General features: G+C 50.2%; 1 protein-coding gene across 8 annotated transcripts; it reads left to right on the top strand.

Annotated features, from left to right (window-relative positions):
• Nucleotides 1-48,369: 48,369 nt before the first annotated feature.
• On the top strand, nucleotides 48,370-140,762 carry DLGAP4 (DLG associated protein 4; the record flags this gene model as incomplete). 8 transcript variants are annotated; one of them, XM_081257372.1, is made up of 11 exons in its annotated part: nucleotides 48,370-49,368; nucleotides 52,449-52,690; nucleotides 55,396-55,510; nucleotides 58,167-58,217; nucleotides 61,254-61,494; nucleotides 103,825-104,186; nucleotides 106,666-106,754; nucleotides 107,275-107,687; nucleotides 137,345-137,436; nucleotides 138,384-138,539; nucleotides 139,392-140,762. In XM_081257372.1, 11 exons carry the CDS (start codon nucleotides 48,370-48,372, stop codon nucleotides 139,608-139,610), a joined length of 2,979 nt encoding a protein of 992 aa, XP_081113498.1. In that variant the 3' UTR covers nucleotides 139,611-140,762. The 8 variants fall into 8 exon arrangements, with proteins under 8 accessions (XP_081113498.1, XP_081113500.1, XP_081113499.1 ...); XM_081257374.1 differs by lacking the exon at nucleotides 106,666-106,754 and adding an exon at nucleotides 106,333-106,412; XM_081257373.1 differs by lacking the exon at nucleotides 58,167-58,217.
• Between the last annotated feature and the right edge of the window lie 2,008 nt (nucleotides 140,763-142,770).

Raw genomic sequence — 142,770 nt, 5'->3', positions numbered from 1 at the left:
TGAAAGGGGCCCTAGTAATTAGCTGCCCCCCAGCCCAGCTCCCCCAATCTGGCCTGGGCTGTTGTAGTGGCTACACACAGCTGTTACATTTGGCGGAGCAGCTGTCGCAGGAAAAGACGTGATAAGGCCACCTGGTCTGAGAGCTGTGTCTGTGGGATTTAATCATATGCAGATACTCCTGGTGCTGCCCTAGACCCTGCATGCCCTCCCTAGGGACTAAGTATGTGACAGGAGCAACCTGAATGACAGCGGCCGTTTCGTGAGCAGTTACTATGTGCCTGGCATCGTGCTAATGCTTCATTTTCTTCATCATCTCAGTTAAGCTCCTAGTGACCCTGTGGGAGGTCAATGGGGAGACCGAGGCATGAACCTGGGGGGGAGGGCTCACCCGGCAACACTCTAGTCCTTCCAGAATATTACCGCCACTCTCTGCCCACCTCCCCGCCCCGCCCCTCACCAGCCAGGCCCGGCCGGAGGGGCAGGATCGTGGCCTCCAAGAACACAGCGTAGCTGGCAGCCCCTGGCATGTGTGGCCCAGTGACAGAGAACGGGATTCCTTGGCAAAGCTGGGAGCGCAGCCGTCAGCACTGCGCCGAAAGATGGAAGACCGGGCGGCAGCGAGGGAGGTGTTACTGCTGCTAGTTTGCTAACGAGCTGGTTATTTAAAGAACAGCCAAAGTCGAAGTTGGGAAATTGGATGGGGAGCCTCCGTGCCCAGGGCAGAGGCAGCCAGGGTCCAGGAGCCTGGCTGGGTAGGAACAGAGTAGCCACACATTCTTTCTTTTCATTTGTTTTCTATTATGAATAATGGTAACAGCACCATAAAAGCCTGCAAAAGGATAACCTTTGTGAAGAAAAGAGGATATAAGGATTGAGAGTGGGGCAGGAGGGGTTTCTGAGGGGTAAGCGGTGTTCGATTCATTGACCCAGGTGGTTCTGTGATCATTTATTGCAGTCAACATTTTTGTTTTGTGTACTTTTCTCTATGAATTAGGTTTCACAGTAGAAAGGCTAAAGAGCAGTGATAACAATAATAGTTAATACTTCTTGAGCACTTACTAAATGCCAGGCTCTTTGCAAAACATTTTACCTTATTTCATTGAATTCTCACAGAGTCTATTATTCTACCCATTTTACAGAGGAGGAAAGTGAGGCTTAGAGGGGTAGAGTTATTTATCATGTTGTCGAAGAGCGCTCAGGTGGGAGAGATGGGATGAGAAACAGGACAGACTGACTCAGGCCGGCATCACTGTCCCGTGTTCGAGATTGGGGGCCAGGAAGTTCCCCCCAAAGGGCAGGGGATCCTCCATTTGTCCCTCAGATGTGTGTCGGCGCCATTGCGTTCTTAAGGCTTGGGAGGCCAGGCAGGTGTCTGTGGCCGTAACACATGAGGCATCTGAGAGTGTGACAAGGGGTCAGAGCAGAGCATTTAGTCATCTAATGTGTTGACGGATAGGAATGGGACCTCCCTAGGGACAGGCCAGGGGAAGAGGCCAGGGCTCACCCAGGAATCACTCAAGGTAAAAAGAGATCATCCAGGTGAGACAGGGTCAGACCCAACCTCTGAACTAACTGCACGTGGGGCCGACCTGCCATTTCCTGAGGACCCACTGTGTGCTAAGTATGTCCATTATCTTCCTCAGTCTTTAGAACAACCCTGAGGGTCAGTGGTATTGGCCCCATTTTATAGATGAGGGGACTGAGGCCTCCAGAGAGGAGATGACTGGCCCAAGTCCACACAGCCAGTGAGGGGTGGAGCTGCTCCACCAGCTCTGCTGTCTCCAGGGCCCTGTGTCCTGTGTGTGCAGCAAGCACTGCTTGGGGCTGGGGTCCCGGCCCGGCAGGCATCTGGCACGGAAGCTCCAAGCAGCCATGACTGGAGTCAAGTTCTAAGGCAGACCTGTGGGTCCCCAAACTTGTGCTGGGAACATGGCCTGGAGGGTGGCACGGCAGAGGGTATCTCCAAGCCCCAAAGCAGAGGCGCCTGCTTTGCAGACGGCACCAGCCCCAGAGGCATTCCTGCATTCCCGGGACATTTACTGAGTGCTAGTCCCTGCTAGTCTGTGCCCCTTGCAGAGCACACAGCCTTAGGGAGGGACAGATATTATACAAACACCCCAGCAAATAAACTGAATACGCAGCGACTCCATCGGTGCTTCGAAGGAAATTAATGGTGACGTGATAAAGATGAAGGGGGAAGGGGCCTGAGTGACACAGAACAAGCATCAGAGGGTGGTTGTGGTGCATTACTGAGTTAAAACATGTAGAGGGCTGGAACAGTCCCATTGTTGCATCACTGGTGGGCGGCTGCTTTCACCACTGTGACCTCCAGAGGTGACACCTACCTGCTGCGCGCTTGTCACGTCCTGCCAAGACCCTCAGTGCCAACTGGTCCCCCAGACTCGCCTTTCCCCTCGTTACTGAGAGTCAGACCCAGTTGGGGATGAGGCCCAGGGAGGAGGGCAGCTTAACTGGGTGCACATGGCTGGCTGGACCCCAGGCCAGCACCACCCCCCGCCCCCATCCCCAAGCCCCAGCTACATTCCCACCAACTCACTTGCGTCTTCCAATAAGCACTCTTGCCAGAAACACTGCTATGGAGACACCCTGGATTTGCTTTTTTTTGATAACCGTTTACCCTGCCTGGGAAGACAGATGCTACCTTACAGACACTCAGAGAATCTTAAATATCAGGCAGAGAAACTTATACTGGTGAAGTCAAACTCTTCCAATCACGGAATCTTAGTCATAAATAATCCAGCAAGAGCAAACATACGCGTTTTACAAGTAAGTTCACTGCACCTTTCCTGAAGACAGTGATAAATTAGAAACTATCCAATTATCTATCAGCAAGAGATGGTTAAATAAATTACGGTCCAGCCAGACAATGATGTTCTCAGCGGCAGTGGAGGCAGTGCCATAGATCTATTCTTGTTGACATGGAAACATGTCCGTGGTGCATTGTTGAGAGAAAAATAGGAGGTTATAAAATGGTGTATGTTGTATGATCTCATTTTTGTTAGGAAATGTATATATAAATATATACATGCTCCTGCCCAGAAGGACAACCATTATACTGTTCGTAGCATTTTCCTCTGGATGGTGAGATATGGACAAGCTCTATTTTTATTTTTGCTTGTATCATTCAGGTACTTTTCAGGTACAAGTGACAGAAAACCCAACCTAGACTGGTTTAAACAAAAATGGAATTTATTGGCTCGTAAATGTAAAGTCCAGAGACAAGTCCAGCTTTAGGCTCAGCTGGATCCAGGGGCTCAGACCTTGTCACCAGGACCTGATTTTTTTTTCTACCACTGTTTTTTTTTAAAATTTATTATTATTATTATTATTATTATTATTATTATTTTGGGCACCCCATGCAGCATGCGGGATCTTAGTTCCCCGACCAGGGATCAAACCCATGCCCCCTGCAGTGGAAGCATGGAGTCTTAACCACTGGACTGCCAGGGAAGTTCCTAGGACCTGATTTTTATTATTTTTTTTAACACACTTTATTTTTTTTCTATTTTTATTTATTTATTTATTTTAATTTTTGGCTGCGTCGGGTCTTAGTTGCGGCACGCGAGATCTTCGTTGTGGCATGCGGGATCTTTCATTGCGGTGTGCAGTCTCCAGAGCGCGTGGGCTCTGTAGTTTGCGGCACACGGGCTCTCTACTTGAGGCATGCGGGCTCAGTAGCTGTGGTGCACGGGCTCAGTAGTTGTGGCGTGCGGGCTCAGTAGCTGTGGTGCGCGGGCTTAGTTGCCCCATGCACGGCATGTGGGATCTTAGTTCCTGGACCAGGAATCGAACCTGAGTCCCTCTGCATTGGAAGGAGGATTCTTAACCACCGGACCACCAGGGAAGTCCCCCCAGGACCTGATTTTTTAGTCACCATTTCTCAACTCTGCTTTCTCTGGGTTGTTCCTGTGTTCTCATAGGGCTTTCTCATACAGGTGGTAAGATGCCTGTCCAGAGGAACATGCAAGACTTCTTCCCAGATAGCTCAGACACAAGTCCCAGAACAGAGTCTTGGCACTGATTGGTCAAATTTATGGGCACGCCCATTCTTAATCAAGTGCTCTGATTGACAGCCTGGGCCTATGTACCACCCCACAGCTGGAGGTGGAGTTGACACCCAGAACTTTACCAGTGGAAAGTGGGGAAGAGTAGCTTCCCCAAAGAAAATATAGGGCTGTGGCCTAAAGTAGACCCAACAATAGCCAAACACAGCAAATTCCCCCTCCTGTACTTATCTGAATTTCCCAAGGTGTACAACTTTCATAATCAGAAAAAAACCATACAACTATTGAAAGGAGTCCTGATCCCAGACCTTACAATCAGAAGCTCCCTGAGGCAGCTTTAGACTCTCTTGGAATCAGAATGTCAGAATCTCTGAAGTGCCAGTTCAGCTCAGGAGACATCGGCTCTCTCTGTGTCAGAGTCCACTCTGGGCCCAAGGGGGGGGCGGGGGAGGGGAGCCGTCCTGGCCTCCAAAGGTCTTGTAGTCTTTGGAGGAGTGAGAGGAGCCCACAGATGATTCATCTGGAATGTGGGTGTGCATACCAGGGCTGAGGGAACACAAGGGCTAACATGGGAGCAAAGAAGGCTTCCTGGAGGAGGTGACACCTAAGCTGAGTAGCCAAGAATACAGGAAGAACATTGTAGGTGGAAGAAACAATGAGGCACACAGAGGCACATGTGGTGGGAGAACAACCAGTGGGTGAGCAGCAGCAGGCCCTGATCACAGGGGCTTTGAATGCCAGGATAAGAGCTTGGCCTTGATGCTGAAGGCAGTGGGGAGTGTTTGAAGGATGTTGTGGAAGGAGGAAAGTGTCAGCAAGCTCACTCTGGCTGGTGCTGAGAGTACAACTGTGGAGGAGTCAGGTTGAGGCTCCATGTGGGGAAGGAGAGAAGAGACCCAGTGGCCCCTTAAGAGGGGGCCTTAGATATCTACTGGTCTAAATTCCTCCCCACCCTGGGTCAGAATTCCTGTCCCGATGTCTCCAGCCACTGCTTGCATACCCCCAGAGATGGGGAGCTCACTCTCTGTTCCCTCCACCTCTAGTTAGAAAACCCCTGCACAGGATCAAGTCCACAATCCTGCCATTGCCTGAGGCACACCCAGAACACTGCCCACCCACCTGCCACTGAGGTCTTTCTCCCGAATGACCTGCTGGGAGGGCTGCCAGGGGCCTGCATTTTCAGGCCAGAGGGTTCCAAAGCCATGGAGCCCTGAGTGTCTGCACAGCCTGCTGGGAGCTTGAAGAGGGACAGGCAGAAATTGTCACATCAGCCCGACAGCAGAGCAGTGTTTAGGCCTTTGGACGCACATCTGCCTCAGCAGTTCTCCAAATGCCCTTTGCATTTTACAAACAAGAAACTAGGCTCAGAGAGGCCAAGCCACTTATACAAAAGCACAGAGCAAGTTAGAGGCAGGTCTGGGACATGGACCTAGTCTCTTCCACCCCTGCCCCCTCCAGGGCCCTCCGACCATCCTTTGGGTGAGCCCTGGTTACTTCATCTACTTGGACAGCTTTTTTCTTGGAAGCTCCAGCTACCTCAGATCGTCCCCTGATACCCTTCTAAATTCGGAAGCAGCCAGCAAAATCTTCATTAACCAAAATTTTTGTGTCTGTTTATTTTGACAGCAGCATTTTTTGTTCCTGATACATCAAAGCTGTGATACACATGAGCCATGTTTTATGGGTCGTCTCTAACACTTCATTGCGTCCCAGGGTCCCCATTTAATCATTCTCTCTCACACTCCACAGATATTTATTAGCACCTGCCATGTGCCAGGCACTGTACTAGACACCAGGCTACAAAGATGCATTAGAGCAGCCCCTGCCTGGTGGGGAGTTCACAGTTCAGACGAGGAGAGAGGCACCTCCATCACCGATGGCAGGTGACACATGGCAGATCAGAGGGAGGTGCTGATCACTTGGGGATCTCTGGGGCCAGAGCAATTGATTCCGTCCCTCTGAGCGCAGAGTCTTGAAGGATGAATAGGCGTTCTTCATGAGAAACAACCAGGAAGGTTACACCAGATAGAGGAACTGGGCTACGCAAAGATCTCGCCTGCTTCCTGCTAAGCGTTTAGTCCACCGGGCATGAGGGGTTGGGGGGAGAAAGGGCTGGAGAGGTCAGCCCAGGCCAAAGCTTGGAAGGCCTCAGCTGTTGGGCCAGGGAGTTTGCATTTGATCCTTGGAGTAGAAGGGGGCCAAGGGCAGAGCAGGTTTGGGTGTTAGAAAAACCGGCACATTGGGCTGGTGACAATTGGGGGTGACAAGAGGCTGGGCAGGACCATGGGAATTGCTCAGAAGGGTGCTTAGCAAGGAGGCTTAACAGGACTTGGGGACTTAGTGGGTGCTGCAGAAGGGGAGGGGGAGGGTTGAGTTTGATCCTGGGAGGGGGGTGCTGTGGGCTCAGGGGCCCTGTGGACCAGATTTGAGGGAAATCCTGGCAAAGGCTGGCTCAGTGTCAGTGAGAGGATCCCCAGGCGGGGCCAGCAGGAACCTCTTCCACTTTCATGAGACTTAGAGCAGCAGCCCAGTGAGGCCTCCAGGGTTCCCATGTCCCCGCTGAATGACTGAGATAAGTCCCTTCCCCCCATGGAGCCTCATTTTGCTTCTCTGTAAAATGGGGTGATGATTCTACCTCCCCAGGAATTGTGGGGAGGGTCAGACTTTGCAGAGAACCTGGCACACATTAAGTGCTGGTGACTGGGGGCTGCTCTGGTTATCATGGTCACGGGTGCAGAGGTGGGCAAGGGAACTGGGGTGTGTCACCTGCAGAGGGGAAACCAGAGACCTTGAGGGGGCCTTGCTCCCTGCCTTTCTCTCTCTGTGGCGGAAGGCAAGGGTCTTCCAGACCCTTGGGTCTGGCACTCAGACCCAGGGGAAAAGCTCCAGGGAAGGAAATTCCAGCTAAGGCTAGGAAAACCATTTGGATACAAAGAATTCTCTGCAGATGGGCTAACTTGGTGATAATGAGCTCCCCATCACTGGGAGTATTCAAGCATCAACTGCATCACAACTTGACCAAAATGTCTACAGAGTATTTGTAATTCTGCTGAGAATCTGGAAGGTCCTTTCTAGTCCAGAGAGTCTTTGACTTCATGTTTTTCCTTCTCTGAGCCTCAGTTTTCTCATCTGTAATATAGGGAAAATAGCAGCCCCTGTCTTCAAGTTGATTGTAAAGTTTAAGTGAAATCATCCAACTAAAGTACCTAACCCAGATTTGGCAGAGCAAGTGCTCTGTGAGTGGTTTTCATCACTGTTGATGTTTTACTAAATTCCTGGGTGTGTCACTTCCATCTGAGGACCTCAGCTTGCTGTGTATGTGGGTCAGATGCTCCTGCCCGCCCACCCTTCAGGAACCAGCCTCTGGCCTTCTCCTTGCCACTGTCTCTGTCTCCAGCTCCTCCCCTCCCCCGACCCCCCTGGAGGTGGTAGGAATTCCAGACCCTTCTGGGCCCCTTTTAGTTCCTGCTTGAGCGAGAGTTGGCAGGTTGGGGCGGCGGGCGCCATCCGCCTCCCATATGCTTCCTGCTATTTAGAGGAAAACTCTCCCCACGTTCCTGCAACCACACGGGCTGACATTTCCAGACAGACGCTGGAATCAGCTCTTCGGGGGACTGGCAGATAAATTTGGCTCTGGCTGTTGGGAAAATCTTCAGTCTTACCGGGGAGGTGGAGCCCAGGCTCACTGACTTCCGTCCACCCCACGTCTCCTCAGGCCTGGCCCTTGGCGGGGCTAGAGCACTGTTCTACAGCCTTGCAGATTAGGGTAAGTCTTACCAGCCCAGCTCTCCCCCTGGAGAGCCCCAGGTCAGGAAGGGTGGCTTCCAGCTTTGCATTCAGAGGCAGCAATAGTTTGCAAGTGGAAGCAGTGCGTCCTCCCCTACGCCAAGGCTCCTGGGTGTTGCCAGATCAGCCTCGCAGAGGAGCAGGTTTGGTTTAGAGAGACCCGAACGCAAGACTACTTAGGGGCTTCCCTGGCAGTCCAGTGGTTAAGACTCTGTGCTTCTGCTGCAGGGGGCACGGGTTTGATCCCTGATCGGGGAACTAAGATCTGCATGCCTTGCGGCGTGGCCAAAAAAAAAAAGAAAGAAAAAGAAGACTACTTAAGTGTCTGTGACCTTGGACAGGTGGCTGTACCTCTCTGAACCTCTTTTTCTCCATCTGTAAAATGCGGATAATAACAACATCTGTCTGAGTAAAAGCCCTTAAGATGGTGTCAGACTCGTGCTAAGTGCTCAACAAGTACTAACTGCTGTCATCATCATCATTATCATCATCGTCGTCGTCATCATTATTATTTGGCTTAGAACAACGCCTGGCACATAGTAGAGGCTTAGTAAATATTGCTGTTTTTCTCTTCTTCTTTCTTACAGTGGCAGCTACCTAGGGCATATCGGAGCGTTTCAAAAAGAGCTCCCATAGTGGTGACCAGAGGCAGAAATGCAAGAAAAGGCACATACAGAGGCTGCCATATCCAGGGTAGAGTGTAGGTGGCCAGACACTCCAGCACGTATGCACATACACACACAAACACACACGCACGCACGCACGCACACACGCTCTCTGTCCCAAAGTTTCATTCACCCCCGCTGGAGTCTGGAATGCCCATCTGCTTGAATTCTGTTGGTGCTGAGATATAAGCAACATCCTGAGGACATGAGACACAGAACAGCTTGGTTTTGATGGACGGAAGGGAGAGGAAGGCCTGGCTGGAGGCGGAGTTGGGGGGAAGCTCTGGGCACTGACAGCAATAGGAGGGTTCAGGAAGCCTGAGTAGTGCTGTTCGGCTGGAGTAGAAAGGGGGAGGCGGGAAGGCGTGGGAAGCAAGTCTGAGCTCCATTCAGCACCTCCTGATTGAGCCTGAGTACTGGGCCTTATGCCAGGCATGGGGAAACGGGTGGAAAAGATGGGCCTGCTTCCTGCCCTCAAGAAGCTCTGGTTCTTGTGGGGATGGGGGGAGGTTGTAGATGGCAAACAGCAAACTAACAAGATTGTAGGCTGTGCTCAAATTGACCAAGGGGCTGAGAGAGGAGGTGGCATGGGCTGGTGGTGGTGGGTACCTACTCGAGGCAGGGTAAGCAGAGGGGGCCTCTCTGTGATCTGAAGTTGGAGCTGACCCTGCAAATGCTGGTCAGGGTAAAAGGACAGGGGGCAGAGGGAGTGTAGGGAAGGAGACAGGAGCTAGATCCTGGAGGCCTTGGATACCAGGTCCAGTCAGAACTGGTCTTGCGGACAGTCATTCTGGTGGCGGGGGCAGGAGTCCGGTGGGGAAGAGATGGGAACCAGGACACGCATCTGCAAAGATTGATTGACAGCCCGCTATGCACACTGTTCTGGGCCAGGTAGAGGTGGGTGAGCAGAGAGGAGGGAGAGAGCAGTTCACTGGGGTCAGGAGATGAGCAGAACCCTGGGACTTGAGACAGGAACGTTTGCAAGGGAGGATCTGCACCTGGGTGTACTTGAGAGATGAAGTCAGGTGAGAGAGGAGACATGGGGGAACTTAAAGCCAGATGCCAGCGTGGTCAGGAAGAATCTTATAGGAGAGCCAAGTGCTGGGTGTAGGGTATCAGGCCCGGGACTGACAGCATACAGGTGAGGGAGTGGGCACAGGCTGAGGCACTTACCTGCACTAGACCTAGAGGCCAATTCCAGATCTGCTTACCTGCTGTGTGACTTTAGGAAAATCACTTGACTTCTCTGAGCCTCACTTGTTATAATACTGAATCCATTGGAATTGAATTTGGCTGCATTTAACAGAAGAAAAAAAGAAAAGAACAGTGATACAAACACCCAGGAGATTATTCTCATGTAACAAGGACCCCAGGGGCAGGCCAGGGCCAGTGCAGCACGTCAAGCAAGTGATCAAGGGCCCAAGCCTCTGTCATCCTTAGCGTATGTCTTTTGCTCTCATGGCTGCTCCACCTCCAGATGCATCTAAATTCCAGGTGGAACGAAGGAAGTAAAGACTGCACGCTTTCTGAATCTGCCCTTCTTCAAATCTGGAAAACAATAGATTTCCTAGAAGCCCCACTCAGTGGACTTTTGACTACATCTCATTTATCAGATGTGGTCACATGGCCATCCTTGCTGCAAGGGCAGCTGGTGAGGTGAATATTTCTAACTGGACACTTCTGCTAATTAGGCAAAAAGAAACAACGGCTAGCAAGATAGCCAGCAGGATCCACTTTAAAGTGCCCACCTCACAGAGGCTGTTGGGAAGATGCTGCGAGATTATTAATGTGTATAAAATATTTAGCACCTGGAATAGAGCACCCTCTCAGTATACGGTGGCTTCCTTCATTATACTGCTCTACTGTATTCATTCACTCATTCATTGATTCAGCAAGCATATATTGTATTCTGGGCACCGTATACAGTCCTGGAGACATGACAGGGACAGTGTTTGCCCTTTCCACAAAGAGTAGGGAAAACAGGCAAGGAAACAGGCAGATTCACTGCAGTCCAATCAGTGTCACAGGAGGATTGGAATGTCCATTTACTTATGTCTGTTTTTTCTTACTGCTGTGGTCCCACAACCTAGAACAGTGCCTGATACACATTAAGCACTTAATAAAGAGTTCTGAATGAATGAAATCATTTAAGAGATACTCATTAGGGGCCTACTGTGTGCAAGGCTCTTTGGGCTGGATAGAGAAAGCGGGTGACACATCGCCCCTCCCCATAGGAGAAGTGGGGAAAGACAATTGCTGCAGGCCAGGCCTTGAGGTGGGTGCTGGGGACCTAGCAGTGAACAAGAGTGTTGTGGCTCCTGCCTCCATTGAGCCCACAGTCTAGGGTCAAGAGCGCTGGAGAAGGAGTCTGGAGTCCTGAGATCACATCTGTTCATGTATCCTGGAGTAAGTCCCGTCCCCTCCTTGGGCCTCAGTGTCCTCATCTGTATGACAAGCGTGAGGGGCCCTAGGTGGGATCTCAGTGATGCTGGGTATATAGGCAATACATAGGCAGGTGGGCTAGTGCCAGCTTGCCATGTTAGGAGAGGGTGGGGAGGGGACTGCATCTGAGCCCCTTGAAATCTGCTGGGGGCCTGAGAGGGCAAGGGGTTTGGGTTCTGCTTCCATCCTCACCTGCTCCAGTATCTGGGCCCAGCATCTTGACAACAGCCAAGTAGCTGGGCATGGAGCTTCCAACGTTGTATGTGGGCAGGTAGCAGATGGGCTGCGCTGGGTCCCCCAGGTGAGAAGTAGGATTGTAGTTATCAGAGATCTCCTGGAGGTAGGGGGAAGCAGCCTGGAGTTCGAGGGTGGAGATCTGGTTCTGTCATTTGGTTGGGTATGTGACCTTCGGCAGATTTCTTGACCGCTTTGAGCCTTGGTTTCCTTATCAACAAAATAGATATAATAATCCTTGCCTCTCCTGCCTCTGATGACCTTGACCCAGCACCTGGCATGTAGTAGGCACTCAGTATTGGTAGTGATCATCATTACCATCCTTATATTTTCCTTCTTGGGAAGGGGGAATGGACACTTACTAAGCCCCTATGGTACGCCAGGCTCAGTGTTGGACACACCACCTCATTTTATCACAACTCTGAGAAGGTGGCCTCCTTCCCGTTTATCAGAGGAGGGCACTGGTGTTCTTTTGTGGCCTCATCTTCCCCTTCTGCTGTCTCAGAAGGACTGAGTTTCTGGCTTTTCTTGGGTCCCTGCTGAACTGAAACCCTGCAGATCTTTGAAGAAGGGCCCGAGGCAGCTCATGATGCTTGCTCTGAGACCATGTAGGTGGCCTATGAGGTCAGAGATGGAGGTGGGTAGGGCAGGAATCTAGCCCTCATCAAATGGACAAGGAGCACATAGAAGGTGGCCTCAGAGATGAGTAACGGAGTGGAATCCATTCCACTCAGAAGTGCTTTTCCTCTTTATTCAGTATCTTGAGAGCAGATCAACGAGCCCAGCCCTTGAGATGAGGTGGCAATGGGCCTGGCCCTTGCTACCACCCTTGGCCATGACACTCTGCCTGGTGGCCATCACTACTTGTGTCTGAAATGAGGCCAGGAGTGAAAAAAAGGAAAGGCTTGGGAGGCTCTCCTGGCCTAGGGAGATGGGTTTTCCCAGTCGAATACCCCTAGAAAGCCTTCCTGAGGTACCCCAATCACTGGGTGAGAAACAGGAAAACAGGTCATTGGCATACATGACTACAAATGGAAATAGAAAAAGAAGTAGCCTGTTCTGGGCCTTACAAATTCCGGAGAAGATAACAAGCTGGAAAACAGAGGCTTTCATTGCCACCCCAGCATGGGTGGTGGGGATTTTGTCACTGACCTTGGCACTGGGCTGTTTGGAGTGCATAGGATATGGTTGCCTTGTCCCTGATATGGATGGCAGGAGTGTTGTCCGTGGTGCTGAAGAGAGGGGTTGGCCCTGTCCCAGCGTTTGGGGATGCTGTCCATGGTCCTGTCTTCAGAGAGTTCTCATGAATCATTTCCAGGACTGGTTTTCTGGGACATCAGAGGCTTTGGCCTTGGCATTGATAAAATCCAAGCAATATCTGAGGTAGGATTCGGGACCGTGTTATTGTCTACCAAGCACTCTTTTAAGAACTGAACTGTATTATGCTGTTTTATTTCTAAACATCAAACTGCAGGAAAGGTACTAATATGTATCCCCATTTTAGATGTGAGCTAACTGAATCCTAGAGAATTTAAGTGAGCTGAGGACTCTGTCTCCCTCTAGCCTCTGTTTCCTCAGTCACAATAGGAAGGTTGTTGGTAGCACTACACAAGCTAATGGGTGGGGCTGGGCTTTGTAAACTGATGAGTGGATGGGGTGACCTTAGTCATACACACAGAGGAAGGCAAGAAGGGATTGTTAAGTATATGCTTTTAGAATCTTATGGGGTTTCCTTAAAGGTGTGAGATTTGAGCCAGATCTGAAAGAGGGTGTGAGGGGCTCAGGGATTGTATGGAAAAGAAGGGGATGCCCATTAACTGACTGAGCACCTACTACGTGCCAGGCCCTGTGCTGGGCACTTGACAAACCCCCACAAGCACACCAGGGAGAAGTGACTGGTTCTATTTTACAACTATAAAAGCAGAGAGGAGAGACTTCCCAAGGTTACTTAGCTAGAAAGTGATACAGCTGCAAAAAGCCTTGAAGACCAGAAACCACACACTTGAACATCAAGGCTGGAAAGGATTCTGGGTGTCATCTGGTCCAGCCCAGAGAAGGGACGTGGCCTGCTGGGGGCATAAGGTCGGCAGCAGGACTCAGATGATATTTGGCATCCTTTAGTGTCTTTCCTTTCCCAGGACTATGGCACCACCACCCTCCCCTCACCACTGGCCTAGGCTCCAGGGAGGGCACTGTGTCACAAACAGGGACTAGATGTCAAAGAGGCCCAGAACTCAAGTCCTGGATCTGCCATCTGTGAGCTGTGTGGCTTCAGATAAATCATTTACCCTCTCTGGGCCTGTTTCTCCATTTTTAGCAGAGCAAAATAGTGCTGTAATCACTGCCCTACAGGGTGGTTTTGAGAATCAGAAGAGACAGTGGGTAGGAAAGGGCTGACAGGTTAGTTGTTAATAGAAATTAGACCCAGAGAAGGGAGAGAAGCTCCCCCCGCCTCCAGGCAGCACAGCAAGTATCAGAAGATACTCACAGAGAAGGGCCTAGAACTGCCACCCTGAACCACCAGTGCTACTACTACCCAGCGGGACTGGCAGCCAGGCTGGGGCAGCACCTGGCAGCCCCAGCTGATGGACATTCCTTCAGGCAAGCAGACTCGAGCCCCAGAGCCAAGTATCCCTGGGGGGTTCTGTGGCTGGGCCAGCTCTGGCTGTTCCTCCACCAGCCACCCTAACAGCTCCAAGCTTAATACACCCACAGGGCTGCCGTCATGCCCAATTAGTCCATCCTCCACCACCCTCTCTCCAGGGCCCTATTGTGGCCATCTGAGGCCCTGGATGTGACCATGGCTGCTGTCCTTGGCACCTGTTTGGCTTTTGGGAAGAGGTGGCCACCTGCTCTTATGGCCACCTATGGCCTTAGGGATCTAATTCCCCAGCCCAGACAAAGAGGCATTTAGCTCCTGGGCCCAGAGATTTGGCTGCACCCTCCACCTACACCCTCCCCTGGCTCCAAGGCATTAAAGCAAATGAAGAAGGAAAGAAGGGAAAGATGCAGGGATAACAGAGGAGGACGAGGTGGTGGAGGAAGGGAGGCAAGAAACTTAGCACCGGGCTTCCCTGGTGGCGCAGTGGTTGAGAGTCTGCCTGCCGATGCAGGGGACACGGGTTTGTGCCCCGGTCCGGGAAGATCCCACATGCCGCGGAGCGGCTGGGCCCGTGAGCCATGGCCGCTGGACCTGCGCATCCAGAGCCTGTGCTCCGCAGCGGGAGAGGCCACAACAGTGAGAGGCCCACATACCACAAAAAATAAATAAATAAAATAATTAACTAATTAATTAAAAAAAAAAAAAAGAAACTTAGCACCACCAGCCGCTCTCCTCGGTGACTCTGGTGTCAGCTGGTGCACTTTATGAGACACAAGCCTGCCTCATCCACGCGCTCCTGTGAAGCTCTCAACAGCCTGGGAAACCAGCAGGGCGCAGGATCATGTCCATGTTACAGCCCCCGAGAGATGATGTGACATGGGGTCTGAGGTGAGCGTTTAGTCTGGGGCCAGGTTCAGGGGTCATGGTGGGATGCTTTTCATGGCAAGGGTACAACCTGGGGCCTTGGCCTCATCTCCAGCACCTGTCAGCACAGGGCAAGCATGTCAAGGGAAGGGAGGGAGGGAGGGATAAAAGAAGGAAAGAAGGAGGGAAGGAAGGAAGGAAGGGAAGAAGGGAAGGAGGGAGGGAGGGAGGGAGAAATGCTGAAAGTCTTCCCAGGTACTAGAGGGAGCTTTCACGGACCCAAACTCATGGGTGTTATTTGAATGATTTTCTTACATAAATTATGTCATAATAAGTGAATTATCTTTGCATTTTGCTTTTTTCATTGTCCATGTTTTTGACATCTATCCAAGTTCAAGTGTATCTGTAGTTCATTCATTCTTCTGCTGCGCAGGGTTCCATTATATGTTGTTTCCACATTTTGTCCATCCTCCTTCTGGTGGACATTTCAATGTTTCCAGCCCTTCACCTTAAGCAGTGTTGCCATGAACCTCCTTGTAGATGTGTGTTAATGTTTCTCTGGAAGCAGGATTTTCTGTTTTAACAAACACTGCAAATTGCCCTCCGAGGTGGTTATGCCACTTTGCACTCCTGCTAGTGATGTATCTGAGTTCCCATTTCCTCAGCATCCATTGATTTTTCACTCTTCAATTTTGCCAATCTGCTGGAAGAAAACATCTCATCTTCATTAGCATCACCCGACTATCAGAGAGGCTGAGCTTCATTATATGTTTAACAGTCATCTGAATTTCCTCTTCTGCAAAATGCCTGTTCATATACTTTGCCCAGTTTTTTACGGGTCACTTATCTTTTTCTCATTAATTTGTTAAAGAGGTTTATGTATGTGAATCTCAGTCCTTGTTATGTTTGTTGCAAATATTTTCTCCCAGTGTGTTGCTTTTCTTTTAATTTTGTGTCTCTTTCATTCAGAAGTTTAAAATTTTGATGTAGCAAAGCATCATTTCCCCCTTTATTTGCTTTTGTTTACAACTCCCCCACCGAAGGTCAGAAAGATATGCTATATTTCCTTCTAATAATTTTAAAGTTGGTTTTTTTCGTGTTTCACATTGAGGTCTTTCATCTATATCTGGAATTTTATCTTTGCATGTGGTAGGAGGTAGAGAATCTAATTTCATGTTTATATGGATACCTTGTCCCAGCAGCCTTAGTGAAATACTCCATCCTTTTCTTGCTAACTTGAAATACCATCTCTGTTTAATGTTTAAGTGCCCATGTATTTATGGATCTATTTCTGGGAGCTCTGCTGTGTCTCATTGATCTCCTTGTCTACTCCTTTGTCTATTTTAATTCTACACTAGTTACTGTATCCATTGTTTTTTTAACAGGGACTTGTTGGTATTTGGGGGTAGAACGATTCTCTTTGGGGGCTGGACTATCCTGCTCATTGTAGGTTCTTTAGGACCCCTGATCCAGTCCTCGGTATTCAACGCCAGTAGAACCTTCCCCTCGTCCCCCTCAGTCATTGTTACAACTGAAAATTCCCCGATCGTTTCCAAATATGCCCTGAGAGGGCAGTTCCACCCACTGTTGAGAACCACCGCAAATAGCTGTCTAATGTGGTTTGATATCTGATCGGACAAGCCCCTGCCCCACTTCTTGATTCTTCTTCTTTTTTTTTTTTTTTGCGGTATGTGGGCCTCTCACTGTTGTGGCCTCTCCCGTTGCGGAGCACAGGCTCCGGACACGCAGGCTCAGTGGCCATGGCTCACGGGCCCAGCCGCTCCGTGGCATATGGGATCTTCCCGGACCGGGGCACGAACCCGTGTCCCCTGCATCAGCAGGCGGACTCTCAACCACTGCGCCACCAGGGAAGCCCTGATTCTTCTTTTTCATGATCTCTTTCCACTCTGCTTTGCTGTCAAGGATGGAATCCATAACATGACATTCTGTCAGGCACCTCTGGATTTTTGTTGGACACACTGGGTTAGAATTCCTGCCCTCCTACCTATTAGCTGTGTGACCCTGGGAAAGTCAGTTAACCTCTCTGTGCCCCATTTGTTAAATGGTGATAATAGGTCCTCCATTTCACAGGGTCACGAGAGATATAAATGATTAGAAGCATGACAAGTCCTGGGCCTGGTGGGACTGCTGAAGAAGTGATAACTGTTAACATCGTTCCTGTGATTATTCCTTCTCTGTGACTCTCATGATAGTCACTGTCCCATGCCCATCCATCAGGAGAGGTGCCCAGAGCTGAAAGGAGTACCTAGTTAGGCTCTGGCCAGGGCAAAGAGCACCATTGCTTCCTCTGTCTGGGAAACGAGATGGCAGGATTTGCTGCTGGGCTCGTTGTGTGGATAACAAAGCGGAGTCAAGGCTGAATCCAAGGTTTGGGTCTGATCAATTAGGAGGGTAGAGCTACCAGCAACTGGGGTAGGGAGACTGTGGGGAGAGCAGGTTTGCGGGGTCAGCAGTGCAGGTTTGGACACGTCAAGTTAAAGATGCCAGTTAGACATCCAAATGGAGATGCTGAGTGGACAATTGGATACATGAGTCCAGAGTTCAGGGGAGGGATCCAAGCTAGGGATGTAAAAAGACCTTCCTAGGTCTTTTTCACTGCAATTGCATAGATGTTTTATTTTGTGTGCTTTTCTCGTAAATGGAACCATGCTTTAATTGACCTACAGCCAGCTTTTTTCAGGTATCCTATGGTTTGGAGATTTCTTCTCAGGTCAGTACATAGAAATGGACCTTATTCTTTTTCATGGCTGCATAATATTCCACAGTATGGCTCAATGGAAATTATGTTCCCAGTCTCCTACTGTTGGACACTGGGTGTCTCTGCCATCTTTTCTCACTCACAGTGCTGTAAGCAACCTCACAGAGGTCTCTTTGTGCAGGAAGGGTGGAATTGCTCTGGCTGGCCTCAGGGCTGTGGAGCTGCTGATGGCAGCTCCAGGCTTACCCATTTTTAATATTTGGCCACTACCCAATGGTTTATTTTTAAAGTTTCTTTGGAAAGTTTGAAAGAAAATATTTATTGAGTCAGGCCTTGAACTGGGCCTGAATTCACAGCTGTGGACACACCTGAGGACCCCTCCAACCTAGAGATCCCAGTGTTCTGTGGCTGGGGAGATAAGAAAACACAGTGGTTAAGCAGGCTGGTTTTACCTCTTCCTTATGGGAGTGGTGGGGATTGCAGGAGATAATGAATGCCAGGTCATGGGCTTCACTAAGGCCTGTCACGGGCAAAGCACTCTTACTGTATGAACTCAGTATTTATCATTTACAGCTATGAGTCTAAGCCGTGATCTCCCCGATTCATTCCTTTGTTCCTTTTCTTCCTCTCTTCTTTATTTTTTAAATTCCCTTGTATAAGTAAGAAAAAGAAATAAATAAGAGATCAGATGAAGAGTAAATAGAGACAGAAATGAGATAATTCCAGGTTATACTTTGGAAATATCCAAAGTATAATTTTGGATAATTTTTACAGCAAAACTATAAATTTGCCTCTGAGCTTCTTAATAGACAAAAAAGAGAAATACAAGAAGTATCATGACTCACAGTGCCCTTGAAAGGGAAAGAAGGCAATTAATTGCTCAGGTGTGTGCAGAAGGACCAAGTCTGCAGTGCCATTCATACAGTAAGTACAGTAACAGTGGGAGCTGCTACAGCTCTAGTTTCCGAAGGAAACATGGGTATCCATGGGCAGGCCTCAAACCCGAGCACCCTGCCTCCCTGCCCAGGGCTAGTTCTCCCCCTCCCCACACCCTTACCCACCACGGCGCCTTCTCTGGATTCTGGCTTGCCTCCTACAGGGTCTTTAACCACCTACTGCCTGTCACGTGGTGTCCCCTTATATTTAACTCCCACGCTGTGACTTACAGAGGCCTGGAATAGCAGCCCCAAAAGAGGGGGGCTACCTCCGCTGCCCTCCCCTCTAGTCTAACTGAACTTCTCACAGTCACAGCTCCTTCCCTAAGACAGAGCAGAGTCTTGGCTCCTGGACCTCTGTGTCATTGCAAGAGAACTGACTTGTCCCTAAGTAAGATTCAGGTATCAGAGGTGAAGTACCCACCTGGGGAGTCCTGGATACACACTGAGGCCCAACTTTGATCCCAGTCTATATCCTGACCCTAGCCCCACACTGGGCCCTGACCTCACTCCAAGACTGAATCCTGATCCCTTCTCCAGGCTGAGCCCATCAATAGCTGGGGTTGGCCCTTCCCCCCAGAACTGCCAGAAACTCAGCTGAGGATACCCCCCCAATGAAGGCTAGTGGTTTCTGACTCAGACTGTGTCCTAAGGGTTCTGTCTCAAAGACCTGGCCCCCACTCCCTGGCCTTGGCCTCAGTGGCGTGGGCACCAGTATCCATGGGTAGTGGACAAGCCATGCAGTCCCGCCTGCTCTGTGAACTCTGCACCCCCAAATGGACTGCCAGCACAGCTGAAACCCTCCCTCCCCCTCATCCCAATTTGCCTCCAAGCTAATTCCCCATGCCATGTGATCCATGGTGAGGGCTGAGATATTTATAAAATCTGTGTCCTTCATGACAAAGCCAGCCCCGGGGACCAAGGCCAGAGCCACTCTATTCATCCTCTAAAGCCCCCAAAACTTCAAACCACATCCACCGCAAGGGCCCTCATCACAGTCCACCTGAAGCCACAGCTCCTGCATTTCGGAGCTGCCCCCTCTCTTGGGCCCTACCAGGCTTAGAACACTGTTCCCAGCAGCAACCAACCTTGGCAGAGCAGAAGGGGCCGGGCGTGGGGGGCGGGCAGCAACTCTCCTTCAGCCTGGGTGCACCTGCCAGTGAGTCACTACCCATCTCTAAGCGCAGGTCTCTTTGTCTTGCAACTAGAACAATGGCCCTTGTGTCTGTGGGCTGGGAGTGCGATTCAGTGAGGGGCAAAGTGCTCAGCACAGGCCTGACAGAGGGGGTCTTCTCGGTGTTAGAACTGTTTCCACCTTAACCAGTGCCACATGAGCAAGTGGGCAGGCCCTACTATCCCTTTCCCACAGCCTGTCACAGGGCCTGAAGGTGCACCATTTGGGTTGTCTAGAAATCTCAGTTAAAATACAGATCACCCCGGGAAGGAGGCAGCTTAAGGCTGTCCTTCCGATGAGTTGCAAAGGCTCCATGGTGGGCTTTAGGGCCTGGGTGATAGGCAGGGAGTGACTTGGGGTCATACCCCTGAACGGTCCCCTGTACTAACACCACCTTCACCAGTAGGTCAGAGACCTCAGAGGTCTTCCAGGCCACCTCTTCCTGGGGCAGAACGCCCTCCTCAGATTCTTCCAGCATTCCTCTGGCCTCTGCTTGCATTCAAGTTCACCATCTCTTGGGCAGCTCCTTGCACTGTTGGAATTTTTCTTAGATTGTGCCAAAATCTTTCTCCTTGTAATTTCTGCCCTCTTATCCCAATGCTTCTGCTTGGAACATTGATTGTTGAGCCCAGTCCTGTGTGCTGGGCTCTAAAGACCCAGAGGAAAAAAAGCCTAACGTGATCCCTGCTGTCTTCACATCCACATCCACATCCAGGCCCTCTGAGAACAGGGCCTGACGTGTGTTTGGAAAATGATGAATGGTTGGGTTGGAGGAAGCAGGCTGAGGGCAGCATGGCCCAGGGAAGGGAGAATCAGCCCACGCTTGCTCAGGAGAACTGCTCTGAGAAGCTGGGGCAAGCCAGGATGTGATCAGCCAGGCAGACAGAGGGGAAGGCTCTCCTGGCAGTGGGCACTGCTGAGTAGAGGTCTGGAGGCTTGACGCCCACAGGCTGTCATGGTGTCTGAAGCCTGGGTGTGTAGTGGCAGTTGATGCTGGAGAAACTGCCTGAGTCACGTCACATGTAACACATGTCACGTGTTGTTATTGGGCCACAGAGTTTGGGCTGCACCCTGTGGCCACCATGGAGGCTATGGGGTGGTTGGGAGGCCTGACCAGGGGGGCATGGATTGAAGGGGCCGGGCTGCTGTGACCCTCCTGACAGGTGATGGTGGCCAGGTCCAGGGCTGAAGCAGCAGGGGTGGAAAGAAACAGGCAGAGTTGATAGTTGGCTCAGAGGTGGAACCACCAGACCTGGCCAGTGGGCTACAGGGAAGGGGGGCTATTGGAGTAAGAGAGGGGGAGCAGGGACACCGCAGCATCCAGCCCAGGTGCTGGAGGCTGGCCCTAGGATGGGGACACGGAAGGAACAGGTTTGCCAGAGGAGATCCGGATTCAGTTCAAATGTGTTGAGTCTCAGATGCCTGCCCACCCGCCCCTTCTCCCGAGCTCTGGTCACCGCCGTCACTTTCATCCATCTGTGTAGTTATGTTTATGACCTCTCTTCCCCGAGAGACTGGCTGTCCCTAAGGGTAGGGGCCACGTTTCTCCTGCTTTCTATGGAGCCTAATGCAGAATAGGGCCACCGGAGCTCTGACGGGGGAGTTGCCCAGCACCTCTGCCCTGTGCGGGTGTGGGGCTGCAGGGAAACAGAGGAGCCCTGGCCCTGCTGGTCCCCCTGGGCACCCGTCCCCCATCCTCCTCCTAAGACAGACTCCAGGCCCCCATCTCCTCCGGGGCGTGACGTCAATCATTAATTGCTTCTGAGATGTGCTGGGATTGCGTGGGTTCCGGGGTACGCGTGTGTGCACGTGGCCCTGGGTGCACATACGTGTGCACATGGGCCTCCGTGAGTAATTCCAGTGGTGCTTCCAAGTGCTGTCTCCATGGAGAGGCCTCTGCCGCCGCCCCAGCCCAGGTGGGTTGCCTCTCCACCTGCGCCGGCTCCGCTCCTGGCTTCTCCATGACCCATATTCGACCCTCCCACATCCGCAGGGCTCTGGCTTCTGAAAGCTTGGGGTTCAGGGACCTTTCCCCAGACACGCCTCTCATTCAGGACCAGCCGCGCTCCTGGAGGCCACGTGGAGAGTGGGCGCTGGCCTGTGACTGCCTGGGCCGCAACCCGCTTCCTCCACCCTGGTGTGCGGCTGGAAGATAGTGGTGGCTCATCCTGGGGACCCAGTCACGGGACCCTGCAGGCTCTGGCGTCCTCGGCACACTCCGCCTCACTCCTGCGCCAGCCACGCTGGCTGCCTCACCGTAAGCCCCTCAGCCAGTACACACTCACGCGCTCTGACACCCACTCTCTTACACACTCATGTCCTGACACGCTCCCAAGTACTCATGGTCTCGCACACGCTCACCCGCTCTCTCACACTCACAGCACCAGCTGCACACCCGCTTAGGCACCTGCCATTCCTCTACCTGGAATATTCTTTCCCCAAGTATCCACAGGGCTCACCCCTCACTGCTGCCCAAACATTGCTTTTCCAGAAAGCCTGTCCTGACCACCCATCACACCTGTTCTTCTTCACCTGCTCTAATCTGCTTCCAAGTAGGTATCGTTACCTGACGTTACATTATGTACATTTCTCTGTTGTCTGCTCCCTATCCCCCGCCCAGAATGTGAGCTCTGTGAGGACAGGAGCTTGGTCTGTGCTTCTGTACCCCACAGCCTTGATTGCCTGGCACATAGAAGGTGCTCAGTCAATATCTGTTAAAGGAACGAATGAGTGAACCTACAGCCCATAGGCCAGAGCCCGGCCCCTGGTGGTGGGAACTGTAGTTCTCACGATTGCTGCCATTCTTCACCTGAGCGAATGGTAGTCAGCTCCGTGCTGGGCACGTCCACACACCTTATTGTCTGTGAGCCTCCCAGTCAGTCCCGGGAGGAAGGCACAGATATGATTATCCCCACTTTCTAGAGGAGGCTTCGTGAGTTGCCAGGGGTCCCTGAGGCTGGCCAGGCTGATGGAGTTTGGAGCCCAGGCCTGCCTAGTCTCAGCTCCAAGCTAGTGCTTCCTGCCAGCTTCAAGATCACCACCTGCAAATGCAGGAATCTTGGGAGCCCCACTGATATAGTATCCTGGCAGCGGGCACGCCAGCCCACTGAGGAAGGAGGTGGCTCCGTGTCGGGGAAGAAAGGTGGGCCCCAGAAATGGGAACCCTGAGTTCCCATCCCAGGTTGACTTCCTCGTGGCAGCTCGAGACCTCTTTCAAGTCTAAGAGAATGAACAGAAAGCCTGGGGCCAGGGGCCTCCCAGCCCTAATCCCCTCCTCCAGCACACACACATGCGCGCACACACACACACACTCACACTCACCCCAGGACCCCACGAGCAATAGGGACGGTGAAGTTTGACCTCTTTTGGGGGTAATTCCAGGGACCCATTGAAGACCATGCACCTCAAAGCCAGCCTTAATCAGCCTCAGTTTCTTCATCTGTAAAATAGGGACCCTAATAAGCACTGCCTACCCTCCCCAGGCTGTTGTATTCAAATGATTCAGAGGAATGACGACGGCCTTTGTGAGCCCTTTTTTAAAAAAATTTATTTATTTATTTATTTATTTATTTTTATTAGTTTCTGCTTTATAACAAAGTGAATCAGTCATACATATACATCTGTTCCCACATCCCTTCCCTCGTGCGTCTCCCTCCCTCCCACCCTCCCCATCCCACCCCTCCAGGCGGTCACAGCATGACAACTTAACAGCAGTAACCACGCCCTTCCCCACCCCACCCCCATCCCTACCCCACTGCCCCGTATTAGGAAGTTGACCTGTGCCCCAGGGAAGATTTGCTAGGAAGAAAAATCCTGAGGCTCTGGAAGTGTAGGGAAGTAACCATCTTTATTCCCTTATTATAGCCAAGTAAACTAAGGCTCGGATTTGGGGCATGATTTCTCTAAAGTGGTATAGAGCAGGTTATGAAAACATCACTGGGTGGAGGGTCCTTAAGGGAAGAGCAGGTCCCCTTGACAGACACACCTGACCTCACATTTTTTCCTGAGGCTGCCCTGCTCTTCCTCACCTTGGGGGTCAAGGTCGATACACATGGGATTGCCCAAAAGCTTGTTAGGAAATGCAGGTTCTAGGGTCTCTGCTCATTTAGACTTGGGTGGGCCCAGGTGATCTGATGCATTTTTCACGTTGGGAACCCAATCTGAAAACTACTGACACAGAAAATGGAATAGTGAGAAACTAAAACTATTGTACCCACAGCATGCATTCAGCTGACACTTAATACAATCCTTCAACACTGAGCCCTGGGCCAGCCTGTGCTGGGGACCCAGAGATGCCCCCCGCTGTGATCAGGGGCACAGATGTGGACAGTAGCAAGCATTCCCTCCCTTCCACCTTCTTTGGATTCATTCTGGTGTTCTTTCTCAACTTCTCGAGTTGGATGTTCATCATACTATTTTTCAGTCTTTTTTTCCTTTTCTTATATAAGCGCTTAAGCCTATACATGTCTCTCTATGTACTGCTTTAGCTTTCTCCCACAAATTTGGTGTATTGTATTTTCATTATCATTCGGTTCTAAATATTTTCTCATTTCCCTTTTGGTTTCTTCCTCAACCCATGAGTTATTTAGAAGTATGTATTTAAAATTTTTCAAACATACGGGTGATTTTAAGTTATCTTTTGTTATTGCTTTATGGTTTTTAAAAAATGTATGTATGATGCTGTTTCTTTGGTACTTGTTGAGACTTGCTTTATGGCCTAAAACGTGGCCAGTTTTTGTAAATGTTGCATACATGTTTGAAAAGAACATGTATTCTCTAATTATTCAGGTCAGAGTTTTCCACGTGTTTTAAAGGTTCAGTAGTAGTTCTGGTGCATTCGAGAGAAGAACTGGGGGTTGTGGGAGCCAAGAGGAAACTCCCGACGCAGCCTGTGTGTCTCAGTGAAAGCCTCCTGGAGGAGATGCTACGTAAAGATGTGTTAGCCTGGTAAGCAAGACAGGAAAAGCATTCCACCTAGAGGGAACAGCGCGGGCAAAGGAACGGAGGTAGGAAGTAACTTGCAGAAAAACATGGAGACCCTGATAGAACTTGCTAGGAATCCAGGGGAGATAAGATGAATCTGGTTGCGGTGGCAGGGTCAGGGAGTGATGTTTCTTGGAGGACATATTTATCCTAGGATGGTGGGATGAGTCCAGTTTTAACTAACATAGACATGCAGAAGGGCATGTCTGGTGGCAGGAACTGTGAGAGTAATAATACTAATTGCGGTTGACATCTGTTGAGCTCTTACTACTTGCCCAGCACCATGCTAAAAGTTCTATATAAATTCACTCATTTAATCCTCTCAATAGCTCTGTGAAATACACACCATTATCATCTCCATTTTACAGATAAGAAAACAGAGGCCAGAGAGGTTAAGTAACTTGCCCCAGGTCACTCAGCTCCAAGTGGTAGAGCCAGGATTTGAAGCCAGCCAGATAGTCTGACTCTAGCTCCCATGCTCTTAGCCACTACACTGATGTTTCCCAGGTATGATGGGGCTGTGGGGAAATGACCTGCAGCCCCCTGTCACTGGGCTTGGATTACCTGAGACAGGATGGAGAGAAAAGCACAGGCTGGACAAGGTGAGGGTTTTACACTCATGAGAATGGGGTTCCATTACTGACTACTTCCCGGCTCTGTGACCTTGGGCAAGTCACTTCCACTCAAAGAGCCTTGGTTTCCTTATCTATAAAATGGGCCTGCCCTCCTGCCCTGCCTGCCTCACAGTGATGTGTAAGGACCAAATAAGATCCTGTGTGCTTTGTAATCTCTAAAGTCCTCTGCACATGGATGTCATTGTTGAACCAACTCAGGGAGAACTTGAAATGTCAGGCCAAGGGAGCAGGGCTGTCTTCTGCCAGTGGTGGGAAGCCTTGGGTGGGCTTGGAGCTGGGGATGGGCAGGGAATGCTGAGCCTGAAGCTGAAAAGAACCTCTCAGATCCTCTATCCGGCTCTGTCAATTCAGTAAATATTTGTAAGAGCTGAAGGTATTTTTCTACGCTGAGCCAAGTTTCAGCTCATGAGCAAGTTCCAGTGGGTTGCACAGAGTGCCAATTTGAGGTTTCGGGGAGGAAGTGAGCTTTTGATTAGCCATGTCTGCCATGAGTGCAAGAAACAGCAGTGGCGGCAAAGCTTTATATCTGCCATTCAGGCTGTAGTCCAGAGGTTCTCAACGGGATGGCACTGCCCTTCAGGGACCATTTTTTTGTTACCACAGTAATTGGGCAGACACTACTAAGCACGTAGACGGCAAAGACCTGGAATGCTCTGGCGAGCCCCTCACAATGAAGAATTGTCCCACGTGCATCCCACATGACTTTCAAATGTCCTACCAGTCATTCCAGCAGACAAAAAATCTGTTTCTAATTCCCCGAGCCTGTCCCCTCAGTATACTTCATATACATGCATGAAGTATTTTCTGCACAGTTTTAACATACCCTGAATTGTCCAGGAGCGTAGCTATCACATATACAAAGGAAATGATATGTTTTGCTTGTTCGTTCAGAACTTTACCAAGTGTTGGTTGCCGTTTTGGAAAAATCGCACCCTCTTCTAACTTTTGGTTCTTGTGGTATTTGAGTAACTGATTCAACAGCACATCTCTGTCTGCATTCATAGCTGTCACTGACTATGTGTGGGTAGGGGCCAGCATCCGATTCCTTCATTATGCTTTCTAGTGGAGTTGTGGCCCAGCATTTATGCTTTATAATATACTCTATTATAAATTACTTGCCTTTCACTTCTCCATTATATTTCAGTTAGGGCATTGTATTTTTTTAAAATTATGTGTAGGTAGGTAATATTATCTATGAATTTCATTTTGGGATAGTAAAGGGGGACATTACCAAATATTTGCTATAAAAATGGGAATTGGAAGGAATTCCCTGGCAGTCCAGTGGCTGGGACTCGGCGGCGCATTCACTGCTGAGGGCGCGGGTTCAATCCCTGGTCAGGGAACTAAGATCCCACAAGCCGCGTGGTGTGGCCAAAAAAATAGGAATTGGGGTCTGATGGGTTTGGACGGGGTTGAGAACTACTGCTGGAGCTCATCCCCTTCCTTTCATGGGGAAACTGAGGTCCAAGGAGGGAAGAGCCTCGCCTTTGTTCATATGGCAAGTGGGAGGCAGAACTTGAAGCTTATGTTTTAGGAAGATTTGTCTCATCTTACAATGGGGGCAGCATGGAGGCAGGAGATCAATGAAGTGCCTGAGACAGAAGAATGGGGGTGAGAGGAGGGGTTGGCTGGGGCAGTGGGGATGAAAAGACGGTGCAGAGTTGGGAGATGAGTTGGAGACCAGGCAGGCATGTGTCATAGGCCCTATGACATAGGGCACTGGGCGGGGGCGGGGGTGGGGAGTGGAGGGGGCATGTGCCTTTAGTTCTTTCTTGAGGAATTTCTCCCTTTGCTGGAAAAGCTGGCCATCTCTGGCTGGAAACATCAGAGGAAATCAGACCACCCCACAGAGAGGCAAGACAGATCTCCTGCCATCCACGCCCAGAACAATCTGAGACTCAAACTGGGTCCAGCCAATCAGGCAGCCTGAGGCCAAACCAGCTCCCACCCAATCCTGGGTGGCAGAGGCTTCCGTTCCCTGGGAAAATTATGTGTCTGTTCCAAGAAATAAAATATCCTACAATGAGTTCAATTAGATTTCACAGGCACATGAAAACGCAATCCATCTCAAATAGCCTCTGCAAACCTCCAGCCACAGATAAATATTTTATTCCATTCCAAGCGGTCCCAGGCAGAATATCAAGCAGCATCTAGCCACCTCCCTGGTGGATCCAGACAGTCCTGGCCAAGGAGGTGGTTCTGAGCAGAGAAACGGAGCCCTCAGTCTGTGCCGTGTGCTGCTGCTTTAGCCCTCAAGTGACCTTGAGCAGGTTGCTTTTCCTTCCTGGGAATTGCACAGCCTCACTTGCAAAATGGGTTTGCAAAAACTCCTGTCCTGCTTCTCTCCTCCCCACACAGTGCTGACCAAGGTGCTAGGCACACTGGAAGCTCATGTTCATCATCAAATAGTCACTAAGTAGCTGCTGTGGCCAGCATCGTGGTTGGTGTAGGGACACTCAAGACAGGCCAGTCCTCACCCTTGCAGAGCTCATGATCAGGGAGGAAATCAACACGTAAACAAAGACGGCTTTTGAAGGAGATGAGTTTTGCAAAGAGCATAGGCTGCTATGTTGGAGAAAAACAGGGAGCACATACTGTAGACTGAAGGGTCAGGGCAGGTCTCCTAGAGGCCCAGATCTGAATTGGGAAGAGTATTCCCAACAGAGGGCTCAGCAAGTGCAAAGGCCCTGAGGTGGGAAACTTTCCTTGGTGAGTTTGAGGATCAGGAAAACCAGTGTGGCTGGAGCCAAGTGAGCGATGGGGAGAGAGGTATCAGGGTCATGCTACATCTCTGTTCAACAGATGAACTGTGAAACCGTTCACAACTGTGAATGAGCAGGGCCAGGAAGACACGCATCACCCCAGTGGGAAGAGCTCTGAGTCAGTGCGGTTCGGGTCCAGGTTCCCTGCTGCAGCTCTGCTGATGAGAACAGGCTGGCAGAGTGGAACTGGCCCTTACCCAGGATATCTCTCGACCTGGGCAGTTGTTTGGGGTTCAAGTCTCAGCTCCACCACTTACCAGCTGGGCAAGTTACTTCACTTCTCTGGGCTTAGTTTCCTCTGAAAAAGGAGGCATGATCTCACCTCCCCTGCAGGACTGTTAAATGGGCTAATATGTGTCAAGGGTCTGGTGGATCACATGTGCCCAGTGAATGAAATAGTTGGTGTTATTATGCTGTCATCATCATTACATTACTCACATACTCCTCCTACTGACCCATGGTTACCCCAGAGTCCCCAAGGGGCACCAAGGTAGGCTGCAAGATGTTCCCCCAGAAGGCGTCACCCCTGAGCATCAGGCCACATCTTATGAGGCACAGCCAGAGTCCTAGGGGCACGTAGGCTGCAATTGGCGCATCCCTCTGCTCCCCCCAAATCCCTCATAGATCAGATCCTATATCATCTGTCTCCTCTTCCAGTGCTCTTTTTCTGAAAGCTTCTCCAGAGAGATGGCATATGAGGGGGTGGAGCGGAGTGAGGGTTGCAGAGGGGATGGACATACGCAGATGGACATACGCAGATGGGGCTCTGTGACGTTGGCCTCCCCACGAGGCAGCTCTGCTGGTAAGCACTGGCCTAGCTCACAGGAGGTGTTTACAAATGTTTGTTGAATGAATGAATGAGCTACAAAAATGAGTACGCTGCCACCCCAACCTGTGGGGAGCCCCTGGTCCAGTGAGGACCCTGACAGCTCATTCCAGCACATGCAAGATGCCCCAGCAGCCTGGAGCAGGAGGTCCTGGAGGGAGAGACAGCTGACTGGCTGCAGACGAGAGGAGTGGTGGGTGAGCAGATCAGGGAGTGCCTCTGGAGGGAGGTGATGTGTGAGCCAGGCCTTGCTCCAGGTCCAGGGGAAGGGAAGGGCATTCAAGGCTGAGGGAACAGCACACACAACAGCCTGGAAGGAGTGTGTCTTGGGAAGTGTGGATGGCGTGGGATGGAGATACTGCCGCAAAAGTGGGCAAGGACAGGTTTGCAGAGGGCCTTGAATGCCAGGGGAGCAGGCAGGGAAGGGTCTTTCTTTGGTAAAGGAGGATGTGATTGGAGTCAGGAAGACATGTAGAGTCATTAAGAGCAAGGATTCTGGACTTAGATGGCCTAGGTTCAAATCCCAGCCCTACCACAGACAGGCTCTGTGACCTTGGGCAACTTCTCATCTGTAAAATAGAGATGCTGATAGTACTTAAGTGCCACGTGGGGCTGTCAGAGGTTAAAATGAGTTAGTATATGTGCTTAAAGTGCTTGAAACAGAGTCTTAACACATGATGAGGCTGTTTAAGGGTTCGTTACTATAAGTATTATATACACATGTGAGAGAGACGTAGGCCATTTCTGAAAGACCGCATGAGAAATTCCTTGGGGAGGTCAGGTGGGAAGGAGACTTCCTAACTTTTGAACACGTCCTGGGCGTGTGCTATTTTAATAATGATGGTGGTGGGGGCTTTCCTGGTGGCGCAGTGGTTGAGAGTCCGCCTGCCGATGCAGGGGACACGGGTTCGTGCCCCGGTCCGGGAAGATCCCACATGCAGTGGAGTGGCTGGGCCCGCGAGCCATGGCCGCTGAGCCTGCGCAACCGGAGCCTGTGCTCCGCAACGGGAGACGCCACAGCAGTGAGAGGCCCACGTACCGCAAAAAAAAAAAAAAAAAAAAAAAAATTGATGGTGCATGGGCCAGGGAGGCTGGAGGGGCCTGGGGATTGTTGGACCAGAGCTGATGCGTGTTTAGTCCTGCAGAGGATGTGGGGAGGGATGCAAGGGCTAGACTCGGGTGTTGGGTGCTGCCACCCTAGAACGGCCTGATGACCTGTTAAATGTGGCAGACAGGGAGAGGGTAGAGTGAGGGCACCCCAAGTTGGCACAGCCACGTTGGAACATCCAGACCCAAATGGACACCAGACCAGGGGCCTCCATGGAGGGGAGACCAAGAAGCCATGCCAGGCTGGTCCCTGAGAGAAGGGCCCAAGGCAAGAACAGTCCATGGGGCCCAGGGATGCTTCCTCGAAGGTGCTGAGAAAACGACCAAAGCAAATTATTGGTGTCCATGGGGAGGCTGGGGCCGCTGGCCCAGGTCACGGAGGTCGCTGTTGGGATCTGGAACCACAGTGGGGAGCTCACCCCTTGTCCTACCTGTTCAGCCCCTCACCTTGGCGAGGGACTGGGTGGGGCTGAAAGGTTCACCACTGAAGTCATGTTGGATGAGTCACCTCTGCTCTGCAGGGTGCATATGCCCCGTTTCTCTTGGTCTCAGAGCTGGAAGGGGTGACGGGGCACCTATGCGGGGAGTATGGCTCATTGCAGGATGTTCGGATACCACAGATGGATGGTTCTTGACCCTGGAACACAGCTTTGTAATTACCAAGTCCTGTACCTGACCCTCTCTTCCCATCCCTCCAAGAGGAGGGAACAGGGCTGAGTCCCCTTCACCCAGGGCAGCCAGCTGGCAGACACTAGAATCTCAGACTGTGAGCTGTAGAGACCTTGAAGAGTCCCTATTCCAGCCAACCCCCGTGTTGCGCAGATGGAAAAACTGAGACCCAGAGGCCAGCAGGGGGCCAGCCTGAGCTCACATCGTGGGTTAAGAGCCCAGCCAGGACCAGGTGGCAGGCTCCATGCTCCAGCTTGCTGGAGTTGAGGGGGGGCAGTGGAAAGCCTTCAGGAGTCAAGTAGACCCCAGTTTGAATCCTAACTCTGCTACATACCAGACAAGCCCCTCTCCTCTGAGCCCCAGTGTCCTCCTCTTTCAATCAGAATTAATGATGCCTCAGCCTTAGAGTGGTGGGAGACCCAAGGATACCATGTCTTAAAGAGGCTGGTGATAACAACAGGTCCGACAGTATAGCACATGGAACTATATTCAATATCTTATGATAAACTATAGTGGAAAAGAATATGAAAAAGAATACACACACACACACACACACACACACACATAACTGAATCAGTCTGCTGTACACCAGAAACTAACACAACATTGTAAATCAACTATACTTCAATAAAAAATATATATATTAAAAAAAATTTTTTTAAGAGACTGGTGCACAGCAGGCCCTCAGTGAGTGCTGTTCCCCCTTAACATGTGGTCCTAAGTGGTTGTGCACTTCTTCCTGAATTGATCATTTATTACGCACCTGCTGTATACCAGGCTCTGGGAGGTAGGTCAGACTCAGGAGTGTCTTTGCCCTCAAGGAGCTCACAGTGTGTAGGAGAGAGGAGTCCAGATTTGCTGGAGGGGTGACTAAAGCATCATGTGCCCCCTGAGGATCAGAGAAATACTCCCAGAGGAGATGGCATTCGGACTGGGCCATTGGCATGAGCAGGAGTTTCCTGGGCAATTAGGGGCAGTGGGGGGACACTCCAGGCAGAGGAAACAGCAGGTGCAAAGTCGTGGACATCTGAACCTCTCGTGTTCGGGGAGCCCCAAAGGACCCTTTATGTGTGGCTTCCGGGCGGGAGGTACGGACTGGGGCACGGGCAGCCTAGGAATCAGGCCGAGGGGCTTGGGTTTTATCTCAGTTGGTGTTTTCCTGGAGATCTAGAGACAGGGATTGCAGGGAGATCTTTTGGGGGGTGATCCCAGGAAAGCCTCACTGGGGAGTGGAGAAGGGAAGAAAGGGGAGTCGGTAAAGGATTGCTATCTAGGCAGGTACTGCTGTGGACAACGGGGGAGCCTGGGAGACGGAGTAGAACACAGAACTCACAGTTACCAGCACCCAACGGCTAAGGAGGCTGGGGGGGTTATCCACTAGCTCCCCGTCCATCATGGGTTGAGGGCTACTTCTGGGGGCATCAGCTCCCGGATATTTCCTGCTTGCCTTGTGCCCGGGCTGAACTTGCTCCTATAGACAGAGTCACAGTCTTTGCAGGAGGCAGCCTTTGGTGGGTGGAGGTGAGTGTCCAGGGGATATGGGCAGGGCTCTGCCAGCATCTGCTACCGGTTTCATCCTTCCGTTGTCTTTTGGGGAAAAGGAACCAGCAGATCCCTGTGCCGGGAAACCCAGCCCCTGTGTGCTGCTTGTAGAGCCCCAGCTCACCTTCCCGCAGGCATCCAGTGCTGAGGCTCTGTCTGCTTACCCCCGGTCAGGTCATGCCAGCTCAGAAGCTTTCAAATGACTCCTAGGAGCTGCAGTTTATTACTGTTTTATAAACTTTTGGAATAGATAATATACTCGCCTGGATCAAAATTCTAAAGACTAAATGCAATATGATATCCTGGATTGGATCCTGAAACAGAGGAAGGACACTAATGGAATTGGTGAACTACAAATAAGGAAGTCTGGAGTTTCATGACTAGTAATGTACCTACGCTGATTTCTTAGTTTTGACAAATGTACTATTGTTATGTAAAATGCTAACATTAGGGAAAACTGGGTGAAGATTATACAGGAACTCTCTGTACTCTCTTTGCAACCTGGAATAATCTAAAATTATTCCAAAATAACAGGCTTATTTTTTCTTAATTCTAAAAAAACATAGTAGAAAGGTCCCCCTCCTACCCCGTCTTACATCCACCTCATTCCTAGAGTTTTGGTTACCCTTCCACAGATAAGCGAAGATGAATAATATTCTTTTGCCCCTTTTTCAGATGATTGGTACCCCTCTGTGGCAGATGCCATAGGGGCCCTTCCCTCACCTCACTGTCTTGTTCACATCAACTGCTTCCTCCTGGAAACACCTGCACCTCTCCAGCTGAGGGATTTCTTTCAGCTTGCACAGGGAGGGCGGAAGTGCTGAGAGTTCATGCCCCCAGGCAGCCCTCAGCCTGTGCAGGAGGAGGTGGAAAGTAAACACCCCTGCTCCCTTGGCCCTTGGAGGGAAGACCCTGACGTGTGAGTTTTCCTTACCGCGCAGAGCTCCCCCGTGGGCCTGAGCTCAGTTGCCCACAGCTCAGGAACGCATCCTTTATCGCCTTTCCTTGCTTCCCACTCCTTCACTGTGCTTCCTAGAAATCACCTCCCAAATAGACCCAAATCACTGGCTAGGGGTCTTCTTCGGAGAGAACTCAAACTAAGACAGGCCCTTGCTGTTTCCACTTACTGGTGCATTTCAGAGCGGTTTTCATGTCAGTACTTAGAGCTGCCTCATTCTGCATGGGATTACATAGTGTGCCAGATCATAATTTGCTTATCCAGTCTCCTAATGGACATTTGAGTTGTCTTCAGGCTTTTGCCAGTACAAACAACGTTTCAAGAAGAACCCTGTGGGGAATTCCCTGTTGGTCCAGTGGTTAGGGCTCCGCTTTTTCACTGCCGAGGACCTGGGTTTGATCCCGGGTGAGGGAACTAAGATCCTGCAAGCCACATGGTGCGGCCAAAAAAAAACCAAAGAAGGAGAAGAACCCTGTGTACCACCCTCATTTCCTGTGCCTAAAGCTAGGCTGCTGGATAATTCCTGGAAGTGGAATTGCTGGTGGCAGTGGCCTTTGGGGCCCTGCTCTGTTTTTTGTTTTTTAATTTTAATTTAATTTTATTATTATTTTTTAACATCTCTATTGGAGTATAATTGCTTTACAATGGTGTATTAGTTTCTGCTTTATAACAAAGTGAATCAGCTATGCATATACATGTATCCCCATATCTCCTCACCCTTGCGTCTTCCTCCCACCCTCCCAGTGTCCCACCCCTCTAGGTGGTCACAAAGCACCGAGCTGATCTCCCTGCGCTATGTGGCTGCTTCCCACTAGCCATCTATTTTACATTTGGTAGTGTATATATGTCCATGCCACTCTCTCACTTTGTCCCAGCTTACCCTTCCCCCTCCCCGTATCCTCAAGTCCATTCTCTAGTAGGTCTGCATCTTTATTCCTGTCTTGTCCCTAGGTTCTTCAGAACCATTTTTTTTTTAGATTCCACATATATGTGTTAATATACGATATTTGTTTTTCTCTTTCTGACCTACTTCACTCTGTATGACAGTCTCTAGGTCCATCCACCTCACTACAGATAACTCAGTTTCATTCCTTTTTATGGCTGAGTAATATTCCATTGTATATATGTGCCACACCTGCTCTGTTTTGGTGGCAGATGGTCTACAGTCTAAATCTAGAGTCCCTGGGGTTCACCAAGGCCCCCCATGATCTGGCCCCAGGCATCTGCCTCACCACCATACGGACAGCTTGCTGTTTCCAAGATTTGCCTACGCTTTTCCCTTCTATGAAATGCTCTTTCCTAGTTTCATCTGTTGAAATCTTTCTGGTTGTCAGAGATCTGGCTGAAATGCCACCTCTTCCAGGGAGCCTTCTGGTGCCCCAGTGAGTATGAATCCCTCCTTTCACTGGGCTGTACACTCTGGCTGTGATGCTTCTTGGAATCTATTTTTGTGTTGTCTGATTGCTGTGTGTTTATGCCTCCTTGGCCACATGCTCTGTAGGGCTGGAACCGTCTGAGTCACAGAGCAGGCTCCATAAATGTTGAAGGAAGATCCCTCAGCAGGGCCCAAAATGAAACAGGCTGAGGCAGGTGATCTCTGGGGCCCACCTGCCCACAGTCAGACCTCTGAGGCTGGAGAACAGGGCAGTGTGTCCCTTGGATGACCTTCCCCTAATAGACCTCTCCCAGGAGGGCCATGGTGAGCAGGCAATTAGAGGTTGTGTCCCCTGATCCAAGCTTGGGGTTCCATGAGCTGGTGGCAGACAGAACGTTGTTACCTGAAAGCTGAGAGGTAGCCCAGGGAGGTGACTGGAGGCACAGGCTCTGGAGCTAAACTGCCTGGGTTCAGATCCCAGCTCCATCACATCCTACCTATGTGACCTTGGACAAGTCACTTCTTTCCGTGCCCTCTGTAAAGTGGGACTAACAATGGGATGCCCTTCCTAGGGCTTACTTGAGGATCCAATGAGACAATTCATATAAAGTGCTTATGCATATGTAGGAAGCACTTGATAAATAAGCTTCAGAAAGGTTTTGAAAGGCTTTGGTGGGGGTGGGGGGGTCCCTGTAACAAGCACCTACCAAAAACTTTCCTGGGTGCTCTGTGGCATGCTATTGCTGAAGCTCACACGTACCCTACAAGTGAAGTATCTTAATGTTTTGAATTGTGGTAGGATATACATAAAATTCACCATTTTAACCATTTAAGAGCGTGCAATTCAGTGACATTAAGTCCATCCACCATGTTGTACAGCCATCACCACTATCTATTTCTAAAACTCTTTCATCACCTCTAAGGAACATCTTGCACCCATTTAACAGTCACTCCTCACTTCCCCCTCCTCCTAGCCACTGGCACCCACTAATCTACTTTCAGAGTGGTAATTTTTTTTTTTAGGAGTTTATTAATTTATTTTTGCTGTGTTGGGTCTTCATTTCTGTGAGAGGGCTTTCTCTAGTTGTGGCAAGCGGGGGCCACTCTTCATCGCGGTGCACGGGCCTCTCACTATCGCGGCCTCTCTTGTTGCGGAGCACAGGCTCCAGATGCGCAGGCTCAGTAGTTGTGGCTCACGGGCCTAGTTGCTCCGCGGCATGTGGGATCCTCCCAGGCCAGGGCTTGAACCCGTGTCCCCTGCATTAGCAGGCAGATTCTCAACCACTGTGCCACCAGGGAAGCCCCACTAATCTACTTTCCGTCTCTATTAATTTACCTATTCTGGATATTTCATATAAATGGATTCATACAGTATGTGGGCTTTTGTGTCTTGCTCCTTTCATTTGGTGTAATGTTTTCAAGGTTCATCCATGCTGGAACGTGTATCAGTACTTTGTTCTTTTTATGGCTGAATAATATCCCATTGGATAGCAAGTGAAGTATCTTATCCATGCTTCCCAGGTGAAGAAACTGAAGCTTGGAGAGGCCAGCTGACCTGCATAAGGTCACACTGCTGGGAAGAGGTGGAGCCACATTCAAACTCAAGTCAGATGGGCTCCGACACCTGCTTTCTTCCTCTCTTAGCACCTCCTGGTGGACAAACGCTCTCCTATCCAACTAGTCCCATTTGGCCCTTCACAAGGGCCCCACACAGTTGGGATAATCCTCTCCATTTTCCAAATGAGAAAACCAAGGCGGGGAAGGAAGGTGACTTGCCTGAGGTCACACAGTGAGTCAGCGAGGACTGAGGGTCCCGGCCCCCACGAGCACAAGTAATGCTTTGACATGACAGCCAAGGGGGTTATTGAGGTCCCTCCAGACTCTGATGGAATGGGAAGGGGAGAAGTCCTGCCTTTGCCCCCTTCTTAGCCCTATAGTCATCCCAGTGTGACCTTGGGGGCTGTCCGTGGTGCTGATGGGCAACCTCTCTGCAGCTGTGGCCAGCTGTCCCCCGCCATCCATCCCTGAGTGGTTTTTCGGCTTTTGTTCATCAGCAAAAAACCCATTTCTGTTGACCAGCACCTCAGTCAGACTGCTGACTGTCCCGCCTGAGCAACAGGATGCTGGGGCACAGCAAGTACAGAGTCAGGAGACCTGAGCCCCTGGAAGCTTCCACCTGCTGTGTGACCTTAGGTGAGTCCCAGCCCCTGCCTGAACCCAGTCAGCAAAGTGTATCATGATGAGGTTGGACCAGATATGACAGATTCAGTGCTGAACATCCCACGATTAGTAGGCTTTAGAGAGGCTTCCATGGGCACTGCAGAGGGCGAGACCCCATCCCTATCCCCCTCCAGTCCCATGTAAGCATCATGGGCAACAACCACATGCAGTGATCCAGTTCCAGGCAGTGCCGTCCCAGCTCTCTGCGCTGGTGGAAATGGTCTCTATCTGCACTGTGCATATGGTAGCCACCAGCGAAATGTGGCCATTGAGCAGTGGAAATGTAACTAGTGAGACTGAGAAGCTGAGCTTTCGTTTTGATTTAATTCTATTTAAGTTTAATTAAACGACTAGAGCTGGTCTAGACACTTGGGCTCTGGGGACACGAGGAAGGGAGAGGGCCACTCAGAAAGTGCCCACAGCACAGAACACACCCAGCCCTTGTTGGTTCTCGACCTCCAGAGTGCACTGGCCTAGGAGTCCAGAGGCCTGGGTTCAAATCACAGCTGCCACCAACATGCTGTGTGATCCAGGCCAAATCTCATTCCCTCTCTGAGCTTCTAAGTAGCTAAACATGGATGGTGTCCAGCCCCGTCTGCCTGTGGGTATGTCCTGTTGATAAGGATAGCAATAGTGAATGCATATAGGACACTCACCGTGCCAGGTGTAGTGCCAGGCCATCTGGCTATATTAACTCAATTATCTCTCCCAACAACGCTTTTAGGATGCTGGACTCAGGGAGGTTCAGGAACCAGCTCAAGGTCACACAGCACCAAGATTCAAACTTAAGGAGCTTGCCTCCGGAGCCCACATTCTCAGCCTCCTTATTGCACTGCATGCAGGGGGAGGGCTGTATTCAGTCCTCCCTAGGGCCCCTGCAGGGAGTGGCTGGAGCAAGGCAGCGAGGCTTGGAGTGCCAAGTGGTAGCCCCCGGTGAGGCCTGGAGGTGGAGGGGAGGGGATAGTCATGACCATCACCCTCTCCTCTCCCCAGCTCAGGATTTTCCTAGGTGAGGGTGGGCTGACCTATTAATTCCCCTAGGATTGAGGGGGTCCTGGCTTGGAAATTTGGGGCAGAAGCTCAGATCAGACCTCATTTACTCCATCTCAGCCGCAGACACCTCTTCCTTTGCCTGTGTCCCCATGTTCCCTCTTGCATGGGGTGAGCATATGATTCATCCTTTAAACCGTGACACTTACGAGAATGAAACAAGGACTGACCATCAGAGATTTAGGATAACGGCTAGAATCCGAGTAAACCACGATGTATGTCATCCTCTTCATGCGTGAACATTTATGAGTGCCAGCTCTGTGCGGGGTCCTGCTTCTGGTAAAGAGGAACACTCAGGACGGCCTGTGACTACTTAGGGTGGTGGCTCCCATCTTACCCCCCCCCACCTGCAAGGTCAGGGAGGACTTCCTGGAGGAAGAGGTGTCTCTTCTGAGCTTTGAGGATATCAACTAGGGAAGGAGGCTAGGGACAGAGCATTTTTCAGGAAGGTTCTAGGGAATAGAAATGAACCAGCCCATCTGGGACCCAGACATGGAGAAGAAGCAAGAAAGGGGAATGGGTTAGCCCAATAGTCGACTCCCTTCTCTCCCATTGGGCAGCTCCAGCTCTCTCCAGCTGCTCTCCCTCTGAGGCTCTGTCTGTCCGACTACCTCATTCGTTTAGCAACTGCTTATTGTGCACCTGCTATGTGAGGACTCTGCCCTTGGTACTGGGGATACAGTTGAAAATGAAACAGACGTGGTCGTCCACCCACGTCTCAGAGCCCAGAGAGAATGGAGAGACAGATGTTAATCAAGTACACAAGGCATCAAGCAGGATAACTGGAAGCCCTGTGAGTGCTTTGAAGGAAATCAAGAGGAGGGTCAAGAGAGAGGAGGGTGGGACACAGGAACCGTCTTGGACACAGGGGTCAGGGAAGGCCTCTGAGGAGGTGATGTTTGAGCAGAGATTCGAATCAACAGAAGTAGCCGGATATGTGAAGAATTGAAAGGAAAAATGTTCAGTCAGAGGGAACAGCATGTGTAAGGCCCTGTGCCAGGAAAGGGCTGGGGGTGCCGGAGAAATGATGAATGAGGGGGCCAGTGTGGCTGAGTCAGGGTGTGGAGGATGGGGTTTTGCCTGAGGGCGAGGGGAGACCTTGAAGGGGTTTAAGGGAACTGGGTGAAGCGATTCTATTCTATTCGGGTTTCTGAAAGGATGACTCTGTGGTTCTGCCCCTGTAGTCCCTTTGCTCTGAGGGTCTGGGTCTGTTTCCTTCTACCATTTCTGTGTCTGAGTGCTGAGTGGAGGGTGTGCCTGTGACCTCCAAAGCCCCTGCTGAGGACAGGCAGTTTAAATGGGGTGTGGTCTCAGAGAGGCCCGGGAAGCAGCCCTGTCCGCACAGAGCCCCACAGAGCCCCTCAGGCCGAAATCTGTGCCCCTTACCTCAGAGGAGCTGCAGCAACCGCATCCTGGGCCCCGTGTCCAGAGTTCACCAACAGGATGGGCAGCCCAGGAATTCAGCTTTGAGCAGAGAAGGGGGCCCAAGGTAGGGATAGTGTCAGCCACATGTCCTGAGCAGCCTGATCCAGGGGTGTCTGCTGGAGCCCTTGCCTGCTCTCTTGTTGACCAAACAACCCGTTGACTGAATGTCATGCTTTTCAGACAGTTGCTATGGACACAGACTTAGGCTGGAGACAATTCAGACCTTGAATCCATCAGGATAATGGAGGTGTCATAGATGGGAAAGATCCTGGAACCTCAGCCTGGAATGTGGGCTCAGGAGTCAGATTGATTTGCACCAGGCTCTGACCCCTACCAGCTGTGAGGCCTAGAGCATGTGACTTTAGCTATTTGAGCTTCTCTCTAACATGGATGTATCCGTTACCGATTTCTGCATTAAAAAAATTATACCGAAACTTAGCAGTGGCTTAAAACAACAGACATGTATTCTCTCAGACAGTTTCTGAGAGGCAGGAACCCAGGAACAGCCGCAGTGTGTGGTTCTGGCCCAGGGGCTCTCATGAGGTTACAGTCAAGTTGTCAGCTGGGGTTGAAGCCATCTGAAGTCCTAACTGGGGCTGGAGGATCCACTTCCACGTGGCTCACTCATGCAGCTGGTAAATGAATGCTGGCTGTCAGCAGACTGCCTCAGTTCCTCCCCACATGGACCTCTCCTTAGGGCTGCTTGAGTGTCCTCACAACATGGCGGCTGACTGCCCCCAGGGCCGATGATCCAAGAGAGCAAGAAAGAAGCTGCAGCGTCTGTTCTGACCTACCTCAAGTTATACTCGGTCATTTCCACAACATCCTGTTGGTTATACAGTCAACGCTGTTCATGACATGAATATCAGGAGGTGGTTATCACTGGGCTGTATGTTGGAGGCTGGCTACCACAGTGGGCTCATCATCTCCACCAGGAAGAGCTGCAGTGAGGATTAAATGAGCTCACAAATGGGAAGTGCCTGGTATCCAGTAAGCACTCAAGAAAGGGTCACTTTGATTAGCGTGAGCTGAAAACGAACCACCCCGTGGCTGCCTCACTTTCTTCACTGTTTCTGGGCATCCCCAAGACCTTCTGCCACTCTTTCATTTAGCAAAAGCTTGATGAGTCTCTACTGAGTCCAGGCCCTCTGCTGGGTGCTAGTGACACAGCAGTGACAAAGACAGATCCTGTCCCTGCTATCCCAGGTTCCACTGGCATAAATCTGGGTGATACAGAAGAAAGGGCTGGCAGGTAAGGGGCTGCTTTGGACGGTGGTCAGGGCCGGCTTCTCTGCGGAGGCAACCTGTGTTGCTGAGATCTGGATGAAGCGAAGGAGGAGACACGTGGTCAGAGGCGGGCAGAACATTTCAGGCAGATGCACCCGTAAGGGCAAAAGCCCCAAGATGGGAGTTAATGATCCGTGTTCAAGGAACAGAAGGGAGGCCCAAGGGAGTAGGGGCAGGAAATGAGGTCGGAAAAGCAAGAAGAAGTAAGAAGAGTAAAAAGATTGGCTTTGAGTCTAAGGGCCATGGGAGTTTAGATCGTCTTGGTGAGATCCAGTGGGGGCCTGGCCCCGGGCAGGGCAGTGGAGGTGGGGAGAAGTGGTGGGATTGCGGGATATCTTGAAGGTGGAGTTGTTTTTGAAGGATTTGCTGTTGAATGGGATGAGGGGATGGGGTGAGAGAAAGAGGAGTCAAGTATGATTCCAAGGTTTCTCTCTTTTTTTTTTTTTTTTCGGCCGCACCACACAGCATGTGGGATCCTAGTTCCCCGACCTGGGGTCGAACCTGTACCCCCTGCAGTGGAAGCGCGGGGTCTCAACCACTGGACCACCAGGGAAGTCCCGATTCCAAGGTTTCTGACCTCAGCAAGCAGGAGGATGGAGTTGTCACAAGCTGAATTGGGCCAGACTGTCAGAGGAACAGATCAGGGTGGGTGGGAGATCAGACATTCGATTTTGGACCCATCAGACCTCCAGCGCGAGATGTCAAGGAGGCGGTTAGAGATATGAGTCTGGTGTTTGAGACAGAGATAGGGCAGAAGCTGTAAATTTTGGAGTTGTCAGATATAGGTGGTGTTTAAAGCCACGAGTCTGGATGCAATCAGCAGGAGAGGGTGTGTAGAAAGAAGCAAGGAGCACCCAGCTCCTCTAGCACTTAGAGGTCAGAGGAAGGGAAGCCAGCAAGAGATAGAGCACGTGTGGCAAGAGAGGTGGGAGGAGAATGGGAGGGTTACCCAGAGGTGAAGTCACAGTGTAACACAGCCTAACTCTCTCTACCTCCACCCCTACCCCAGGTAGCGTCAAGGTCCTGGAGGCCCCACAGAGCCCGTCCTTCCCTTCCACACATCATCCCTTCAGAGGCCTAAGGCAGTACCTCTACCCTCCACAGACTTCTGTTTGGCCAGAATGTTCGGCCATACCACCCACATCACTGCCAGCCTTTCATCACTCCACTCACTGTCCCATGTCCCACTCTAGCTGTCTCTCTCTCTCTCTTAACAGCAGGGCTCAGCATTGAACAGGACTATCCCCTCCTTTCATTTAGACTCTTTCTCTGTTAATGTGACCTTAGACAAAACCAGCCTTTTGGGTAGCACCAAATTCAGATATAGGTAAGAAATAGTAAGAGATCTGGGCTGGTTAAAGGGAGGGGCTGCGAAGAAGGGAAATGGGATTGGTAATGTCTGAAAAGGGGTTTCAGCTTAGATCAGCAAAGGGTCTTGAATTAATCGCCACACCAAGGAGTGTGGACTGAGGAGGGAAGAGGATCCAGAGAAAGTTCTAGATTAGGGAAATGGCTCAGTCAAGTGAGTTTTGCTTCAGGAGGGGCCACGCTGGGTTGTGTTCTTGACCTTGACCCTGATTAGTTCTCCCATGCTCACTGGCCAACTCTGGCTCCAGGATGAGCTGGCGTAGGGCAGGGAGGCCCCGCTCTGTGCAGATGGGGGTCGCGGCTGCAGACACAGAGGCTCCGTGGAGCTGGGAGGGCTCTTGGGGAGGCAGCTGCTGGGCTGGTTCCTCCACGTTTCCATGAGGGCAATGAGGCCTATATTAATGAGAGGTAATTATGGGCACCCGGCTGGGCCTAAGTATAGCTCAGAGACAAAGACAGTGCAAGGCAGCCAGCTGCTTCCCCTGCAAGGCTGAGGCCTGCCTATTTTAAGATTTCCCCAAGGTGAGGCTCCTGCCACCGCTGGGTGTTGGGTGACTTAGGGGTTGTCACCCAGAGTTCTAGGAATCCTGACCGAGAGAGCTCAGAGGGCATCTGTGTAGCCAGATGCCCAGACCACCCTCATGCAGACCCTCTACCGCCTAGAGGTGGAAACTGAGAGGGACCAGAGAGAGGGACCAGTCCAAGGTCACAGCAAGTACAGAGCAGAGCCAGAGTTTGAATCCAGGTGCAGTTGCATGCACTTTCCACTAAGCTGTGCAGCATCCTACACTGGACACCTTGGTCTGCCCCCAAGAAGCACAGTGAGGTGAGGACTGGAGCATGACTGATATTTATCTAAAGGCTTTCTGTATGACGTCACAATTCATCCTCATCATAATCTTGAAAAGTAAAGATCCTCATACCCATGTTATAGAAGAAGAAACTGAGGCTTAGGAGGAGTAGGAGTAATTAAATCACCGAATGTCCCACAGTAAGGAGAGAGAGAAGTAGAACCCAGTTACACCCTGTCTTAGGGTCAGATTCCCCAGGAAACAGACTCTGAGGTTTGCGTGGGAAGTCTCTTGGGGACACCTGTGACAGGTGAGGAGTGCAGGATCGGGCAGGGGGAGGAGATGAACGGAGATGCAGTTACAACAAAGGCCTCAGTAAATCCCAGGGGAAGCTCTGGAGCTGGGACAGCCCTTTTTTTTTTTTTTTTGCGGTACGCGAGCCTCTCACTGCCGTGGCCTCTCCCGTTGCGGAGCACAGGCTCCGGACGCACAGGCCCAGCGGCCATGGCTCACGGGCCCAGCTGCTCCGCGGCATGTGGGATCCTCCCGGACCGGGGCACCAACCCGTGTCCCCTGCATCGGCAGGCGGACTCCCAACCACTGCGCCACCAGGGAAGCCCGGGATGGCCCATTTGTTCTGAATTGGACAAGGAGGCCAGACCTTAGGGCTGCACATCCATCAATTACTAGACACAGGCTGCCCCTGGGAAGAAGCGTCACCTTGGGTGAGGCATCTCCCTTTGGCTGAGAGCAAGTCTTAACAGGTACCCGGCTGTGAACTGTCAGCAGCCAGTGCCCTTGGCAGCTGGAGACGTGAGTGCCTCAGTCCTGAAGCGAGGCTGAGGCTGGAGAAGCTGGCAGAAACCAGAGCACGCTGGGTATTTTGGACCTCCACTCTTCCCTGAGGCACCTCTTCATGCTGCCCCACCCTCCTCACCCTCTACTCAGCTGGCAACGCAGCCCCAGCATGGTCCCCTTCCTTCGCACACCCTCTAGTTCAGGAGGGCCAGCGGGGTTAAGAGCCCTGGGTTCCAGGCTGGAGCGACCTTGCTGTGAGGCCTCATGCTGTCCCTTCCCCAGGATGACACTCTTTGTCTCGCAGTTCCTTTAGCTCCAGTAGGCCATGTGGCTGGAGCTGAAGTTTAGAGGTCTGCAGAGACCAGCTCCCCAATGGCCTTGAATGCCAGGCTCAGAGTCGAGCGTTCGTCCCAAAAGCCACGGAAAGCCACGGAAGGAAAGAACACTATTGCTTTGGCATTTTAGAAATATCACTGCAGCTGCAATTTGCAAGCCGGATTGTAAGGGTCTTAGAGTGGATGCAGAGAGACCAGGCTGAAGGCTGGTGTGATTTTCCAGGTGAGCGGTGGGAGTGACATAGGCAGAGGGTACAGAGAGGGCATGGCATCAGAAAATATAACTGAGGCAGAATCGCTGTGGCTGTCATAGTTGGGGTTCCTCAGAAGCATGACCAAGATAAAGATTCAAGTGCAAGTACTTTATTTGGGAACAGGCAGTACGGTGTGGGAGGGGGGAGACAAGGCAGGGAAGGGAGGCGGCCAATGGAGGGAACATTATCAGGCGAGTGATCTCTGCATAACTGGGGCTCCATCCCACTGAGGACTGTAGAGCCCACTCCTCAGTTGTCCCACCCAAGGGGGGAAGACCTGGGGTATTTATACACAAACTCCCCAACAGTCAGTGGCTGAGAGCTGCAGCCTCATGGCATGGGGCAGGTGGGTAGGGTGGGTAATTCTCTGGCAGTTCCTGCCAGCCACGTGTGAGCAGAGCACACTCCAGCTGCTACAGAAAGCACCCCCTCCCTCCGGCAGGGATGCAGGTGGTGACAGTTGGAAGTCAGCCTGTTGGGCCCTGCAGTGATGAGGCCACAGGAGATATGGGTGGGGTACCCACAGCCACTGCTGTAGTGACCAATTGGACATGAGGTCTGTATCAGGCTCTTGTTGAAAGACACAGAAGCCAAACTCAGACTTAAGCAAAAAGTCTCTTAACTCTCATATCGGAGGCGTCAGGCAAGATCTTGACAGAGGACTCAAGGCTGACACTCAGACAAAGATAGCAGCCCTAACAGGAAGGAGGGCACTTCTTTCCCAAGAGTTCAGCCATAATCCCAGGGCCGACTCTCACTGGCTAACAAGGATCCTGTTCCCATCTCTGAGCCAGTCAGTACTCAGGGATGCAGGGCTCTGATTGGCCAGGCCTGGGTCATATGTCTACCCCTGGGCTCTGGCATAGGACTGGCTCCACCTGGACCACAGGAACTGAGCCTGAATCATTTTCCAGGCACAGTGGGAGCTGTTACGAGGGGAAAGACAAGGAAGGTCAGGAGAGGGAAGAATTCATGGAGGTGCCAAGGTGTCTGGCTTGAGCCCCTACTGGGCGACATTGAAGCATTTTACTGATAGGGGGATACTATGGGCCTTCTCAGAGCCCTGGGACGCACGGCATTCAAGGTGGAGTAGAAGGATAGACACGCAGGGCCCCAGAAGTCAGAGACTATTTTAACAATGAGGATCCAGTCCCAGGAAGAAAAGCGGGGTCGTGTGAGGTCATTAAAGTTTCTAGCTGGTATCTAGAGGTCTCCCTGAGGCTGGCAGCCCCCACTCGCCCTCCTTTAATCCCAGAGGCACCTCCAAGGCAGGGGCCTAACTCTTCCCCCCACACGCCAGGCAAGGGACCTCATCATCAAGACCACCAGGGCTGAGGGCAGGGTTTGTGCCCCAGGGAATGAGGATGTATCAGCACTTCACAGTTCACCGAGCACTTTCCTACCCGCTTCCTCACTGCCTCCTTTGGCCCCAGTTGGCAGATGCATAGTCTGAGGCTCAGGGCCCAGGTTCCCATGGTCCTCCTGGGTCAGCTCTGGATTCCTGGGGTCGGGAGTGCCTGGCATATGAAATTGAAGCCAGCTTCTCCCTGGGAGGGCTGGAGAAGGTGCCCCGGTCTGGGAGGAGAAGTGTTGTGTGCACTTCTGGGGCAGGGCTGTGCAGCTATCTTCTGCTCCTGGGGACCAGCCCTCTCCACCTCTGGTATTTCTAGGGAGTCAGGCCCCTGCCAAGCCAGCGAGCCAGAGGGCTGTGTTTGCAAACTCTTCTGAGTTTTCAGTATCATTGGCCTTACTTGAGTGGGCATCAAGGACATATTGCTGCACACACAGTTCTCCAGCTGGAGAGCCAAGGAGGCTGGCCTCTGAGTCCCAGGACACAGCAGCCCCGAGGGGATGCAAGGAGGCCAAGAAAAGGCCAGGAGCAGGAGGGATATGAGGGTGGTTTTGCATTTGCCTGAAATTGTCCTCAAGAAGAGGTTTGCCCAGAGGGTGCTGCTGCGGGTGGAGTGGAGGAGGATACTTGACAGTCTGGGACACTGACAGGGTGGCTGAAGTCTGAGTTACCTATTTCACCTTGGCTAGAACTGCTTCTCTCAGGCTCAGTTTCCCCATCTGTAAAATGGAGATAATGGTCCCCCACCACGTGTGGCTGTTGTAATGAAGGTAAAAATGTGAGTCGGCAGACTCCCTCTCCGGGCTGGGGATAAATGCTCTGACAAGTCACCTGGTGGAAGCAGAGATGCTTCCCATGTGGCTGTTCAGCTACAAGGACCATTGCTAAAATGCTGTGGACTTCAGGAGTGGGGTCCATCAGGCTCCCAGGGACAGGGAGAGGCTCTGGCAGAGAAGGGGGAGAATTCCAGCCAGTGGACTCTGCAGAAGTCTCAGGGTTTAGGAAGCCTTGGGGCACATTTGGTCATGAAAATGTCTAGGTCCAAGGAAGTAATTCTCAGATCCCTGAGGGTCTTAGGGCCAGCAAGCTCCAGGTGACAGTTGCAAGGCAGCTGTGCAGAGGGGTAGGGAGAGCTGTGGGTCTCAGCCCCGCCTCAGCTACTGAACCCACTATGTGATCTTGGGTAAGTTCGTCCCCTCAGAGGGCCTCAGTTTCCCCATCTATAACATGGGGGTTTCACCTAGGCCAGTCTTTTTTATGCAGTGTTTGGTGGGGTCTGGGCTTTGCCTTAAGAGCTGCCCTGTGGGGTGGGAGGGTGTCTCAGACACCTAAACTTATGCTTGGTGTATGAGTTTCCTATTGCTGCTGTAACAACTTACCACAAACTTAGTGGCTTAAAACACACAGGTTTATTATCTTACAGTTCTAGAGATCAGAAGTCTAAAATGGGTCGCAGGGCTGCATTCCTTCTGGAGGCTCTAGGGGAGAATCTGACTCCTTGCCTCTTCCAGCTTCTAAAGGCTGCCCGCATTCCTCGGCTCATGACCCCACATCACTCTGACCTCTGCTTCCGTCATCACATCTCCCTCTTTGACTCTGACCCTCATGCCTCCCTCTGACGAGGACCCATGTGATTAGGTTGTGCCCCTCCAGATAATCTAGGAAATCTCCCCATCTCAAGGTCCTTAACCATATCTGCAGTGTCCTGTTTAACATGTAAAGTATCATAATCACAGGTTCTGAGGATTAGGACTGGCCATCTTGGGAGCCATCATTCTGCCTCCCATACCTGGCTTCAGCCAGAGCCCGTCCACTCTGGCCCAGCCCCTCTGAGATATCCTCTGTCCCCAGTGCCCTTGGCCTCACTTGCTCTGTTCCAGCTGTACCACCAACTCCTTGCAGATCCTCAGCACACCAGGCACACAGGCCAGACCAATCCTTGGGACTCCTCCAAGCATGAGTAGTGGGGTCCAGGGCTAAGAAAGCTTGCTGACCTCCCCCTCTGCCCCATGGTACAGATGGGAAGACTGAGGCCCAGAAAGGAAAGGGACTTGCCTAAGTTTGAGACTGGCATTTCCAGGATGGTTCTGGCTGGAAGGCCCATTTTACAGTAGAGAAACTGAGGCACAATGGCTCCACCTACACGCCATCCTAAGGATATGCTTCTGCTATTGACTTGCTGGGAACTCTGTCCCAGGCCAGGTGTCATTGATTCATCCCAGTAGGAAAGGATGGGCTGATGGGCTTGTTGGCCTGTCTGATGGCTGCAACCCCCAGCCTCTAGCCCAGGGGTCACACTCAGTAGACTTTTGTTGAGGACAGAGTGGGTTTTTACAGAGGGTTTACATCTGACGTAAGGATTCTTCTGCTAAAATAGAGTTGGACAGTACTGCCCTTAGACCTGGGGAAGAGGGGCCCTGGCCCCAGGCCCCACTCTTTAGAAGGCCTCTCTGGCCCTCTCTCAACCTTGTTGTTCCCCACGAGGCAAGGAATGTTCAGAGGCCAAGGGAATATGCCCACCCAGAGCCTACATCCCCCTTTCGGCCACACTGTGCACCCCGAGCAGACCCCAGCCTGGAATTCCCTGCCCCAAAGACCCCAGGCCTGCTTCCAGGGCCAGCACAGATCCTCCCATGGTGGCCTACACTGCCAGTGGGACCAGCCCTAGGGCTGAGGGGTGGCTGTTTGGGGGGCATGTGGAGTGAGCTGGGGGTGCACGCATAGGTGGGGCTTCTCGTGGTGAGGAACAGAGACAGGAGGAAAATGGAGGGCAGGCAGCTTCCCCCTGACCACGTGCTGCCATGGAATTCGGAGGAGACCAAGAAGTCTGAGTTCGAACCTGGCTTTCCAGGCTATTGTGAAAATATGTTCGTCAAGGTAGGAGAGTAGAACATACTTTGTTTAAAGTCTCGCTAGCCTGAAATGTCGCTTTTATTTATCCGTATGGTATGTGGGTCTCCATTTGTACTCGTGATTCCCGACCCACAGTGTTAAGGGCAGGCCAGGAGTCTTCAGAAATCCTTCCAACCTTGAGATCTGCAGGGGTCTGGCTGACCTTCCCAGCATCCTATCCCTTCCAAATCCAGCTGATGCCTGTCTGTCTTCTCTCCCCAGATTAGCTGCTGCCCGGGAGAGGAGACCCGGGCAACGCGCTAGGGCGACGGCCCCTGCCCCGAGGGCCGGGATCATGAAAGGCCTCGGTGACAGCCGCCCCCGCCACCTGTCCGACAGCCTGGACCCACCACACGAGCCCCTGTTCGCAGGGCCTGATCGCAACCCCTACCTGCTATCGCCCACGGAGGCCTTTGCCCGCGAGGCTCGCTTCCCCGGGCAGAATGCTCTGCCAGGGGACGGGCTTTTCCCGCTCAACAACCAGCTGCCACCACCGAGCAGCACCTTCCCCCGCATCCACTACAACTCCCACTTCGAGGTGCCAGAGGAGAGCCCCTTCCCCAGCCACGCCCAGGCCACCAAGATCAACCGGCTGCCCGCCAACCTCCTGGACCAGTTTGAGAAGCAGCTGCCTATCCACCGCGATGGCTTCAGCACTCTCCAGTTCCCCCGCGGGGAGGCCAAGGCCCGGGGCGAGAGTCCTGGCCGCATCCGCCACCTGGTCCACTCAGTCCAGCGGCTCTTCTTCACCAAGGCGCCCTCCCTGGAGGGCACGGCAGGCAAGGTCGGCGGCAATGGCGGCAAGAAAGGTGGCCTGGAGGACGGCAAGGGCCGGAGGGCCAAGAGCAAGGAGCGGGCCAAGGCTGGGGAGCCCAAGCGGCGCAGCCGTTCCAACATCTCGGGCTGGTGGAGCTCCGACGACAACTTGGATGGTGAGGGTGGCACCTTCCGAAGCAGTGGCCCAGCCTCTGGACTGATGACACTAGGCCGCCAGACAGAACGCAGCCAGCCACGCTACTTCACGCACGCCTACAACACCATCAGTGGGCACATGCTCAGAGCCACCAAGAACAACACCGCCGAGCTGACCGCCCCACCACCTCCGCCGGCACCCCCGGCCACCTGCCCTAGCCTTGGGGTGGGCGCTGACACCAACTATGTCAAGCGGGGCTCCTGGTCCACTCTGACCCTCAGCCACGCCCATGAGGTCTGCCAGAAGACCTCAGCCACCTTGGATAAGAGCCTGCTAAAGTCCAAATCCTGCCACCAGGGTCTTGCCTACCATTACCTGCAGGTGGGTCCCTGCCAGGGTCAGGGTAGGGTGAGGGATGGTGGGGAAGGCACCAGTTTGAGGCCCAGCTCTGTCACAGATTGACCTGGAAAGTTGTTTCACTCAGGCCTCTGTTGACTTGCCTAGGAAATGGGTGGCTGATGGTATCTTGCTAGTAAGAGGATTCCTTCCACTGGTCATGCTCTCAGCAGACATTGGTTAGGACCCTTTTGAGACCGGCCCTGAGTAGGGACCAAAACACGTCCCTTCCCTTTAGAAGAAAAATATGGAAGCTGTGCCTTCTATCCCCTCCGAGGACCAATTGCATGGCATTCTGCTTGCCAGCCCCCAGACTGGGGGCTCCTTGAGGATAGGGACCATATCTGGTGCAGCTCTGTGTCCCCAGGGCCCAAGACAGGGTCTGTCATACAGGAAGTGCTCAAGAAACATGAGAGGAGAGAGGGGTAGATGAACAGATGGACCCTTGAATGAATAGAGTGAGAAATAAATAAGACATAGTCCCGATTATCAGGACGCTGGGAGAGAAAGACACATGAGCAGACATTCCTGTCAGCATGAGCGGAATGTGATGGAGATGAGCAGGGGGACTGCAGGAGCCCCGAGGCCCTAAATCAGTTTGGGGGACTAGCTTTTTTCTTTCAAACACTAATGTTTATTGAGGCACTTATTATGCACCAAGGCTGCACTCCTGGAAAGTGGCAGAAGGCTCAGAGACATCTCTGCTGCTACACTTGTGCTGGGTCTCAAGGGCAGGGTGAGTGGCTGAGAACTGGATGGCTCCCGGGACCAGAGCCCAAGCTGTGGGTGAAAGTTACAGGAAGTAGATTTCGGTTCACCTGCAGATGGAAGGAGCTGCTTCAGTAGGTAGTGAGTACCTCATCCCGGAGGGCATGTCAGCATAGGCCTGGCCAGCCTTTGGGAACACATTAGATGCATTTTTTTTTTTTTTTTTTTGTGGTACGTGGGCCTCTCACTGTTGTGGCCTCTCCCGTTGCGGACCACAGGCTCAGTGGCCATGGCTCACGGGCCCAGCCGCTCCGTGGCATGTGGGATCTTCCCGGACCGGGGCACGAACCCGCGTCCCCTGCATTGGCAGGCGGACTCTCAACCACTGCGCCACCAGGGGAGCCCCATTAGATGCATTTTGAACTGGATGAACATCAAAGTCTGACCTGAGTTCTTGTCATTCCATATAAAATTCCAAAGACAGTGAGACTATGGGGGGAGAAGGCTGTTTTTTTCAATAGGAGGGAAATGAAATCTAGGCAGTGTTTTATATATTTAAGGCTTTTGTGGCTCTCAATCTACTTCCTTAGCTTAGAAACATCAGAGGGGGTGGGGTGTGACCTAGCTCCCTCTCAAATGATATGGTTTGGTCTGATCACGTGAAAATGCTTCAGAAACACCGTGAAATGGTGGCCCTGCAGTCCCTGGAGTGGTGCTGCCTGCTTGCTCAACAGGAAGTAGGTGGGTAAGGGCTGGGGAAGCAACAGGTGTTGAGCAGGGATATACAAAGCCACCTTCCCAAGGGACAGGTGGAGGTAGGAAGGATGGACTAGCAAATGGTTTGGGGTGGAATGTGCAGGTCCTGGTGACTGGCTGGGCAGTCAGTTGGGGAGGAGGGTGTTAATGGGAAAGCTGCGGGGCGGGGGGGGGGGACCTGGGATGGGAATCCCAGGCAGGGACCCTCCCTCAGCCAAGAATCAGCCACTGGCAATGTGGGAACTGAGAAGAACATGGTCTCTGTGCAGGCTTGGTGATTTGGGGAGTGTGGTGTGTACTTGTGGGCATGGAGAAGAATGGGTGTGCTGTGTACACTGAGAAACGTGTGCCTGGGTGTCCGCGGTGACATATAGACCCAGTGAAGGTGTGTGCTCTGTATGTGTTGAGGCGGGGACACGGTGAGGAGGGGCAAGTTGAGATGTGTCCACGGTGCAGTGGTGGCTGGTGTGCACGTGAGGAGGTGTGTACGCTCTGTGTTCACATCGTGCACTCAGTGAGGGGCGGGCACATGATAAAGTGGCTGGGGTGCATCCCTGGGGAGAGGGGTGTGTCCTTGGGGAGAGGGGTGTGCTGGGAAAGGGTATGCTTGCTCTCTGAGGTGCATGTACATGGCACGGCGTGTTCACCCTGTGCTCGGGCTGAGGTACGTGTGAGTGCTGAGATGAGCATACTCCATAAGGAGGTGAATATCCACCGTGTGGACACATCGGTGGGTATCAAGTGAACAAGAGTGTAGACAGTGTGTGCTGCCCTGGAGCAGCTGGCAGAGCCTGGCCTCAGAAGGGCAGGGGAGGTCCCCTCAGTTGGTTTCTGCCACTGTAACCACTGAGGACCAGGGCTGCCCTCACAGCTGTGACCTTACTTACCCTTATCACAGCCCCCTTCCACAGATGGGGTCCCTGGAGTTCAGATGGGAACACTGAGCCCTTTTTCCAGCTCACCACTTGGCTGCCAGACCCCACAAAGCCCTTGTGCTCTCTGTACCTCAGTTTACCCACCTGTAGGATGAGGAACGTTGTTTGGCCCCAAAGACCTCACCTCCGTACTGATGTGCTAGGGTCCCCTGACTCATCCTCCCCTGCCATCCTAGGGTCCAGGGACCTCTCTCAAGCCTGCTGTTCTTATCTGGGCAGTGGGATCATAAGCCATCCACTGAGATAGCAGGGGAAGTAATGGGAACACAGGGGTTGCTCAGAAGTGTAGCTGCAGTGGAAGCCATTGTGATCCTTCTGTCTGGGCGGTTTTGCTGGGGCACACTCAGCCTGGCATCCACGGAGATCTGAGGCTGGAGAAGGCCACATAGTGAAGCTGCGGCAGAACTGGCTCCGGAACCCAGGTATCCTTCTCAGCCCCGGCTCTGCTGATGGGTCCTGATGGGTGCCTTTAGTGGCAGTACCCAGCACCAAAGGCCGAATTCCCCGAAGTGGGCAGCGAGGGAGCTTCAGGGTCCTGGAGATGGGGGTTCTAGCGTGCAGCTCACGCCCCAGGTGATGAGCCCGAGGCTGGATGGCCGGCGGCGCGCTGGGGGTGTGCGCTGCCCCCCGAGCCACCCTTGCCGATAGCTGTCCGCCCATCCCCAGGTGCCCGGAGGCGGCGGCGAATGGACCACCTCGCTGCTGTCCCCGCGCGAGGCGGACTCCACGGGCGAGGGCCCCATCCCGTGCCGGCGAATGCGCAGCGGCAGCTACATCAAGGCCATGGGCGACGAGGACAGTGACGAGTCCGCCGGCAGCCCCAAGCCCTCCCCCAAGACGGCGGCGCGGCGCCAGAGCTACCTGAGGGCCACGCAGCAGTCGCTGGGAGAGCAGAGCAACCCCCGCAGGTGAGCGCACAGTCCCGCCCCCTAGAGTCGCGCCCGCAGGCCAGCCCTGCCCCCAGAAGCCCCACCGTGGGAGAGCCTCTCCGAAGTCCAAGTCCCGCCCCAGGAAGCCTCTGCTCACCAGTGAGTCCTTCCCTCTGGGAACCCCGCACCAGAAGCCCTGGTCACCTGTGAGTTCTGCTCCCTAAGGGGACCACTCCCTTAAAATGAGCCACGCCCGCAGGCTTACCCAGCTCCACTGGGGCCCCGCCCACTTGCGAGCGCTCCTCTGGGAAAGCCTCTTTACACTCGTACCGCCCTGGCTCACAGGCAAGCTTTGCCCTCTAGGTGAGCCCCTCACAGGTATGTCCCACCCCTGGGAACCTGGCCTTCCTCCTCTTCAGCCGCCCGCCCGGAGATCCCAGCCCCACAGATGAATCCTGCCCTCCAGCCTCAGACCCAGATGAAGCCCCGCCCCCAATGATCCAGGCCCCCTAGGTGAACCCTCCTTCCGGTTAGCCCCCTTCCTGAGATCTTCGTCCTTAGGTTGGCCCCTGCACTTTGATGAGTTGACTCCGGAGAGCCCCGCCATTTGGTGAACCCACCCCATAAGCCCCCCACAGCTAAGTCCTGACCACAGGTGAGCCTTATCCTTTGGTAAATCATAAGGGGAGTCTCTCCGGAGTGATTGGCCCAGGTAAACCCCGCCCACGGGAGCTACATCCCCAGATGATTTCCACTCGTACAGGGGAACTGCCCCAGGAGACCCTTTTCTTCAGGTTAGAGAACCCTGCCCTTAGTGAGCCCACCCCTTGTGCCAGCACTGCCCAGGGAAGGCCAGAGCCCCCTCTGCCAGTGCCCCTGTAATTGACCCCTGAGTTGAGCTCCGAGACTGGGGATGAGGGAGGATCCAGAAGTCAAAGGGAGATAGACATCCTTCACCTGTCCCATCACCCGGCCCGGCATTCCACCAATGGAGCCCCATCCTGTTGCTTTAATACTGGGAAGAGTTAGTGAAAGTGTGAAAAATGAAACACGTGCACACAGGAAGCAACAATTAACATGTTAGAGAGAGAAGTGAGCCTTTCACATGCAGAAGTCACCGTGGGGATTAGAACAGAAAAGAATGAGTGCAAAACAGGTGAAAGTTGGTATAGGTGATGCAGAACCCACTGAGGAAGAGAAACAAAAGCAAGTCAGAAACAGACAAAGGACTTGGAAGAGTTAAAGGAAACCAGCTTAGTCCTAGTTCTTCTACTCCTGGGGGCAAGAGCCAAAGCTTCACTGGAGGAGGTAGCCTGGGAGGACTGCAGCAGAGGGAATAGAGCGGGCAGGTGACAGTAGACTGAGGCAGGGAGTCTCACTGGCTGGGACAGAGGCAGGGAATGGCCTCCAGGTGGGAATTCAGGACACCACCAGCCATTCCTAGGTCTCACCCTCTCTGAGCCTCAGTTTCCCTAGCTTTAAGTGAAGGGGGCTGAGCTAGATGATCTCTAAGACCCCTTCTCCTCCTGAGATCCTGCAATTCCTTGAATGACCTGTGGGCATGGAGGTGGGAGAGGTGGGCAGGACCAGGGCCCAGGCCTTGAATGAGAGGGAATTGATAATAGTAGTACAGGCATACCTCAGACCACCGCAATAAAGTGGATATGGCAATAAAGTGAGTCACACGAAATGTTTTTGTTTTCCAGTGCATGTAAAAGTTATGTTTACACTATAGTCTAAGTGTGCAATAACGTTATGTCTTTTAAAAAGTACATACCTTAATTTTAAAATGCTTTATTGCTGAAAAATGCTAACCATCACCTGACAACTCCGGGTTGCCACAAACCTTCAATTTGTTAAAAAGAATAGAAAAGAAAAACCAAAAAAAGAATATCTGCAGAACGCAGCAAAGTGAAGTGCAATAAAAGGAGTATTCCTGTAGTAACAGTAATGGGGGCCATCTGTTAGCCGTTGCTGCGCTCTGGGCTCTCTGCCTGCCCCAGTGCCCTTGAATCTGCATCACTGAAACCTCCTTACAGCCCCAGCAGGCAGGCACAGTGACATCTCCCACTTTATAGGTGAGGAAACTGAGACTTAAGGGGTGACAACTTGCCCAGGGTCACCCAGTGAGGAAGCTGGATTCCAATCCAAGTTTGTCTATGTCAAGACCCTGAGCTATTGGAGGCTTGGACCTTATTTCCAGAGCGGGGGAGTTGGGGAGGGGGAGGCCCAGGGTCAGGTAGATGTGAGAAAGATTGAAGAGCCAGGGCTATGAGGAGAAGTGGTGAGTCTTCAGGGACCTGGTGGAGGCTACCCGGACATTGTGTCAAAACTGATGACCTTTGGGCAGCCCTGGCCGGAGGTCAAGGCTGTGGGCCTTGACCCATCTCCTCTGTCCAGCCCCTGGAATTGCCCCAGGCCTGCAGAGGAGGGGGCTGTAGAATTGAGCTGGTGTGGCCCACCCCTGGTTTGAAACAGTCAAGAGCAAGCTTGTGCCGCCACCTCACGGTTGCAGTGGATATAACAGGTGAGGGCCACCGGCACCCTCCAGACTCACAAGGCCTCCAAAAGCTGGGAGCAGCTCTCCCCTTGCTCATCACCCCCTCTACTACCCGGGATGGCAGTGACTTCCATTTTACCCTCTGCCGCTGGATAACCTTGGCCCATTTTTCCCCCTCTGGGCCTCAGTTTCCCATGCTGAACAAAGGGTGGGCTGAGCCCCATCTGCTCCCCATCCCCACCAGGAGTCTGGACCGCCTGGATTCAGTGGATATGCTGCTGCCCTCCAAGTGTCCGAGCTGGGAGGAGGACTACAACCCCGTCAGCGACAGCCTCAACGACTCCAGTTGCATCAGCCAGGTAAGGGTGGCAGGCAGCCAGAAGGTCAGTGGGCTTGGGAGAGCCGCAACTCCCACCCAGGAAAAGGACAGACGTCCAGGTCCAGCCTCTGTTGAGTGGTCCCTGAATATCTGCCCTGTGCTTCTGTTCGGTCTTTGGTCCTGAAGCTGCCTGTGTGTGTCTCTTCCCCACTGACTGTCCTGTGGCTGGAGAACAGTCACAGGGCCTCACGTTGATGGCCTAAGCTGTGGGCCCAGAGGAAGGGGCCATACCACTGCCTTAGACCCAGGAGCCCTGAGGATAGGGTACTGCGGACCTGGGTTTGAGTCCCAGTCTTGTCACTGACAGTATGAACCCAGGACAAAACACCCCCCCACCGAGCCTCAGTTTCCTGATTTACCACCGGAGGGTGATAATTCCTGTTTCAGAGGGTTGTGAGGAATCAGTGAGATAACAAACATAATGTGCTCAGCAAAGGGTGGCTCCCTTGATGGTTAGCATTGTCATCTTGCTGTGTGACTTCGGGCAAGTTGCTTCTCCACTCTGGATCTCCATGTCCCACCTGATCAGTGGATAGTTGGACCTCCAGTGCCCAGCCAGCTCTGCCACTAACAGCGGTAAACATGCTGTGCTATACTATTAATTCTCTCAACCATCAGCTAGCTCCTTGATCCCTCACAGCCACCCCCAGAGGGGGCCTTATCATCCATATCCCCATTTCATAGATGAGGAAACTGAGGCCCAGATAGGTGGGGTCACAACAGCTAGGAAGAGGCAACAGCTAGGAAGAGGCAAAGCTGGGCAGAGATCTAGGGCTGTCAGACCCAGACCTGGACCTCAGCCCCTACCGTCTTGTGCGCAGTACTTTACAGTTTGCAAAGGGACGACCAGTCAAGGCTTGAGGGCTCCCCCCATGGTGTGGATGGGGAGACGAGGCCCAGAGAGGGCAGACATCTGCCAGTAGTAGCACAGTGAGGCAGTAGAGGCAGCCAGGTGCAGACCCAGCCACCTCTCTGGGCAGGAACAGACCCCAGGTCCCACCGTCTGCAGCCCCACGGCCTGGGCTAACGGACTGCTTAAAACTTTCGGATCCCAGCTCCTCACCACCCCATATTCCTGGCCCGGCCAAGCCCCCACACCCCAGCCCCCATCCTCAGCACTGTCGTTCCCACGCTCCAAGGAGATTGACCTCAGATGTGGGAAGAGGGAGAGCCCCCCACCCCCGGCCAGGGGACCCTCCGCCCCACCATCCTCATCCAGGCCCCACCAAGTCTCACCTGTACCGTTGTCCTGGCCTCCGTGCCTGCCACCCTCCAATCTCTTCTCAGCGGCCAGAGGGAGCTTGTAAAAGACAGAAGTCAAATCACGTCACCTGCTCCGAAGCCTCCCATGGCTCCCGCCTCACCCTAGTGGAAGCCAGACCTGTGAAGCCCGGCCTCCCTCTCAGATGTGCTCCCCGACTTGCTCTGTCACTCACTCTGCTCCAGCCACTCTGGCCCCCTTTTGCCCCTCACACACCTCATTCCTGCCCCAGGCCCCCTGCATTTGCTCCTGCCTCTCCCAGGAGCATCTTCTCTCAGATCTTTGCACAGCTGGTTCTTCTCCGTGTCCCAGGTCTTGGCTCAAATGTCACCTCAGAGGGACCTGCCCTATCACTTGCCTCAGGGGGTCCCCGGGGCCCTGTTTCCTTACTCTGCTTAATTTTCTTGACAGCACTTCTCACTATCTGGAATTATACTTGTTAGTTGATGTCTGTCTCACTCTTAAGACTGGGAGTTCCCTACAGACGGGGACCTTGCTGTCTTGTCCCCACAGAGTCCCCAGCACATGGCACAGGTTTGCTGAATGGACGGCGTCCCTCCCTGTCTCTCCCATCCTGCCTGTTCTCTCATCCCTCAGTCTCCCTGTCGGTCTGTGTCTGTCTCCCTCTGTTTTGCTCTCCCCTCATTCACATTTTTCTCTGATTCTCTCCAGTGTGTCTCATTTCCATGTTTCTCTCTGGGTCTGTCTGTCTCTCTCACACCCACTGTCTCTATCCCCTGCCTGGCCCTGGCACCTGGAACAATTTTGTCCTTTGGCTACACGAAAAGGTACACGGAATCAGCCAGGCTGGGGACCCCAGCAGGTCTCTCCCACTACCCCCTGCCCAGCCCCAGCTGTCCCCTAGCCCAGGGTCCTCTGAACCCCCAAACCCTCATCCCATGAAGCTTGAGTGACCTGAGCCACATATGTCGCCCCAAAGTCAGAGATGTCCAGCTCTGTCTGTGTCTCTGAGGCCTCAACTCCTGCCAGAAGAAACCCCGCTCCCACCAGGCACTGGACTGTGTAAGCCCTGACCAGGGAAGAGAAGTCTCTGGGCTCTGTCCCTAATCTGTACATCCTGGGAGCTGCCTGCCCAGGTGAGAGGCAGCAGACAGGACATCCATGGTCCCAGAAGCCAACCCAGGAGAAAGACTTATAAACGGCAGATTACAAGTCTGCAAGAACACCCGGGCCCAGAAGGAGTGAGCCTCCCACCCCTGGAGGAAGCCAAGACCTCCCAGCAACTGGGCCTCAGCCAGTCTGGGGAGGAGGTTAGACCAGCCAGCCACAAGTTCTCTTGCAGCCGGGCCTGAATACCCAACCCTAGCCCCCAGCCTCGGTCTCCCCATAACCCTCCCCCATCTCTTTCCTGCAGATTTTTGGACAGGCCTCCCTGATCCCCCAGTTGTTTGGCCACGAGCAGCAGGTCAGTATGTTTGCCATTCTCTTGTCCCCCAATCCCAGAGGCCAGGGCTGTGTCTCAGGCACCCCAGTGGTGCTGGCCCCTGAGCTGGGCAGGTGCAAGCAGAGCCAGCACCAGGAAAGCCCCCTGCAGTGAAGATGGTGTCAGGGATCACGTTGGTGCCTGGACCTTCCACTCTTTGGCCCTATTGCTTCACTTCTCTGTGCCTCAGTTTCCTCTTCTCAAAAATGGAAAAGAATGGGCTAGGATCTAGGGATGGGGCAAGAATAACCCCAGGATATTGGCATAACATTGTAAATCAACTATACTTGAATTAAAAAAATGGTTTTTTAAAGAATAACCCCAAGATAAAGGAAGGTGTACCCTGAGAGCTTCTAGCTCCCTCCTTCCTCTCATCCCCCAAAGCCTGGGAAAGGCCTGGGGAGACTGTTCCATTTGGACAGATCAGGGGCTGGGGGCATTGGCCTTCACATCCCAGCCCCCAGATCCCCTGACTTATCTCCTTTCTTGGGTTCCAATAAGACCTTTAAGGATGTTAGGGTTCTGGAATGAATGCAGAGACTTTTCAAGCTTACCAAAGGTGGTGAAGATGACGCCAGTCCTGGCACTGCCTGCCTGTCCTAAGGGTGCCCCATCCCACGCACACCCATCCTGCCCCTGGAGGTGGTCCTCTCCTCCCCCCCAGGCCCCAGCCCTGAGGCCAGATAGAGAGGCACGGAAGGTGCTCTGGGCCCAGGTCCTCACTGTGGCCAGGAGTGGCAAGGGACTGATCCAAGGCCACACGGCCTACAGGGCAGAACTGTGACTGGCTCCACATCTCCTGATTCCAGCCACGGATGCCTCATGTGCCTCCCACCTTCATATCATAATTTTTCTTGAGCACATTGTTGCAGAGGGTCTTTGGGGAGCCCACAGTGGGCCAGGTGACCTCTTCCTTCCTTCAGCAGCCTCGTGATAAGGGTGTGATATGTTCACATGTAAAACCCCCAGGGCAGTTCCCTGCGCATAGTACATCCTCAATGATATACATACCAACAGCACTAACCAGCTGGCCTCTCCCTGGGAGCTTGGGAGCATATTAACTGACACTGACAAATCTTTGCACTTGCCCCATAAAGTTGCCTGTAATAACAGGTACAGGTTATCAGGTGCTTAGTGATTAAGCATGTGATTATGAATGATCTCATTTCATCTTGATCACAGTCCTGTGAAATCTGGTCTCTAATTAGCCCCCATTTTACAGATGGGGAAACTGAGGCACAGAGCAGTTAAGTGACTTGCCCATATTCCTCTTGTGAGAAAATGATGGAGCCGGGAATGAAACTCTGGCAGTCTAGCTCCAGAGGTGGGCCATTACCGTGCAGTCCCTAATCAAGGCCTCATCGCCCTTGGCAATCACAGGGGCCTCTCTCAATATACCTCAGGTTGCAGCTTTGGAGGATAAACACCTATCTCTTTGATACCCTCTCCAAGTGAATTTTGGGTATGTCACATGGCCTACGTTTTAATTTATCAGTGCTGTCTGATAGAATTTTCTGTGATGATTGGAGGTGTTCTATAATCCATGCTGTCCAATAAGGTAACATGAGCAAGTGAAATGTGGCTAGTGTGACTAAGGAACTGAATTTTGTTTAATTAATTTAAACCTAAATAGCCAGGCATGGTTAGTTGCTACCATATTGAACAGAGCAAATTTAGACCTTTCCAAACATATACTCCAAATTGGGTGATGATCAGGGATTCCCTGGCAGTCCAGTGTTCAGGACTCCGCGCTCTCACTGCCGAGGGCCCGGGTTCAATCCCTGGTCGGGGAACTAAGATACCCCAAGCTGTGCGGTGCAGCCAGAAAAAAAATTGGGTGATGATCCATTCAGTCATTTTACCTGATGCAGTGCCAGACGAGTCCACAGGCATTCTATTCCATTTAGATAGGGAAACACTGATCCAGGGGATAGTGCTGGCCTGCCTGAGGTCACACAGCCAGGTCCAGGGCACAGTGGCCCCATATCCAGCTTCATCTTTTCCTCCACATGGTGCTCAGTCAACTTTTGCCCCATCCCGTGTAGCCCAGGTGTCTTCCCGGACCCCCACCCAGTGTCCATCTTTAGCCAGCTGACTCCTCAGCTTATACTCTGTGATCCCCAGGTACCAAGATGGCCTGAGACATGGGTCAGACAGACCCTTCCAGAACCATTGGAGAGTGTATGTATGGTGAGCCCCCTCTACACTCACACCCCCAGCTGCAGATTTGTAGGATCTTGTTTCTAGAGGGACACTTAGAAACCATCCAGATGAGGTTGAACTAGACGTGAGATGGCAAATAGCATATATACCTCCATTCTCCATACTGTCCATGGCAGATGTGACTAATCAGTCCTCACTGCCACTACCCTCATTCCAGTATTATTTTCTCTCACCAGACTATTGCATCAGCTTCATCTCTGGCCTCTGCCTCCATTCCAGACCCTATATCCCACATCCATTCTGTATACCAGGGCTAGATTAACCTTCCTTAAATATACATTTGGAGTATTGATTCTGCTACTTCTTCACTGGGTACAACTGGCAAGTATCTTCCCCTCAGTAGCCCTCAGTTTCTTTGCTTGTAAAAATGAAGGAATTGGACCATAAGATGGTAAATATGTAACACACCTACTGCCACCTCCCCATTCCAACCTTCAGGGCAGACGTTACTGATTATAGCCTTCTTTCTGGCTGAATTCACATATGACCTCAAAATCTATTAGTTAATCCTTCTGGACACACAAGATATAACCTAGCTAACATCCTAGAAAGTATGTTTACTAGTTTCTCCTCCATTGTAGAGATGGGAAAATTGAGGCCCAAAGAGGTGAGAGAGTCTGTATATTTCTTAAGGGCTCCATCTGCCCGTCCCGTGTCCTGAGTGAGACGGGAGCAGGAGGGTGGGCCGAGGTGAGGCCCCACAGACTCCAGCTCTGCAGCTGAGCTGACCACCAAGCACCCCATCCCTCCCCAGTGGGCACAGCCGGCCCCTGATGCCTGCTTTTGCCCTGACAGGTACGGGAGGCAGATCTGAGCGACCAGTACGAGGCAGCCTGCGAGTCGGCCTGCAGTGAAGCAGAGTCGACCGCGGCGGAGGCTCTAGACTTGCCGCTGCCCAGCTACTTCCGCTCCCGCAGCCACAGCTACCTGCGCGCCATCCAGGCGGGCTGCTCGCAGGAGGAGGACAGTGTTTCCCTGCAGTCCCTTTCCCCCCCTCCCAGCACCGGCAGCCTCAGCAATAGTCGCACGCTTCCGAGTGAGTACCGAGATGGGGGACCCCTGGGACCGTTCCTGGTGGACCGGAGGTGGGGAGGAATCCATGGTTGGTGAGCCAGGATTGGAGGGGTGGCTAGCAAAAGTAGGAGGCCTTGGGGCTGGACTTCCCACCAACTGGTGAACTGGAGCTCAAATGGCAGCAGTGGGGTGGGGGTGGGGCTGTCACAGAGGCAGAAGTCAACACTCGGGGTGGGGTGAGGGGGTCGTGAGGGCCGGAGCTTGTGAGATACTTGGTTGCCCCTGACTCTCTAGACCCTGGCTCTTACTGAAGCCCTACTTACCTGTTAGGATTAGTTCAGGTAGGCAAACCTGTGGGGAGGGTGGGCCCCTGCAGGGAAGAGGATGGGATCTGCATTGAGCCTTCTCAAAGGGGTGGGTTTGCAGGTTTCTCTCATATTCACAGTCAGGGACAACCTATCCTTTCTGATACTTGGTCTAAGTTCTCTGACAATAACCCAGGCATGATGAGAGAAAAAGGGGACCCTGTGTCCCAGAGCAAGCCATGACCATCAAGACCCAGGAAGATCATAGCACAATTTCTGGCTTAGTAGAGAGAACCTTCATCTCACTCTGACTAAAGAGTTTTCCTCCCTGAGCCTCAGTTTCCCCATGTGTAAATTGAGGCATAAGCCAGACCCCAGAGAGCTCTTGGGGGAGATGAAATAAGGCTGTGCCTGGAGAGGTTTAGGCGGGCCCTTGCACATGGTAGGAGCTGACAAGTGTAGCTGTTATTACTGGTTCTCAGACTTGACTCTGAGCCTCCTGACAATCAAAGGCATTGAGGTTGGATTCTTGTAGGAAAACCACGTGTTTCAAGCGCTCAGTTGGTGTTTGATATAAGTAACTGAGCCTGAATCTTATGGATATTCTATACACAAGAAACCAGCTTGTTGACTGAATGAACTGCAAAGGCAGGGGGCAGAGCAAGAAGCCACTTTGTGTCACTATTGCCTTTCAAATTGTGGCTGGTATCTGGGCAGATCCCCGAGCTTTTCCAGTCATTTTGAGACCTTAAGGAACAGTCTCATTTTCAGGTCTTGAGAGTCTGGTCTCGTTTCAAAACATCAGTCTCATCTACTTCAGACCTCACGCACCTGCAGCTAGGGCCTGACTGGGCTCAGAAGCCCACAGTGGGGAGCTGGGCGTGGTGGTCAGTGTCTTCTCTGTCCCTTGTTCATCAGTGGCCATTTCTGGTTCCTCCCGTGGGAGGGGAAGGTCGCTATGTTGTCTGGCATCAGGAGTATCTGTGTGACACATGCCACTTGCTAGCTCTTTCTCTTAGGTGGTGCTTTCAGAGTTTCTCCTATCTTGCAGGGGCCTTGTGGTGTCTTCTTTCCTAGCATGGGCAATCCCCCTCTAGGCCACTGCTGCTTATTCTGCCTCAGCTTCTCCAACCAGTGGTCCCCCTCCTCCGCACTCAGCCTCTGTTTGCCAGGGGACCTGGCCCTGCCAGGCAGGCATCTCGGGCAGACTCCTCTGATGACGACTCCAGCCGTACTGTCTCCCTCAGCTCCCGCTTCACCCACGTGAAAACGAGGCCTGTGCCTTGCAGAACTCTGAAAGTATAGGCTGGTCTGCTACAGCCTTCCTTCTAGACCTGCTGTCACAGCTAAGCCTGCCAGCCTCTCCACATTAGAAGTCTCCAAAGCAGGTGTCGGGGGCCAGTTTCTTTGGCCTCCAAATCCAGGGTATCCCTGCCAGGCTCTCCCAGGCACTCTGTTACAGTCTTATAAGAGTCTCAGGTAAAGGATCAGATTCCCCACGTCATCAGGCCCAAGGAAAGTTCTCTAAGCAGGAGGTGGGCCTGGAGAATCAGATAGCACGTCAACAATTTTCTTCAAATAAACCTTCACTCACCAATCTCCCCCGACCCCAGTCACTCATGAATGGACTGAAGATGGGTGGTAGGCTACACGTCCCAGAACCGTCTGGGTCCCTGTATTGGTCAGCTATTGCTACAAGAGTGCTGCAAAGCAAACAACTACAAAATCAATGTAACAACAAGTAACGTTTATTTCTTGCTCCCAAGTTTGTGGATCAGCTAGAATGGCTCTGTTCCACGTGTTTCTCACCCTCCTCCTGGGACCAAAGTGTCCTCCTGGGAGCAGTGGCTTTAGCAGGGCATGTTCTTCTCATGTTGATGGCAGAAGCACAGAGAGCAAGCCTAAGTACACAGGTACATTTCAAGGTCCCTGCTTGCATAATATCTGCTAAAATCCTATTAGTTAGAGGAAGTCATAGCTCAGAAACAAGGGACGGGGAACTCTCCTCCCACCGTGTGGACAGAGGAAGGGGTGAAGAATCAGGGTCAGTAATTCAGTTTACTGTGGTCCACGTTCTTGGCCACATTGATTTGTGTCCCTCTCACAGAAAATACCCTTATCCCAAAGATCCTGAAAAGACTCATCAATCATAACATCAGGATCTCATGGTACACCTGAAACGAATATAATATTGTAAATCAACTCTCCTTGAGTAATAAATAAATACATAAATACATGCATACATACATACATACATACATTTTTTAAAAAGGAAAAAAATATCTCATGATCTGTGTCAGATAGGGATGTGCCTCCTCTTGATCAAGCAACCTAAAATCTAAAATTAAAAAAAAAAAGATATCTACCTCCCACCTCCCAACCCCCCCCACACACACACCCAGCATACATTGGTAAAATAGGACTGCAGTCCACACTCCAGTTCAGAAAGAGGGAGAAGGGGTTCAGAGACTTACTGATCCATGGCCATTCTGAAGTCCTTCTGGGCAGATGTTGGGCAAATACTCTGGGAAAGGGAATGTCTCTTGACTAGGCCCAAGCTCTACGCTCTGGGGTCGATTCCCTAAGCCATGGTTTTCCGTAGCTCTTGGCTCTGCTCTCTGAAAGCCCTTCCTTTTCCATTAGCCTTGTTGGCCACGTCTAAAGAAAGCACTGGAGAATAGGCCTTTGGGCAGCCAAAGAGCCTTCTTTGTCTGCTTCCTGCCTGAAGAAAGTTAGGGACCCAGTGGTCTTTTTACATCTTGAGTGGTCTCAGTCCCTTGAGCCTAAGCTGATCATAGTTTTGGCCACATACCTCCCTCAAACACTTTATGGGTTTTCTGTGTATTTGATTCCACTTAACCCCATGTACCAAAAAGCACACCCACAATTATTTTTGAGTCACGTCAGTCTCTCTCAACTCAATTATGATGACTTTGGGTGCATCAGGCTTCTGTGGGGCCATGCTCTTAAGCTTTCTAGAAGCTCTTTTGAGCAGCTGAGAGCATCTACTGAATGGTACCTTATTATTTTAGAGTATTAATAAAAGATGCTGTAACCACATCCTCGAGTGGATCTGACCCGCACGCTGTATCTTAAGGCCATGACCTTGGTCTGATCTTTGTCCCCAGGCTGTATATTAATTTGAAACTGATTTACTGGCTGGAGAAGCTGGAGTTGACTGATCTCTTGTCCAACTCAGCGACTTCTGGGCTCTCTGTATTCCCTCTAAACACTCCCTGTGACACTCCCTGTTTCTTTTATGAATTCCTCTTTCTTCTAAGTCCTTATCAAATTCAGCCCAAAGGAGCCAGCTCTTGCTTTCAACATTTTACCTGGAAACTCTCTTGCCCAAATCCATTGGTTCTCTTCAAGTTACTGTAGATTGACAGTTTTACCAAGCATTTTGTCTCTGCAGAGTATGGGTTGGGTAACCTTTTTTCAAGCCTCCTCTAACAGTTTGCTCACTGCTCAGCACTTGGTCCCAGAGCCAATGCTACATATTTTTGTTTTTGTTGCTTATACACGCCACTCTTGGTACCAATTTCTGTATCTATCAACTATTATCACAATAATGCCGTGTAACAAACAAGCACATCTAATTTCAGAGGCACACAATAATGCGCATTTGTTCTCATTCATGAGTTTTTTGGTTGTCTGGTTCTGCTCTGCATGTCCTATATTCTCCTCCTGGAACCAAAGCACACTCCTGGAATCAGTGCCCTAGCCAAGGCATGTACTTCTCATGGTGGTGGCAGAAGTATAAGAGGGCAAATCCCATGGTACAAGCTCATTTCAAGTCTCTGTGTCACACCTGTGAACATCTGGTTGGTCAAAGCAAGTCACATGAGCCCAAAGCCAAGGTCCAGGGAAATACACTCAACCTTTTGTGGGAGAAACTGCAGTTACATTGCAAAGGGCATGAACACGGGGAAGGGTTGAGAATCGAGGCCAAATATTCAATAATGAATAATCCAGCATTTCTGGCTTTAAATGTAGGGATGTGGGGCTCCAATTATTCTCAGTTTGGGGGCTTAAGCCCAAACCAGGATACTCAAGAAAGTACTGGTAGCAACATCTGACACCTACCCAGACATGTGTGCACATATATACCTACTTATGGACATATATTCTGTACCCTTAGACCTCTCTCTCTGAAAACATATAAAAACACATGCACACTGATATTCTCACATGCACAAACATACACCTAATCTCTACATACAGTTGCACATGCTCTCATATATGTGTGTGTCTCCTTCAAGGCTCATGCCACCTCCACACCTGTGAGGAAATCATGCCCCTAACAGACTGGAGCCACCAAAACAATTCCCCCTACCCCATGTTTCCCCACTCAGCCCTCCTTCCAGGTCTCCATAGTGACCACTACATACGTGCTCCTCTCTCCTCCAACCCCTGATCCCCTCATGCTCAGCAGGTAAACTCACCTGCCTTGCAGGGAAAACCAAAGCCACCAGATTTTTCAGACCTGTGCCCAGAGCTGCAGTTGGTCCCTACAGTACCTTAGTGCTGGGTTAGGAAAGACACTTAACTGTCATCTATTGGAAAATTATTATGATGCACAATTTTTATTCGAATAATGTCCTTTACTGCCATCTGCTGCAGATGTGTCATAATAAATATACAATTCGATTATGTCTGTGTTGTGAACAGCACCCCCCTTATACGTGGCACCCTTCATCAGTGTAAAGCTTGCACCACCATCTATGGCATTCTGGCCCGTAACCACCTCCCTCCTCACAGACACACCCCACCACCCACAGGTACACCCTCCCTCAGACACTGTCTCCCTGCAGGGGTCGCCCCTGCTCAGAAGGCTGCCCCCTGTCCTCAGCATATGTCTCCAAGAAGTGAGCAGTCTGGGGCCTGTCCCCCACCTAGGGCTGTTCTGAGCCCCCAGTCGCTGAGGGGCATGAAAGCTCTTTGTCACCCTCACACGGGCACATATGCTCTCAGGCCATATGCCAGCAGGTGGGTGGATGTGGAGGCCACTTACTGAGATGGTGAGAGCCTGGGAGGGGCGGGCCCCTCCGGAGTGGCCCTGGGCAGGGCATGGAGCTTGCCCACCCCCCCACCCGCTTGCTGGGGGCTGGCCAGCTTCCCAGCTGTCAGCACCCCCTCTGTCCCTCCCCTTCTCTGATCCAGATTCCACATTCCAGAAATAGCTCTGGCAGGTGACTGGCAGGCAGGGTCGGCCCCAGCCGGGATGGCGGGGGGGGGGGGGGGGGGGGGAAACAGAAGCTTCGCTACATACACATGCCCCTCCCCAGCCAAAGGACCTACCTGGGAGGGCCCACGGGGGTGCCATTACCCCCTCAGTCTGCCCCATCCTGCCCCCTCTCTCTCCACTTCTGAGAAAGAAAAGAAAGAACAGAGAACGCGCTCGTCCCACTCCTCCCTTCTCCGACGCTGCCCATCCCCCATTAGCGCTCATTCTCCTCTTCTCCCTCCCTTTCTTCCAGCTTCCCCTCCCCTCCATCATCTTAGCCTTCTGTCTGCCTGTCACCCTCAGCCCCGTTTCTCACCCCGCCCCCAGCCTCTCTCCCTTTCTTTCTTCTCAATTTCTGGCCCTTCTCCCTCCCCAGCCTCCCTTTCTGTGTCTCTCCCACTCACTCTGACTCACAAGGGAGGCTGTGACAACACCTAGGAGCGGTGGCTGCTGGGTGGTACCTGCCACCTACCCCTGCCCCGCACCAACTGCATTCCCCGCAGCTGCACATGGGTACACATGTGTACACGCGCACATGTGCACACGCGCACATGTGCACACACCTGGAGTCACTCTCTGGCAGTGCTTGGGATAGGTTTCTGGACTGGGAAACACCCTTGCTCCTTGCTCAGGGGCCCTGAGTTCTAGATTCAGCTGTGCTGTGTCACTCTGGGTGGGTCCTGACCCCTCCCTGCGCCTCAAATTCTCCATCTATGTTGTGAGGCTTGGGTTTGGGGACCCCCAAACACCTCCTATCTGAGTCACAATGCTCTGTCCTCCCTTCTTTGTCCCCTCTCCCCTCCCCCAGAACTCTCCCAGTTTCTTCTCTGATTTACTCTCTCCTCCATAGACACAGGAAGGGAGGCTGACAAAATTCCAGTAAGCAGCCAACCTTCCAGGCAGCCTTGTCCCCCAAGCCCTTTCCCAGGCCTAACCCTCCACAATCTCCGGTTATTACACTACAGGTTCCTTTCAGGTTGGACAGTCCAATCCCCAGAATATCAGGGCTGAGAGGAACCTGAAAGACCATCATGTCCAGAGATGCAAATAGACTTCAACTCACATGTCATCTCTGATCCCTGGAGCTCAGGACTGAGATTGGGTTAAGCAGAGAAATGTGCCACCATCGATTAGTGATGGCTGCTTTGTCCAGGAATGTTGCACTTATCTGACGTTCCTTATTTAGCCCAGTTAAACACACACACACACATATACACGTTTACAGATATTTTACAAAGAAACTGTAGCCTAGAGGAGGTGAGTGTCAAGTCAGGGTCACCCGGTTAGAAGGTCAAGGAGCTGTTTCCCACCTCGGTCTGCCTGGCTTGAGTTCCCCATTATCCTGTGTTGGGGGGGCCATCCAAGGTCCTGGTAAAGAGATGCAGTGTGGTCACAGGAGTTTCAGGGAGAATTATCTGGCCACATGGGCAGGATGGATTGGAAGCTGTGCAGTGGTCCAGGCAAGGCACAGTGAGGCCTGGGCAGGGGCCATAGAGTCAGAGAGTAATGGGAGGGTCCAGGAGGCCTTCCTAGAGTGAGTGATGAGGAGCCAGAATTCCCACCTCCTGAAATAGGCACCTCTCCACAGAGGGCACTGGGCAGAAGGTGGGCTTCCTCCCACAGCCCCACCCAGCCGTGGACCAGGAAGTTCCTGGTTAACTGAGTTACTCTCCTAAGTCCCATTTTTAGGCAGACCCACTGAGCCTTCTGGGGGAAATAGTGATTGGGCTTAAGAACTGGTGGGCAGGCTGGGAACCCCAGCTTTGAGATTCTTGAACAAGAATAATTCCTTACTCAGGGGTAGAGAGGTCAGGCCAAAGGAGGAGAGACTAAGGTGCTTAAGTTGAATCTCGGAGGCCCTGAGGCCATGGTTAAGGCCAAGAGCCTTGCAGTGAGGCAGCCCTTTCATTGAATAGATGCTTACTGATCACCTCAGTGGGCCAGGCTCTGCTCTAGGCACCAGGGACACATCAGTGAACAAAAGGGAAACCTCTGCCTTCATAGAGACTACATACTTTTGGGGGGGGGCATATGGGGGGAGGCAGACAAAACAATAAGCATAAATAACTCAAATAAGTATATGGTTTATTGGCAAGTAGTGTAGGGCAAGGAGTACTGGGAGTGCCAGCAGCAGGAGAAGGGTGCTGCAGCATAAACAGGGTACCACGATAGAACTCATTGAGACAGATGTTTGAGCAAGCACTTGAAGGAAGTGAGGGAAGGAGTAGTGCTGGGGAGGTACTCCAGGCAGGGAGAAGAGTGGTACAAAGGCCCTGAGGCAGGAGGGTGCCTAGTGCATTGGAGGAGGAGCAGGGCTGGTGTGGTTGGGATGGAGCAAGACAGAGTCAGGCATGTGCTTTGGGGCTTCCTGAATTTTCCTAAGTAATCAATCTAAAGATAAAGACTAAGTGAATGGTATAGGTGTAGCATAGTGACTGTGAGAAGGGCAAAGTAAGCTAATATTTTCAAAGTGCTTAGTACAGTGCCTGGCATCAAAAAAAGGCTCAATAGCCCTCAGTTGCTTTTGTTACTGTTATACCTTTATGCAAGACAGTGGTATTGGAAAGACTGTATCATCTTCTTGAGTAAGATGCTTTTTTAAAAAAATTAATTTTGTAATTTATATTTTTGGTTGCGTTGGGTCTTCGTTGCTGCGCGTGGGCTAGAGAAACTAGTTGTGGCGAGCGGGGGCTACTCTTCGTTGCGGTGTGCGGGCTTCTCACTGTGGCGGCTTCTCTTGTGGAGCACGGGCTCTAGAAGCATGGGCTTCAGTAGATGGGGCACGCGGGCTCAGTAGTTGTTGCACATGGGCTTAGTTGCTCCGCAGCATGTGGGATCTTCCCCAACCAGGGATTGAACCTGTGTTCCCTGCACTGGCAGGCAGATCGTTAACCACTGCGCCACCAGGGAAGTCCCTTGAGTAAGATTCTTTTCTCCACTTTACATTTGGAAAAGAGCTGGAGAAGGGAAGGGACTTGCCTAGGTCACCCAGCAAGGCAGGTGGGGGAGCAGAAGCTGGATCTGCAGGTAGGCGCAGATGAGGGATGAGACCCCAAGGACCAGGACTGTGAGTAAGGGGACTCGCAGGGGAGAAGTGGGGAACTGGGAAGGCCATGAGCCGTGAAGGGAGTGACTTATTAATTTAGGCAGCTCCTACTGCACTTGGCTCTCCAAGGCATCCTGGATGTGATGGTTTTTACTACGGAGGAAACGAAGGCTTAGGAGGTTGAATGAGTATCTTGTCCAAGGTCACACAGCCCTCCGGAGGCTGAGCAGGGATTCTAACCCAACCCGGAGGACCTCAGGTGAGCAGAGCAAAGCGAGGATGGAGTAGAGAGGACAACCAGAAACACTTAGGACGTACAGTCGATAGTACCTGGGGGGCTAATTTGACCACACAGAGATGAGAAGACCACCTCGGACTGCTTGTTCTGAGCCTCAGTTTCTCCCGGGAACAACGAGGTGACGCCACGGTAAACTGGTGCAGACTCTCCTAGTCCCTCTCTCGTCAGGGAGCATGCGTCTGGTTCCAGCTGGAACCGGTTTGGTGGGGGCGGCTAGAGGGGCGGAGTCCCCCGTGCCTAGGCATGCGCGTGCTGACGTGGGCGCGCGCTCCCTCTCGGGGTCGGGCGGCCTGGGCGTAGGCTGGACTGAGCGCCCCGCGCGCTTGCGCACCCGCCCCTCCGCGCGCGCTACGGCCACGTGCCGAGAGGGCTGCGCGCGCCCCCGCTCGTCCCGGGAGTCCCGAGCGACGAGCGCGCGCGTGACGTGAGGGGCGGGGCGGGGCGGGGCCGGCGTGGGGCTTTAACCCAGAGGCCCCGCCCCTCGGGCTTACAAAACCGGAGCCTCGGGCCGGGCCGCGTGAGGGAGGAGGGTGAGTGCCCGCCGCTGGCCGCAGCTGCCGCCAGCCCGTCCGTCACTTCGTCGGTCTGTCCGGTCCACGTCGTCGCCGCCGCCTCCTCAGCCCGGACGCCTGGGGCCCGCCCAGCGCCGCCCGGAGCAGCCGCGGCCCCGCGAGGAGACGGGCGCCGCCCCCGCCCGGCCCTGCCCTGCCCCCGCCCTCCTCCCCTTCTGTCCGTCCGTCCGTCCGTTCCCCCGCCCGCTCGCGCTTCCGTCCTTCTGTCCGGCCACCAGCCCTCGGGCCCGTAGCCCCGCTCCGCCCGCTTTGTCTCTCCCTGGCTCGCTGTCTCTTTGTCTCTGCCCTCGCGCTGCCTCCCAGCCCCTCCCTCGCTCCCCGATCTCGGGTCCCCCTCAAGGCGCTCGTCTCATCCCTCAGAGCCTCCCCCCCCTCTGAGCGCCCCTCATCTTTGGGGACTTTTTTTCAGAACACCTTCCACATTCCCCCAAGGCTCTCCTTTGAGCTTCCCGCACATCCCTTGAGGGTCCTCCCTTCCATCTGTCCCCCCAAATCCCGGGGGTCTTGCCTCCTCTTAGCCCTCATTTCTTCAGGGTTTTCCCTCTTTTGGTGTCCCCCGTATACGCTGATACCTCCTGATCCCTTGGGGTCTCTCCTTGGGACCCCCAAAGCTCCCCAGCTCCCAGACTTCAGCGCCCCTCCCTGCCTTCCCTTGGTTTGTCCCCTGTCGCTGTCTCTCCTTGTTCTCTCTCGGGCCTCCGCGCTCCTCATTCCTCTGGGTCGGGGGCCCCTGCTTTGCTCTCCCTGCCTCACTCTGCCCCCGCATCTGTCTTGCTGGTGTCACCACTCGATGTCTCTTGCGCTGCAGACCCCCTTTTAAGGCGACTCCTTTGCCAGGGCTCTTGCCGCTCCCCCTTGCTTTCTCTACCCCGGTCCCCTGTCTCCCCTTCTCTCTGCTCCTGTGTCTCTCCCTCTCCCCTTTTCTGTCTTTGCCGGTCTCTGGGTCTCTGACCCCCATCCGGCCCTCATGGCTTTGTGTCTGGAGCTCTTGAAGCAATGTGAGTGGTGGGGTGTCCGGGTCTGGCTGGAGTCCGCCCGCAGGCTGGCCGCGGCCGAGGCTCCATGGGGTTGGCGCTGGGGCGAGGGCTGGCGCTGGGGCAGGAGGCTCTGGGGCCTCCCCACAAAGGGGGCAAGGAGGGAGGGGCCAGGCTGTCTGGCAGAGGTGGGAGTGGGGAGCCTTCCTGCTCTGAGGCTTCTGCTTTAGTTGCTTGTGTGTGTGGACGGTGCCACGGGCTGGGCATCCCTGCCCGCTTGGCCCTGCATGGCCTGGCATTTTGTGATTGCTTGTGGGCAGGCCTGGGCTATTTTGGAGCCAGCAGGATGTGATATCACTTGGGCGTTTATTTAGACCCGATTGGGGGTGGGGACTGCGTTCTTGCCAACTTGAGTAATCAAATTTTGCAGGGGGGTGGTGCGGCCTCCTAGGCAACTGGGCTGTAAGGTTTGTGGCCAGAACTTTGCCAGCCACCAGACTGGGCAGGTGAACCAGGGTCTGTGCTGCCTTGGTCTTGCTGAGACTGTCAATCAGGGTGAGGGGAGAGAGGGGTTGTTTTTAACCTGACCACCCTTGAGGATTGGGTTTGGTGGTCTAAGACCTCTGCGGCCAGCCTCAAGCTGTGTGACCTTGAATGAGACCTTCAACCTTTCCAAGTCTCAGTTTCTCCATCTGTAAAAAGGGAATAATTATGGCAGCCTCACAAGGTTGTCGTGACAATCAAATGAAATATCTGTAAAGACACTTCGGGAACTGTCAGCCTGTCCTTAAACTGAGCCTCACAGAGGGAAAGCAGCTTGCCCGGGGCACACAGGCTAGTTCATGGCAGAGTTGGGACAGGGATCCAGGCCTGGGACTCCCCAGCCCAGAGTTCTTTACCCTCCCCCCCACTCCATTGCCACCTGGTTGTTCAGAAATGCACCTGCCCTTCCAATAGGGCAGGGGGCAGGCTGCCCCTTTTTATGCCCCCATTCCTGGTTGCTCTTTGCCAGTTTGTAAAGATAGGTGGGTGTGCCCAGCTGGATGTCTGTGCGGGAGACAGTTGGATTTTCCATGTTCCATCCCATTGTTGTTTAAGGGTGGGCCCTGCTTGGCCAGTGGCACTTGGGAATAAAGTCTGTCAGTTTGTAGTTGTGAGCCCCACCTGCTTTTCCAGCTTCCTGTAGAGTGGGGGAACAAAGGCTCCAGCTGAGAGATGCTCCACAGACAGCTAGGGTCTGCTGTCAAGGAGCCTCAGATGTCCCAGAACTTTGGAGCAGGAGATAAGATCAGCTATTGTAGCCCCCTCGTCTTACAGACAGGGTCCAGAGAGACCAGGGACCCACAGAGGATTTCAGCCAGGACTCCTGTGTCCTCTGCCGTAGCACTGCCTCTGAGGAGGTTGCTCTCTGGCTGGTGTCACCTGCCCACTGGTGTATAATGACAATTTCCAACATCCGTTGACCTTTTACTGTGGGCCCTGAGCTTGACACGCTACACAGACTACTTGCAGCAGGGAGGAGAAAGGGCTTGGTCTCTGGCCTGAAAGTGGAGGGAATCAGGGTTGTGGTCACCACATCTTACCTCTCAGGGAGGCTACTTTCGCCTGGGCTTCAGCTTCCTTATCTGTAAAGTGGGAATGATAATCCTTGTCCTAAGGCTGATTCTGAAATCATGGAATCCCTAAAGAAATTCTGTGAGGCAGAATGCCAAGGTTCTATTCTCGGCTCTGATGCTAAGATGCTGTGTGACTTCAGACAAGTGTCTTCCTCTGTCTGTATTTTTCCTTCGAAAAAATGAGGAAGCTGGTTGTTGTGCTCTCTTAGGTGCTTCCGGCCCTGACATTTGAGGATTTTAAGGTAACTGAAATGCCACCTATTTGCACCTACATCTCATTTCACCTGTTAAAAAAGTGTGCTTGATCACAAAATAAGAGGCAGAATGTGTTGAGTGCTGCCAGATGTGCGCTGATAATGTGCTGTGGGGTTTCATCGGAGACATATCTTGTCCGGGCAAAGGGATCAAAAAGGCTTCCAGAAGGAGGCAGTGCTTGAGCTGGGCCCCTATACCAGACATGTTCTGCCTCTTATACAAACTGTTCCAGAGAAAGAGTTCGGGTTTTCGGGCCGTAGACACCTGGTCTTAGTTGGTCTGCATCACTCGCTGCCTGTGTAATCTTGGGCTAGTTACTTTCTTTGAGCTTCAGTTTCCTCGTCTGGACGCAAGATAATCATAATTACACTGCAGGGTTGTGAGGATTAAGTGAGATTCTACATTAAAACATAACTGGTACACAGTAGGCGTTTAGTAAATGTGAACTTTCACCTCCAGATAATATCTGGATCCCTTTTTGCTGTGTGGGAACAAGGCAGAGGCCCAGCCTCTCCCTCTACACGCTGTGGCTGGGGTTCAGGTAGCAAGAAAAGCACCTCCTGGCTGTTCTAATATGTAACAGCAGTGATCCTCTAACCTCTCGCTTGCTGTGTGGGACATTGTGTAATCTGCCAGGCTCTTTCCTTTCCATTGTTCCTCACAACAGCCCTGGGAGGAAGTCAGAAGCCTGTGGAGTTCTCCCTGTTTCACGGGTGAATGAAGAATAGGGGCCCAGGGAGGGCTTGCACCCAGGCCTCTTGACTTGGCTCCCCCTGCAACCCACAGCGTTGCTCCACATTTATTGCTGCTGCCCGGTAGTCTACCGCTCGGGCTGCCTTCTCTGGATCCGGCGTCTGTTCTGCAAGGAGGGTTTGTTTGGCATTTCCCCAGCCTCTGAGCTCATCTCAAATTTAAATGGGACTAGCTTGAGGTTGGGTGGGGACTGAGTCACCACCTTCCCTGGCTTTCTCATCCTGAGCAGCAGCCAGACACACCCAGAGGGCCACTGCCTTAGACCTGCTGGTTGTAGACCCTGCACACAACAGGCTTTCCTCCCAGAAGCTCGGATGGCTCAGGAATGTCTCCCTCTGGGCTCTCAGGGGAAGGCGGCAGTGGTGGCTCCATATGTATTTCTTCACCTCAGGGATCTGGAAGCACAAGCCACACTGAGCTGTTGTTGCCTGGCCTCTCCTGCTCCAAGCCTTTATTTGTCTGTACTCTCCCCCATGGTGCCGTCTCTTCCCTTTGAGGCCCACATTGTCAAATGCCACCTCTTCCAGGAAGTCTCTGATTGCTGCCCCTGGAGTCAGACTGTGAATTCGGTCCCAGGTCCATACTTGCTGAAAGTGTGACCTTGGAGATCACTTTACCTCTCTGTGCCTCAGTTTCCTCATATATAAAAATTAGGCTCCTCATCTTTACAAAGTTCAGGTTCCTGAGCTCTATCCCCAAAGATTCTCATTTGGCAGGTCTGGGGGCAGGAATCAGCTTTTTAAACCAGCCCTCTGGAGGAGTCTGATGCTGAAAGCCTGTGGGCCGCACTCTGGGTAAAGCTGAACTGAGAGTTTCTTGGGTTGGTGTCACAGTTTGGCTTGTCCCTGCTGTGTGACCTTGGATTGATCGACTTTCTGCACCTCAGTTTTCTTCCCTGTCAGACTGGGATGGAAATGCCTTCCTCACAGATTGCTCTGAGGATGCAGACTCGTGTCGTAAAGGCCCCTCAAGAAATGGGAACCTGTCTGCTACACTGCCGTTCACTGGGTGTCGGGGACTGTGCTAAGCACTTTCTGGCATTATCCCACTGCACTATTGCAACAATCCTATGATACAGGTCCCAATATTATCCCCATTTTACAGGTGAGGAGACTGGCCCCTCAATCATGGTCTTTGTTTCAGGCAGGATTGGTTGTTTCCAGAAGCAGATTACCCTTCCCCTGCGCAGTCCCAGCAGCAGACCCTGTCAGACCTGGCCAGGGTGAGGGCTGTGGAATTGAACATCTGGGCAGGAATGCAATCCAGTCGTCAACAGGAATTTAATGAGGCTATCGAGGTGTGCGGTGTGAGTGCCTCTCAGGTTCCCAGGTTTCCCCGTCCTGGCTGTGGCTGCCTCGCCTCCCTCAGCCTGTGTTGGAATCAGCTGATTCCTCACCCACCCACTCCTGGGAACCAGGGCTACCTTAAAGACAAATAAAATCCATATTCTAGAGCTAAAAGGTTATTGTTTCTTGTCTCACTATAAGAAGCGTGCTAAGGGAGGAAAAGGGACAGGGATGTGCCTCAGATCCCAGAAGAAGACCATGTCAGGGCCAGGTGAGAGCCATAGCGCTGTCTCCCCACCCAGGTCTCCCTCATTTCTCTGTCCCTGGCCTGGGTCACCCTGGGGAGAGCTGGTGCATGGAGGTCTGGTTTGGCCAGTGAATAGGACAAAAGCAAGAAAAGTGGTCCCAAGTGGTTGGAGCTGGACTTGGCTCAGCTTGGAGCTGAACTGGGCTTGGAAAACACTTCCTGTCCAGGGGCCTGCCCTCCCAGCCCTGGGCCAGGCTCCGAGAGGATGGGAGAGATCAGACAGACAGGGCCTCTGCCCCTGGGAACTTAGGATCTGACAAGGGAGACAAGGCCTACAATTATGAGAGACTGTGTGACAGTCTGTAATTAAGCATCTGCTGAAGGAAAGCATCGTCTGAGAAGGAAGAAGTGAGCATGAGCCAGAGGAAACAAGAGCCCTTTTGAGGGGGGCTGGATTCACAGAGGCCGACATTGGGGCTGATGTTCCTGGGAATGGTTTCTGCAGAGGCACAGGTGTGGGGGCTAGACAGGGTAAGTGCATATTATGGAAACAGTGAGTAGACTAGTTTTGCTGATGCATCAGGGCTCGGGGAGGAGCCAGGAGATTGTAGGCAGCATAGAACGTGAGCTGAAGAGCAGAGGCTTTGGAGAGCCATGGAAGGTTTTAGAGCCGGGATGGCACAGCTGGAGGATTTTTTCAAGATGAGTCAGGCTGGGTGAATTGGAATGAATGAAAGTGACAACAGGGAGGAGCTTTGTAGGCAACTCGGAGAAGGGAGAGGGCAGGGTTCGGGTGGGGCCCGTGCGAGTGGGAAGGGCCAGTTGGGGTAGCAGAGGATGTTGTGTTCCCTGAGGAGAGCCTGACTGGGGGGCCTGATGGGCCAGCGGGAAAGATGTTGGGTGTTGCTACTTGGAGCAGGAAGTAACAGTCTGAGCACACTGCTCGCACACCTGCTCTATGCCAGGCTCTGTGCCAGGGCCTCCATGGATGCTCTCATGAAATCCTTACAGCAAGCCCGAGGCAGGTGGACTTAACCGTCCCCATTTTACAGATAAGGAACATGTGGCTCAGACCCAAAGCTGACTGTCTACAAATGCTGGCTCTTCCCACAGTTCAGCTCTGCTGCTTGGAAAGGGACCTCCTACTGTTAGGATCCCAGGAATCTGAGCCTTCTTGCCCCTTGGATTGGGGGCACCTAATACATCCCCTAAAGGCCAGAACCCCCTACTTTCTAAAGACCTGGAAGATTGGGGCTGGGTACCAGCTCAGAATTTCTTCAAGGTGGGAGAGTCAGGGAATTGAGGGGCCTTCACATCAGCAGTTTTACTCGCCAGGCTGTGAGCAGCCTCCAGAGCTGGGCCTCGTGTGTGTCTAGTGCAACAGTGGGCATGTCCGTGACTGGGCCCACTGGGATTCTCAGCCAGCCCCCACCGGAGAGGGTGGGCCCTGGCCCAGCCACAGAGGCAGGGAGGGACTTGTCTGAGGTGCTCTCAGCACAGGAGAGCCAGGTGATGAAGCCTATTTCCCAGGCTGCAGCCAGGGATAGCCACTGGGCAGAGGGAAGGGGAAGGGGACTGGTGCTTAAGAGCGGCTAGCGGGGGAGGCAGCAATGGTTGGCGGCAGTGTGCAGCTAGGAAACTGGTGGCCAGTCATTCTCGGTGTGCCGCCCTGAGCAGGGCCTTGTCCTGGGGTCGTGAGGCCACATGACAGGCACAGCCTCTGTGTTCCGCTCACCCCACTCCTCCCTTGTCTCCAATAAACACCCCCAGGATCCTTCTGCCAGTCTGCTTTGGCAAATTCATACCAAAATCAGGACAAAGGTTTTGATGAGGAATTTTTGTGCTCCTTTGGAACAGACACAGCCTGAGAAATGTTCGGCTATCGGAACAGTGAACTAGACTGACCTGTGCTGTCCCTTTCAATTGTAGCTATTCACTTGATTAATGCTTTACCGTTTGCCAGGTGCTTTCTTGTAAATGTGATCATTCTCATACGTATTCATTCTTTTCATTTCGTTTTTAGCACATTGTTTCTGGATCCTTAATATTTGTGTAGCCTGTTTTTTAATTTCAAAGCACTTACATCTACTTTATCTCAGTAGGTTCTTATACAACCCTAAGAGGATTGCTATTCTTGTCATCATCATTTTCCAGAAAGTGACTCGCCCAGGGTCACTCTGGGATTCACTGGCTGAGCTGTTGTTCACTTATTCAACAAATATTTGTTAAGTGCCTGCTGTGTGCCAGGCGATGAGCTGGCCCTGGGGATACAGTGGCAAGCAGAGCCATCTTAGAGACTTAGCTTCTGACCTCCCAGAGTCCACAGAATCATCAAGGTCTAGCCAGGATCCACCCTAGCGCTCCTGACCCCCATCTTGGGCTCTTTCCACTGCAGACCCCTGGAGTTTGGGCCTGAGGCTTAGATCTAGACTGTTGTAGCCTGTGAGCCTTCAGCCTGGAGCATCACGGTAAAGCAAGCCAAGGCAGCAAGTGTCTGCAAACTGAACTTCAAAAGTGACAGAAGAGGTCTTCGGTAATGACTTAATTATTAACGAGAAGGTGAGGAAGGGCATCTCTACAGAAGGCCATCTGCTCCTCCCCAGGGGGGAGGAAGTCGCGCAAGGGCTGCTGTACCTAAGATCCGGGCCTGAATTTTCTGCAGGCTCCAAATATTTGATTACAGTCTGCACAGGTGTGGAGCCCTGTGGCCATGTGCTAAGCTGGGGACCCTCCTTGCTTCCTTTAATATTAAATGAGATGAAATAAAGGCATATCTTAGGATATCAGTCTGGAAAGGACTCTCCCAGCCCCCTCACTTCCCATGAGTGGGAACCAAGTATTGGAGGGGACGGGATCCCATATTGAGAGAGACATTGTTCTTTCCCTTCCCCTGTCTTACCAGCCTGACTTAATTTCCCCAGTCCTTCCTGTAGGAACCCTCCCCGCTCAGCTGTACCTACTGAGCATTCAAAGCCCTCTTGAAATCCTTCTTATGCCGTAAGGCCAAGTTTTTCTGAGTCTTCCCTGCTACTTTCTGCCCTGCCCAGAGGCCTGTGCTGTCCAGGCTGCCTCCATCTACTGTCAGAGGCTGACCACCTGTTCTGCAAGACTAGACCAGCAGCCCTTGAGGAGACTTCAAAATCCAGGTGTCTGGGCCTTGCCTCCAGGGAGTCTGATGCCTGAGACCTAGAGGGAAGCTTCTTTGGGTACATTTTGCTGGAGTTATTTTTTTATGTGCAGAAATTATGCTTTTATTGAGAAAGCAATACATGTATGTGGTTAAACATTTCAAACTTTGTAGGAGAAAAAAGGGGTCCAGTGAAAAATTAGTCTCTCTCCCACCTAGGCTCCTAGATAATGACTGTGAACAGTCTTGATGTTTCCTTCCAGAGATACTCTGCATACACGGGCAGCTGTGTCAGTACATCCCTTTTTATTACCCACTGCCTGTTGTTCTGTACCTTGTCTTCTTCATACAAGGATGTCTCTGTTGTCGGTATTCCCTGTGGGCACACACATGGCTGTGTGGCAGTCCACTGACAGATAGACCACCCGTTGTTTGTCCAGTCCTCTGCTCAGGGACATTTAGGTGGTTCCCAGCCTTGCTGCTACGAGCAGCGCTGTAGCCAGCACCCTTCCCACCTGGCTGTATACATGTGGGCAAGCATCACTGTAGGAGCCATTCCTTCCTGCAAGTGAAATTGCTCTTTTGAAGAATCTGTGCACCTAAAAGTTTGTTACCTTCTTTTGCATTCTGAAAATCTGTATGTATATATTTTAACATCTTTATTGGAGTATAATTGCTTTACAATGGTGTGTTAGTTTCTGCTTTATAACAAAGTGAATCAGCTATGCATATACATATATCCCCATATCTCTTCCTTCTCGCATCTCCCTCCCTCCCACCCTCCCTCTCTACCCCACCCCTCTAGGTGGTCACAAAGCACGGAGCTGATCTCCCTGTGCTATGCAGCTGCTTCCCACTAGCCATCCATTTTACATTTGGTAATGTATACGTATCCACGCCACTCTCTCACTTCGTCCCAGCTTACCCTTCCCCCTCCCCATGTCCTCAAGTCCATTCTCTACATCTGCGTCTTTATTCCTGTCCTGCCCCTAGGTTCTGAAGAACCTTTTTTTTTTTTCAGATTCCATATATATGTGTTAGCGTACGGTATTTGTTTTTCTCTTTCTGACTTCACTCTGTATTGACAGACTCTAGATCCATCCACCTCACTACAAATAACTCAATTTCGTTTCTTTTTATGGCTGAGTAATATTCCACTGTATATATGTGCCACATCTTCTTTATCCATTCATCTGTCGATGGACACTTAGGTTGCTTCCATGTCCTGGCTATTGTAAATAGAGCTGCAATGAACATTGTGGTACATGACTCTTTTTGAATTATGGTTTTCTCAGGGTATATGCCCAGTAGTGGGATTGCTGGGTCGTAGTGGCTGTATCAATTTACATTCCCACCAACAGTGCAAGAGGGTTCCCTTTTCTCCACACCCTCTCCAGCATTTATTGTTTGTAGATTTTTTGATGATGGCCATTCTGACTGGTGTGAGGTGATACCTCATTGTAGTTTTGATTTGCATTTCTCTAATGATTAGCGATGTTGAGCATCCTTTCATGTGTTTGTTGGCAATCTGTATATCTTCTTTGGAGAAATGTCTGTTTAGGTCTTTTGCCCATTTTTGGATTGGGTTGTTTGTTTTTTTGATATTGAGCTGCATGAGCTGCTTGTAAATTTTGGAGATTAATCCTTTGTCAGTTGCTTCACTTGCAAATATTTTCTCCCATTCTGAAGGTTGTCTTTTTGTCTTGTTTGTGGTTTCCTTTGCTGTGCAAAAGCTTTGAAGTTTCATTAGGTCCCATTTGTTTATTTTTGTTTTTATTTCCATTTCTCTAGGAGGTGGGTCCAAAAGGATCTTGCTGTGATTTATGTCATAGAGTGTTCTGCCTATGTTTTCCTCTAAGAGTTTGATAGTGTCTGGCCTTACATTTAGGTCTTTAATCCATTTTGAGTTTATTTTTGTGTATGGTGTTACAGACTGTTCTAATTTCATTCTTTTACATGTAGCTGTCCAGTTTTCCCAGCACCACTTACTGAAGAGGCTGTGTTTTCTCCATTGTATATTCTTGCCTCCTTTATCAAAAATAAGGTGTAGGGCTTCCCTGGTGGCACAGTGGTTGAGAGTCTGCCTGCTGATGCAGGGGACACGGGTTCGTGCCCCGGTCCGGGAAGATCCCACAGGCTGCGGAGCGGCTGGGCCCGTGAGCCATGGCCGCTGAGCTTGCGCGTCCGGAGCCTGTGCTCTGCAACGGGAGAGGCCACAACGGTGAGAGGCCCGCGTACCACAAAAAAAAAAAAAAAAAAAAAAAAAAAGGTGTATATTTTTTTTTCAGGGCTACTGATTTTTTTTTTAATTTTTTAAAAATTTTATTTATTCATTTTTGGCTGCGTTGGGTCTTCATTGCTGCACAAGGGCTTTTCTCTAGTTGCGACGAGCGGGGACTACTCTTCGTTGCAGTGCGTGGGCTTCTCACCGCGGTGGCTCCTCTTGTTGCAGAGCACAGGCTCTAGGCACACGGGCTTCAGTAGTTGTGGCACACGGGCTCAGTAGTTGTGGCTCACGGGCTTAGTTGCTCCGTGGCATGTGGGATCTTCCCCGACCAGGGCTGGAACCCATGTCCCCTGCATTGGCAGGTGGATTCTTAACCACTGTTCCACCAGGGAAGCCCAAGGTGTATATATTTTTAAAAGCACCTTGCCCCCACCCCTGGATTCAAATTCCTTTCCTTGGTTAAGTACTGACAGTACTAATACAGCCCAGCTGGGAGAGGGGAAGGAGGCTTGCCAGTCTTTGCTCAGAAGCCCTCAGCCAATGAGATCTCTCCAGAGTAAGGTGCAGATGGGAGGAAGTGAGGGATGAAGGGAAGAAATGGGCTGGAGGGACATCAGGAGTGGAGCCAGGACTGGGGGGAGGGGATTCTGTTACAGGTACCTGGGGACCTGTTTGTGACTTGGTCTCCAGGGAGGGATGCCCCCCCACACACACACACACATACACTGTGTCCTCCTTCCTGTGCTTCTCAGGTGTGTGCCGCACCTGCTTGGCAACGGCTGGGCCATTGAGCTCATTCATCCAGCAAATATTTACTGAGCTCCTGAACCCAGTGCTGGCTTGGCCACAATGTCCCTGTGCCTTTCCTAGCCTCAGTTTTCCTCATCTGAGAGGTGGGTAGGCTCATCCCTGCCTCTCTCATGTCACCAGCCTAGAGGAGAGATTTGGTAAACCAGCCAGTGGGTAAACACCATAAAACAGATTACAGTGGTCTTAGCTAGACTGTGCCAGGCACCCTGGGGTCAGCAGAGAGTGAAGTTTGGACCAGTCCCGGGTGGGATGCTGTCTTAGTCCTGGGTCTTAGCAGATGGCCTGGTCGGCCCTCAGGCGGGGAGTTTTCAGGCAGCTGTTGGTGGCTCCTCTTGCTGTGCTAAGACCAGGTCAAGCTCATCCCTGGGGTCTTCCTGAATTTTCTCTGCCCCAGGGGCTGCTCAGGATATAGGAGTTGAGTTGACAGGCTGGGGAGAGGTAGTCAGAGAGACCAGGAAGGTCTCCACACAGCGGCCAGAGTTTGCCTCGTCCTCCAAGCCAACAGGAAGGCCCTTTTGGGTCCCCCTCTGGTCATTTCTGCAGCTCCTTTTTAGTCCTCAGTGGTGGCAGGGATGAGGAAGGGGACGTTCCATCATTTTTCTAATTTAAAATGACACTTTAAAGCACTAGCCGAATTCCTCCCTCCTATTTTATCAATGGAGAGACCGAGGCAGGGGGTTGAGGGCCTCCTCCCACGTTTCCCAGCGAATCAGCAGCCTCACTGGGATGAGAAGCCAGGTGTTCAGGCCTTAACTCTCACCATCTTTCCCACATCGTCCCAGTCTTTAGTTTCACTTTGGGGTTAAAAACCAAAGTGAAAGAAAAAGGTAAAGCAGGAAGCAGCCGCTTCAGACCCAGCCCAGGCTGGGGTGGGCCCTAGGGACCTCACTAGGCCTCACTAGGAGAGGAGCAGGCCTCTTCCCCACCGGCTCCCACCCTTGTTCTGGAGGCCTGGCTGGGGTCGGGGCCGGGTGGGACCCCGCAGGGAGAGGCGCCAGGCTGCAGACCGGCGGTGGCCTTCTGGCTCGGCCTGCCCCTGTGTGGGAGACAGCCAGTTCCACGGGTTCCCCGGTAAAGTCAGCCTCACCTGGGTGTGGCCCCAGGTGGGGAGCTACTGCCTTTGAAATTCCTGTCCTTCTGGGGCAGGGCTGGGCTGGAGGTGGACCTGTGTTGGCCTGGGACATCAACCCTGGCTTCCCGAATCCAGCTTTCACAGAACAGTTCCACTCTCCCTGAAGGTAAGAGCTAACGTCCTGTCTCCACTGAGAAAACTTTTAAACTTTCTGTCACTGTAGGCACTTACCTCACCCCCTGGCGGTTTCTTCTTAAGGACGCAGATGGCCTGAAAGCCTTCTGTCCTGGTTGCAGTCCCAGGGACTTGGAGAGCACAGGGCGTAAGGGAACCGGAGCCGTGCTTCTCCAGTTGATAGGTGGCCTCCGACAAGCTCCTTCCCGGCTCTGAACCTCAATCCCCATTTGTTTCTTGGCAGGAGCTCTAGCTCCTTCTAGCTCTGCTGTTCAGCCGAATAGACTTTGGTCCCCCAGTGAGACCAAAATCTTAACACACGTTTGGTTCGCCTGTGTACTTCAAAGACTAGCCGTTGCCTAACTAGCTGGAGTCTCAAGTTCCCGTTTCTCTGTGCTTTTTCTAAGGAAATTCTCAGCCTTGCCAAAGCAGATAATGGTAGCAATTTTGTTGCTTCAATGAATAGGATTTTCGTCTATCTCTCCTCTGCTCTACATAATCCCAAGGTCCCCAGGCGCAGAGCTGTGTTCGTTCAAGTCCACTCGCTGACGGCACATGCTGAACACACAGTAGGTGATCTGGAAGTTGTGGCTGAGTGACTGCACTGATGATCCACACCTAGCCACGCTGCTCCCCTGGGGGGCAGAAGCTGGCACTTACAAAGCCCGACTGTGTCCGAAAGCCCACACACCAATGGTCAGGCAGCCCCGTAGTTAAGAGCATAGCCCTGGAGTCATGCTGCCGGGGTTCAGATCCTGAGCTGCCACCTGGAGCTGTGAGGCTTTAGCAAGTTGCCTAACCTCTCTGGGCCTCCGTTTCTTCACCTGCAAAATAGAGGTGATGGTATTACCTGAGTCACTGCGCGAGGACGAGAGAGAGAATGTGTGTGTGTAAAGCACTCAGGACAGTGCCAGGCACAGAGGAAGCACTTAAGAAATGTTTGCCCCTGCTCTTCTTGATATCCAAGGGGAGACAGAAGACTTGAAATATTTAAAGACTGTGCATGTCCCATGTCTGGCAAGATGCAGGTGCACTTGGTATTTGGAGAGGAGTTAATCATTCGCTGGCTCTTTGTTGAGTGTGGGGCTCTGATGGGGAAGATGCAGCGAATCAAGGCAGGCTTTAGAGAGGAGGTGACCTTCAGGACCTCAAAAGCTGGGTAGGCTCCAAGTGGATGGAGATTTTTAGGGGAGGCTTCCCTGGAGACGGGAGGGGAGGCAGGGGCTGGTTGTCCAGGGGCCTGGGGAGCTGAGATCAGGCTAGAGAAGCCTGCCCAGGGCCGTCAGAGTCCACCAGGCACTCAGAGTCAGGGTTTATCTCGGCAGGGTCATCACTACCTTGGGCAGTATCCTGCTGGGGACTGCAGTGAAGAGTCCGCTCTTGAGTGTGTTGTGAATACAGAAATAGTTCAAGGCTCTCCTGGAACTTTCTTGCCTTCCCAAGCTTCCCACGCTTCATGATGTGCCTGTTGGCCCTGCACAGAGCATGGTAGCAGTGAGGAGGTGTTTGCCTGTGGGGTAGGGGGAGCGGGGCTTGTCTGACAGCACCTGTAAAGGCAGGGCTGCCACTGCTACTGCTGCCCCAGCAGTCTTCTCAAAGGGGGTGCACGCAGCAGTGCGTGGGAACAGCCCAGGGGAAGAGGACTTGGGTTCATCCGCCAGCTCATCCCCACCCCGCCTCCACTTTCTTCCCAAACAATCAGCCATTCATCCCCGGTGCTGAGCCAGGGGAAGGAGAGGGAACAAGACAAACCTGGTCTCTTTCCTCATGGAGCTTGGAGATCTCATCCAGCTTGGAGACCCCATTCAAGCAGGTACAGACACACAGCATACCGTCTAATTGGGATGAGTCCTGGAGGAAACGTAGTTGCCGAGAGGGACTTTATTCGGAGAAGATGGGGAAGGCATCTCAGGGAAGGTGGGGTGGGGGATGGGAAGGAGGCAGTTAAGGCAGACTGGGAACAGCAGGGGGCAAGACCCTGAGGTATAAAGTGTTTGGTGTGTTTAGGGAACTGGGAGAGGTTCGGGTTATGTCTGGAAGGGTCTGCAAGGTCAGGCAGGGCCTGGCTGGGCTTGGCGAGCCTGGGTAGGTCTGAGGCCAACAGCTTTGCTCACCCAGAGGTGTGATAACGAAAGTATTACAAGTGATTTTTGTTTTAAAATTAACATCAGAGGGCTTCCCTGGTGGCGCAGTGGTTGAGAGTCCGCCTGCTGATGCAGGGGACACGGGTTCGTTCTCCGGTCTGGGAAGATCCCACATGCCGCGGAGCGGCTGGGCCCGTGAGCCATGGCCGCTGAGCCTGCGCGTCCGGAGCCTGTGCTCCACAACGGGAGAGGCCACAACAGTGAGAGGCCCGCGTACCGCAAAAAAAAAAAAAATTAACATCAGAGCTTCTGAATACTTACGTCGTCATCATTATTATTATTATCATCATCAGGTTTTCATACTGATCACTAGTCATCAAGAAAAGGCTTATTCAGCACTCCCTACTTATTGCTAATGCCCTTTCACATACTACTTCACAATTCACAAAGCCCTGTTGCTTCTGTTGCTGAGGGAGGCGGGTTGCAGTTATTACTGCTGTTTTTAGAAATGATGGAACAGAGAGGTAAAGTGACTTGTCCAGGGTCACACAGCTTAATCAAGATTTGAAGTCCTGATTCACTGCTCTTTCTGTTCTACCAACTGCTTTTGTTTAAGAACGCCAATGCAGAAGTTGCTATTTCTTTTTAGCCAGATTGCCATTCCAAAATGATCACAGTTTAAAAGTTTGGGTATAGAATGATGTAACAGTAATTGTGTTAGGGCAGTGGGATTAAAATCACTTTTTAACTGTTTTCTATAATGTTATACAATATATTTATAGTTCTTTTTTAAGTTTTAATTTTTTTAACCTCCACACAATCTCCCATCCAACTCCTTTCCAAGGTTCTAACACATCCATTTCTACCCTTGTAGACCTCCAGTCTTTTTGATTTTCTATTTGAATTCTTTCTTTTTCTTTTATTTCTATTCCCTGAATCTCAGGAAAGAGATTGTAGCAGATTATAAATCAGCCCCTGCTCACAAATACATTTAAGTCAAACCAGAAATCAAAAAATTCATGCTTAAAGTAGCTTTCAAATTTTATTTTGTGACTTCTGGATTTGGGGTGAAAAATCAGTTTAATAGCTGGGGCTCGTTTGTAGAGAGTTCCTCAGTAGACTCCGCACTAGCCCATTTTTTTAAACACCGTGTTAAAGTGCACATAAAAATTTACCACATGGACTTCCCTGATTGTCCAGTAGTAAAGGATCCGCTTTCCACTGCAGGGTTCAATCCCTGGTTGGGGAAGTAAGATCCCGCATGTTGCATGGCATGGCCCCCAAAAAAATTACCACTTATACTATTTTTAAGTGTGCAGTTCAGTGGTATTAAGTACACTCACATTGTTTTACAACTATCACCACCCTCCATCTCCAGAACTCTTTTCATCTTGCAAAACTGAAACTCTGTATCTATTAAACAACTTCCCATTCCCTCCTCCCCCACCCCCTGGAAACCACCCTTCTACTTTCTGTCTGTATGAATGTCACTACTCCAGGTAACTCATTCATTAGTCCATTTTAAGGAGGTATATTTGAAAGGGAGAGTAGGTTTCATCTGTAAATAATGAACTCTTGGTTAACTCTCCAAGTTAATGCACACTGCAACTCTCAGCTTTATGTGGCTGTGTTCCAGCAGAGTTTTTAAAAGGCTGCTCATCTCCCAGGAGGGCTTTTCCCACAGAGGCAGTGTTGGTTCCAGCACCCGTGGTGGCTGCGTGGAGCCTGGACACAGCTTCAGGATCCTTCTTAACACAGGCAGGTACTACCAATTAACCAGAAGTAGCACACCTGTTGGAACCTGTGCCGTCCACAACCTAGTGCAGTGCCCAACTTTTACAGATGGGTGTCAGTCCTAGGAGGGGAAGGGACCATTTGAGGGGCAAGTGATGTCACAGGTCTCTTTGTGAGAGAGGAAAAGGGCCTGGTAGGACAGCCCGAAGCCTGGGGAGGTGATCAGTATGCTTATAAAAACATCAGGGGCTTCCCTGGTGGCGCAGTGGTTGGGAGTCCGCCTGCCGATGCAGGGGACGCGGGTTCGTGCCCCGGTCCGGGAGGATCCCACATGCCGCGGAGCGACTGGGCCCGTGAGCCATGGCCGCTGAGCCTGCGCGTCCGGAGCCTGTGCTCTGCAACGGGAGAGGCCACAGCAGTGAGAGACCCGCGTACCGCAAAAAAAATAAATAAATAAAAATAAAGTGTAGCACAAATTGTAAGCGATCCTAAATAAACTGGGGGAATGGAATGTTTTAAAAAATAATAATAATAAAATAAAATAAAAACATCAGGGCAGAGCAGCTCCCAGAGGGGTAGAAGTTGTCAAGGTAAAGTCCGCTTTCTTCAGATGCTCTTTGGGATGCTGGCTTGGGCTTGAGGTCTTTTCTAGGGCTTCCCTGGTGGCGCAGTGGTTGAGAGTCCGCCTGCCGATGCAGGGGACACGGGTTCGTGCCCCAGTCCGGGAAGATCCCACATGCCGCGGAGCGGCTGGCCCCGTGAGCCATGGCCGCTGAGCCTGCGCGTCCGGGGCCTGTGCTCCGCAACGGGAGAGGCCACAACAGTGAGAGGCCCGCGTACCGCAAAAAAAAAAAAAAAAAGTGTATTCTAGTCAGAGTCTGCCAGCAGAAGGGAGAGACCAAATTTGTCTTTCTATGGTGATTTCTAAGCGTTGTAGGAATGTGTGTGTCAGCCTCCTTGTCAGCCAACTTGTATTTTTGTTGTGAGACTGGATGCTGTGAAGGTTGGGTTCTGGAGACTGAAACCTGGAAGGTTTGCACTCACTTAGCAGATAGAACACTTGCTGTGTGACGCTGAACAAATCCCTCAAACTCTCTGAGCCTCCATTTCCTCAGCAGCACAAGGGGCGATGGTGAAAACATCTCCTTGTGGGGATCAAATATAAGGACCTCGGACAGTGACTGGGCCAGGTCAGTAGCCAGCGATGCCTGAGCAGGCAATAAACACCGGTAACTATGACGATTAGTCGCTAATATTCAGCGAGTCCTTACGGTTGCGGGGTGCTGGTGACTTTCCCTTGGGGAGGTCTTCTTTTAAAAAGATCTTCCCAAATGTCACCATGTTGTGCTTTTAGAGGTAGTTGGGAGAAAACTCGAGTATGGAGGGTATGGAGGCGTGAGGGGTAGGCCTATAGTCCCTGCTTGTCCCTGCACCTCTGTCTTTTGCTTGCCAGGTCGCCCCTCACAGACTTCCCTACTGCTGCATTCTCAAGTCTTCCAGGGGAAGGCCCTGCAGACCTGTCTCACTTTTGGGGTGAAGTCAGGGACAGGGTCCCACGTCATAAGTGGCAGGAGGCATTTGCCTGGGCACCCCTTCTGGGTGCCACAGGCATGGGAACCTTGCAGTCACTGCCTTCAGGGGACTCAGGGTCTAAACGGAGAAGGAGAAGAGTAAACAGACCTGTAAAACAGTGTGACGACAGGGGCCTGTGGTACCTCTAAACCTGGGGCGTGACCCAGTGAGGGGTGCCTGGCAGGCGCGGAAGGACAGTCAGGGAAGGCTTGGAGGGAGTAATGCTGGAACGGAGACCCGGGAGAGGCGGTGGGATTAGGGAGGAGGAGGGGCAATGCAGGCCTTGCAAAGACCCGGGTGCTGGAAACATGGGGCGTTGCCATGAAGAGGGTGGCACAGAGAAGTTAGAGGGGTGCTTGGCAAGGCAGGGACACCAGAGGTCACTACCCTAAAATATTAGAATAGTGATACAGATGCGGCATGGGGTGGGGGTTGGCTGCGGTCCTCAGGGCACTGAACTTTCCTCACCTGCCCCAGGCCAGAAACCCCCAGCTTCTGGCGCGTGGAGTCCTTGGAAGGCCTAGAATTAGGCAGCTGCTCTGTGCGCCCCTTGCTCAGATATTTGGGCCCCTCAAGTGATTGTAATGATAGTTCCTCACCTGCCAAGCCCTTTCCCGCCTGTCTTCCCAAGAGAGTCTCACAGCAGCCCTAGGGCAGTGAACAAGGTGAGTCAGTATTGTTCCCATCTTACAGATGGGGGAGAGTGAGGCCCAGGGAGCCTTAGTCATACAGTGAGTGAGTGCAGGAACAGTGCTCACTCTCAGGGCCTCCTGACCTACAGGCCACTTCTGTAACTCAGCAGCAGGTACGGCGGGGGGCGGGGCGGAAGGGAAGCCAGTGTCGGCTGGTCTCTTGTTCTGAGGATGGGTTTATCATCTCAGGTGGGAGCTCTGTGCTGCCTGACTGTCCAGAGGAAGGTGTGTCAAGCCCTGACCGTGCTGCCTTCGACCTTAGAGTTAGTCCTCCCGTCATTTCCCCGGTAGCTAGGCCGTTTGAACCTCCTCCTCCCTCTCCTCTGCTAGTTGGTAACGATTCTCTGGAGGCAAAAAAAAAAAAAAAGAAAGAAAGAAATTGAACTGTGAATGTCACACACACAAAAATGATGTCTGATGTCACCTCCATTACTGAGTGTGAAGTAGGAAGGCAGAGAAAGAGCAAACATCTCAGGCCTGGAAGGAATCTTAAAGGTCACCCGCGGGGGCTTGAGTCCCTCCCTGCATCCGTCGTGCCTGTGTCTAGCCTAGCTGATCGCCTCCTAGGCAGCTCTGCCCCTTAGAAACTGCCTCCTTATAATGAGGCAAAACCTGCTCCCCCTTAACCCCCACTTTCCTGTCCCCCCTCTGGTTGTGCTGTAATGACCTGGACCACATGGACAATGTATGTGACAGTCTCCTAGGTATTTGAAGACAGTAGCCATGCCCTTCTGAATCCCCTCTTTTCCAGGCTACTACTCCAGTCTCTCTAAGCACCTCCTCCCTTGTGTTAGACTAGGCACGGCTCATGGCGCACGCGTGTCACACCCCATCTGTGGCAAATCTGTGACAGACGTCACCAATCAGTCGCAGCACTCTTGTTCAGTCAGTCCCAGGCTTTCTCCTGCAGTAGTCTATGCGGCTATGCCCAGTCGGTGGAGTTTTACTTTATTGTGAGTTTCTTGAGGTCTGAGGACTACGAACACTGGGTGGGTCCCTAGTGCCCACCCAGAGCCCAGTGCGTGGCCTACTTGTCGTAGTGGGAGGATGGATTAGAGACTTCTCCCTGTGCGACTGCCCCTTGTCATCGGGCTCCAGTTTGGCAGTGTCCCTTGTCCAGAATCGCCAACAGTACCCACATCATTGTCCAGAGTTCAGCGGGGCTGCCCCGTCCCTGGTCCTGCACCTTCTCTGTCAGTGTAGCCTCAGACCGTGTCTGTGATCAACTAGAGTCGCTAAGACATTTTCCCACGTGTCTGTTTTCTGTGTAGTTGTCCAAGTTGGGATCCTGAACTCAAAATCTTAATATAAGCTCTGAGGACGGGGCCCTTGTCCCTGTCCCCAGGCCTGGCACCAGGGAAGGCGGCCTGTCCTGGGCTGACCTGAGCTGAACTCAACGGCTTTCCCCATTCACTTCTGCTCTGTTCATTTCAAACCATCTCTTGGCCGCGCAGGGTTCTTGGCTCCGGGTTCTGACACCTGATATGCCACCTGTCACTGCAGGCACAGTGAATGAGCCTGTTAACACCGTCTTTCTATTCTGGGATCCGCTTGGTCATTCACAACAATGAAAGAGGCCAGCAATCGAGGTGCACAGGGCCTGGCAGTGTCTGGATGTGGGCCCCTGTGACAGCTTGTAAAAAGCCAGGCTTTTGTGACCCATTACTAGGGTTTGACATCAGCCCTCCAGAAGTGAGGGTGGTTTATTTTTTTTTATTTTTTTTTATTTTTTGCGTTATAACAAATTAAATCAGTTATACATATACATATGTTCCCATATCCCCTCCCTTTTGCGTCTCCCTCCCACCCTCCCTATCCCACCCCTCCAGGCGGTCACAAAGCACCGAGCTGATCTCCCTGTGCTATGCGGCTGCTTCCCACTAGCTATCTACCTTACGTTTGGTAGTGTATATATGTCCATGCCGCTCTTTCACTTTGTCACAGCTTACCCTTCCCCCTCCCCATATGTGAGGGTGGTTTTTGAGGCTCTTTCTTCGAAGTAGTGCTTCCCAGGCTGGGCTCCTGGCACCTTAGGGCTTTGGAAAGACCACAACAAGGTCCACATGCTAGAGCCAGTATTTAAAAAGCCAAATCTTGGATTCTCCACCCTCGCCCCCCACTCCTCCACCAGGCCAGACAGGGGCTGTACACGTCAAGTTTTTGTGCTGGACTGGAACCACCGTAACAACCCTGTAACTCTGGCCATCTTCTCCTCATCAGCTCTCCTTAGTAGTGTTTATAGCTTTAATGTACGAGAAAATCATGATTCAGGAACTGCTGCTTGGAAGCTGGCGTCTCTTTCAAGCTTGGACTCCCAGGGGTGGTGGTACTAAAGTATCCTGAGGGGTAGGGTAGGGGCCTCAGCAGAGCTGCTGGCAGAGTTGGCTCTGCCGGCAGGTCTCTGGGGATAAGTAAAAGGACATTTGCAGCAGATTCCAGCACAGGACGGGCGGCGAGGGGTGAATGTTGCCTGACAGGTTGCTTACTGGATATGGTTGCAGTATTCGTGGAAATGTTTTTTGAGAAACAGCATGCCGTCTGGGGTCCCCTGGTCAGGGGCTGGAGGAGGTGGGGCTCAGCCACAGGTGGGTGCCTCCCTGAACGCCTGGAGCTGGTGGTCTCCAGGCTGGGAGTCCGGGGGGCAGAGGGAACACACCCACACTCAGAGCCCCAGGCAAGGTCCCTGCTTGCCACCTGATCCTCGGGGAGTACATTTGCCTTTCTGATCCTCAGTTTCCTCATTTGTACTATGGGGAGGTTGAATTAGTCTGGTGGATCCCAAAATACCGTATGGAGGGAAAAAAAGAAAATGGAGGTGCTCTGAGGGCCCTGGCGGGGAGTAGGAGTCAAAAAGCCTCCCCAGGCCCTCTTGAGGGCCCCCTGAACCTGGTTTGAAAGTCACTGGAATTACTATCTCCTCGGACCCTAGAATTCGGAGGTTTTCACATCCTCGTTCCAGTCCCAGTATGCCATCAGCCAGCTGTGTGACCTGGGACAAGTGGCCTCACCTCTTTGGGCTCTGCCTTGAGGCTGCAGTGAGATTTAGCCAAACTGGGGAAGTCCTGAGTTACTGGGAAACCACGTCAGGGGTTCTGGTGTTTCTGGTGGAGGGTCAGAGTGTCCAGGACTGCACATCCAGAAGAGAAGGGCCTGAGGAAGGGCGGTGGGTGGCAGTGATCACAGGCAGGGCGGGCCGCCTTTTTCTTCCACGTGCTGGGGTTCTGGTCCAGGGGCACCAGGCCTCTGACCCCATGGCCAGCAGAGCCAGAGGCAGCCACCATCTAACCCACTCAGAGGATATCGCCAAACCCTGCGTGAGGACCCAAGATTAGGGTCCTGACTGGGGAACTGGCCTGGCCAGAATCTCAGCCAGGCCCTGCTAAGTGCACCTAACTCCAGCCCTGGTCAGTGTGGTGAAGCAGCAGCTACAAGTGCTGGCTCTGGAATCAGAAAGCCTGAGCTCAAATCCTGGCTGTGTGACCTGGGGCTGTTCACTTCTCTCTGGGCCTCACTTTTTTCCTCTTTGAAGTGGGAGTGATGGGCCTGGTGAAGAGTTGATGAGCCAATACAGTTCAAGCTTTTCATGCTAGGCCATTTCACGGCCAGCCCTCAGTCAGGGGAGATGCCCGGGAGCTTGTGAAGTCTCCTGACCGGCAGCTTCCTGTCCTCAGAGAATCAGCTGACCTGAACTGTGGGTCTGGAGGGCATTGCTTAACCCCGTCCTCCGTGGGAGCACCTCTGGCCTGAACGTGTCAGGACAGAGCCACCTCATACCTTTGACCCCAACTGGTGTGTGAACAGGGCTTCTAAGGAGCAGCTGTCTCTGGAGGGGGTGAAGGGTGTTGTCCCAGCAGCCAAGCTGGTCCCTCTCAGGCAGCTGCTCCAGGCCCATGAAGGGGGGCGGCCATCTGTGCTCTGGATGGGGCTCTCCCACCACCTGCGCCCTGGTGCCAAGAGCCTGCAAGCAGAACTGGCCTGCCGACCAGAAGGGGCTTCCCTGCTTTTGCCCAACAGACCTGAGACACCACCAGAAGGGCCTCCTGCTGCCTCGATTTCAAGGTTCCCAAGGGTCTCCTGCCTTTCCAAGGGGGAGGTTCTTGTGGACTGGCTTCCTGGGGAGCAGGGGGAGAGGGTCTGGAGCTTCAGAAGGAGCAAGGAGGTCTGAGGACAGCTGTTCCAGCAGTCACAAACCTGTGTGCCATGGGCCACGTTAGCAGGCAGGCACGTACCTGCCCAGTGTTTTTTAAAACTTAGAATTAACTAACTCCACTTTTAAATTTAGAGGTTTTATTTATTTATTTTTAAGGCCAGATTTCTGGCTTCTCTCACCCAGGTCTCCACATGACAGCTGTGGGCCAGAGGGGTTAGATGCATGGTCTCCTGTAGACACTTAAACTCGTGACACCCATTCAAGGCCAACCCACTTAGCTGGGGAAACTAAGACCCAGAAAGGATTAGACCCTGTGCAAGGTACACAGTCGACCACAGCCTCACAGAGCACGGCCACTGTTAAAAGCTAAAAGCCTGTTCTCTCATCTATAAAACATCAGTGATGATTATCTCCCCTCCCAGGCCTGTGTCTGGAATAAAGTAGTACCTGGCCCAGGACTCACTCAGTCATGATTCCTTTAAATCTGTACATATGATATGCCTTGCCTGGAAGATGTTGCCGGAAGCACTGCTTACTTTCTTTCTCTGCCACCTTTCAGAAATGGTTATTTTTCAAATTGTTTCTGATGCCCAGTGCTTAGGGTTTATTGAGCTCTCGTTCCCACAGCTTCATTGCTGAACTTCAAGCAGAGCTGCTCCAAGCTCTACCTCCTACCATATTATGCTCCTATAGAGAGAGAGAGAGAGAGAGAGAGAGAGTGAGAGAGAGAGAGAGAGAGAGAGAGAGAGAGAGAGTGTGTGTGTGTGTGTGTGTGTGTGTGTGCGTGCGTGTGTGTGTGTGTGTAGGCTGACCTGAGGGAGCTTTTCAAAGCGCCATTAGATTCCGACTCAGAGTCAGGAGTAAATCATTCTTCCCTGAGCTTCAGTCGACCCAACTGTCAAATAGGGGGTTGTTCATTAATTCAATAAATACTTACTGAGCCCAGCCATGTATCGGGCCTGGTGCTGGGAAAGCATCTTAATTCTATAAGGTATTCAGGATCCCCACCCTCAGGAATCTATATTAGATACTCAGGATCTCTGTCTGGTAGGGGAGAGAGACAAAAGACAAGTGAACCAGTAAGTTGATCAGTGCTCGATGAAATAAACAGGATCCTCAAAGAACAGCAACTTTAGACAGGGTGGTCTGGGAGGCCCTCATTGAGGACATGACCCCTGAGCCGAGACCTGAGTGGGAAGCAGAGATGAGAGCAGGATGGGAAGGAGTAGGTGTCAGAGGTGGGGGTGGGGATCATCTCAGACAGGGAAACAGCAGGTTCAAAGGCCCTGAGGTCTGCGCATGCTTGGAGTGTTTGAGGAATAGCAGTGTGACTGGAATGGAATCAACAAGGGGAAAGTGCAGGAACTGAGGCTGGAGAAGGGGGCAGTGCCTGTAGTAGGCCAAGGTGGGCAACTTCATGGAGTGGGGAGCCTTTGAAAAGCTTTAGAAAAGGGAAGCATTAATCCAATTTGTACTTTAAAAAAACTCCTCCGGCTGCTTTCTGGAGAGTGATTGTGGGTGAGTTGGGTCACCGACAAAGCAGGGAGGCCAGAGGGTAGAGAGTGGAAACCTAGACCAGGGTGGTGGGGTAGAGAGAAGCCCGGCTCTGTGACATGCGCTTTTGTTGGGGAGGGGCAAAGCCTTACAGATGGGGGAGGCCTGGGAAGCAGGGGGCAGGACTCCCCAGGCTTCTGGAGTGTGTAATGGAGTGCATGGGGATCCCCTCTCTAGGAGAGCAAGGCCGACGGCGGGGAGGAGAGGCTCAGATTCATTCTGGACACACTGAGCTTGAGATGGCCTTGGCACTTCACGCAGAGCTGCCTGGTGTGCTGGGCTATTGAGAAAGGAGGCGATATGCCCTTCCAGCTGCAGTCAGGTCTGCGCGCTGTAAATCCTCTGACTGCAGGCCAGTTTGGAGGGACTTTGTGAGGGATGCTGTGGGCAGGAAGAAGATACCACCGTTCCTGGTGTCCAAGCGGCCCCAGGAAGCCACGGACCCTGTCCGAGAGGAGGCAGCCCTCTCTCAGGCCTCCCTGGCTTCCCTTCACGAGCTAAATTACCTAAATGGCCACTTTGCTGAGCCATGCCCTGCTCAAATCTGTCCTCCCGTGCCTTGGGCTGTGCTGCCTTGCTCCTTTGCTCGGAGCGTCCCTCCACTTGAAAGCCCTGCATTTCCTTGCCCCTCAGTGACTCTGGTCCATCCTGCTGGACCCAGTCAACCTTCATGTCTTCCAGAAAGGTCCCTAGCTGTCCCCCAAAAGGTGATCACTCTCTCCTTCATCGAGAAACCGTGGTAAATGGAATCATAGGGGCCACCCCAGGATTACAAACATCTTCATGTCTGCCATCTCTTTGAATTCTACCCAGAGCACATTGGGAGTCACACCCCATTTTCTGGGTGAAACAGTTGACATGTTCAAGGCTGTTGCCTCTACATGACCCTTATGGAGTTGGCACAGTGGGTGGGGCATAGGGTAGGGGTCAGGCTTCAGGCAGCCTGGGTTCAAGCCCTGGCCCCAACACTGCCTGGCTAGAAGGTGAGCTTGGGCGAGTCTCCCCACCTCTCTGAGCCTCATCTGGAAAACAGGGCAATGAGAAACCTACCTCACACATCTGTTCTGAGGGTTCATTTGGCCAAAGTACAATCCATTCTCGTTATTCACGGTGCTTACATCCATAATGTCTCACAGACACTGAATTAGCTAATACTGAACCATTGCTCCTATGGGAAATGCAGAGTCCCTGCGTTTCCACCCGCTACCAGCACAAACCACCAAGGTTTCTGTTAAAGATACCTTATTTAATATATTGTTGATTTATTAACACTGATCTAGGCACTGTAACTCAAGCCCGAGCAAAGCTTATCTGACACACGTGTTTTCTCCATAAGGCACATCACAACCTTCTTGCACTTAGGAACACTGGACAACACTTCAGCACTATACTTGGGGGCCATTTCAAGCAGAGAAGTCACCACCAACAAAAAAACACACAAAAATGTGAAAGCACAGCACTAAATAGACCAGGAAAAGGGTGCTTGTTTACAGTATGAGCTGAAACAAGAAGGCAGTGTTGCCTTGTTCAGCCTCAGCTGGGAACCTGTGTGTTGGGAAACTCAGATTTTCAGGTTCTGCTCATGTCTGCAAGTGGCTGCAAAAAAAGCCCCACGAGTATGAGTCTTAGTAAGTAGGCAAATTCGCAGATACAGAATCATGAAGAATGAGGGCTGAGTGTAGCTGGAGTGCTTGCTCAGTAGCACTGTTAACTTTGGCACTGATACCAACAGGAGGGCATCCCGAGGGCACCCCTTCTGGGCAGGGCTCCAAGGGTGTGGCCGGACTCCCTGAGCTTTGTGGCTCTGTCTTTCCCAGACACCTTTGTAACCTCTTGGCTCCTATGGACTTCGGGGTCTGAGGCAGGTGCAAATTCTGGAAGCCCTGAGTGCCCCCACTGAAGGGCTTGTTCCACTTCCACTGGGTGGGTGGTGGCACCATTGGAAGGTTTCAGTGCAGTGGCGTGATTGGATTCCTCAAGTGGCCCACGGGCCAGGGTGGAAGAGGGACAGGAAAGGTAAGATAGGAGGGTGAGGGGCCAGGGAGCAGCGGTGTGGGGCGTCTAGGGGAGGCTGGCTCTAGAGGAGGGGAGAAGGGAAGGATGGGGAGGCAGGTAGGGAGCCCCTGGTTGTGGGCAGTGGGGAGGAGCCCCAGGAGGATGCTGGGGTAAGAGGTGCTGCCAGTCTCTCTTGCTGGCGTTTGAAATTGAAGTTTGATGTTGTTACTCTTTTTTTCCATAATTTTATTTTTATTTATTTATTTGTTTGTTTGTTTTTATTTATGGCTGCGTTGGGTCTTGGTTTCTGTGTGAGGGCTTTCTCTAGCTGTGGCAAGCGGGGGCCACTCTTCATCGCGGTGCGCGGGCCTCTCACTATCGCGACCTCTCTTGTTGCGTAGCACAGGCTCCAGACGCGCAGGCTCAGTAATTGTGGCTCACGGGCCCAGTTGCTCTGCAGCATGTGGGATCTTCCCAGACCAGGGCTCAAACCCGTGTCCCCTGCATTGGCAGGCAGATTCTCAACCACTGCGCCACCAGGGAAGCCCCCTGATGTTGTTACTCTTAAGGTACAGTGAGGGGGGTGGGTTCCAGGCTGGCAGAGGGGGAAAGTAGAGGGCACATGGGCCGTCAGCAGGAAAGTGGCTCTGAGAGGTCAGTCTGTCCCCGATCCTGACTTAGCTGCTTGGAATTCTCTCCCAGCTTTCCCTGCTTTGGGGGAAGAAACAGGGAAGGAGGGAGGAATTTGAGGCTAGGTGGGCGGGAGCCGTGAGTTCTGCTTTAACCGTAGCACACAAGTGAGCTCCCCGATTTAGCTGCGTGGTTTGACAGGTTACTTGTCGGGTGAGAGAAGGAGGGCTCTTATAGGCTCTCAGCCCTTCCTCCGACAAGCCGGGCAGAGCCAGCAAAGGAGTTTAGCGGGTTCTGGCTCTGAGGCCAGCTCCATTCACGTGGGGTCTTGCATGGGTCCGCTGCCTCTTTTGTAAAGCCTGCAGCCATGGCTCATACACTGTTTAGGCCGCTTCTCCTTCAGCACCCCTGCCAAGCTCGGGCCCTTGGGAGCCAGCAGACGTGAGGACTGGGCTGGGCCTCCAAGGCACTTGCAGGAGGCTAGCATGCTGGGGCTGCTGGGGAAATGGAGCCACAGCCAGTACTCTGAGCACCTGAAGCTCTGATTGGCCGTCTTATACACCTTGACATTAAAAAAACAAGATGTGGAAACCAATGCATTCTGACCTGAAAAATAGAGTTTGCAGGATAAAATCTAGGGCAGAAGGCGGAAATGAGACAAAGGGAGCTTCTACTTAGAAGAAGCAAGGACTTGTGCACAGTGGGGCAGGGAGGCTGGGCTGGATGTCTGGGGCCGGGGGCAGGTGGCATCACACAACCAGCTTCTGTCTGAGCCTTGGCGTGAGGGACCGGCATGGCCAAGGTGAGGGCAGGGAAGCACGCGGCCCCCGGGCACAGCTGTGCAGTATGCAGACAATGCTTTGTCTCAGCGATGTTTCACTCAGGATCTTTAAAAATATGCACAAGGACCAGCTGGAGGAGGCAGTCACCCTGGAGTGACTGTCACCCCCAAGCTTCCTGGGCAAATCCGAAAGTTTTCCAAGAGTGAATGGACAAAGAGTTGGACCCATATGCCATTTTGGTGTAAATTGTGGCACATAGAATGTCTCCCCAGGGCAGGGAGGACCGCAGTTACATCCTGGCTGGGCCAAAATCTTGGGTCTTGGGGGCACTTGCTTCCCTCTAAGGTTTAATTGGCAAATGATGGTTGTGCACCCTCCAGACTGGGGACCGGCTGCTGACCTGCATGGGACACACGTTCGGTCGGAGACCTGGCCACAGCCCTGAGTGCTCCAGAGGAGAGGGTCAGACTCTGCCTGGGCCAGAAAGGGCTGAGAGTGGAGGGACTGGCCGGAGGACGGGAAGCATGAAGGATGCGCAGAGGGGTTCTGGCAGGAACGGTGCATGTGCAAAGGCTTTGGCGCCTGAAGAGTGTGGTGTGTTTGCACAGGGTGTGTGGGTTCTGTGAAGCTGGAAGGGGCATGCTGAGCGGGTGGGAGGGCAGGAGGTGAGGCTATAGGGATGGGTGGGTGGGACCAAGCAGAAAGGGCTCCACATTTGAGATGGGACTAGAACCTTGGGTTCTAAAGTGCTGGGAGCCTTCACTATGGCTAAATCTTGATTTTTGGCAACCGAGGGGTTTTTGTAACAATGATGAGGTTCTTCTTCTTATTCAACAGATATTTATTGAGAGCTTTCTATGCTTGAGATATTACCCTGGGCCCGGGACACGACCTGCTGTGCCAAGACAGACAGAGCCCCCAGCCGCCTCAGGCCTGTAACCATCAGCAAGTAAACGCCTTGCTGAGCTGATGACAAATGTGATGGGCACTCTGATGGAGATCCTGGGTGATGGGAGAGTAGGGAGCAGTCAGGGGAGGCCTCCTAGAGGAAGTGACACTTGAAACATGTGAGGTGCTGAGAGAAGCCTTCCAGGCAGAAAGAACAGCTTGGGTAAAGGCCCCGAGGTGGGAGGAAGTGTGGTGGGCGTGAGGAACACAGACTGCCTGGATTGCCACGTTGGAAGGGGCTGGGGGAGGTGTTGGCCTATATTTCTTGGCATTTCATGCCTGTGAAATGAGAGCTGTCCTGTAGATTTGGGCCCCATCCCCCTGCCCTGGGGGGGACAGTGCTTACAGCTGAGAGATGCCCCGAAATCCTCTCCATTAGTCACACCACTTGTCTGGCTGTCACCTGTGCCCCAGGAGACATAGAGAATCCAAGATGAGTTCACTTTTTCTTCTTTCACATCTGGCCATCTGGCCAGGCCTCCCTCTAGTTCACTTTCTCTCTAATGAGTGGCTGCGTTAGCAGGACTCTGGCCTACACAACCCTGAGAGAGAGGCTGGAGGGTCAGTCCTCTGTCCAGGCCGTTGGACAGTCCCATTATCTCCTGGGTGGGGCAGGTCCCTGCACAGACTGACTCCTCCAGGCCAGTGTTAGCCCCACCACAGGTGGGGACAAGGACCCTGACTGGGGTCACACGGCCTCTGCCAGGCTTAGAGCCCAATTCTGGGTCCTCATGCTCACTGCCACCCCCTTTAGGGGCATGTTCCCCCACTTAAACATCTTGAGCAGATTAGGACTTCGCTTTCCTAATCTGGAGCAGAAGACTGCACTGAAGCTTTCTTGGGATATTTAGGCCAAACAAACAAACAAATCCTGAAATCCCCAATGAGTCGTGTCTCTGCTGGGCTCTGGTGGTCATGGGCTTCAATGGGCTGCTCTACATGTCCAGCTCTTGGGGGAGACTGCCCCTGGCTGGTCAGAGAACCAGTCCAGCCTCCCCACCAGTGGCTGGGGAGTGTTAAAATTTTGGCTCACCCCCTGTTCTCCAGGCCTGTCTCCCTCTGTACCAGAAACTATTCAGAGCCATGCCAGCACTGGGCTGTCTGAGCCTTGACCTCTGTGATGTAGCCTATGTAATCACTCCCTGTGGCCACACAACTGGTATATGACAGAGCTGGGGTCTAAACTCAGGCTTGTCTGGTTCTCTGCTGCCTTCTGGCTTTTGGATCCTCACTACCAAAGGAATGACTCAAATGGTAGAATTTCAGGCAATGGGGAGGAGGGATTCCTAGCAGGAGTCTCCCTTTCAGTCACAGTGAGGGGAGCCTCCATACTTACCCTTAAATGAGAGCATAAATGGGAAAATGCTTTGAGTTAGTCAAGAGCTATGTGAATACGGTGTGCTGTTAGAACTCCTCCACCCCCACTGAACAGATAAAGGTACTAAAAAGTTCACTGGGGGACAGGGACTTCGGTGAGGCATTGTCGGGGCCTGGAAGCCAGGCCTCTGCCTTTAGTCTAGGCCCCTCCTCCTCCAGCAGTCAGGCCTCAGCTTGGATGTGCCCCTGCACCCTGGCACCAGAGTCCAGCAGGATGCTGAGGGGCACAGTGGTCAGTGAAAGCCTCAGACACCTGCAGCCCCAGCCCAGCAGAGGGGCGGGCCTGAGGCCTGGGGAGTGGAGTGTGGTGGGCTGTGCAGCCGAACAGATGTGGTTGTCACTTGCTGTTAGCAACTCTGGGCAAGTTATCTAACTTTCTGAGCCTCGCGTGCCACATCTTTAAAATGGGCACAATCATATCCCCACCTCACAGAGTCACCGTGGGGTATAAATTACAAAGCCATAAAGCTGCTGAGCACAGCTCAGTAAGCCGCCCAGCTTTCGGCTGTCAGCCTGTGCCTTACAACCAGCTGAACACAGGAGCTCATCTTCCAGAGCAGGCCTGTCCCTTTCCACGGGGCAGGGCCCTGGAGGGTCCTCCCACAGACCGAAGCCCCGCCTCCTGCCCCTGCACCACCCTTCTTGGGTTGGGGAGTCAGAGACTGTGGGTGTGTCTGTTTGGGGGGATCCCTGAGCAGAACTGGGAAATTTTGAACAGAGGAAGAACAGTGCTCTGAGCTCCCAGAGCAGTTAGTCACCTAGACTAGGTCAAGCACAAGACACGGCTCCCAGCTCCTGGGCTTTTTCTACTGTGGCCTCTATTGCTGTTGAAGTAGTTGTGTCATGGCTGTTCCTCTGCTGATGGGGGCTCCTAGCTTTCCTGGACCCCAGTACAGGGCCTGGCTTAATACATGTCTATCAGGTGAACAGACAGATGGATGGGCTTTTTATATTACATTTTTTATTGTTAGGTAATTGTATATAATTTACATACAGTTGTAGGAAGTAATACAGAGGGATCCTGTGTACCGTTTACCCAGTTTCCCTCAATGGTAAAATCTTGCAAAACTGTAGTATAATTATCATAACCCGAATATTGACATAGGTACAACCCACCAATCTTACTCAGATTTCACCATTTTCACTTGTATCACCTTGTGGTTTTTTAGTTTGATGCAGTTTCACTGCATGTGTAGGTTCATGAATCTACCACCACAGTCAAGATATAGAACTCCCATCACTTTGTACACACTGGGGTCCTCCCTGTCGCCCCTGTATAACCAAATCCCTCCAGCCTCCCCATCACTCTCTCCCCCTAGTCTCCCCACCAACCACTAATGTGTTTCCATCTCTATAATTAGGTCATTTCAAGAATGCTTTATAAATAGAATCATGTGGTTTGTAACTTTTTGAGATTGCTTTTTCCCTCCTCGTAATTCACTTGAGATTCATCCAAGTAGTTGCTTGTATCAGTGGTTCATTTCTTTTTGTTTCTGAGTGGTGTTCCGTGGTCTGGGCGCACCACAGCCATTCACCCATTGAGTGGTAGGTCTCTCGGTGAGCTTGTTTCCACTTTTGGCTTATATCAAATAAAGCTGCCATGAACATTCCTGTATAAGTTTTTTGTGAATGTGTTATCATTTCTATGGGATAAATGCCCAAGGTGCACTTGTTGGGTTGTATGGTAATTGCACGTTTAGTTTTCCATGGTTGTATCATTGTATATTCCCACCAGCCATGAATGAGTGATTCCATTTTTCCACATCCTCGCCAACATTTGGTGTTGTCACCGGTTTTTATTTTGGTCATTCTGATGTTTGTGTAGTGATATCTCACAGGAGCAGATGAATGGATTCTGCTGTGCCTTGTCACTGCCCCTGTGGCACTGGGCCTCATTTTGAGGGTCTCCACTGAGCCATCACCGTCACCGTGATTGGCAGTCCCTTGAAGGCAAGGCTTAAAGCCACTCCTCTGGCTCCTCTTCAGGCCCGGGCCTCAGCCGGGGAGAGGCTCGTTTCAGTCCTCACTGGGGAAAGGGCAGTTGGAGTTAAGATGCTGAGAAAAGCCGCTGGATGTGACCCAGCCCCTCACAGCAAGTAGCTACTGCTGTTTGAAAAGCACCTCCTGTTTCAGCACAAAAAGTTCAGCGTTTACGAAGCCAGCTTTGAGCCAGCCCTGGGCCAGATTCAGAATGGGACTCTGAGACACCAACTCCCACCTGTGGCGGGTCCTGGTTCCCTGAATCGTGGTGGAGAACAGAGAGTCTGACTGGGCGTGATGGAGTCTTGGGGGAGGTAGACTGGTGTGTGGGGTTTTCACATAACAAGGTGAGGGGTGGGGTGGGAATGGCAAGATGTGGGAAAGGACAGCTGAGCCCTGAAGGATGTGTTGGTCTCTGACCAGACAGGGAGAGGGCATCCAGGCAGAGGAAGCAAGGGTGGCGGGAAGGTAGGGAAGGAGGAAAAGACCTGGGCAGGGGAGTGGCAGGTCTCTCGGTGAGCTTGAGGACAAGTGAGGTTAACCGTTCCTTAGCTGTCCTGACCGTCACCCTGCTGTCACCGTCCAGCCCACGCCCCGGATGGATACGACCTTTGTGTGGGACTCAGGTGGAGGGTGGTGGGCATCCCCCACTAGACTTGGCCTTGGCTCAGCATGAAGGTGGGCAGGGCCTGTGTCTCTCTGTCTTGGTCATTGCTGTGTCTGACCCCCATTCTCCTGCTCCAGAAATCCTCACCGACACCTAGGCCAGAGCTAGGGTCGGGTCAGGTAGGGCCTCAGCCCTGAAAGGGGCTCGAGAGGGCTGGGGCCTCACCTTCTCCCCTGCCCTCCTCTCACCCATCTGCAGGTTCATCATGCCTAGTGGCATATAAGAAGACCCCGCCACCGGTCCCTCCACGCACCACATCGAAGCCGTTCATCTCCGTCACGGTCCAGAGCAGCACCGAGTCTGCCCAGGACACCTACCTGGACAGCCAGGACCACAAGAGCGAAGTGACGAGCCAGTCCGGCCTGAGCAACTCGTCAGACAGCCTGGACAGCAGTACCCGACCGCCCAGTGTGACACGGGGCGGAGTCACCCCAGCCCCCGAGGCCCCTGAGCCACCCCCAAAACATGCAGCTTTGAAGAGCGAACAAGGGACGCTGACCAGCTCCGAATCCCACCCTGAGGCCATTCCCAAAAGGAAACTGTCATCTATAGGAATACAAGTAGGGGCCCCTTTCGCACTCTGTCCTCGGCCCACGCCGTGCACCTGCCTGCGTGTAATTACATCTGGTGGAGGCCCACTAGGTCTCTTGGGCAAAGGTGGTTTGTCTGTTTTGGGGGGTCGGCCCCAAGTGGCCAGACCAAATTCCACCCGTAGTCACGTCTTCCTCACGTTTGCCCAAATATGCTGTGGGCTCTGCAGCTGCGGGCAGGTGTCCCTGCTCCAACGATGGGTTGTCCCAGTGAATGTAGTTACACTCAGCCAGCCATCTCCTGTCCACTGTTTGCCTGTCCACTGTCTGTCTGTTCACTCCACCCTTTGCCCTGGCAGCCGACGCGTGGGAGGCGGGACTGGCCTAACAGTTCTCTGATCCAAGGTCAGCTCCGGTGCGGAGGCCACAGCCCCGCCTGGCGGTGGGAGCAGCATGGAGCGTAGACGCCGAGGGCCAGGGGCCCAGGACTCAGGGCCCTGGAGCCTTGGGGGTTGCTCAAGGGGAACTTTGCCCAGAGCCCTCTCGGGCCTTGGGGACAGGTAGGTTGCTTGAGGTACCAGGCCCATGTCAAATTGAGAAGTGGGATGTCGGTCCCAATGCATCCCTCTGTGAGAAAGGATCCAGGCAGATAATTCCCTGGGACCAAGTGGCCAAAGCCAGCAGACCCTTCAGGAAGCCAGGCTCACTGTGTGCCCATGGCTGGGGCACACAGCAGGGCAGGGTGCGCCAGCTTCCCCTCCACTGCTTCACTGCACCTCCTGCATGCACTTAACCTCAGTAATCTGTCTGCTGTTAGCTGAGCGGGGAGAACTTGGGCCCTGCCTTGCAGCTTTCAAGAGTTGCTCTAGATCCAGACTAAAGTGGAGCATACTCAGGGCAGGGAGGGAGGGCAGCTACAGTGAGCTAAGAGCCTGGGGGAGGCAGAGCCCCTCCAAACCCAGAGGGCGATCAAGGAGGTCCGGGTGGTGTGCATTGTGGCTTAGATCGGACAGGATCTCCGTTTCCCCAGCCACCCCTGCGCAGTTGGGCATGGCTGAGTACATGACGAAGCACCAAAATTACAGAAGGAACATGGGACTCAAAGCGGGGCAGAATGGACCAGAGATGGCTCACTGGCCGATTTCTTGCACTTGCCTCTTGGAGAGGAAAAATTTTGGCACATATACAAGAAGAAAGTCGGCCAGGAGACTATTCTGTTTTCTGGGGTCCTTCATAAGGGGTCCAGCCCCTGTCCTGTACAGCTCTCAGGAGAGATTCTAAGGAATACAGAAAATAGTCTGGTCGCAAGGTCTTTGTTTGGGCAGCCCCACCCTGTCCTTGGGCAAACCGGATGTTCTTATCTTTCCAGAAGACCTGAGAGAGAGTTAGACTCACCCTGATCCTTTCACTCAGAAGTTCACACGGGGCTGAGTACTCTGGCTCTTGGGCCCATCCAGGCTTCTCCCCCGGGTTCACCCCACCCCGACTCCATGCTCTCCAGGCAGCTTCTTGAGATCCGGTGATGCTATAGCCTCTGAGCTGGGTCTTGCGGAAGGAGAAATGCAGCTGCATCCCCATGGCAAGGAGGAGCCTGGTGCTCAGTTCCTACCGGGGAAAGCCTCCCTGGCCTCTGTGAAGCCAAGAGACGAGAGTCTCCTCTTTCCAAGGACACCCCTACAACTCTCGTCCCACCCCTTGGTGCCTCGAGCCCTGGGTCAAGTGTGTGTTCTCCCTCATTCGTGAGTGGTGGCGGAGGGGCTGACCTGGCTGCTCCGTGGCCACGTACCTCTGTCCCGGAAGAGGAAGATAGGCCCAGGGCATCACTGGTATAGAGGAAGAGTGCCAGCTTTGCACGTGGCTCCCCTGGCCCAGCCAGCGCTGAAGGTAACCTCAGCCAAGTGTGATCGAGGCCCAGGGCTGGCATCCCGTAGGGCCCAGGGACTTGGCCGGCTCTCGCCTTGGTTGCAGCTTTCATATCCAGAGCTGCTGTCCAAGGTTTGCCCGCAGTGCAGGCGCCTCCAGCCTGCCCTTCACCTGCAGGGTTGGGGGAGTGACCTTTGCCTCGAGACAGCCCCGCTTCAACTACACCAGATAACGGCTGTGGCTTTGTGTGTGTGTGTGTTTTCTTTCTCTTTCGTTGTCCTTTCTGTTTTTCCTCTCTCTGATGCGTGTGAAGGAGAGGACTAGAAGGAACGATTCCCACCTCTCGGAGGACAACGGACCCAAAGCGATCGATGCGATGGCACCCTCCTCAGAGTAGGGAAAGCCAGTCGTCTCCACCCGTCCCACCTCCCACCCACCTGCCCGCCCGCCTCCGCGCGAATGAGCAGTGCCCGGCTTAACCTGGTCCGGCCTCGGGCCCACGTGCAGTGTCCGCATGCCTCGTGTCTGTCTGTCCACACGTCCGTTTGCGTCGTCCCACGAATGTGAATTTCAGCAGCAAGTGTGGTGTTTGTTCTTTATTTTTGTCTTTGTCTCCGTGCCGTTGCTGTCGTTGTCCTTCAATAAGGTTGACTGCATTCAGCCAGTGCCAAAAGAGGAGCCCAGTCCCGCTACCAAATTCCAGTCCATCGGGGTTCAGGTAGAGGACGACTGGCGGTAAGTGGCACCGAGGTGTTGGCTGCCTCTCCCCTCTCCTCTCCCTCCCTCTGCTCTCCCCTCTCCTGCGCCTTCTCCTCCTGCTCTCCCTAACCCACTTCTCCTTGCTGGATTTCTAGTAACCGAGCTGGGTTTGGGGTGCGGGCACTGGCCCAGGTGTGGGAGGCGGGGCGGGCGGGCGTTCTCAACGAGCGCTTGCTCTGTGAGATTAATCAGCCGCGGGGGCCGAGGCCGGGTGGAGACATGGCCTGGCACCCCGACGTTGGTGGGCGTCCTGGCCCCAGTGCAGTAAACAGGCAACCTTATGACCTTGTCTGTGTGTGCGTGTGCGTGTGGGCGGGGCGGGGGCTGAGCAGAGAATGAGACGGGGGCTGTGGGACCCGCTTCAGGCGCATGGTGAGCAGATGATGCATCCGTTTCTCTGTCTCCCGTGTGTCCGGGTCGGGGTGGCCTCTGGTCTCTGGCCCTCTGGGTGACTCACCCCTTACTGTCCCCACCCCACTCCACCCCGCACCCACAGAAGCAGCGCCCCCTCTCACAGCATGTCCTCCCGACGGGACACCGACTCGGATACCCAGGATGCCAATGACTCGAGCTGTAAGTCATCTGAGAGGAGCCTCCCGGACTGCACCCCACACCCCGACTCCATCAGCATCGATGCCGGCCCCCGGCAGACCCCCAGGATTGCCCAGATCAAGCGCAACCTCTCCTATGGAGACGACAGCGACCCTGCCTTAGAGGCATCCTCGCTGCCCCCGCCCGACCCCTGGCTGGAGACGTCCTCCAGCTCCCCCGCGGAGCCAGCACAGCCAGGGGCCTGCCGCCGGGACGGCTACTGGTTCTTGAAGCTGCTTCAGGCAGAAACGGAGCGGCTGGAAGGCTGGTGCTGCCAGATGGACAAGGAGACCAAAGAGAATAGCCTCTCTGAAGAAGGTGGGCACTGTGAGGCCGGCGCCGGGGGCGGGGCGGGAGGGGTGCGGGTGCCAGCCCCAGCCTCCGAGGTGGGGGTGGGGGGTTCTTAGGTTCTCTTCCTGGGTCGGTTGTGATTCCACCCCTTACTCTCATTCTTTCCTTTCTTCCATCCATGCACCGACCTAACCAAACCTTTTTCCAGAAAGGATTTACGGCAGCAGCTGCTAGTTGCACTGGCTGTGGGGTCAGCAGCCCCCGGGTTTGAATCCCAGCTCTTCCCTTACTAGTGAAGTGACCTTGGGCAGGTTCCTTGAGCCTCAGTTTCCTTACCTGTAACGTGGAGATAATCCTACCCTCTGATGCGGCGGTGCATGTTCAGGGCCCGACGAAGTGCCAGACACGGAAAGTTGGCACCATAATTATGCCTTTGGCGGCTCCTTATTGAGCATCTACTGTGTGCCAAGCACCAGGGATCTTAACTGTGAACCTCAGCAGGGTGTGAAGAACTATGAATGGGTTAGACGTCATCTACTTTCCCACTTAGGCTTCCTGTTTCCAAAAATTCCCCCAAGAAATTAGAGAATAGTTCTAGAAAGAGCTAGAAATATGTAGGGAGCCTAGATTCACAGGTGTTTGATACAGGGGAGGGGTGGTTTGGAGGCAGGCCCCTGGGAAGCTCCGGCCCCTAGATGGCTCCCCTTCACAGACCTGCAGGAAGGACAGGTCTCCGGAGTATCCAGAAGGGATGGAGCCAGCATCCCACTGACCCCTGCTGGGGCAGGGCCTGAGGAAACCACCCCTTGATGACTCAGAGGCCCCGTTTTCACTCTCTCTAGGCCAGTCCCCAGCTTTGATGTCACACCCACTGGTGTGCAGGGCACTGTTGTGAGGTACATACCTAATAACCTTTTACAATACTAGTATTTACAAAATCAGAACAGAGGCAAGGATCAGAGAGAGCACTTAATGGCTTCTAACAGAAACCACCCGGCCTTCTGCCCTTCCTCAGCCTTCCCCACTGGCAGCTCTCATCAACTGTGTATTCTGGTATTTACCTTCATGTTTCTTTTTCATTTTTAAATGGGATTACCTTTTATTTCCTCTCAAATTAATCATCACTATGCATTGATCTCTACTATAATGGCTCAGTATTTAGCTCTGTCACCTCCACTTCCTGTGCCCCACCCTCCGTATATTACATCAGTTTGGGGTTAAAAAACAACCAACATTTCTGTTTGCTATGAGTATGTAAATGATGTTCACTGCAGAGCCTTGTAATATATTAATGATTTCATTTTCTTATACATTTTGTTTTTCCTAGAATGAATGGTTGCCTCATTTTTTTTATACACTTTATTTTCTAAGCCCTTATTTGTAATTTTTTTCACATGCTCCACCAGATCGGCCAGCCCCTCATCAATATTATTTTCCAGGTGTGCAAACGTATCAGATAATCTCATGATCTCCTATTTTTCCTGGTGCCCTCTGTCCTCTGCCCTGATCTGGCCAGCTTGCTTTCTGGGCCTGCTGGCAGGCTGCTGTCCAGAGACTTCCCTTTTCGTCACCTGGGACTGCCCTTGGCTACTTTACTGTGATGGACACCCTGCTTTTTTGGACAACATGGTCTTCCACTTTCCTGGTTTTAGCCCCTCACTTTACGGGAGCACACCTTCAGTTGGAGATAAATTTTTGGAAACTGTATGTCTTTATTCAGACCTCATATAGTTTGGCTGGGTGTAAAGTTGAAAATAGTAAATACAAATTATTTTTGTATATAAATGTAGATATAATTTATATATAAATATTAAAATAAAGTTGAAAGTAACTTTCCCTCAGAATCTTTTAAAGAGGCCGTATTATGTTTAGCTTCCATTACTTGTGCTGAAAAGTTTGAGGCCATTCTAGGTCTCAGTCCTTTGTATTATTTTATCTCTGGAAGCTGTTAGGATCTGTTAGAATCTTCACTTTACCTCTCTTACGAAATTTCTCAGTGATGTGCCCTGGAATGGGTCTTTGTGCCAGTAGTTAATAGGCCACTTTTATGTGGAGACTCAGGTCTTTTGTTTCTTGCAGAAATAGTCTTGCATTAATTTTTAAAAATAATTTCCTCACTGCCACTTGTTCTGTTTTCTCTCTCTGAAATTCCTGTCACTCACATGTTGGATCTGCTGAGTTGATCCTGTCTCTGATCTTTTCTTTCTCTTATCTTTTTGTTGTCTCTCTTTCTGGAAGGCTTTCTTTCTTTTTTTTTTTTTTTTCTTTTCTTTTTTTTCCACGCTATAACAACTTTATTGAGATATAATTCACATGCCATAAAATTTACCCTTTTAAAGTGTACAGTTCCGTGGCAGTTCATACACTCATAATGTTGTGCAACCATCACTGTTATCTAAATTCAGAACATTTTCATCGCTCCAAAAAGAAACCCCATGACCATAAGCAGTCACTCCTCATCCCCTCCTCCCCACTAGCTCTTAGCAACCACTAATTCTGTCTCCGTGGATTTGCCTATTCTGGACATTTATGTAAATGGAGTCATACAGTGTGATTGTATGACAGGTCTTTTGTGTCTGGCTTCTTTTGCTGCATGTTTTTAAGGTTCATCCATGTTGTAGCATGTAGCAGTTCTTCATTCCTTATTGTGGAGTAATATTCCATTTTATGGGTAATACTACATTTTATTTATACATGTATCTGTTGATGGACATTTGAATTGTTTCCACTTTGGGGCTAGTATGAATAATGCTGCTGTGCACATTTGTGTACAAGTTTTTGTGTGGATCTATGTTCATCTCCTTTGGGTATATAAGTAGGAGTGGAATTGCTGGGTCATGTGATAATTCTGTGTTTAACTTTTTGAGGAACCTGCTAAACTCTTCCACAGTGGCTGCACCATTTAACATTCCCACCAGCAGCACACGAGGGTTCTGATTTCTCCACATCCTCACCAACACTTGTAATTATTGCTCTTTTTGATTATAGCCATCATGGTGGGTATAGTAGTACCTCACTGTGGGTTTTTTTGTTTGTTTGTTTGTTTTTTGTGGTACGCGGGCCTCACCGTTGTTGCCTCTCCCGTTGCGGAGCACAGGCTCCAGACGCGCAGGCTCAGCGGCCGTGGCTCACGGGCCCAGGGGCTCCGCGGCATGTGGGGTCCTCCCGGACCGGGGCACAAACCCGCCTCCCCTGCATCGGCAGGCGGACTCTCAACCACTGCGCCACCAGGGAAGCCCCTCACTGTGGTTTTGATTTGAGTTTCCACGGTGGCTAATAAAGTATAGCATCTTTGCAAGTGCTATTTTTTTTTTGGAGAAATCTGTTGAGTTTGGGAGGTTTTCTTGACTTTATCTCTAAACACTGTACATCAAATGTTTTACTACAGCTATTCGTATAAGAGCTCTTTCTTACTCTGTTCCTTTTTTCATAATATTTTGTCCTTGTTTTATGGATAGAGTATCTTCTCCTACCTTTCTAAGATTTACATATATATTTAAGTTTTCATGTGTCTCTGTGTTGTCCCTATTTCCTTTAGGCTCCGTTTTTCGACGTGTCTTTTTGGGTTGGAGTCTTTCCTGGAATGTCCAGTGATCTTTAGTTATTTATTCATATTAAAAGTGAGGAACTAACTCAGGGGTAGGAAGGGATGGAGTAGAAGATTTCTGGTTTTGTTGTAAGCCTAGTAGTTCCACTTTCTGTTTTTTAATTTTATGATTTAATTTAAAATAAAACTTTGGAATTCCCTGGCAGTCCAGTGGTTAGGACTCAGCGCTTTCACTGCTGTGGCCCAGGTTCAATCCCTGGTTGGGGAACTAAGATCCCGCAAGCTGTGTGGCGCAGCCAAAAAATTAAAATTAAAATTAAATAAAGGACTTACCTGGTGGTGCAGTGGTTAAGAATCCGCCTGCCAATGCAGGGGACACGGGTTCGAGCCCTAGTCTGGGAAGATCCCACATGCTGTGGAGCAGCTAAGCCCGTGTGCCACAACTACTGAGCCCACATGCCACAACTACTACAGCCCGTGCTCTGCAACAAGAGAAGCCACTGCAATGAGAAGCCCACGCACCACAACGAAGAGTAACCCCCACTCACCGCAACTAGAGAAAGCCCACGTGCAGCAGCGAAGACCCAAAGCAGCCAAAAATAAATAAATAAAATAAATTTATAAATTGCATGTTATGTTCTTTTGAAAAAAATTAAATATAATAAAATAAAACTTAATTTTAGAGTTAGCAAAAGCAAACTATATAATATAAAAATAGCAAAAGTCATGGTAATATACTGGTATGTTGATAATATATGGTAATAACATCAAAGATGAAGAAATAATTATTTAGCTATCATGATAAAAACTTTTTGGGACTTCCCTGGTGGCGCAGTGGTTAAGAACCTGCCTGCTAATGCAGGGGACACGGGTTCGAGCCCTGGTCCGGGAAGATCCCACATGCTGTGGAGCAACTAAGCCCGTGCGCCACAACTACTGAGCCTGCGCTCTACAGCCTGTGAGCCACAACTACTGAAGCCCACACGCCTAGAGTCTGTGCTCCGCAACAAGAGAAGCCACCACAATGAGAAGTCCGCGCACCTCAACGAAGAGCAGCCCCCGCTCACCTCAACTAGAGGAAGCCTGCGCAGAGCAACGAAGACCCAATGCAGCCAAAAATAAATAAATAAACAAACAAATAAATAAAATTTATAAGGAAAAAAAGAATAGCATTATTAAAAAAAAAACCTTTAATAGCAGAATAAAACTCATAATGTACCAAGATTTTGTTTGAATACCTCTGTTCAAGTCTTTTGAGTATATACGTAGGAGTGGAATTGCTGGATCATGTGGTAATTCTATGTTTAACTTTTTTCCATTTTTTTATGGTGGTAAAATATATATAACATAAAATTTGCCATTCTAATCACTTTTAAGTGCATAATTCAGTGGCATTACTTATATTCACAATGTTGTATATTACCAACATCTATTTCCAAAACTTTTTTTATCACCCCAAATTGAGATTCTGTACCCGTTAAGCAATAATTCCCCATTCCCTTCTCCACCTAGTCCCTGGTAACCTCTAATCTACTTTCTGTCTCTATGAATTTCCCTATTCTAGATCTTTCATGTAAGTGGGAAGATACAGTGTTTGTCCTTTTGTGTCTGGCATGTTTTCAAGGTACATCCATGTTGTAGCATATCAGAACTTTATTCCTTTCCATAGCTGAATAATATTCCATTGTATGTAAATACCACATTTGTTTGGTCCATTCATCTGTTGATGGACACTTGGGTTATTTCCACCTTTCAGCTACTGTGAATAATGCTACAGTGAACACGATATGAGAATCTGTTTCAGTCCTATTTTCAGTTATTTTGGGTTTAAACCTAAGAATGGAATTGCTGGGTCACATGGTAATTAATTCCATGTCTAGCTTTTTGAGGAATTGCCAGTGTTTTCCACAGCAGATGCACCATTTTACATTCCCACCGGCAATGCATGAGGGTTCCCATTTCTGTATATCCTTGCTAACACTTGTTATTTTCTGTCTTTTAAAAAAAATTATAGCCATCCTAGTAGGTATAAAATGGTATCTCATTGTCATTTTTTTAAAATATTTTATTTATTTTTAAATTATTATTTTTTTACGGCTGCGTCGGGTCTTAGTTGTGGCATGCGGGATCTTTCATTGCAGCACACGGGCTGTTCGTTGCAGTGTGCGGGCTTCTCTCTAGTTGTTTCTTGCGGGTTTTTTCTTCTCTAGTTGTGATGTGTGGGCTCTGTAGTTTGCGGCTTGTGGGCTCTAGTTGAGGTGCTGGAGCTCAGTGGTTGTGGCACGGGATTAGTTGCCCTTTAGCATGTGGGATCTTAGTTCCCCGACCAGGGATTGAACCCACATCCCCTGCATTGGAAGGTGGATTCTTAACCACTGGACCACCAGGGAAGTCCCCATTGTCATTTTGATTTGCATTTCCCTAATGACTGATGCTGAGCCTCTTTTCATGTTCTTATTGGTCATTTGTATATCTTCGGAGAAATATCTATTCAGTCTATTTAATTGAGTTGTTTGTCTTTTTGTTGTGGAGTTTAGGAGTTCTTTACATATTCTTGATAATAGGCCCTTGTCAGATATATGATTTGTAAATATTTTCTCCCATTCTGTAGGTTGTCTTTTTACTTTCTTCATAGTGTCCTTTGATGTGCAAGTCTTTAATTTCGATAAAGTCCAATTTATCTATTTTTCATTTATTGCTGTGCTTCCATTTATTTTAAAACTATGAGTATATGTTAATTTAATAAAAATTAAAATTAGGACAAAAAAACAGTTGAAGCAATGAGAGACTAACTGGCAGCTCTGTGGACAGGGCCCGTTGAAAGGTAGGCTTCTGTAGCCACCTTTTCAGAATACTGGTTTTAAATAACATACAGTAAAAATTATACCCAGGGCTTCTCCGGTGGCGCAGTGGTTAAGAATCTGCCTGCCAATGCAGGGGACACAGGTTCGAGCCCTGGTCCGGGCAGATCCCACATGCCGCGGAGCAACTAAGCCCGTGCGCCACAACTACTGAGCCTGTGCTCTAGAGCCCACAAGCCACAACTACTGAGCCCACGCACCACAACTACTGAAGCCCACACGCCTAGAGCCTGTGCTCTGCAACAAGAGAAGCCACCCAACGAGAAGCCCACGCATCGTAACGAAGAGTAGCCCCCACTCGCCACAACTAGAGAAAAGCCCGCGTGCAGCAACAAAGACCCAACACAGCCAAAAATAAAAATAATTAATTAAAAAAAAATTATATCGGGGATTCCCTGGTGGCGCAGTGGTTAAGAATCCGCCTGCCAATGCAGGGGACACGGGTTCGAGCCCTGGGCCGGGAGGATCCCACATCCCACGGAGCAACTAAGCCCATGTACCACACTACTGAGCCTGAGCTCTAGAACCCATGGGCCGCAACTGCTGAAGCCCGCCCGCCTAGAGCCCTGTGCTCCTCAGCAAGAGAAGTCACCACAATGAGAAGCCCGCGCACCGCAATGAAGACCCAATGCAGCCAAAAATTAATTAATTAATTAATTTAAAAAAATTATATCAAGATAACAAAGGGAACCAATTACATTAATATACAGTTTCTAAAATAGTGAATAAATTTGTGATATGGTAATACTATATATACTTCTTTGTTAAGGCATTAAGTAATACAGTCTAGCAGTCAGTCTAAAATTACTATAATTTTAAAGTAATGATGACAGTAAACATTATTTCAAGATAACTGACCACTGTAATGTGATATGAAATTATCTTTGATTTCTATTGGTGACAGTGTGACAGGTTCTGCTGACATTGAACTGAAGTGGTTTGTTGCCCATCTAAGTTTAAGGCTGTCCTGCTTTAGGGTGATTGGGTGACAAACTGGCCTTTGCCTTAGAAGATCTTGAAATGTCAGTATCTTTTCTCTAGAATCCTTCAGAATCTTCTTCAGAAAAGAATCCTCTAGTTTCTTTGGGGGCATGTGTCTGGTTGCTGGCATTCCAGGTGCAGGGTACAGGGAGGGAGCTCGCAGACTATCATTCACTCTATGCAGTCTGCCATTGACCCTGCCTGGTGGCCTAGGGTCAGAGCATCTAGAGCAGCGCTATTTGGCAAAAATATAATGCGAGCCATGTGCTTTAAATGTTCTAGGAGCTGCATTTAAAAAGCAAAAAGAAATAGGTGAAATTAATTTTTGTAAGTTATCTTACACAGTATGTCCAAAATAGTAGCGTTTCAACATACAGAATTATTGAGGTGTTACATTCCTTTTCATGCTAAGTACTTAAAATCCAGTGTATATTTTACTTTATCGTACATCTCAATCCAGACAAACAACATTGCCGGTGCTCGCTTGCTGCAAATGGCCGGGGGCCGTTGTATTGGACGGCACAGATGAGGAGAATAAGCCTGGGTGGGCGTGCGCGGATACCTTAGTGATTCAGTGTTAAACTTTTCTGTACTACACTTAATTCTAATTCTTTCTGGATTGAGAAGATGCTTACCTGCTAAGCATATGTCACGCCAAACAGTATTGGTGTTACCTTCCTGTAATATTATGGGGGGAGGGGTGCTCTTTCAAATGATGACATTTCTTAATAAGCAGCCCTCAGCCCCTGCTGTTGAACCCAACCTCTGGATGGAGCCCTTTCCACAGCCCTACATCAGTGACTATAACTTAAAGATAGATGTAGTCACGTTGCTCTGTCCCTTAGATTCAAGATAAATATTCTGACTGCTCAGGTGAATCAGTAACGCCCATGCAGGTGGCTGCGTCTCTTGAGTGGATTTTGTGTTATACCACCATCCATCTCCAGAACTTTTCATCTTCCCAAACTGACACTCTGTACCTATTAAATGCTAACTCCCCATTCTCCCTCTCCCAGCCCCTGGCAACCACCATTCTACTTTCTGTCTCTGAATTTGACTACTCTGGGTCCCTCATATAAGTGGAATCATACGGTCTTTGTCCTTCTGTGACTGGCTTGTTTCACTTAGCATAATATCCTCAAGATTCATTCATGTTACAGCTTGTATCAGAATTCCGTTCCTTTTTAAGGCTGAGTCATATTCTATTGTATGGAGAGACCACATTTTGCTTATCCATTCATGTGTCCGTGGATGCTTGGATTGCTTCCATCTTTTGTCATTTGTGAATAATGACATTTCCTACCTCTTAGGACCACAGTTCTTCATTGACACCACCATGCTTTCTGATCAAATTGTGTACGTCCACTCAAGGCCCTGTCTGACTTATGGCCACAAGTTCTAATGTCACTGTTCTTACATATGTGGAAGAGCTTCACCAAGGAGGTGCCTCAAGGAGACCATGGTACCTTCATATCGTGCAGAAGCTTGGAGGATATTTACAGGCAGGGGGAGAGGACAGGGATTCCAGATGGAGGGAGTAGCACGTGCAAAGGCACAGAAGCAGGAAGGGCAGGGCAGGTCCAGGGATTACAACTGAAAAGAAAGGGGTGTGAAGAGGGGGATGGTGGGTCACAAGAGGAGGAAGCTGACTGAGAAGGGCCTCAAATATCAGATCAAAGTATCGGGCCTTACCCTCCAGGCAGGGGAGAGCAGCTAGGGGATCTGAAGCAACAGTGAGGTGGTCAGATTTTCTTTTTGGAAAGATCACCCTTGATTGCTGTGTGGAAAAAGCTTTGGAAACAGGGAGACCAGGGCGGTGGGGTGGAAGAGGAAGGAATGGATAAACAAGAAATTTTCTGAATGTTCTAAATGGACAGGCTAAAGGGGCACAGGGTCCTCCAGCTTCCCTGGTTTGGGCCACAGGTGGATGGAGAGGTCATTAACTTGAAAGAGGGAGGCAGAGGCAGGGCGTGCTTGGCTAGATAAGGAGGGGCTCTTGGGGAAGCAAGATTACAGAGGTCAAGTTGTGCGGCTTTTTTGCTGTTGAAGGAGATGCGGATGAAATGAACGCTTCAACGTAGTCTGTGGGAACTCCTGTGGCCAGGGGGGTGGTCAGGATCGTTCCAGAGGGAGTGGAGAATCAGAGAGCCTTGAACGCTGGGCGGCCTACCATGAGCCAGCACTCGGCATTCATGTCTTGTTTACTCCCGGCTATCCAGTGAGGTTGGAGCTATTAGAATCGTGCCTTGAAGAAGAAACAAACAAATGGAGGTGAAGGGCTCTGCCACTCAACAGCTGTGTGACCTTGGGCACATCTGAGCCTGCTTCCCCCCATTGTTCAGTGGCAATAAGGACCCCACCCTCAGCCTACGGTGGGGGTAAGATGAGACCCTGTGTATGCGGAGTGCTCGGTGGTGAATGGCAGCAGCCGTGCCTGCCGCACCCGCTGTCACCATCATCCTAACTTGTGGATGGACGCAGCCCAGGCCAGGAGCTGAAAAGGCCACACCTCTAGCCTCACTGCTGGGAGGTGAGAGGTGAACAAGGGTAGACATAGAGCTAGCAGCCTGAGGGAAGGGGCCTGCCATCCCATTTCCCCAGCTCTGGCGAGGAAGGAAACTAAGAGACCTTGGGTGAGTCACCTCAGTTCTCCAGGCCTCCACTTCCTCACCTGTGAATTGGGTGGACCAATACCAACCCCACAGGACTGTGTATTAATGTAAGATTAGAAACACAAAGCCCTTGGCAGGAACCCAAGAGGTGGTAGCATTTATTACAGTTGTCGTCGTTAATGTTGATATTAGTATTACTAGAGGCAGGCATTGTAGCCTCCTCCACTTTCACCAGTGGGCAGTTCTGAGTGCAGGTCTCCTTTTTAGGACCTCCCCTAAAGAACTAGTTTGTGTGTAGAGGCGTATACAAGGATGTCTTTGCTGTATTATTTGTAATAAAGCAGGCCCCTCACTGCCTATCACTAAGCGTTCAGTTACCTTTGTTGCATAAAAAGTGATCTCAAACTTAGTGACGTAAAACAACCAGCATTTTATTATGGTTATGGCTATAACAGTAGGTCAGCAGTTCAGCAGGAGCATGGCAAGAACATCTCATCTCTACTCCAAGATGTCTGGGGCCTCAGCTGGGATGACTCAGGGCCTGATATCCGAGGGAAGGAATTACCTGAAGGTAGTTCACTCACATGCCTGGTGCCTAGACCAGAGTGACCTAAAGACCAGGACTGCTTGCCGGGGCCCCTGTGTATGTCTTCTCCATGGGACTTTGCTCCCTCACAGGCAGCCTCGGGGCAGTCAGACTTCTTACCTGTTGGCTCCGGTCTCCAGGCTAACAAGGCTGCCTTGCCTTTGATGACCTCGCCTCAGAAGTCACCTGGGATCTCTACCACTGTATTTTACTGGCTACAGGAAGTCACAAGCCCACCCAGATTCAAGGATGGGGAGAATTAGACCCCGCCTCTTGATAGGGGAGTGTCAGGGTTCTAGAAGAACTCGAGAGACAGGAGACACTGCTGGGGTCATCTTTGGAAAGTACAGTCTGCCACAACACAGAACCAGTTCAATCTAAAATGCAGCAGTTACAAAGAGCGCTTTTACTGCTGAACAAGTATGTTGTGAAGTTCTGTCTAGTTTGACACATACAGATCTGCTTCAGTTTGGTTAAATTCTGTGAAGTGTTCAGTGAGATACATGAAGTACTGCATTTTCTTTGCCCACGTTCCTGATGATGGGTGTTTAGGTGTTTTCAGGGTTTTATCAGCATCTTGGCACACGTCTTTCTTGGCATCATATGTGAGAGAATCTCTCTAGGATACTTAACCTGGGACAGAATTGCTGGATGGATGGAAACACATTTTGTATTTTAATCAGTTCTGCCTGATCGCTCTCCAAAGAGGTTATACCAGTGTATCCTTACACCAACAGTGTTGGAAAATTTCCATTTCTCTGATCCTCACTGATGCTTGATCCTGTCAGACTCTAAATTAAGTATTTGGTAAGTGGAAAAGTATATCTGGTTGATTTAGTTTGTATTTACTTTGTTATTAGAGAAGCTATGCATATTTTCATTAATTTATTGGCTCTTTCAACTTTTTCTCCTGTGAATTGCCCAGATAGTTCATTTTTCTATTATTGCATTGTGTTTTTAAAATTGATTTGTAGTTCTTTATATATGTGGATACTTAATACTATGTCATATATATATTGTTTTATTTTATATATAAATATATATATGTATATGCATGCTTGTGGAATCTTAGTTCCCCAACCATGGATTGAACCTGGGCCCCCTGCAGTGAAAGCACCGAGTCCTAACCACTGGACCATCAGGGAATTCCTAAAATTAATGATGCCTTTATCACTTTTTTTTTACTTGTTTTTTTGGCCATGCCACGCAGCTTGCGGCATCTTAGTTCCCTGACCAGGGATCAAAACCTGGCCCCCTGCAGTGGACCACCAGTGAATTCCCGAAATTAATGATGTTTTTATCGCTATTATTTTTAATTTTAAGTTCATATCTTTAAATCTTCTGCACTTTTGATTTTTTTATTGTCGTAAAATTTATCATCTTAACCATTTTTAAGTGTCCAGTTCAGTGGTATTAAGTGCATTCACATTGTTGTACAGCCATCACCACTATCCATCTCCATAACTCTTTTCATCTTGTAAAACTGAAACTCTATACCCACTACACTATAACTCCCTATTCTCCCCTCCACCCCCGACAACCACCATTATACTTTGTCTTTATGATTTCGACTTATAAAAATAGTATCATATTTGTCTTTTTGTGATTGGTTTATTTCACTTGGCGTAATGTCCTCAAGGTTATTCCATGGTATACCATATATCAGAACTTCATTCCTTTTTATGGCTGAATAATATTCCATTGCATGTATATACCACATTTTGCTTATCCTTCATCCATCAGTGGGCATTTGGGTTGCTTCCACATTTCAGCTACTACTGTGAATAATGAACATGGTCCACAAATATCTCTTCGGGTCCCTGCTTTTAATTCTTTTGGGTATGTACCCAGAAGTGGAATTGCTGGATCATATGGTAATTCTATTTTTAGTTTTTTGAGGAACCACCATACTGTTTTCCACAGCAGCTGTGCTATTATACATTCCTGCCAATAGTGCACAAGAATTCCAGTTTCTCCACATCCCTGCCAACACTTGCTGTTTTGTTTTTTTTTTTTGATAGTGGCCTTCCTAATGCGTATGAGGTGGTATCTCATCGTAGTTTTATTTTTAATTTTTATTTACAATGTTGTGTTTCAGGTGTACAGCAACGTGAATCAGTTTTACATATACATATATCCACTTTTTTAATATTCTTTTCCCATATAGGTCATTACAGAGTATTGGGTAGAGTTCCCTGTGCTATACAGTAGGTCCTATTAGTTAGCTATTTTATATACAGTAGTGTATGTCAATCACAATCTCCCAATTTATCCCTTCCCCCCTTCCCCCCGGTAACCATAGGTTTGTTTTCTACATCTGTGACTCTATTTCTGTTTCGTAAATAAGTTCATTTGTACCATTTTTTTAGATTCCACATATAAGTGATACCGTATGATATTTGTCTTTGACTACTTCACTCAGTGTGACAATCTCTAGGTCCATCCATGTTGCTGCAAATGGCATTATTTCATTCTTTTTTATGGCTGAGTAATATTCCATTGTATATATATACCACATCTTCTTTATCCACTCCTCTGTCAATGGACATTTATGTTGTTTCCATGTCTTGACTATTGTAAATAGCACTGTAATGAACATTGGGGTGCCTGTATCTGCATTATGGTTCTCTCCAATATATGCCCAAGGAGTGGGATTGCTGAATCAAAGGGCAACTCTATTTATAGTTTTTTAAAGAAAAAATTTACATTCCCACCAACAGTGTAGGAGGGTTGCCTTTTGTCCACACCCTCTCCAGCATTTATTGTTTGTAGAATTTTTGATGATAGCCATTCTGACCGGTGTGAGGTGATACCTCATTGTAGTTTTGATTTGCATTTCTCTAATAATTATTCACGTTGAGCATCTTGTCATATGTTTGTTGGCCATTTGATTTTTTTTTTTGGAGAAATGTGTGTTGAAGTCATTTGCCCATTTTTGAATCAGGTTGGGGGTTTTTTGGTTGTTGTTTTAAGTTTTAGGAGTTCTCTATATATTCTGAATATTAATCCCTCATCCAGATATATGACTTGCAAATATTTTCTTCTGTTCTGTGAGTTACCCTTTTACTCTGTACATAATGACTTTTAATGAACAAAATTTTTAAATTTTCAAGAAGTCCAGTTTTTCTACTTTTTCATTGTTTCCCTGTGCCTTTGGTGTTAGAGCTAAGAAATTGTTCCCAAATCCAATGTCCTGAAGCTTTTGTCCTATATTTTCTTACAAGAATTTTGTTGTTTTAGGTTTTAAATTTAGGTTCTTGATCCATTTTGAGTTATGATATCACATTAACAATCTAACTTCACTTTTTTGCATGTGGATATCCAGTTTTCTCCACACCATTTGTTGAAAATATTGTTCTTTCCCCACTGAATGGGCTTGGTACCCTTGTCAAAAATCATTTGATCATGTTTGCAAAGGTTTACTTCAGGGCGGCTATTTTATTCCATTGATCTATATGTCTGTCTTTAGGCCAAGGCCAGTACCACGCTGATTTGATTATTGTGGCTTTGTAGTAAGTTCTGAAATGAGGATGTGTGAATCCTCCTGTTTTATTCTTTTTTAAGATTGTTTTTAATGTTTGGGATGCCCTGAGATTCCATATGAATTTTGAGATGGATTTTTCTATTTCTGCAAAAAACATTATTGGAATTTTGATAGGAACTGTATTGAATCTGAATATTGCTTTGGGTAGTATTGACTTTTTTTTTTTTTGCGGTACGCGGGCCCCTCACTGCTGTGGCCTCTCCCGTCACAGAGCACAGGGTCCAGAAGCGCAGGCTCAGCGGCCATGGCTCACAGGCCCAGCCCCTCCGCGGCATGTGGGATCTTCCCAGACCGGGGCACGAACCCATGTCCCCTGCATCGGCAGGCGGACCCTCAACCACTGCACCACCCAGGAAGCCCAGTATTGACTTTTTAACAGTATTAAGTCTTACAGTTCATGAACATGGGACTTGTTTCCATTTATCATATCTTAATAACTACAAAACAGCAGTGTTTTGTAGTTTTCATTGTGTAAGTCTGTCACCTCCTTAATTAGTTAATTCCTAAATATTTTATTCTTCCTGATGCTATTGTAAGTGGAATCGTTTTTGTAATTTCCTTTTCAGGTTGTTTATTGTTAGTATTAGAAATGCAACTGATTTTTGTGTGCTGACTTTGTATTCTGCCTACTTTGCTGAATTCATTTATTAGTTCTATCGGGGGTTTTTTGGTGGAATCTTTTAGGTTTTCTACGTATAAGATCGTCTCATCTACAGAGCTAATTTTACTTCTTCCTTTCCAATCTGGATGCCTTTTATTTCTTTTTCTTGACTAACTGCTCTGGCTAGAACTTCCAGTCCTATGTTGAGGTGAAGTGATGAATGTGGGCATCCTTGCTTATCCTCGATCTTAGAGAAAACACCCTGGAGTATGATGTTCGCTGTGGGTTTTTCATGTATGGCTTTTATTTTGTTGAGGTAGTTTCATTCTGTTCCTGGTTTGTTGAGTGTTTTTCTCATGAAAGAGTGTTGAATTTTGTCAGATGCTTTTCCTGCATCAACTGAGATTTTTGTGTGGTTTTTCCCCTTCATTTTGTTGATGTGGCATATTACACTGATCAGCTTTCATATGTTGAACTATCCTTATAATAAATCCCACTTGGTCATATGTATAATCCTTTTAATATACTGCTGAATCCTGTTTGCTAATATTTTGTTGAGGATTTTTGCATCAGTGTACATAAGGGATAATGGTCTCTAGTTTTCTTGTAGTGTTTTTTTCTAGCTTTGGTATCAAGGTAATGCTGGATTCATAGAATGAGTTAGGAAGTGTTTCCTCCTCTTCAGTTTTTTGGAAAAATTTGAGAAGGAGTGGTGTTAGTCATCTTTAAATGTTTGGTAGAATTCAGCAGTGAAACCACTGGGTCCGGAGCTTTTCTTTGTTGGGAAATTTTTGATTACTGATTCAAAACTATTCAGATTTTCTATCTTTTCATGATTTAGTCTTGGTAGGCTTTGTGTTTCTATGAATTTGTCCATTTCATCTAGGTTATCCAATTTGTTGGTATACAGTTGTTCTAGTACTCCCTTATAATCTTTTTTATTTCTGTAGAATTCGTAGTAATGTCCCCACTTTCATTTTTTATTTTAGTATTTGAGTCTTTTCTTTTTTTCTTAGTCTATCTAGTTAAAGTTTTGTCAGTTTTGTTGATCTTTTTGAAGAACCAACTTTTGTTTTTTTGATTTTTCTCTGTTTCCCTAGTCTCTGTTTCATTTAGCTCTGTTCTAATCTTTATTATTTCCTTCCTTCTGCTAGCATTGGGATAGTTTGTTCTTTTTCAGTTTCTTAGGTTGTAAAGTTAGGTTGTTGATTTGAGATCTTTCCTAAGTTTTTTTTTTTTAAAGGGCACATAGTGGTGACTTTTTTTTTTTTTTTTTTAAGCTGCATTGCATTTTCATTGCTGCGTGCAGGCCTTTTCTAGTTACAGCTAGCAGGGGCTACTCTTTGTTGTGGTGTGCGGGCTTCTCCTTGCGGTGGCTTCTCTTTGTTGTGGAGCACAGGCTCTCAGCACGTGGGCTTCAGTAGTTGTGGCATGCAGGCTCAGTAGTTGTAGCTTGCGGGCTCAAGAGCGCAGGATCAGTAGTTGTGGCACACAGACCTAGTTGCTCCAGGGCATGTGGGATGCTCCCGGACCAGGGCTCACTGAAGAGACGTTTTGAAGTCTCTGCTTTCCTCACTGATTAGTGATGCCAGTCAGTCACATAACCACTGCCAGATTACTACACACACAGGGTTGTGTTTCTCAGTTCTATTCTGTTCTGCTGCCCTTTTGTCTATCTCTGTGTTAATACAACTTTTAATTGCCATAGCTTTTTAACATGCCTTGGCATCTGATAGGGCGAATCCCCTTCCTTATTCTTTTTGTTCAGAAAGAAAAAGTCTATATCTTCATTTTTCCAATACCAATTTTAGAATTAGTATATCAAGTTCCTCAGAAGAATTTTCCTGGGTCGCTGACTAGAAATAGAGTTTATAGATTACTTTGGGAAAAACTGATACCTGAGAAATATTGAGTCTTCTTAGCTATGAATGAAGTTTATCTCTCCATTTATTCAGATCTCCATTTTATATCCTTCTATTCAAGTTTGATTAATATATCTAGGAAGGCCTTATGTATTTTTATTAGATTTATTCCTTGGTACTTTCTAGTTTTTGTTTTGGTAGTAAAATGAATTTTTATATTTGCATACTCTAATTAGTTATGTTGAGACTTCTACATTGATCTTGTGTCCAGCAACCTTGTACAACTCTCAGTCCTCTTAGATTCGCATCATAAGTGATCATATTATTTGCTCTAGTGGCAATTTTATGTCTTTTTTAAGATTTATTTATTTTAGTTATTTTATTTTTGGCTGCATTGGGTCTTTGTTGCTGCACGCAGGCTTTGTCTAGTTGCAGCAAGTGGGGGCTACTCTTCATTGCGGTGCGTGGGCTTCTCATTGCGGTGGCCTCTCGTTGTGGAGCTTGGGCTCTAGGCACGCAGGCTTCAGTAGTTGTGGTGCGTGGGCTCAACAGTTGTGGCTTGTGGGCTCTAGAGCACAGGCTCAGTAGTTGTGGCACATAGGCTTAGTTGCTCCGCAGCATGTGGGATCTTCCTGAACCAGGGCGCGAACCCATGTCCCCTGCATTAGCAGGTGGATTCTTAACCACTGCGCCACCAGGGAAGCCCTGTGTTTCTCTTTCTAATCTTACTGTGTCTCATGCATATCTAACTGCAAGAGTGTCAGGACGCTGTGCGATAGTGGGAAGAAAGCAGCATCCCTCCCTTGGTCCTGACCTTCATTCACTCAGTGAGTATTTACTGAGTGACTACCGTATACAGGCACTATTCTAGCTTCTGGGGATGTAGCAGAACAACACAAGGTCCCTGCCCTCATGGAGCTTACATTCTCATGGGGAGAGACAGAAAATAACCAACTAAACATATAATATGCAAGATGGTTAGACATGCAACAGAGAAAACAAAACACAGTAAGAGCAGGATGAAGAGTGCTGCCTGGCTGGGGGCAGTGTTGCTGTCCCACATAGTGTGGTCAGCGAAGGCCTCCCAGATAAGGTGACTTTGGAGCAGAAACCTGAAGGAAGGAAGAGAGAAGTCTTAGAGCTCTGGAGATCAGAGAACTCCAGTGGTGGGCAAGCGCTTGACGTGTTCTAGGGCTGGGGAAGGTGGCCAGTGTAGCTGCAGGAGTGAGCAGCGAGAGGTGGGGGGTGGAGTCCGTGTGGTGGGGCCTCAGAGGTGTCAAAGGCTTGGCTTTGACTCCCAAAAGAGAATGTGTTGGAGAGTGCAATGTGACATTCTATTTTACAGGATTAATCTAGTTTCTCTGTTCAGAAGAGAGTGGGGGGAGGGGCACAAGTGGAAGCTGGGAAATGAGTTAGGAGGAAGTAACGTAATCTGGGAAAGAGGAGATGGTGGTGGCCATGGAGCATTTAAGGGAGGGGTCAGATTCTGGGTATACTTGGAAGGCAGAGCAGGATTTCCTGATGGATTGGATATGGAGTAAGAGTGAAAGGAGTCCAAAATGGTTTGGAGTCTGAGTGACAGAAAGGATGGCATTGCCACTGCGATAGGGAAGACTAGTGTAGATGTTAGGAGAAATGTCAGGAGTTCAGTTTTGGACATGTTTAATTTGATACACATTATTAGGTATCAGAGTGGAGAAGTGAAGCAGGCAGTTGGTATATGAGTCTGGGGAGAGGTCCAGGTTGGAGATCACATTTGGGAGTCATCAAAGTATAGGCAGTCCAAAATGAGATGAGAATTCTCAAGAAGAGAGAATCAGCTGTGTCAAATGCTTTTCTGAAGGACACAGCAGGTCAGACTTAGACATGCAAGGTCATTACAGACTTGAAGAGCTGGTCTGCTTTGGAGATGGTGGGGAGCAGAGGGAGGGACAGCCTGATTGGAGAAGGGTTAAGAGAAAATAGGAGTGACTGGGAGACCACAAGTATAGACAACTCCATTGATGAATTTTTCTGTATGGGAGCACAGAAATGAAGGGATATACGGGGCAAAGGGGGAGGGCTGGAGTTTTTGTTGTTCTTTTTATTTTTAAATGGAATGATACCAGCATGTTTCTGTATTGTTGAGAATGAACTTGTAGGGAAGGGGAAATTCATCATGCAGTAGAGAAAGGGGATAACTGTTGAGTGATATTCTTAGGTAGGTGAGAAGGAACCGAATTAATGCCCAAGTAGAGAATACATAGTTCCTCCATAGTGATAGGAGGAAGGTGTTTGGGGGGAACTCCAGCGGGAGAGCAGAGTTATCACCGCAGAGTGAGAAAGTGGGAGGGGGCATTGGGAGGTTTGAGGAGCATCTGAAACGGTCAGTCATCTAGGAGAGTGCAGGGGCCACTGGGATGAGGCTATAGAGGGAGAACTGGGCAGGGGAGTGTTAATCCAAAAGATTAGCTTGTTTTTATTTTGTCGTCAGTGTAATTGTGTTGTATTTAGGGAATGTGTATCACAGCACTTTCTGTAAAATGGTGAATTTGTCCATATCTCCTTAAAATTCTGTCACATTTTGCTTTATATTATTTTGAAGATATCTTAGACGCATCAAGTCTAGAATGTAATATTCCTGGTGAATGTTTAGTGATCCACTCTCCCTATTTTTCTGGATGTCTGTTTGTGTTTTGCCTCAAACTCTTATTTTATGTGTTGTAAGTATTGCTGTACCAGCTTTCCTTTGGTTAGTGTTCATCTGGTATACCGCTTTCCATCCTTTTACTTTCAATTTTCATGTGCGTCATAATGTCTCTTATAATCAGCATATACCTGGATTTTGTGTTTTGTTCAGTGTGTTGATTTTTATTTCAGAAGTAGAAAATGTCATCCATTTACAATGGGATTTCACTCTCTGGATTTATTCCTACCATGTTATTTTGTGCTCTTCATTCTACTTTTTTTGTTTAATTTATTATTTATTTTTGGCTGCATTGGCTTCCTCTAGTTGCGGCAAGCGGGGCTACTCTTCGTTGCGGTGCGCGGGCTCCTCATTGTGGTAGCTTCTCTTGTGGAGCACGGGCTTTAGGTGCGTGGGCTTCAGTAGTTGTGGCACGCAGGCTCAGTAGCTGTGGCTTGTGGGCTCTAGAGTGCAGGTTCAGTAGTCGTGGTACACAAGCTTAGTTGCTCCACGGCATGTGGGATCTTCCCAGACCAGGGCTCGAACCTGTGTCCCCTGCATTGGCAGACGGGTTCTTAACCACTGTGCCACCAGGGAAGACCCATTCTACTTCTTTGAGGTTTCTATTTTTCCTCTCTCTTTTCTTGCTTTCTTCTGCATTAACACACCTCTCTCTCCATTTCCTTTGCTATTTTGAGGCTGTGTTAATTGGGATTAGGTTTGCCTATAAATAACATTTTAAAAAAAAGAAAAAAGTGGTTTGAATAAGACTATTTATTTCTCTCACATTCAAGAATGTCTGAGATAGTAATGCTGGAGCTCCAGGCTTCTTTCTTCTTGAGGTTTGATGTCATAATTGGCTTCCATTCACAAGATCTTTTCATTTTTCCAAGTGGCTGCTGGATTTCAGAACCCCAAGTGCATTCCAGCAGCAAAGGAACCAGTTGCAAAAAAGAGCAAGCAGGCCCTGCACACCACTTCCACTTCCCCCTCTTTGACCAAGCTACTCGCAGCTTGTTGCAAGGGTAGCCTAGGAAATGCCTGAGTTCGGGCTGCCATGTGCCCAAGTTAAAAACCACAGGTCCCCACAGATCACTTGTTTTCAGATGCCTGTGCAGTGCTTGGTAGACAGAGTGTGCACATTATAGAGATAGGACATCACACTAACAGCAGAAGTCCTTATTCCAGTCCTGATGCTAGTGTAACTTGTTCTGTGACTCTAACACTTTGCATACCATACCTCATATTTTCCATTTGACAATACTTTGTCCTGGAAAATTCACAGTATGCCTGAGAAATTTCTGTGTTTTATTTCATCTGAAAAAAGTTGCTATTTGACACAAAGAAAATAAAAGTTTCTACTTCTGAGGGAGAAGGAGAAACAAACACTGGGGACAACTAGCCATATCTGCCACAGAAGTTGCACACTGTATTTCTGTTCTTTGAACCCTTAAAACTTTAAGTTACTCAACATCTTTACCTTTCTCCCAAACAACGCAAGAACCTTAAAATATGATTTATCTAATTGTTTTCTTATGGCTTAAAACCTCACAGATTATTATATAATTTTCAATTATATAATTACAGATAAATCTAAATAAATACATGTATAAATAATAATTATCATATGTTTATCATTTTCTTTGCTCACCCTTTCTTATCTCAGATCTTCCTTCTTGGATCATTTTCTTCTTTGCTGAGTTCATCCTTTACAACTTTATTTAGTGAGAACCTGATTAACTCTGTTTTTATTTATCTGAAAAATCTTTATTTTGCTCTCATTCTTCTTCTTAACCTTTATTTTCTTTGTGAAATATACATGCAAAGAGTCAACAGAGTAAAGAAAAATAATAAAAGAACACTCCCGTACCCACCAACTAGTTTACAAAATGGAATATTACCAGTGTCTTTGAACCCAGTGAGACATCACCTTTCTGCCATGGCAGAACGCACTATCCTGAATTTTGTGTTAATTATACCCTTGCTTTTTTTAATACTTGTACCACATATATGTGTGACCCTAAGGAATATGCTGTTTAGTTTTGCCTGTTTTTGAAATTTATATTAATAGAAGCACAGTGTATGTATTCTACTGAGGCTTGCCTTTTTTGATTCAGCCTTGTTTTTGAGATCCATCCATATTAATGCGTGTACCTGTAGTTCATTCTTTTCATTGATATGTCACATTCCACTGTATGAATATACCATTGCTTATCCATTCCACTGACGAACACTTGAGTTGTTTCTAGTTTTTGGTTGTGAATAATTTTTTATAACAGTATTGAGCTGTAATTTATATGCCATAAAATTCACCCCTTTAAAGTATACAAAACAGCTAAAGTGGTTTTTAGCACATCCACAGAGTTGTGCAACCATCCCTGCTACCTAATTTTAGAACATTTTCATCACCCCAAAAAGAAACCTTGTACCCATTTAGCCATCATGCTGTATCCGTCTAAAACACTAATCTGCTTCATTCGCTATAGATTTGCCCATTCTGAACATTTCATATACATGGAATCATACAATATGTGGTCTTTTATGTATGGATTCTTTCACTTTGCATAATGTTTTTGAAGTTTATCCATGTTGTAGCATGTTTCAGCACTTCACTCCTTTTTATTGCTGAATAATACTCCGTTGTATGGATATATTGCATTTTGCTTATCCATTCATCAGTTGTTTCCACTTCTTGGCTATTATGTATTCTTTGAAACACAGCAGTTTAATTTTAGTGAAGTTCAATTGTTTTTTTTTCTTTTGTTGCTTGTCATTTGGTGTCAATTCTAAGAAGCCATTGCTAATCCAGTATTGTAAAGATTTACTCCTGTTTGCCTTCAAGAGTTTTATAGCTTTAGCTGTTACATTTAGGTCTGTGATCCATTTTGAGTTAAATTTTGTATATGGTGTGAGGTATTGGTCCACCTTCATTCTTTTACATTTGGATATCCAGTCGTCCCAGCACCATTTGTTAGGGAGATTGTTCTTTCCCCATTGAATGGTCTTGGTACCCTTGTCAAAAATCAGTTGACCATAAATGTAATTTGACCATATGTTATTTATGGTCAACTGATTTATTTAAGGGTTTATTTCTGGACGCAGTTGTATTCCATTGCATTGATGTACATGTGTATACTTATGCCAGTACCACACTGTCGTAATTACTGTAGCTTTGTAATAAGCTTTGAAATTGGAAAGTGTGAGTCCTCCAGCTTTACTTTTTCAATAAAAATAAAAGAAGTTTATTGCCAGCTCTCAGGTTCTCACTAAAGGAAGTTCTAAAGTTCATACTTCGTTCTTGCATTTCCATATGAATTTTAGAATCAGCTTGTCGGTTTCCACAAAAAAGGCAGCTGGAATTTTAATAGGGATTGTGTTAAATCAGTAATTTAATTTGATGAGTGTTGCCATCTTACTTTAAAGTCTTCTGATCCATGAACATGGGCTATCTTTCCATTTACTTAGGTTTTTGACATTTTCTTTCAATAATGTTTTGTAATTTTCAGTGGACAAGTCCTACATTTCTTTTGTTAAATTTATTCCTAAGTATTTTATTCTGTCTGATGGCATTGCAAATGAAATTGTTTTCTTAATTTCATTTGCAGATGTTTATTGTTACTATATAGAAATTCAATTGACTTCTGTATGTTGATCTTGTATGCTGTAACCTCACTGTTTTTTGGGGAATTCTTCAGAATTTTTTATATACAAGAGCATTTAATCTGAGAATAGAGATTGTTTTACTTTTTTCTTTCCAGCCTGGATTGCTTTTATTTTGTTTTTTGCCTAATGGCCCTGGCTCCAACACAAAGTTGAATAGATGTGGCAAGAGCAGGGGCATCCTTGTTTTTGTCTCATTCCTGATCTCAGGGATAAATTATTCAGTCTCACACTATTAAGTTGATATAAACTGTGGGTTATTATGAACATATTTGACCATGTCTCCTCTACAAGAGTTCTCTAAGGTATATACTGGGAAACGTTTGGGTCACAGAGTATGCCTGTGTTCAGATTTATAAGAAATGCCAAATTGTTCTCCACAGTGATTACACCAATTTATTAGTCCCTCAGCACTGTGTGAAAGTACCCATTGCATCTTTGCTTACACTTAGTATGTAATAGGTTTTTTTCTTTCCCCTAATCCACAGTTATAAAATAGTGGTTATAATTTGCATTTCATTGGTTACTAATGGCATTGAGCATCTTTTCACATATTAGCCATTTATGTTTCCTCCTCTGTGAAATGCCTGTTCATATGTTTTGCTCATTTTTCTATTAAGTGGTCTTTTTCTTATTGCCTCATCGGTGATCATTACATATCTAGATTCTGGAACCTTTGTCAGTTATATGTATTGTAAATGTCTTCTCCCAGTTTGCAACTCATCTTTTCATTTTCTTTATGGTATCTTTTGAATGAATGGATACTTTTAATTTTAATGTAAATTTATCAATCTTTTCCTTTATGGTTTATACTTTTTTGTATGTTAAGAAATCCACCCTTCTCCCAAAGTCAAAAAGATATTTTACTGTTTACTTGTAACAGTTTTCGAGTTGTCTTCCACATTTAAGTCCTTGATCCCTTGGAATTAATTTGTCTGCATGGAGTGAGATAAGGCTCTATGTTAATTTTTTCTCATTGGATAATAATGTATTAAAATGTTCATCCTTATCCTGTTGATATGCAGTACAGCCCTGACAAATATCAGGTTTCCTATATGTGTTGATCTATTTCTGAGCTTTCTATTCTGTTCATTAGTCTATCCCTAGGCCCAAATCTAACTATCTTCATTGTTATAACTGTCTAATGAATCTTGATAACTGGAAAGACAAGTTCCCCCAACCTATTCTTCAGGAGTATCTGGCATACGCTCTTTGCTTTTCCATATAAATTGTAAGACTCAGCTTTTCAAGGTCCATATTGAGGTTTTGATTGGAATTATATTAAATGTGTAGATCAGTTTGGTGGGAAGTTGACATGTTTATGAATAATTCTTTTCTATCCAAAAACATGATTATGTCTCTCCATTTATTTAGGTCTTCTTTAGTGTCTTTCATTTAAATTTTATATTTTCCACATAAAAGTTTTACATATTTTTTGAAGATTTGTTAGATTAGTATTTTAATTTTGGAGGGATGTAAGTGGTATTTTTTGTTACTGTATTTTCTGTTTATTGTTGATGAAATGCTCTTGGCCTTTCTATTGATCTTATATCTAGAAATCTTGCTGTATTCTTACTCTATTTGCAAATAAGGATTTGCTTTTAACCTTGTACCATTGAGTATGATGTTTACTATAGGTCTGTTGTAGATATGCTTATTCTGGTTAAGAAAATTGTTGAATTTAATGAAATTTAGTATATCTATTTAGATAATTTTTAATCTGTAATGTGGTAAATTTCATTGATAGTTTTTTCTCCTTTCTTGCTTTCTTTTTGGATTAATCAAGTATTTATTTCCACTTTTTTCATGTTAGCTTATTATTCTTTTAACAGTTACTCTAAAGATTACAACCTGCATCCCTGACTTTGTAAAGACTAAATTAGTACATTTACCACTTCACAGATGACGCAAGGACCTTAGATCACTTTTATCCCCCTCCTAACCTGTGTACTATTGCTGTTAAGTATTTCAGTTCTATATATATGTTCTAAATGCCACAAGACATTATTTTTTGTTTTATATAATCAGTATTTACTTACCCACATATTTACTCTTTCTGGTACTCTTCTCTCCTTTATTTCTTTGCTTCTAGTTAGGATCATTTTCCTTCTGCCTGAAGAACTCCCTTAAGTATTTATTTTAATGCAGTATTTGTCTCAAAATGTCTGTATTTTTCCTTTCTTTTTTTTGCAGTATGCGGGCCTCTCACTGTTGTGGCCTCTCTCATTGCGGAGCACAGGCTCCGGACACGCAGGCTCAGCAGCCATGGCTCACGGGCCCAGCCGCTCCGCGGCATGTGGGATCTTCCCAGACCGGGGCATGAACCCGTGTCCCATGCATCGGCAGGCAGATTCTCAACCACTGCGCCACCAGGGAAGCCCTCCCTCTTTTTTTGAACAGTATTTTTTTAAAACTGTCCTCCAGGAGGCAGGCTTTTGTTTCTTATTATTTTTAAATTTATTTTATTTACTCTTTTGGCCGCACCACGTGGCATGTGGGATCTTAGTTCCCCGACCAGGGATCAAACCCGTGTGCCCCCTGCAGTGGAAGTGCAGAGTCTTTAACAATTGGACTGCCAGGGAAGTCCCTGAACAGTATTTTTGCTAAGTATAGAATAATAAGTACGTATTGATCTTCTTTCAATACTTTATAAATATGTCTTTATGTCCTGGTTTCCAGCCTTTCTATTGAAAAGTCAACTGTCAGTCTTCCTGCTGCTTCTTTGAAGAAGAATTTGTTTCGCCCCTTTGTCTGCTTTTAAGATTTTTTTCTCCTGTGTTTGAGTTTTATCCATTTTACTGTGATACCTAGGTATGGTTTTCTTTGTATTTTTCCAGCTTGATGCTCACAGGGTTTCTTGAATCTGCGGCCTTAATAACTCTCATCAGTTTCAGAAAAGTCTTGGCCATCATTTCCTCAAATTTCTGCTCCATGTTATTTCTTCTCTACTTGTGGACTCCAATTACACATATTTTAGACTGCCACATCTTGTGCTTCTTCATTCTCTCTTCTGTATTTTCCTTTTTTTTTTTTTTTTCCTTCCTCTGGACCTCAGTCTGGATATTTTCTACTGGATTATTTTATAGTTCATCTATAACCAATCTATTAAACCTACCTATTGCAGTCTTAATTTCAGTTACTCTATTTTTTAGTTCTAGAATTTCCATTTGATTCTTTTTGATAGATTTCTGGTTCTTTGCTGAAATTCCTCATCATGTCATATATTTTCTGGGACATATTCACAGTCATTTTAAAGCCCTGGTCCAATAGTACCTACATCCCCTATAGTTCTTTTACGTTTTGCTGATTTTTCTCTTTTGGTGTGCAGTCATTTGGTCCTACCTCGTGGCATGCTTGGTAATTTTTATTAAATGCCAGAAACTGTATACAAAAACTACAGAGAGAACTTGAAGCTCCGGATGATTTTTTTTTTCTTCTTTTTTTTTTTTGAAGACGATTTTCTATTCTTTGGGAACGAATTTACTTTTGCTTCTTGCAGACAGAGTAGGGCCAGACTAACTTAATCTAATTTCGGATTGAGCTGATTCAGAGCTGGGTTTTGTGACAGCCTGCAGTATTTCCAAGCCCTTCGTCCTTGGCAGACACTGAGCTCCAATTTTTGTTTCTCCCCCATCTTAAAGACTGCTGGAAGCTCTGCTCAGCTTGATGTGCTTTCCCCCAAGTCCTGTCTGCTCTGGTAGCTCCGAATTCCAGTTTTGGTCTCTCTGTCCCCGTGGAACTGCCACAAGTTCTGCTTAGCTTCTCAGACTCTGAACCACCACTTTCTGCTTGGCTTCTTAGCCCCTCAGCCTTGTGCTGCTTATAAACTGGGAGATGCCTTGGGGTAGAAGGCAGTACAGAATATCAGACTTGGCTGAATATAGTTTCCGTTCTCACTGACATCTTAGCCTCTCAAATTCTGTTGCTTTGGTAATTTTTTAATACCCTGAGATTTTTTTGTTGTTTTTGGTATTTTAGGTTTTTTTTAAATTTTTCTTGGTGGGGAGGGTTCAGTTTGTCTGATAGTAACTGGTTTTTCATAGCCAGAATCAGAAGTCATTAGAATTTTCTAATGTTGAATCAGTCTTGTATTACCAGAATAAACCCAGCTGAGTTATATTATTTTAGTACAGTGTTGTACTTTTGTTAATACCTGATTTAATAATTTTGCCTTTCTTCAAAGGCAGAATTACTTGGCTGGTAATTTTCCTTTCTCATCCTTGTCCTGTTTTAGTATCAAGGTTATCTAGCTTCATAAAATGAGTTTGGGATGGTTCGTTTATTCATATTCTGAATCATCTCTCTGAATAAATTTCTTTTCTTCCATTCTCTCTCTGTCCTTTTAGAGCTCTGATAGATGTATTTTAAGTCTCCCTCTCTCCTCCATGTCTCTCAGTCACTTTTTTTAAAATAGTCTCATCTTTTTAATACATCTAGTTGCTTCTTTTATTTCTTAAAAAAATAAGGTACCTAAGTGCAGTCTTAGGTTAGGAATTCTCAGGAGAGACTTTTCCTTTTATTCCCATCCTACTTTTTTTTTTTAATTATTTTATTTTTGGCTGCATTGGGTCTTTGTTGCTGCGCGTGGGCTTTTCTCTAGTTGCAGTGAGCAGAGGCTAGTCTTCATTGCCATGCGCTGGCTTCTCACTGCTGTGGCTTCTCTTGTTGCAGAGCACAGCCTCTAGGTGCGCAGGTTCCAGTAGTTGTGGCACACGGGCTTCAGTAGTTGTGGCTCACGGGCTCTAGAGCACAGGCTCAGTGGTTGTGGCACACGGGCCTAGTTGCTTCGTGGCATGTGGGGTCCTCCCAGACCAGGGCTCAAACCCATGTCCCCTGCATTGGCAGGTGGATTCTTAACCACTGCGCCACCAGGGAAGCCCTCCCATCCTACTTTAGACCAAGCCAGGTACACATACCCACTACCTTCTGCAGGTGGGGGGTCATTTTATCCCCAGCAGCTTAGCTATTCATTTAAGACGTCTTGTTAATCTAGCAGTGTAAGTGTTTTGCGCCAGGAGCTTTTTCACTCCTGTCCTCCTTGTCCTTATTGGTTTTCATCGGGGTTTATTCTTAGTGCTGTGTCCGCCATGGCCCTTGTTTCTGTGATGCCTGATTTTTCTCTTGCACTGGTTCCAGAGCTCATGTTTTATCCCCTTCCAGTGTCTTGCATCTCTTTTCAGAGCACCTTATCTCTGCTTTGAACTACTGTTTAAATATTTGTGGCTAAATGTCACACTTTTCATCTGTTCTCTGGCAACAACTTTCTGGTGAATGTTCATCTGCCATTTACTGCTCCTATAACATGTTTAGCTCCTGTGTTGGTTCCTTTTTAATAACTAATTTCTGAATGAGGTGAAATTCCTCCTTCATGAGCTGCTGTAAGTAGACCACTGTGGGAGAGGAGCCAGGACTGTGTCCCAGGCTGGCAGGAATTCCTCAGGCATGGTGATGGGTGCAGGGTGCGTTCTTCAGCCTGGTCTTCTCCCCAGGCAGCTAGAGGGCGGTTACCATGCAGTGTCGTCCTCGTCCCCCTGCCCCCCACCTTTGGTGCTGAACCAGGTTCAGGAACGCTCCTGCTGCAGTCCACACCCCCTTTTTATTTCAAATAAGAGATTATTGGCTTCTCCTCTCAAGTTATGCTACTTTTGAGAACTCAGAACTGCCACCTTTATCTGAGCCTTTCAACCCCAAGAATCCTCCTTGTGTGGCTATCACTGCATGTGGCAGCCTTCCTCATATACTATGTTCGAGAGTTCTGTCGGGAGACAGTTTGCATTTTGATTTCTTGTTTATACTCTGTTTTGCTTTTCAGTGATTTCTAAGGGGGTTAGGAGGTAGTACCGTCTTCCTGCCACCACTTTAAAACTGGAAATCACACTAAAAGATTTCAACCTTGTATTCCTGGGCTAAACACCTCATGGTGAACTCTTCTGTTGGATTCTCTTTGCTTTAAGACTTTTATGTTCATAATGAAAGTGCCCTATTCTTGGCATGTCCTGTGTTCTCTCAGGGCTCCTGAAATTTGCTGTCATTTTCTGTTTATTTACTCTCAGGAAGAATTTGGTTTTGTTTTTTTGGTTTTTTTGGGTTTTTTTTGGCGGTACGCGGGCCTCTCACTGTTGTGGCCTCTCCCGTTGCGGAGCACAGGCTCCGGACGCGCAGGCTCAGCGGCCATGGCTCACGGGCCCAGCCGCTCCGCAGCATGTGGGATCCTCCCGGACCGGGGCACGAACCCGCGTCCCCTGCATCGGCAGGCGGACTCTCAACCACTGCGCCACCAGGGAAGCCCATCTCAGGAAGAATTTGAATGTATAAAACAGGGATTATCTATTCCCGAAAGGTTTTGTAAAACCTCACCTGTAAAACTACATAGGCCTGGTTCTTTTTTCTGGGGAAGATTTTTAACTCCTGCTTCAGTTTTTTAAAACAGTTATTGGCCTAATCAGATTTTCTATTTCTTCTTGAGTCTATGATAGCAATTTATGTTTTCCTGAAAATTTTTTCCATTTAAACTTAGTTTTTAAATTTATTGCCGTAAAATATCCTTAGCAACTAGGGGATGGGGCTTACTTTATGTGTCTGGTTTGCATTTTTCACAGTGAGAGTGGGTTAATGTGTAAATAAAATGAAGACTGACTGCCATCACCAAATAATGATTGGTATCCTAAGGCGGGGAGGGGAGGTGAAAGCCATGACCCTGATCCTGTGTTCCACCCCAGCAGACCTTGTGCTCTGCTCAGTCTTTTTCCACCTTCTCTTTCTCAGTCTTAGGGAAAGTCCTCAGTGCTGTGGGCAGTGCCCAGCTACTGATGTCGCAGAAATTCCAGCAGTTCCGGGGCCTCTGTGAGCAAAACTTGGTGAGTGTGATTCTTCTTCCTCCACAGTGGGTCTTCTAGCCAGATCCCCCAGCTGGATTAGCCTCTAGGCCTCTGTGACCTCCTCCCTAACATGGAGAAGGTGCTGCTTCCTCATGGCATTGGAAAGATGACAGTGGTGCATGTCAGTGCCTAGCACAGGAAAAGGGCCAGGAATGGTCCTTTCAGATCTCTACTACCTTCTGAAATAGAAAAGTGAACTCTATGTAAAAACAGCCACATGAAAGTTAAAAATCAGTTAGCACTGATTTATTTATATACAACATACTCTATATCTAAGAAGACAGTCAAGGTAAGAACTAAAGAAATAACCACCATGAGGCTTGGTGGGTTTTCCTCTCCTTCACCCTCGCCGCTAGGCAGCAGCTTTTCCTGTGGAAGCCTCTCTCCATCTGGCAGGGGTGGTGTACCCCCAGGGGTGGAGGACAGTGGCGAGTGTTTGCCTCTCGGACCCATAGGGGTTTGGGCGTTCACTGGGGAAGTCCTGATGAGGAATGTGCTGTCAGAGAACAGAATGATGGGCTAGAAACCACACGGATTCTGGAATCACACCCACCTGGGAGTGATCCTGCCTCCTCCCTGTAAAATGAGACGAGTTGCCTGCCTGGCACACGCTGAGGCCATGAGGGCCTTCCTCGCTGTAGCCCTACAGTGGTGGCGAAGGCCTCAGTCCCCATGTGTGTGCAGGACCCACTCTCGTGATAGGACTGTCTCTCCCTCGCAAAGCTCTCCACCATCAGGGCCAGCAGTAATCAGGAACTGGGTTCATTCGCTCATACAGATACTGACCCGACCCTGGGAACAGGAGAGTAAGACCAGGCCTCAAGAGAACCCAACCAGGGCTGGCAGAGCTAGGAGACAGTACTTGGGATGGGGTGCAGGACAAGCCTCTGCCCTGCTTGCCCCACTGATCCCCATCTGTCCCACAGAACCCTGATGCCAACCCACGTCCAACAGCCCAGGACCTGGCAGGGTTCTGGGACCTGCTGCAGCTGTCCATTGAGGACATCAGCATGAAGTTCGATGAGCTCTACCACCTCAAGGCCAACAGCTGGCAGCTGGCGGAGACCCCCGAGAAGAGGAAGGTGAGCATGGAGCAGTGCGGAGGGGAAGTCCAGGGACAAATTCCTGGTCGGCAATAACGCTGGCCACATCGGTCAGTGCTGCTTGGCTCCCTTCTCTGTGTGTCGTCTTTGAGCTGGGGGCTCACGTCCATCAGTGTGCGGGGTCCATGCTCGGCGCTCGTCCAGCATGCCACTCGCTCTGTGTAGTTGAGGCTGCCACCCCCGCTCCCGAAGCATGCCTTCCTGCCCTGCATGTTCAGAAAGTGGGAGACACATGCCCACAGCCCAGAGCACTAGCGTAGACACGGCCGTTGGAACCCTGGAGGCAGAAAAATGGTCCTTCTCCTAGGACCATGCTGCCAGGAGTACAGGGGTCTGGACCCGATTCTGCCTCCTGGGCCAGCCTCTTCCCTGAGGCTCAGGCTTCCATCTGTAAAACAGTGGCACCCAGTGACCCCTTTGGCTATTGGTTACCGGACTGTGGCCCTTGTGAGTTCTGATCCCCTAGAATAGCATGTGAAACGTGACCTGGGAGTCGGAGGCCCTGAATTTAAATCCCATCTCTGGCTATATGATTCCTGCGTGAATTTCAGGCCCTCAGTGGTTCAAAGCAGGGGTGGGAAGAGGTGATCTGTCTGTCCCTTCCTTCGAGAACATTCTAGGATTGTAAGCTTGCTTTTTGCTCCTATGCCTTGTGCTATTCCCACCATCATCGCTTCTTGTGGCTTTCTGATTCCAAATGTGTGTTGCTTGTGCCCGATGCGGGGAAGCTGGGGTGGAGGCTCCAGCTGCCAGCATACGGTGGGTGGTAGCGCCACACAAAAGGTGGCACCTTTATTTTATTTTTCTTCTCTCCTCACTGTCTCACTAAAGGAAGAGAAGAAACTACCCCCTCCGGTCCCAAAGAAGCCAGCCAAATCCAAGCCGGCAGTGAGCCGCGACAAGGCCTCTGATGCTGGGGACAAGCAGCGTCAGGAGGCCCGCAAGAGGCTCCTGGCGGCCAAGCGGGCAGCTTCCGTGCGGCAGAACTCAGCCACGGAGAGCGCGGACAGCATCGAGATTTATGTCCCTGAGGCCCAGACCCGGCTCTGAGACCAGGAAGCAGGAAGCAAACAATTTTAAGTCATTAAAAAAAGAAACCTACAAACTAAATGGGAAAGGAACAAAATTTTCTCAACCTTTAGTATGGTTATTCTGTCTAGAGACCCTGAGCCAACTTTCAAATTGACGCATACAAGGGCTCACAATTTGGCTTTTTTGGGTCCCTCCCAGCTTTAGGTTATGAAGACTTCACACAAAAAAATCAACAGAAACACAAAACTATAAAACTTTTTTTTCCTCTTGCTGGCCGTGGTGGACTCGATAGATGGACTTCGGCAACGCCCCGGCCCAGCCTCCAGACTACGGTCTTTTTACTTGCTCTATCTAATGAGAACTTAAACTAGCTTGTTTACAAGATGACGACAGCCCAAGGGCAGCCTTGGGCACCTGCCATGTCCTTCCTCCTTTTCCTGGCTACCCCAGCTCTGACCTTGGAGTTTTCATTCTTATGTTTTTCTCTTTTCCCTTAAGAGCTCACACAGGGGTCACCATCCTGACTATCGGCTTTCTGGTTCTCAGCCCTTTTCGTGGGTGAGCCCAGAGGACAGAGAGATGGACACGCGTCCCCTCCCCCACCGAGTGCTCACACGCGCGCGCGCACGCGCACACACACACAGATATAGGTTCCTCTCAGCAGAAGCAGCCCTCCCACTGTGATCTGCCAGCCCCAGGCAGCGTCAGGTGGGTGACTCGCCTCTCTGAGACCACGAGGAGGGCTGAAGTCTTTGGGGGGGGGGGGGAGGGTGGGAATGAGATAAAAACCGCAGCTTACCACACTCCAGACTCCCGGCTTTTTCTTCTCTCCAGCCCCTTCTTCCTTCAGCAAAATGTATGACCTAGAGTGACTTGCAGGGGCCACTCAAGAGAGGGACCCCATTTTCCAGGGGTCATGTGTCCCTGGCCGAGCCTGTGTACAGTACCCGAGGGGCGGGCGGCTGTGTCTGTACGTATGTGTACATATGCACATAGACCTTAGAGTGTATATTTAACAAACGCCCCTCTGCTCACCCATGCCCACCAGCGCCACCGCTGGCTCTCGGGGGCACCTGGCAGGAGGCGGGTGTGTGAATAGCATATATTTTTACATGTACTATATCTAGGTGTGTGTACAAGTGTGTGTAAAAATATATACCTTGTGTGTAAGCAGCCCCCCCCTTTTTTTGTCTCTCACCTGCCCCCCCCCTCCCCGGCCGTAGGCCCATCTGCCTGGCCTCTGAGTTTTCTATTTTTTTACCCCGGTCATCCTCCTCTCTCCCTTGCCCCCCAGCCCCACTCCCAGGGTGTCATGAGCCCTGAGCTGCAATGGCCCAGGCCTGCAGGGTGAGGTGGGGGGCAGGGAGGGAGAGGGTGAGGCCAGGCCTGCAGCAAGCTCCGTGCACGACGGCTGCTCTCCTGTGGCCACGGCTGCGGCACTGGAGACGTCCTCGTGTCCAGCACCTGCCACAGGGGCCCCGGGTGAACTGTGGGCCTGCTCTAGGGCCCGTTCCAGCTTGACCGCCGTCTGTGACCTTGGGCAAGTCACTTGACCTCTGTGTGCCTCAACTTCCTCCTCTGTAAAATGGGGACAGTCCCCGCCCCTCCCTACCTCACAGGCATGTTGTGAGAATAAATGAGGTAACGTGCACCACGGGCTCATGGTGTTATTGCAGCGGGACGGGCCAGGCTGGATGAGGCGGGTGGAGTCGATGCCCCAGGAGACAGCCAGACCCCTTCCAAGTGGCAGCTCCTTGGAGACAGGCTGACGAGTGCAAACTGTAATGCCAGCGCTCTCATGCACCAGCTCTGTGACCCCCGGCAAGAAAACTAAGCTCTCGGTTCCCTTCCCGAAAGATGAGTATGTAACATCTGCCTGACCAGCTTCCTCCAGAGAAATAAATGCTTCATCATTGCTCTATGGGAGCTGAGATGGGCTGCCCACGCTGACAACTCACGCCCCCTCCGTAGACCCCGACTCTGCATGTGCTTCACCCAGGACGGGGCACTTGGTACCCCAGCAGCTGCCTGCACCCTAACAGTTACATGCACTGGATGCACTTCCTGAGCACCTACCCTGCTCATAGAGCTCACGCCCCGGTGGGGGAGACACGGAACATGCCATAGGTGAGTTCCAGTCTGCAGCAGATGGTAGAGAAAGAGATGCAGCACAGGGAGGCTGTGGGAACCCATGACAGCTCCGCCAAAGCCAGGTCAAGGCTGAAGGCCGGTGGGTATTAACCAGCTTCAGGAGATGGGGATGGGATGCAGGGGAGAGCAGGAGGGACAGTAGGTACCCACGTCTGGTGGTAAGAACATGGGTTTCAGAAAGTTCTTGGGCCCAGCCGAGCTGCAGGCACCTGGTCTCCTCCCTTGGCACAATGCAGCGGAGGTGCTGGTGACCTCAAGCCCAGGGGAACTACCTTCCCAGGAACTTTGTTCGGGCTGCCCTGCCTTCCCCAGAGGGGCCGCTCGTGAGCTCATCTGAAGCCTGCGGGCCAGACCCCCTGTGCTAGGAGTGCTGTGCCCTCACGTCTAGATCCTGGTAGTGGTGGCTGAGCGTCCAGTGACCATGGATGGCTCAGATTAACTCCTGGGGCTGCCACCTTGCTGGACCTACCCCTGCCCTGAGACATGGCTGAGGGTGACTCGAAGGTAAGTGAACGTGTTTCAAGTTGCCTGGGCACTGAGCCAGATACTCAGAGGTGTGAGTGAACACGGGAGGCAGTCACGCTGGACTTGACCAGCGAGCAGCCCAGCTCTACTGACGGGCCTCGGGGAACTGGGTGGACCCTTACCCCTTCAGAGCCTGAGTGTTTCTGCGGCAGCAGGGGAGGGGCCTTGAGGGTTAGATCAGGGTCTCAGGGAGGGTCCTGCACTCCCTGTATCATAGTACCTGGGCCCCCTCTCCCCGCCCTGCTGGTGCAGCAGAGGAGAGGCCCACCCTCCCCAAGTTGAAAGAATAGTTTAATGTCCTTTACCCAGAATCACCAACTGTCAAGATTTTGCCATATTTGCATTGCTCCTCCCAGGGTCATACACAAACATCCCCCTCACCTTGAGCCATTTAAAAATAAGCTGCACATACTGCTGCTTCACCTCCAAATACACCAGGCGACACCTAAGAATAAGGACATTCCTACATGAGCACAATACCACTATTACTCCAATTTAACAA

This window comes from Mesoplodon bidens, assembly GCF_964165515.1.
Source record: "Mesoplodon bidens genome assembly, chromosome: 15".
Lineage (NCBI taxonomy): Eukaryota > Metazoa > Chordata > Mammalia > Artiodactyla > Ziphiidae > Mesoplodon > Mesoplodon bidens.
Note: the sequence above shows the minus strand (reverse complement) of the source record. Positions and strands in the feature narration are given on the sequence as shown.